The 144,179-nt window shown below is 44.3% G+C and overlaps 2 protein-coding genes and 1 long non-coding RNA gene across 7 annotated transcripts in view; 2 read left to right on the top strand and 1 right to left on the bottom strand.

The window, feature by feature from the left end:
* The window catches only part of LOC311525575, a 25,686-nt gene extending 16,875 nt beyond the window's left edge, over positions 1 to 8,811 (top strand). Inside the window, exons 2-3 of the long non-coding RNA XR_014712812.1 lie at positions 5,206 to 5,273; positions 6,046 to 8,811. This is a non-coding gene — a long non-coding RNA (uncharacterized lncRNA). The remainder of the gene's footprint in view (positions 1 to 5,205; positions 5,274 to 6,045) is intronic.
* Positions 8,812 to 56,296: 47,485 nt separating this feature from the next.
* AMN1 (antagonist of mitotic exit network 1 homolog) lies at positions 56,297 to 118,452 on the top strand. Of its 4 annotated transcripts, XM_084616667.1 has the most exons (9): positions 56,297 to 56,557; positions 68,189 to 68,321; positions 71,231 to 71,363; positions 77,547 to 77,691; positions 98,607 to 98,824; positions 108,891 to 108,947; positions 111,739 to 111,811; positions 114,382 to 114,493; positions 117,184 to 118,452. In XM_084616667.1, the coding sequence occupies exons 3-9, from the start codon at positions 71,322 to 71,324 to the stop codon at positions 117,230 to 117,232; spliced, it is 696 nt and encodes a 231-aa protein (XP_084472793.1). In that variant the 5' UTR covers positions 56,297 to 56,557; positions 68,189 to 68,321; positions 71,231 to 71,321; the 3' UTR covers positions 117,233 to 118,452. The 4 variants fall into 4 exon arrangements, with proteins under 4 accessions (XP_084472793.1, XP_084472791.1, XP_084472792.1 ...); XM_084616665.1 differs by lacking the exon at positions 68,189 to 68,321; XM_084616666.1 differs by lacking the exons at positions 68,189 to 68,321; positions 111,739 to 111,811 and having other exon boundaries at positions 117,184 to 118,449.
* On the bottom strand, positions 114,503 to 143,384 carry ETFBKMT (electron transfer flavoprotein subunit beta lysine methyltransferase). 2 transcript variants are annotated; one of them, XR_014709851.1, is made up of 6 exons: positions 143,242 to 143,384; positions 140,498 to 140,640; positions 138,055 to 138,512; positions 132,437 to 132,567; positions 128,489 to 129,149; positions 114,503 to 114,610 (listed from the first exon to the last, which is right to left on the bottom strand). XR_014709851.1 is itself a non-coding variant. In XM_084616669.1 (5 exons), exons 3-5 carry the CDS (start codon positions 138,372 to 138,374, stop codon positions 128,806 to 128,808), a joined length of 795 nt encoding a protein of 264 aa, XP_084472795.1. In that variant the 5' UTR covers positions 138,375 to 138,512; positions 140,498 to 140,640; positions 143,242 to 143,384; the 3' UTR covers positions 121,422 to 128,805. The 2 variants fall into 2 exon arrangements, 1 of the variants encoding a protein (XP_084472795.1); XM_084616669.1 differs by lacking the exon at positions 114,503 to 114,610 and having other exon boundaries at positions 121,422 to 129,149.
* Positions 143,385 to 144,179: the final 795 nt, after the last annotated feature.

The following is a 144,179-nucleotide window of genomic DNA, read 5'->3' as shown; positions in this document are numbered from 1 at the left end:
AAGCCATTTACAACACACACTTTGCTTCTCTACAAAAGAAAAAGGACACTAAACTATCTAAACTACTACATGCCACAAGAGGCCACAGCAATGGTTCCCTTAACCCACCCAGCAATATTGTCAATCTATCCAACTATACTCTTAGCCCAGCAGAAGAATCTGTCCTATCTCGGGGCCTCTCCTTCTGCCCCTCCACCCCCACGAACATGATACAGTTCTGTGGTGACCTAGAATCCTATTTTCGACGTCTCCGACTCAAGGAATATTTCCAACCCACCTCTGAACAACATACTAATCCACAGAGACCTTCCTACCAACACTACAAAAAGGATTCTAGGTGGACTCCTCCTGAAGATCAGAACAACAGACTGGACTTCTACATAGAGTGCTTCCTCCAACGTGCACGGGCTGAAATTGTGGAAAAGCAGCATCACTTTCCCCATAACCTCAGCCATGCAGAACACAATGCCATCCACAGCCTCAGAAACAACTCTGACATCATAATCAAAAAGGCTGACAAAGGAGGTGCTGTCGTCATCATGAATAGGTCGGAATATGAACAAGAGGCTGCTAGGCAGCTCTCCAACACCACTTTCTACAAGCCATTACCCTTTGATCCCCTGAGGGTTACCAAACAAAACTACAGCATTTGCTCAAGAAACTCCCTGAAAAAGCACAAGGACAAATCTGCACAGACACACCCCTGGAACCCCAAGATCCATAAACCTGGAAACCCTGGGGGGCCCCCATCATCTCAGGCATTGGCACCCTGACAGCAGGATTGTCTGGCTATGTAGACTCCCTCCTCAGGCCCTATGCTACCAGCACTCCCAGCTATCTTCGAGACACCACTGACTTCCTGAGGAAACTACAATCCATCGGTGATCTTCCTGAAAACACCATTCTGGCCACTGTGGATGTAGAAGCCCTCTACACCAATATTCCACACAAAGATGGACTACAAGCCATCAGGAACAGTATCCCTGATAATGTCATGGTGACTTTGTCCTCACCCATAACTATTTCACATTTGCGGATAATGTATACCTTCAATCAGCGGCACTGCTATGGGTACCCGCATGGCCCCACAGTATGCCAATATTTTTATGGCTGACTTAGAACAACACTTCCTCAGCTCTCGTCCCCAAATGTCCCTACTCTACTTGCGCTACATTGATGACATCTTCATCATCTGGACCCATGGAAAAGAAGCCTTTGAGGAATTCCACCATGATTTCAACAATTTCGATCCCACCATCAACCTCAGCCTGGACCAGTCCACACAAGACATCCACTTCCTGGACACTACGGTGCTAATAAGCAATGGTCACATAAACACCACCCTATACTGGAAACCTACTGACCACTATTCCTACCTACATGCCTCCAGCTTTCACCCAGACCACACCACATGATCCATTGTCTACAGCCAAGCTCTATGATACAACCGCATTTGCTCCAACCCCTCAGACAGAGACAAACACCTACAAGATCTCTATCAAGCATTCTTACAACTACAATACCCACCTGCTGAAGAGAAGAAACAAATTGACAGAGCCAGAAGAGTACCCAGAAGTCACCTACTGTGTCCACATATCTATTCAGGGGATACCATCATAGGACCTAATCACATCAGCCACACTATCAGAGGCTCGTTCACCTGCACATGTACATTGGTCAAACTGGACAGTCGCTACGTAAAAGAATAAATGGACACAAATCAGACATCAAGAATTATAACATTCATAAACCAGTCGGAGAACACTTCAATCTCTCTGGTCACTCGATTACAGGCCTAAAAGTCTCAATATTACAATAAAAAGACTTCAAAAAACAGACTCCAAGGAGAGACTGCTGAATTGGAATTAATTTGCAAACTGGCTACAATTAACTTAGGCTTGAATAGAGACTGGGAGTGGATGGGTCATTACACAAAGTAAAACTATTTCCCCATGTTTATTCCCCTCCCTACCCCCCACTGTTCCTTGAAGGGTTCATGTAGCGTTCATGCACCTGGAAACAGTCAGGGCACACTCTGACTGTTGTGTAGGAGCGATGCACACATTGCTCTGTCCAAGGACATGGACCATGGGAACATGGACCATTGGGAAGTCAATTAAAGGACATCAACCGTGGGAAGCTTCCTTGGCCTGGGCTCAAGGCCTGAGAACAAAGATTGTAGTAGATAGAGGCTGGTAAATAAGAATATTAATCAAAGTCATATTATTTCCTTTGTTGATGCCTTTTGCGGTCGGAGTATGTAATGCGCAGGGGGGAGAGAAATAAAAGAGAGGTGGAAAAGCTGACAGGAGGAATCCCGTCAGCAGACCAGCCTGCTTGCTTGCCTAAAGCCGTGTCCTGTCTTGTATTGAACCGCCACAACTGGCGCCCAAATGTGGGGCCCTCAGCACTCACCTCTCCTGGCAAGGGTTTCAGACGCGTCACTCATCCGCTTCGCGGATCCCAGTGAGTATTTTTCATTGTGGTAAGTATGGGAAGCTCCCTCTCTGCTTTGCAAGTGCAACACCGCTGTGAGCTACAGTATTTGCTGTGTAAGGCTCAGCATGACTGCCCCACTCGAGAACTCACTCTCCTGCTACAGGAGGTGAGTGCCCAGTGCCCGTGATACCCTGAAGCTGGAACCCTTAAGCTAGCGGACTGGGAGTGGTTGGGCCAGACATTGCATAAAGAGCCTCGGGCGCCCGTGCAGGCTCTACATGCCTGGCACCTCTGCCGCAACGCGATACAGCGTGTCGCCTCGGACAGGCCCTCCCTCGCGAGGCTGGTGCTCTTGCCACTCCCGTCCGCTCCTGCAGCCATCCCCCCTCCTGGCGATGCGACACAGCGTGTTAACCCCACACCTCTCCCGCGCCAACAGAGGGGCTGCCGATCCCGCCACCCCCGTCTGCTCCTGCAGCCATCCCTCCCCTTGCTTCGCCCCCAGTGCCTCTATTACCACCACCTCCCTGGCCTTCCCCACCGGAGCCGGTGTGTGATCGCTCTCCCCTCGTGGGGCCCCATGCTCCGGGGCCCCCCAGAGGGTCGTCCGCGTCTGCTCAGGGGCTTTCGCTGGTGCAACAAATGGTTCATGCAGCGAAGACTCGCTCAGATATTACAGCAGAGGAGCTGGCTGATCTGGTCTCAGTCTGTCCAGTGACCTGGCAGGATGATGGCCAGGGCAACCAGGTTGCAAACTGGGTCAGTTTGCCCTACTCGGTGATCAGAGACGTAAAGAAAGCGATTCGCGAGTTCGGCCTCACTAGCACATATGTAAGTGGTCTCATTGAAGGGCTAGCTACTGGGTACACCCTGATCCCTGAAGATTGGAAGGCGCTGTTGCGCATGATGCTGACGCCCAGTCAGTATGTTATTTGGCTTAGTGAGTATCGGCAGATGGCGGAACGCCAAGCCCAGGTATATAGAGAGCAAGGTATCATTTATGAGCACTTGGTAGGGGAGGGCCAGTTTGCTACCATTCAGATGCAGTCTCAACTCCCTCAGGCCATCTTCCCCATTATTTCCACCTGTGCCCAGCATGCTTTCCGGAAGGTCCCGGATTCGGGCAAGCCTACCAAAAGCTTTGCCAGTATCCGTCAGAGTGCGTCAGAGTCCTTTATGGATTTTACCAACAGATTGCAGGAGGCTATCCTCCGACAGGTGGATAGCCCTGCAGCAGCTCAGGAGATTCTGTTAAAAATGACAGTTGAAAATGCGAACGAGGATTGCCGCCGTGCCCTCCAGGCAACACAAGCCTCTGGGATTCTAGAGTTGTCGGACATGCTGCGGGGGTGCCAAAACATCGGAACCCAAGCCCATAAGGCTGGAGTTCTGGCTGCTGCCCTGCGGAAAAGCGGGAAGGAGGGGAAGCGTTGTTACCGCTGTGGTAAGGAGGGTCGTTTTCAGCGGGAGTGCCGCTCATCAACGGCGCCCGCTCGCCCCTCAAAGAAGTGCCCCAAGTGTCGGAAGGGCCATCACTGGGCTAATCAGTGTCGTAGCGGGTCGGGGAACCGCACGACGGGTCCCCCCCGAACCCAGGGCCAAACGGGGGTGTTTCCCACTCAGACAATTATTCCTCTGCTTTAAAACCCATAGACTCCATGAAGGCGGCGACTGCCGGAAGTGCAGGGCTTGATTTGATTATGCAGGAGGACGCTGACTTTCGGTTGCCGGGGGAGGTTTGCGCCATACCTACCCAGGTGACGGGACCTCTCCCTGCCGGATTTGTGGGTCTGGTTCTCCCTCGCTCACACGCTGGGAAACAGGGGTTTTTTTGTCATCCCAGGGGTCATTGACGCCGACTACACCGGTGTTATTAAGGTTCAGGTATGGACCCATCTTCCACAGTCGCTCCCGCGTGGACAGTCAATTGCGCAATTGATTTTAGTCCCCTATCAGGTGCCAGCTGCAGAGGATCGAGCCCGGGGCGGAGGCGGCTTTGGATCGACGCTGGCTCAGTCGCCATCTCACAACACGTGCTCTCCACTTGTTGCTCTAACCATGTCGGTCCGCTCCTCGAAACCTCAGTTAACACTTCTCTTAAATAATGTTCCTTTTACAGGACTGGTGGACACTGGAGCTGACATTACGGTGATTTGTGATCCGGAGTGGCTGGTCGGTTGGCCAACAGTTCCTTCTAAAGAGTTGTGGGGGATCGGGGGTAGCAAACCCGAGTGCCAAAGTTTGTCTTGGGTCACAGTCTCTAAACCAGGAGGCTGTGCCCTTGCTACAATCCGCCCTTTTGTACTCCCTGTCCACCTCAATATTTGGGGCCGTGACTTACTTGTAAAGCTGGACACCACCCTCGATATTAATATATAATGGCCCGAAATCCTCCCTCACCCACCTTGCCATCCGCATTACCATTGGTATGGCAATCCTTAGAGCCCGTATGGATTGACCAGTGGCCCCTTCCCCTAGAAAAGCTGAAAGCGCTTCATTCACTTGTACAACAATATTTGCATGCACAGCACTTGGAGAGCTTCACTAGTCCTTGGAACTAGCTGCTGTTATTTTGGCCTTTCAACTTTTTGCTGATTGTCCCTTTAATTTGATCGTGGACACGCATTATGTTTATCAGGTAATTGATCATTTACCCCTTGCCCTCATCACCCCTCACGTCGATGCGGACCTTCTTCGCCTGTTTTTGTCTTTACAGTATCTCATCATCACTCGTAATTTCCCTTATTTTGTTGCTCATATTCGCAGTCATACCCCTCTGCCTGGGCTACCTTACTGAGGGCAATGCGTGCGCCGATCGCACGTTACATGGTGAGGTAAATTCCCTTTTTTCTGACCCCATTGAAAGCCATGCCTTTTTTCATCAGTCTGCCTCTGTTTTGCCCCGGCAGTTTCACATTCCTGCTGATCATGCACGTTCTATTGTTCGTTCCTGCCCCCACTGTGCCGCTGCTGCCCCTACCTTTTCTTATGCCGTTAACCCCAGAGGTACCGCAGCGAATCAGCTGTGGCAAATGGATGTCACTCACGTGCCACAATTCCGCCCCTATTCGTTTTTACATGTTTCCATTGATACCTATTCGGGATTCCTCTGGGCGACCCCACAGCGTGGAGAAGCCACTCCCAAAGTTATTCACCATTTGCTAGCCTGTTTTGCTGGTATGGGTCGCCCGGGCCAGATAAAAACAGATAATGCCCCAGCCTATTGCTCCACAGCCCTTTCCACCTTTTGTGCCCAATGGGATGTCCGTCTCACACACGGGATCCCTTACAATTCCACGGGCCAAGCCATTGTTGAACGTGCAAATCGCACGCTAAAAACCTTGCTTGACAAACAATTAAAACAAGGGGAGCTGCGTCTCCGAACCTTAGGAGACATTCAGCAGCAATTGCATATCCTTTTGTTCACTTTAAATAACTTAACGCTGAACGCAGATCAGCAGACCCCTGCGGATCGGCATTTTCATAAATCTGAGGTACTGGAAAGACCGCGTGTCTATTACCGTCAGCTGCCCGATCCGCAATGGCTGGGTCCAGTACCTCTAATCACTTGGGGTCGGGGATATGCTGCTGTGTCTCTCCCTGCAGGACCGTTGTGGGTTCCGGCCCGGTGTGTGCGACCGGCACTGAAGCAGCATGGCGTGGCACCAGGGGCTATCGAACCCCATACCGGAGTTTCAGCTGACCTTGGAGGAGAACGCGGTGCCTCCCGGGTCGACAACGGCGGGACGGAGACGGAGGAGACGTAGTGTCCCAAGCCAGCCCGTGACATGGGGAGCAGTAAAAGCATTGGTCGCCGCGGCTCAACGAAGACTGGCAGCAAACCAACAGCCAGAGACTCCTGAGACTTTGTTTGTGGCAATTCTCGCCCAAATTACTGTTAATTCTGTATTGATTGTATGCCTTTTGTGCCTGCTATTTCCTGTAGGGGTTGGCTCGGGAGCGCTTTCTCCGTTACGGGCCCGAATGACATATAACCTATGGGAAAGATTGGCTTCAATAGCAAATGTTACCTACTTTTGTTTATCTGATTCTGTAGCAGCTGGAGAATTGTTAGGTACATGCCTTATTTCAGTATGTCATCACCCTGAGGAAATAGGGAATGAGACGATGCTCGCTGCTTACGCGAATCTCTCTTCCCAGTACTCTGGCATGGCTAATTGGGGCCCGGCCAATTATACTTTGCCTCACATGGCCATATCCCTCCACACACCGTACTCGGCTGGGGTCAACAATGTCACCTGTGCGCGTGTGATCAACTGCACTAGTACAAAGGTGCCCTTAGGCTGTCGGCAAATTTCTCAACCCTTTTTAAATTGTTCCCACGCCGTGAATGTTTCATACAATTATGGCCATATCATCCGACCATCAGCGTGGTTTTTTACCTGCGGCTCATGCACCTTTAGTTATATTCCCGCAAATTTAAGCGATGACACCCTTTGCTGCCTCAGCAGAATGACACTCATTCTGCCTTTTGCCGGCCAAAAGCGCAGTAAAAGAGGTGTACCCCTTTCAGAAGACTGTTGCAGATGTTGATCTTTTTAGCCGCGCTGAGTATACCGCCTTAGCGGCCTCTGTTGTTGGAGTCCCCGGGCTTGCCACTTATACAGCCAGAACTTTGAATAACCTGGCGTGTTTTGCGGCAAAGGCAATTAATACAACATCCCAGGCGACTGCCCTACTTAACACAGAGCAACACGAATTAAGAGATGCAATTTTAGATAACAGAGCAGCCATTGATTTTCTGCTCTTGAAACACCATCTAGGCTGTTCCACGTTTCGGCATGTGTGTTGCTTTAATTTAACTGATAATAGTCGCTCCATAGAAACTAGACTGGCCGAATTAGCCAATCTTACGGCACACATATGCCAAGATCTGGGGTTTGAGGGCTTTTGGAATTGGCTTACAGGTTGGCTGCCCTCTCTAGGATGGCTGCGACAACTTTCCGGTTATGCTGTGTTTGTGATTGTTGGGCTTATATTTTGCTGCTGCTGTATACAATGTATTCCCTCTTTGCTAAGGCTTTGTAGAGACCCACCCTGGCAGGCTCCCCAAGTTATGTCCTTGTCTGTCCGGGAGTTAAATCGCTTGCAAAAGCAAATTGATGGCTACCATGAAATGGCTGAGCACAAATAACAAAAAAGGGGGGATGAAGAGTTCATGTAGCATTCATGCACCTGGAAACAGTCAGGGCACACCCTGACTGTTGTGTAGGAGCGATGCACACATTGCTCTGTCCAAGGACATGGACCATGGGAACATGGACCATTGGGAAGTCAATTAAAGGACATCAACCGTGGGAAGCTTCCTTGGCCTGGGCTCAAGGCCTGAGAACAAAGATTGTAGTAGATAGAGGCTGGTAAATAAGAATATTAATCAAAATCATATTATTTCCTTTGTTGATGCCTTTTGCGGTCGGAGTATGTAATGCGCAGGGGGGAGAGAAATAAAAGAGAGGTGGAAAAGCTGACAGGAGGAATCCCGTCAGCAGACCAGCCTGCTTGCTTGCCTAAAGCTGTGTCCTGTCTTGTATTGAACCACCACAGTTCCTCAGACATTCCTGTTAACTGCTGGAAATGGCCCACCTCGATTATCACTACAAAAGGTTTTCTTCCCCCCACCCCCGGCTCTCCTGCTGGTAATAGCTCATCTTAAGTGATCACTCTCCTTACAATGTGTATGATAACACCCATTTTTTCATGTTCTGTGTGTATATAAATCCCTCACTGTGTTTTCCACTGAATGCATCCGATGAAGTGAGCTGTAGCTCACAAAAGCTTATGCTCAAATAAATTGGTTAGTCTCTAATGTGCCACAAGTACTCCTTTTCTTTTTGCAAATACAGACTAACACGGCTGCTACTCTGAAACCTATGATTATTTAACCAGTTATATCCCACCCCCTTAATTAGTTTACACCCAGCAAAAATTAATTATACAGCAGACAGAAACAATCACAGAACCAGACAAAGATTACACAGACAAACAATAGCGAAGTGGCAACTATAATGACAAAACAATACAGAAGTGAGGATTTTACATCCCAGCTATTGATAAGTGAGTTCTTGCCAGACAGGATGCTATCAAACTAAGTTTCCTTTAACATCTTCTAGGCACTTCCCTTTCTCTGGAGGTGATAGGCATTATCAGGACAGGATTGTATTCCTAACAGCCCAATAGCACCTTATTTCAATGTGACTAGGTTGGAATGTGAGGATGTGGCTGGTTGCTTCCCAGCTTATGGCTGCCTCTGCTGCTTAGCCAAAGGCCTTAGCCTAAGAACAGGGCCTCAGAGTGTCACAGTAAGAGAAGGCCCTTACACCGGCAGACAGTGATTTTGATTCTTTCTTTTATACCTCTATAACTAGCCAAGTGATAAGAATACACCTAAATTCTTCGAGTATAGGCCTTTACAGACAGGCCTGAATATCTATATCCTAACAATAATCACTTTAGCCTTTCCAACTGCATGACATTACAGTATTGGGTGCTTCAACTTGTATTCCTGTGCTGCATTATGTACAGTACTGATAATTTGTATAACGTATGCAACTTATATTCAGTGCTCAAAACTGGGATTTACATTTAATAGTTGAATTATTGCTGAACCAGTTCTTGTCAGTAATAATAAAAATGTTACTGTTTTGAAAAAGTACCGCCTGTGTGTCAATCCTCTGAGCGGAAGTCTGTAGCCATGTCCTCCCAATGGTGAACAGAGCTAGTCTGTTTTGGGGAATTTCCTGAAGGGCATAGGGAGATCCTTGGTAAACCCTGGCAATTCTACTAGGGCGGGCCCCCTCCTTTCACCTTGCAGGAACAGATTAATAGGTCAACATCATGGGAACCCAGAAGTAAGCAATAGGAGGGCTACTTTGTCGTCCCTGAGTCTGTTCATGGGGTAACAACTTCAATACATAGGAGGTGGAAAGTCAGCTAAATTCAGAAATAGAAATGTATAAAGAAACACCAGAAGATAACAGTATGGACAGCAAGAAGAAAGTATAAATATTGATTCAAATAGTAGTCAGGTAGGTATTACGATCAGTGAAAGGGCTAGAGCTAATCAGGCTAGAAAACTGTATGAGGTGCACGGGAAACAACTGAAATGTTTGTAGGCAAATACAAGGAGTCTGGGCAATAAAAGAGAGGAACTGGAACTACTGGTGCATGAAGTCAAAACAGATATTCGAGCACTTGCAGGAAAACGGTGGAATAGCACTCATGACTGAAATACAAGCGTTGACCAAATTAAATTAGAACCCATAATTCTTCATGGTACTGGTTGACCAGACTGAACGAGAGTGCTTTGCAATTGAGCTATTGATTAAACTGAATCAATATACTTTGCAGCTAAGCCAAAGACAAAGTGAACAAATACAGCCAGTGAAACCACAGCACTGGTGTTGCACTGACAGCGAGTATATACAAGAAAATGGAATTTTACTAAACCTGAGCTCTCACAAACAGAGCTATCTGAAGTCTGCAAACCTGAACTCTTACAATCAGAACTATTAACAAGGAATGTAATTTGCTTTCCTATGGAATACTAATTTTTGTGGATAGAATGTATTGGGAAATCAGTTCTTATAAGTAAAAGGTTGAAAGGTATTGATTAAAATACGGGAATTATAGCAAGGGTAAGAATAAATGGAAAGGGTGCTGTGTAGCCAAAATAAGGAAGCAGTCAATAGTGAATAAGTAAAGCATATTATGTGTGAAGTCCTATTATACATGTTAAATTCTCTAAACTGTATAATAGGTAAATACTGTGACCTTTGTATGAACTCCTGCTTTCTATCTGTGCTGGAGAATGCAAGCTTAGCAAAAAGTAAGATACCATTAATCTTTGCTGATTTCTGAAATACTATGCCTGGAACATTCAGAAAAAAGAATCTTGTCTTGTGTATGTGCATCTCTATTTTTGTGTAATGTGTGGGGTCTGTGTAACTGTCAAAATGTAAAATATAGCTATGTTGAAACTTACAATATATGCCCCACATACCAGGGTAGCAACTAGTGGTGCCTTACTGTCTGTGAGAAACATGTCAAAGAAAATAGGTAAGAAAGATGTATTAGGTAAAGGGATATAGGGAAAATTGTGAAATGCCTCCCAGTTAGGTATAAATACAGAAGGAGTAAGCACACAATTTTGACAGTTTGACTGCTACAGCTGCTGTCTTCCAGATGGGTTGGTAGTGTATCAGTTTTTCCTTTCTGTGTTAATCACTGATTAATAAAGTTGATTAAGCTTAGCTATTTTACATTTCTAGTTACTGAATTAAATTGAAACCCCAAACACATATATTGAAGGGTATGTGCTGTTTAGGAGAGACAGAAATAAAGGTAAAGGTGCCGTAAACTGTAAAGAAACAAGAAGTTCTAGCATGAACAAAACAGAATCTGTTTGGGTCAAAATCAGTTTGGGGAAGGATTGTAAGAGAGGTTCTACTGGGATAGTGTTAGAGGCCGGCTACAGACCCCTAGGGACAGACTCAGATATGGATAAAGATCTGTTTAATATTATTAGAGACATAAATACTACTCAGAATTGTGTCATAATGAGAGACTTTACCTTCCCAGACACAGATCGGAGAATAAATGCTACTAATACTGGTAGGGCCAAGTTATCTCTGGATGTGATAGATGACAGTTTTCTTCCTCAAATTGTCACTGAACCAACAAGAGCTGATGTAATTTTGGACTTGGATTTGATAAGTAGCAAGGACATCACTGGAGTCCCCATCATTGGAAGTGTTTAAAAACAGGATGGACAAACACCTGTCAACTATGGTCTAGGTGTCCTGCCACAGCACAGGGGTCTGGACTTAATGACTTCTCAAGAGCCCATCCAGCCCTACATGTCTATGATTCTATCACAGAAGAGTTGGTCATAGGAAATAATCTGGGATCAAGTGATCACAAGTTATTTCCATTTAAATTAAATGGAAGGATAGTCAAAAACAGGTTGCCAACTATGGTTTTTTATTCCAATGGGCAAACCTTGGGAAATGAAGGAAATTCGTTAAAGAATTCAGCTGGACTGAAGAGCTCAAGTCTATAAATATAGAGGAAATTCTTTAAATCAAATATATAAAAACTAACTGCATGTTGCAGTCCAAGCAAAAGGAAAATACTTGAAGGGAAAGTCTCCAGACCCAGCAGGACAAATAACTATCTCAGACAGGTTATTAGGAGTAAGCAGAGAGCCTACAGGTAATGGGGAAAAGGAAAAGGACCTACAAAGAAAGCTACATCTTGGAGGTTAGAAAACATAGAAATAAAGTGAAAATAGCTAAAAGTTAAGATGAATTAACTCTTGCCAAGGAAATTAAAATAAATAAGATGGTTTTTAGTTATATGAAAAAAGAGAATAAGGAAGGATGAGGTTGGGCCACTGTGCGATGTTGATGGGGAGGAAATTAAAGATAATCTAGGTATGGCACAAAAATTAAATGAATACTTTCCCTCAGTTTTCAATAAGAATGATAATATGGAACATAGGCATGAAGGCAGGGTGGATAATGGAAATTAGTATACAGAAATGGAAATATCACATCTGAGGTGGAAGAAAAACTTAATGAGCTCAGACTTCGGGGGTGGGGGACAGGCAAGAGGGAAGAGAGACAGGATAATTTCCATCCCAGAATACTGAAAGAACTGGTACATGAGATTGCTAGTCCAGTAGGAAGGACTTTTAATAAATCTATTTGGGGGTAGAACCACATGACTCAAGCATAGCTAATGTCTTACATATATTTAAGAAAGGGAAGAAAAAGTGATCCGGGCAATTACATATTTATTAGTTGAACCTCAGTACCATGCAAGACTTTGGAACAAATTGTGAAGATAATAATAATTATTTCATGAGATAAATACAAAGGGGCTTGTAATGAACAAAGGTAGATCATGGCAGATTATCCTTCTTTGATTTCCTTCTTTGAAAAAATAACTGATTTTTTAGATAAGGGAAATGTGTTAGAGCTAATATACTTGGATATCAGTAAAGCTTTCAACATGGTGCCACATGGGAAATTATTAGTTAAACTAAAGAAGATGGGAATTAGTACAAGAATTGTAAGGTGGATAAGGAATGGGCTAAAGGGGAACTATCACACTAGATGGAGGTTACTGGTGGAGTTCCTCAAGGATAGGTCTTGGGACCAATCATTCCATATTTTTTATTAATGACCTTGGAACAAAAAGTTGGAGTGTGCCAGTGAAGTTTCTTGATGATATGAAGTTGGGAGGTATAGTCAATATAAAGGAGGACTGGAATATTATAGAGGAAGATCTGGGTGACCTTGAAGGAAGGAGTGACAGAAATGGCATGAAATTTAATAGTAAGCACTTAGGGTCCATAGAATCTTTATGGATAGATCCAGAGAATCTCTATGGTTAGTAATTCCATGCTTGAATAATAAGAATATAGAAGTAGGGATATACTACCCGACCATCTGACCAGGATGGTGACAGTGACTGTGAAATGCTCAGGGAGATTAGAAAGGCTATAAAAATAAAAAAACCTCAATAATAACGGGGGATTTCAACTATCCCCATATTGACTGGGTACATGTCACCGCAGAACAGGATTCAGAGATAAGTTTCTTGACACCTTAAATGACCGCTTCTTGGCGCAGCTAGTCCTGGAACCCACAAGAGGAGAGGCAATTCTTGATTTAGTCCGAAGTGTAGCACAGGATCTGGTCCAAGAGGTGAATATAGTTGGACCACTTGGTAATAGTGATCATAACATAATAAAATTTAACATACTTGGGGGAATGGGGGGAATGGGGGGAACACCAAAGCAGCCCACCATGGAAGCATTTAATTTCACAAAGGGGAGCTACACAAAAATGAGGAAATTAGTTAAACAGAAATTAAAAGGTACAATGCCAAAACTGAAATCCCTGCAAACTTCATGGAAACTTTTTAAAGACACCATAATAATGTATACCCCAAGTTAAAAAAGTAAGAGAACCAAAAAAGTGCCACTTGTTGTGGAAAATTAACCACGCTTTGTGTTTGGATCACAACAGCCTGAGGCTACTTTATTCAAGCATGTGCATGCAGGGAGAGTCAGAAAGCCTACCTGCTCTCCCCAAACAGGAACACACAGAAATTTATATAGGTTACAGGCAATATTCAATTACTCATACTTCCTCATTAGTATTTTTTCAAACCTTAGCAGTCTAATACCTTATTAGGAATATAGCAAAAACAAGCTTTTCCTGTTGTTGACAGGTTATTCTTTTACAGTTAATGGTTTTCCTAATCCTAACTGTTATGGTTACATTTCTTAAGCTGGGCTGTTGCAATTGCCTTACAATGGAATTTTCCTCACTCTCTTCTCATGCCCTCTTTCCACATACTCAGTTAGCTTGACCAAAGATTAGGCCTACCCAATTTTTCCTTTATACACTGTTGCTAAGCAACAAAGTAAAAGAAGCAGTTAAAGGCAAAGAGGCATCCTTTAAAAAGTGGAAGTTAAATCCTAGTGAGGAAAATAGAAAGGAGCATAAACTCTGGTAAGTGAAGTGTAAAAATATAATTAGGAAGGCCAAAAAAGAATTTGAAGAATAGTTAGCCAAAGACTCAAAAAGAAACAGCAAAAAAAGAGTACATCAGAAGCAAGAAGCCAGCTAAACAACCAGTGGGGCCACTGGATGGTCAAGATGCTAAAGGAGCATTCTTGGATGATAAGGCCATTGTGGAGAGACTAAATGAATTATTTGCATTGGTCTTCATGGTTGAGGATGTGAGGGAGCTTCTCAAATCTGAGCCATTCCTTTTAGGTGACAAATTTGAGTTCCTTCAGAACTCTTATGTGAAATTGCAGAACTACTAACCGTGGTATGTAACCAATCATTTAAATCAGCTTCTGTATCAGATAACTGGAGGATAGTTAAGGTGACACCAATTTTTTTAAAAGGCAATCCTGTCAATTAAAGGCTGGTAAGCCTAACTTCAATACTGGGCAAATTGGTTGAAACTATAGAAAAGAACAGAATTATCAGACACATAGAGGAACATAATTTCTTGGGGAAGATTCAACATGGTTTTTGTAAAAGAAAATCATGCCTCACCAATCTACTAGAATTTTTTGGGGGGTGTAGAGGGGTTTGCTTGGGACTCATCCCTCTCTGGGGCAGCAGGGAACCACACTGCCTCGCTACGTCCTTCCAGTTGCTGACGGGGAATTAGCCTGGCTGCGGGAGTCTCTCAGTGCGGCAGCAATACAGGCAAACACAGACAATTATTCGTACCCGGCCTGTGGTTGGCGGGCAATAGCGAGTCAAGGGCTCAGGTCCTCAGGCAGGAGCTGAGCAACAGTTTATACAATTAGCAGGCCCAGGCCCTAAGTCAGGGAAGGGCAATAGCAAGTCAAGGGCTCAGGCCCTCAGGCAGGGGCTGAGCAAACAGTATTTAACTATCAGGCCCAGGCCCTGGGTTAGGGCAGGGCAGCAATGAGTCAGTGACTCAGGCCCTCAGGCAGGGGCTGAGCAAAGGCAGGTAAACAACAAGCCAAGGCTCTAGGCTCAGAAGGGCCTGGGAGAGGGGGAGACAGCCACCACAAGCTAAGTGGCAGAGGGAATGCAGGCCCACCCACTCCACTGCTTCCCCGCCCAGGGACCTAGCAGCAGCAGAAGGCCAGCTGCTGAGTCAGTGGGGATCCTGGCCGCAACACACTGACATAGGCTCTGGCAGTCCTGCAGCCAGACTAGGGTTGGCTGCCTGCGGGCTACTTCCAAACTCCCCCTCTGGAGGTACCTGGGTCCGGACGGTGTCCTCCAGGGGGTCAAGCACCACAGGGTCCTCTGGGTAATTGGCGAAGGGCAGGCTGGGTAGCTCCTCTGGGTTCTGGTCGGCATTGGGTGTCAGCAGGTCAGACCAGTTCTCGGGTCTGCTGTAGATCACTGGGGTCTCCCAACCAGGAGCTAGGCCGGAGGCATCTGGCCTCTCTGGCGGCTACTCCTCGAGTGAGCTCTGGGTCAGGCTTTTATACTTCCTGTCCTGTGCCTTGACCTCTGGGGGGGCAGGCACAGGACTCGCTGGCTCCACCCACTCTGGTGTCGGGAGGGGTTCTCCCCTCTCCGGGACGGTGGAGAACCACACTGCCTCGCTACAGGGGGTCAACAAGCATGTGGACAAGGGGGACACAGTGGATATAGTGTACTTAGATTTTCAGAAAACCCTTGACAAGGTCCCTCACCAAAGGCTCTTAAACAAAGTAAGCTGTCATGGGATAAGGGGGAAGGTCCTCTCATGGATCAGTAACTGGTTAAAAGATAGGAAACAAAGGGGTTTCCAGTACTGTTCAACATATTCATAAATGATCTGAAAAAAGGGGTAAACTGTGAGGTGGCAAAATTTTCAGATGATACAAAACTACTCAAGATAGTTAAGTCCAAAGCAGACTGCGAAGAGTTACAAAGGGATCTCACAAAACTGGGTGACTGGCCAACACAATGGCAGATGAAATTCAATGTTGATAAATGCAAAGTAATACACATTGGAAAACATAATCCCAACTATACATATAAAATGATGGGGCTTAAATTAGCTGTTACCTCTCACGAAAGAGATCTTGGGGTCATTGTGGACAGTTCTCTGAAAACATCTACTCAATGTGCAGCATCACTCAAAAAAGCTAACAGAATGTTGGGAATCATTAAGAAAGGGATAGATAATAAGACAGAAAATATCATATTGTCTCTATATAAATCCATGATATGCCCACATTTTGAATACTGCATGCAGATGTGGTCCCCCCATCTCAAAAAAGATATATTGGAATTGGAAAAGGTATAGAAAAGGACAACAAAAATGGGAACAATCTTCCGTATGAGGAGAGATTAATAAGACTGGGACTTTTCAGCTTGGAAAAGAGACAACTAAATATGATAGAGGTCTATAGAATCATGACAGGTGTGGAGAAAGTAAATAAGGAAGTGTTATTTACTCCTTCTTATAACACAAAAACTAGGGGTCACCAAATGAAATTAATAGGCAGCAGGTTTAAAACAAACAAAAGGAAGTATTTCTTCAAACAATGCATAGTCAAGCTGTAGAACTCCTTGCCAGAGGATGTTGTGAAGGCCAGGACCTAACAGGGTTCAAAAAAGAACTAAATAAGTTCATGGAGGATAGGTCCAGCAATGGCTATTAGCCAAGATGGGCAGAGCTGGCATCACTAGCCTCTGTTTGCCAGAAGCTGGGAATGGGTGACAGAAGATGGGTCATGTGATGATTACCTGTTCTGTTCATTCCCTCTGAAGCACCTAGCATTGGCAACTGTCAGAAGACAGGATACTGAGCTAAATAGACCATTGATCTGACCCAGTATGGCTGTTCTTATGTTCTTATGGGTCTAATAATAAGAATTTCTGCTACAAGCTGACCAGCTGGGGGCTCATCAGTTGGAAGCAATGGAGGAGGAGAGAGATCTGCATGTTTGGATCAATCACAGGATGACTATGAGCCACAAATGTGATGTGGCTACGAAAAAGGCAAATGCAATCCTAGGATGTTTCAGGAAAGGCATTTTCAGTAGAGATAAAGAAATTAATGCCATTGTACAAGGCACCTGTAAGTCCTCAGCTGGAATGCTGTGTACAGTTCTGGTCACCCATGTTCCAGAAAGATGAATTTAAATTGGAACAGATGCAGAGAAGAGCTAGTAGGATGATCAGGAGAATGGAGCGCCTATTTTATGACAGGAGACTGAAAAGTTTGGCTTCTTTAGTCTATATCAAAAAGAAAGCTGATAGGGGATATGATTGCTCTCTATCGCTACATCATGGGGTCAATACCAGGGAGGGTGAAGACCTATTTAAGATAAAAGACTAGAACAAGTGGGTACAAACTGGCCAGGAACAAATTCAGGCTGGAAATTAGAAGAAGGTTTCTAACAACCAGAGAAGTGAGGTTCTGGAACAGCCTCCCAATAGGAACTGAGAGTCGACAACTTAATTAGTTTTGAGAGAGAGCTGGACAAATTTATGAGTGGGGTTGTATGACGGGTTTGCTTCTGATGGTGAAGACAGGGCTTGGCAGCCTGAGGGCTTCTTCTTCCTTATGTTTGTAAAACTCATCCTTCAGGTCTTCAGCCAGCCCCACACAAGCGTCAGGAAAGGTTTTGCCCCTTCTCTGTATTCTGGGTTGTTGTTTTTTTGTTTTTGTCTCTTTCCTCTGACACATCAGGGATAGCCAGAGCTGGAGATGGGACACTGGATGGTGTGGGCCGAAGCTACAAGGTAGTACTGGGAATTCTCTCTGTCATATGCTTAGCTGGATGGTCCTTGTTCATATGCTCAGGGTCTAATTGATCACCATATGCGGGGGTCATGAAGGAAGTTTTCCCTGGGTCAGGTGGGTAGAGACCTTCATGGTTTTTCACCTCCCTCTGCAGCATGGAATGTGGGTCACTTGCCAGGATAATCTGGGTATAGAATTCCCTGACTTTGCAGGGGCTCCAGCATTGGTACGTCTCAGTCCTGCAGCAAATAATAGTTCAGTCTTCTGTAACGGTTGTAATACTTCAGTCCAGTTTTGGTTGTTGCGTTTAGTGTGCATAAACTGGGTGATACTGGTGGCCTGTGATATACAGGAGTTCAGATTAGATGATCTGGTAGTCCCTTCTAACCCAAAACTCGGTGACTGTATACCTCTAGGTAGGGTATAAAACCCCACAAAAATGTAACCAAGTTGAAACATCTTGAAATATGTGAGTTGGTGTAGCCCATAGGGCTAGCTTATCTTCATTATATTCAGACGTAATGCAAGGAACCTACCGGCCTGTACTCTGTAAGACATTGGCTTCATCAGTTTTAGCATAAGGCTTGAGGCCTATGTGGCACCGATAAATGGCTCAACAGAAAACCCCAAGTATTGAGGATCTGAAAATATAGTGTTTAAGGGGAATTTCCGACCACAGGAACTTGAGTGCAACCACAAAAATGTCATGGCAACTAATTGATGTACATAACAATAACAGGAATATGACCTACATCCTCGGATACCTAACCACAAGAAGGCCATGGCAACGAATTGATGTATATGATAATAAGTTGATAACGTTGATCTACTAACTTATAGAAGGACACTTCAACATTAGTGAGGAGAGGACATACAAATAAGGAAAAGGGGGAAAACCCCTACTGCATCAAACATAGTGGCGTCAGCATAACAGATTATAAAAGTGGCATCCCAACCTAGGAACTGAAGGAGAGAGAGATGCAGCCCTTGGGAAGTGCAAGAATGATGGCCACTGGTGATGCGGGTGAAGGTGATGGTAATGAAGACGATGATAGCTAACATTTCAAGTTTTTCTGCAAGGGATGGTGTGAGTATATGGATGTGCAGGTGTACATTCTGTAATATCTCTACCTACCTTACTGAGTTAGAGTGTTTCAACTGTGCTAAATGTATTAATAAACTATTTGTAAATATAGAAGAGTTCCTACAGTGGCAGTGTTGCAGCTGTGCACGTCAGGATTCCAAACTATATAATAATTTGAATAATACTGGGCCTGATCTTGGGACAAGAACCTGTCAATCTTCACAGTGACATCTGGGAATTCTTGAGTAATCAGTGTAATTAATACATAATCTATAGGTCTGGCTACACTGCAAAGGGTTTCCCTGGATTGATAACAGATATGGCTTTCTGTTTTACTGATACTGTATCTTAACAATAAACCTGATTGAGCTTGGGCTACCTGGTGTCTCATGAAATTCAATTATCATCAGTTTTAAACCCTCAAACAGTAGGAGTGTACATTGCAAATGCAGGAGCAGTGGACGACAGACACAACTCTGGTCTTTTCCTTGTGTGCAAGTGGGCAACCTGAATTGCTGGAGGAGGTGGGGGGCGGGGGGAAAGACAGTTAAGGGTGCCTATCCGAAATAAGGTATTTGATATTAGCAGGAGTACTCCCAGGTGGCCAACCCAGGACCTCAGTCTTCTCCCTTTCAAAGGTGTCTTCAGCTTTTGGGAAGTAATGTGCTGAAGAGGACAGGCTGTTCTATTGCATTTCTGCTGGGTGGTCCAATTTTGGTTCCTCTTCTTGGGAATGCTGGCATGCACCAATCAGATGGTGACTGGTGATAAAGTTATGAAATGTCCAATTAACCATCCAATCAGAGAATGAGGCATCACTTTTAAATTCTTGCATCTGGGGCTGGAATATTCCCATCTCTTTGTGCAAAACATCTTGTCATACCAGTTTGTGTAAGACAAGTTAAGCCATAATTGTTGGTACAACCATCTTGGGGCACAAACTGAACAACTGCTGGTTAGCACTGGTCAGCAAATTACTTTCTCAAATCGCTTTCCCTGAATCCCCCTAGCAGTGCTTCCATTGGCATGATGTGCTTGATTAAGTTGCAGTTTCTGCATAAGCACTGTTAGCTGATGAACATCCCATTTAAAGTTCACACAGAGTTTGCTGGGATTCCCTCCAAGACCTTTCCACTCAGCTTATCCAGAAAACCTTGTACATCTCTGGAAAAACACTTAATTCAGTTCTCTGGGATCCAAAACACTCAGTTCAACTGCAGCTCATCATTCAGGTTACTTTATAAGGCATAAAGAAAAGGAGTACTAGTGGCACCTTAGAGACTAACCAATTTACATAGCAGCACAGTGTCCCAGCACCGAGGAACCTATACAATGTTAGTCTCTAAGGTGCCACAAGTCCTCCTTTTCTTTTTGCAAATACAGACTAACACGGCTGTTACTCTGAAACCTTTATTAGGCATGTAACTCTTTGTCCATGCTGGCTAGGACCAGATGCAGTGGGTTTAGGTACAGGGTGATACCACAATTCCAATTCACGTCACACACTGCACAGTTTACATACATCTTTCCTATGACCAATCACTTTGCAGATCGCCTAAGGACCAATTGCTTTGTAGATTGTGCAAGGCAAGTTTATTAGTTCAGGGTGTTCTTGCCCACTTTGTTTACTATAAAAATACCCACAATCAGGGGTGACGAGTTGTATGGGCCCATGGTGCCTGGGCTCCAGGAATATTCAGGGCCTGGGGGCCCAGCTCCACCAATGTTCGGAGCCGGGTCTCTCCCCAGGCCCCACCTGCTTCTTCTGCGCGCCTCCCCCTGGGCTGCAGAGTGTCCATGCCTCAAGCGGGCAGCTGCCCTGCCACTCTGCGCTGCGCTCCCTTGTCGCCGCCACAGGCCGCTGCTGCCTACAACACAAGGTGGCACTGGCAGCAGTCTGAGGCGGCTGCTGCACCTGTGGAGGGAGGAGAGGAGGAGGCACGCACATGATTGTCAGCCGTCTCCTCCCCTGGCACCCACCAGGAGGTGACACAGAGCGGGCTTCCAGGAGATGGAATCTGGACTTCACCTGAACAGCTGCTGGGACTTGGGTGAGTGTCCAACCATGTGATCAGGTCTCCCCTGCCCCTGCCCGCAGCCACCGCTCCTGCCCCATGCTGGGCAAGGGGCAGCCACATCTCCCACCCCCAGTGAGGCTACGGTGAGGGGCAGTAGAAGGGGAGGAGGCCACATGTGATGGCAGCCCCCCACTGGCACCCACCAAAACGGGGGTGAGGAGGCTTCCTGGACCTGAGAGGGGCCCTAGGAGCACGTGCAGTGATAGTGGTGGAGGGTGAGTGTGCTGCTGGGGCAGATTAAGGGGGGGGGTCCCTTCCCCAGAGCTCACTGCTGCCAGCAGGGAGAGGGCTGTGAGGAGTCCTCCTCTCTAGCCATAGCCCTGGGGCAGCCTATCTGCACCTCATGCTCCTTATCCCCAGCCTATCTGCACCTCATGAACACCTCATCCCCAGCCCCATCCCAGAGCCCTCACCTGAGGGAAAAAACACACAATTTATATTCGGCAGTCAGTTTGGGGTATGATCGTGTTCAGAACAATACTTGATTATTTTACACCCTTTAAAGTATATACAGTAATGCCTCACTTAACATTCTAGTTATGTTCCTGAAAAATGTAACTTTATGCGAAACGATGTTAAGCGAATCCAATTTCCCCATAAGAATTAATGTAAATGGGGGGGGTTAGGTTCCAGGGAAATTTTTTTTGCCAGACAAAAGACATTATATACATATACAGTATAAGTTTTAAACAATTTTAAACAAACAGTTTAATATTATACACAGCAATGAATGATTGTAAAGCTTGGGTGAGATGGTGGAATAAAAGGGAGGAATATTTTCCAGGGAATGCCTTGCTGCTAAATGATGAACTAGCACTCGGCTGAGCCCTCAAGGGTTTACGCTGTTGTTAATGTAGCCTCACACTCTACAAGGCAGCATGGACTGAGGCAGGAGGGAGGAAACACAATAGATGCAGGGCAGTAGCTGCAAACACTTCCCTGCGAAAAGTGAACATGATGATGAACCCACGCTATCCAGATGGAGCGCACCACTCCCTCCTCCTGACAGCACACGCACGACTGCACAGGTGCTGACTTTCCAAAGTGCTGGGGGGTGGGTGCATGCATGAGTGAGAGAGACGTGCATGCCCCTTTAAGTACACTGATCACACTTCAAGTACTTTGCCCTTTTAAGCAGATCAGCCAGTTCAGACAGGAATCAACAGCTTCCTGCAAGCTTCCCCTCCCCCGCTCCCCCCCCTTTCTGTCCCTGAGTCCTGTGACTGTCCCCTCCTCCACTTTGTGGAGAGAGGGTATGGAGCGGCGGGGGAGGGGGGCAGGAACAGGGGGACATCCTGATATCAGCACCCCTCTCCACTCCTCCCCCAGCAAGTAGGAAGCTCCTGGGAGCAGCTCCAAAGCAGAGGGCAGGGCAAGAGCAGCACAGCAGGCGGGAGCAGGGGAAGGGCCACCTGAACTGCTCCTGGGCAGTTGCCAAGCCACATACCTTACAGGGAATTTAGGGGAGCTGATGGGGGAGACTGCTGGCCCCCCCTGGTTCTAATCTCCATGAGGAAGGGCTGCTCTTCCAGAGAATCCTGCAAGCAGTGGACAAAGCAGGCAGCTGCCAAATGACGTTCTAAGGGAGCATTGTGCAACTTTAAACAAGCATGTTCCCTAACTGATCAGCAATGTAACAACAAAACAACGTTAACCAGGACATCGTTAAGTGAAGAGTTACTGTAATTGGTTGTATATGGGTACAACAAAATATTATGTTTTGAAGCAGGCGAGTACTGCTTCTGACTTTTCACTTTTAATTGGCCCTTGTAATCTTGTGATGCTGGCGTATTGTAGCTTCATTTTTTCCCAGCAACAAATTCTTGATTTGTAGGAACAGTAATAATCAACAATGGATAAATTCTTAATAAAGTTACCCAGAGAAAAAGAAGAAAAGGATAATTCATCAAGTGACGGCCTGAGTTCGACACCCAGCTTTCAAACTGAAGTTATACAAAAGAAAGATGCGGTAAATCTACAAGATAAGAAAAGGAGTTTTCAGCAATCTTGGCTATCAAGATTTACGTGCTTGGAGTACAATAATGAATTAGACAGAGCTTTCTGCTCAGTCCGCAAAAACTGTTCTGAGAAGAAGATCTTAATATTTTCTACGAAGGCCGAACCAACGTTTATTTTGTCCGGATTTCAAGATTGGAGACACATTGGTTTTACATCACACAAAAAATCCTCCTGTCACAAGGAAGTGGTAATGAAATATGCTGCTCTGCAATCGCAGGTAAATGTTTGTGCACTAACGTTGGCCAGTTACAGAAAAGAATCACAATCTGCTAGGAATGCACTGCACAGAATTTTTAACAGTGTTTAGTACCTAGCTTAGCAAGGAATAACATTATGTGGACATAATGAGAGTGATTCAGATTCGATGTAGTTCTTGTTGCTACACACTACAGATTCAGAGGAACTGAGACAGTGGCTTAGTCGCACAAAATACAAGTAGCTGTCACATGAGGTTATTAACGAAATAATTGAAATGATGGCAATGATGGCGCTAAGACAAATTGTGCAAAAGATAAAGGCTTCAAAATTTTACGCCATTGTAATGGATGAGACTACTGATTTGTCAAGAAAAGAACAAGTAAGTTTTTCTTTAAGGTTCTTTTCTAGTGAAGACAGGGAGATTTATAAGGGGTTTATTGGGTTTTACCAAACTAACGCAATGGATGCTGCTTCTCTTTTCTCAGGTAGGAGATACACTTCTCAGGTGTGATTTGCACTTTTCTGATTGCTGGGGGCAGCGTTACGACAGAGCCAGTAATGTGTCCTGCAAATTTACTGGGGTCCAAGCCAGAGTGAAGGATCAAGAGCCAAGAGCGGAATTTGTGCACTATTCTGCACATTCCCTTAAACTTGTCACGCAGGATGCCCTGCATAATATTCCAGAATGTCGTGATATGTTTTTGATGGTGAAAGATCTCAATGCCTTCAGGGAGTCAGCAAAGCATATGGCAGCATTCAGAGAGTTTTAGAGTGAAGGGGAGCCTTCTTTATGAACATTGTGCCCAACAAGATGGGCACCAAGGATCAGTAGCATTAAATCACTGCTCCACAACTACGAGGCCACAATGAACTGCCCAAATGAATTTAGTTACTCTTCAGGTGAATTTGGCTCAAAATGTAGAGTATTCTCAAAGCAACTTCAATCTTTTTCAATGTACCTTCAATCATTTTCAACGTACTAACAGTTCTTGAGAAAGCCATGGGTTCTCTAGAAGAAGCTAATACAAAAATTCAAAGGCCAAATGTGTCACTGGCAAGCGTTATGAAGAAAGTTGGCCTGTTGCAATAGGTGTTGAGTGGGATGCGCACCGAGTGGTCATACAATCACTTCTGGGAAACAACAGTAGAGAAGGCAAGAAATCTTTATTTAGATGATCCTACACTCCTGAGAAAATGCAAGCTGCTGAGATGGCTTGACCATGGAAGCCTTCCTTACACCTTCATAGAATAGAATCATAGACTATCAGGGTTGGAAGGGACCTCAGGAGGTCATCTAGTCCAACCTCCTGCTCAAAGCAGGACCAATCCCCAATTTTTGCCCCAGATCCCTAAACGGCCCCCTCAAGGATTGAACTCACAACCCTGGGTTTAGCAGGCCAATGCTCAAACCACTGAGCAATCTCTCCCCCCTTGCTCCCCCCCCCCCGCCCCACCTTCAGTGACCCCAAAGAATATTTTCATCAAATATATTTCGGGATCATTGATGCTTGCAAAGTTGCCATTGAACAGAGGTTTTCAACAGAAAGCTTTACATTTGCAGTACAATTGGAGAAGCATATAACTGATACAGCAAATGGCTCGAAACAGGACATTGTCCCAGTAAGTGAAGCTTTCCATGGTGACATTAACACGGAGAGGCTCTCTCTTCATTTAGAAATGTTGAGTGTTATTTGCAGATTGAGAAATTGCCAGCTTAATTTGGTGAGCAAAGTGAAGCAATTTCTGAAACAAAATGAAGGCTTGAGTGACATGTTGTCAGAAGTTACAATTCTCCTGAAATTATTCTACACAATTCTGACTACAACCTGCACCGCTGAGCAATCTTTCAGTTGCCTTCACAGGATGAAAAATTATTTGTGAATGACAATGGGCCAAGAATGTCTAAATCACTTGGCATTTCTGCACATTCATAAGAACTCTACCTCTTAATTGGACATTGCAAGTCTCCTGGATGACTTCATTTCAAGAACCGAACAACGATGAAAGGTGTTTGCTGCTTCCTGAAGAACATTGCAAAAGAAGGGGCTACATTTGTTTTAATTTTAGAAAGTATTTGCTTTTGAGGGTTATTGATCCAAGAGTGCTTGGTTGTTTCTGTATTCAAAAGAGTATTAATAAAATTGATATTCTTAGTTAAATAAATTTTTCTTATGATAGTGCTATTGTGCAATAGAGGGAAACTGTTAAACGCTTACTGTTTCCAGTCCATTTTTACATTATTTTAAAAAATATGTATCGGCTTACAAGCGGGGAGCGTGGGGGGACTTGGACCCGTTCTGAGCACCACCAAAAATGATACAAACCTGCCGCCCCTCCCCACAATAGTTAGTTTATTCAGTTTCTGCCTCCCTTATTTACTATAAACATATTCACAGTAGTTAGTTGTTTCAGCAATTACTTGTTCCTGCTTGTTCAACGGTTACTTGTTCAGACTTGTCTTTTCTTAAGGTGGGCCTGCTCATGTCAGCTAAGTTAGCCCTGCAGAGTTTATACAAAGTCCCTCCATATTTTTTTATGTTCTTTTGTAGAATTATAGAATCATAGGGTTAGAAGGGACCACAAGGGTCATCTAGTCTAACCCCCTATAAACTTGTTTTAACTGTCCATTATACAATCACAAAGTCACGTCAAGAAGTGCTGTTCTCCTGCAAGCCAGAACAGCTGTTTAAATCTTCCATTTATGTTCTCCTTATTTTAACAATAATGGTGGGAAGCTTGTATGTATGGTGGAGCTGCATCTGTACATTACTGATCAAACAATTATATTTCTGATTATCCAACTCTGTGACCAAGGGTCCTTATAACAGACATTTTGTTTGGTTTCTCTTTTATTTAGTACCTCTTCCAGCATGGGTGTATTTCACTAACTTGATAACGTAATCATTTGTGTTTGCAAATATTAGCCTTACTTCTTCACTTTATCACTAAACTAAAAGAAATAAATAAAAACATAACCCCCTTCTTTTCCTAACAGGATTGGCCAGGAGATAAACCCTGTCATTAAAGTTTACAATATTTTGCCCAAAGCTGCAGCACGATTAGTTGACTCCTCTTTTACATATAACTTCATTTAATCAAAATATTTTATTCAGTCTTCTTCCCTAATTTCCTACTACTACTGTATCTGGCAATATCATAATATCTTAATATTTAGTATCTATATTTCGATGTATTCATTCGCAGTATACTAGAGAAGGGAAAAGGGGAATTATCTTCAGTTCAGCTACATCAATGGTGTGGTTAACAAGCTTCCTATCTTACCTTTTTTGGGTTGTACTCCAAGCTTGTGAAAGGCTGCAGGAACTCTGAGTTTCCTCAGACTATACAGAAAGTCTGAAGAAACACTGCCACTAGACTTTGAGGTCTCTGTCCTTTCTTTCCTAACAAGCCTTGAGACCTGGGCAATTCTTAAGTAGTAATAATTAGTAATTTTGAGGCCTTAGTCTAGGGTGACCATATGTCCCTGTTTTCCGGGGACAGTCCCCAGATGAAGTACTATATCTCCAGGCAATGTACCCAGAAGAGTCCCCGGTTCATGAAAACTCATCCTTGAATACCCTTACTTTTTATTTCTCATGTTAGTTAATGTGTCCAATGCATAAATGCGTTAGAGAGAAATATCCAGAACATTTCTATTGTTGTTATTCTTACTATTAGCTATAACATAGATGGCACAGCACGATTGCAGTTGCCAAAGCTACTACACTGACTGAATGGCATATGATGTAGAACACAAGCAAGATTCGAGATTTGATGTAAAGTGAAAATGGCATTGTCAAAAAAGCATAAATGCTGTTTTAACAACAAGCTTCAAAAGGATTTTCCATATTTACAACCTACTGGAAAAGAAACAGCTTTATTATGTTCAATATGCCAGTCAGTATTTTTCATTTCAAGTGGAGGAAGCACATCTATAAAAGAACATGAAGATACCACTAAACATAAAGCTGCTCTTAACGTATGTGCTAGTTCAAATTCTGTTACTGATTTTTTTCGCAAAATTGAGCCAACACAGAGTGAGTATGACCTTGCTTTGCAAGAAGGAATATATGCATATCATACCATTAGACATAATCACAGTTTCAGGTCAATGGAATGTATTTCCAAGTGAAATAAAAAATTCAGCAACCCAAAATACTCCAGTGTGTGGACGAAGTCTGAAGCAATGATTGCAAACGTTTTTGCTCCATGGGCAAATGATGAACAAGTTGACAACTTGAAAGATGTTGAATAGGTGTCACTATCTGTTGATGCATCAAATCACAGACATGTAAAATTGCTTCCTGTCTTATTTCAAGGCTTATGAAGGCAGTTTGTGTGTGCAAACTAAACTTGTGGATTTTGTCAAACTTAAAGATGAGACGTCAAAACTTATTGCAGCTGAGATAATAAATGTTATGAATAAGCATGGAATTGAAAATAAGGTTGTAGCATTCTAGTAGATAATACAAACACAAACTTTGGTGGCCTATACAGACATGGAAGAGAAAATGTGTACACCAAAGTAAAGATGAGCTTAAAAAGGGAAGTGATAGACCTTGGATGCCCTGAACAGTGTTTTTGTATTATTTGTAACCAGTGTCTGAATGTGCTTCTTTAGTATGCCGTCACATCCATGGTGGTTATATTCATATTTGTTTTGTATTTGTATTGTATATGTGCAACTGTTAAAATATAAGCTACTAAAATGTTTTTGCTTTGCTACATTCCGCAACTTACATTTTCTGTCTTGGCCATTTTGCTGTGCTCCCACTCCTGTGTGTCCCAGATTTGGTTTACAAAATATGGTCACCTTACCTTAGTCACTATAATGGGGAATACACATCTGTTGGAAAGAGCAAGGCTGGGGAAGAGAGAGATTTGGTAAGTGATCAAGTGGTAGTAAGAAGTTTGGGGCCACTTAAGGGGGTGGTTGTGCTGCTTGTTAAAGCATTACAAGAAGATACTGCAGCAGGAAGAGAGAATGTCGTGGTAAAGCTAGGTTGCTTTGGATGGTGGATCAAACAGTTGCAAATTACAATTCAGTAAACTTAATTGGCAAGTCCAGGGATACCTGTGTTATCATGTTAAATACACTACAGTCAAACATCTGACTAGGTAGGGCTCCCCAGTAGCCAAGGGTTTCTACACTTCATATCTATGTAGTATCCTTGTTCATTTATAATCCTAGTAGTAAACCGTAAAATATTCTGAGGCAGTTTCTACCATGTCTTCCACTTCTCCTGAACCTATGCCCAGTTTTTCTTCCTTTTCTTAAAAAAATCAGATTTATATACATAAATCTAATCCACAAAAAACATGAACAAAAGAAAAAAAGGGGGGAATTAATTTGAATCTATTAATAGCGCTAAGGTGACATTCACACTGCATTTCATTTTGCCCTTTGCAACTGGTGTTACCCAGGGTTTTTTCAACCCAAAGCTCTTAGTAACTGTACCCTTTGCAAGGCAGTGTCAGGAATAAATCAAAGGAGGACACAGCATATCCATCTGATTAAAAGATTGGCACAAACCAGAGTGCTTTCATCCAAAATTATTATTTTATTAGATCTCAAGCACACACAGATATGCAAAAGGTTAGAGCACCCTGAATCTATAGTTACCTCCAGCCTGGAGTACTTTCGAGTGGTCAAATCCCAAGGTTCAGGTGGCTAACCATCTACCTGTCGCTGGGGATCTCAAGAGTTGCCCAGAAGGTCAAATCTGACTCACTCAGACAGGTTTACCCTTTTTATGCTAGCAAGTGTTACAATAACATCAATAACATGTAAATAAATAAATGAATAAATAAGTTAAGCAAGCAATTTTCCAGACGTTAGCTATTCAGCTGTATTTCCACATCAAAAATAGCTCGACTTCCTGTTTTTCAAAGCCGCACTCTTCACCAGTCTGGAAAGAGAAGATCAACAGATTGGCAGCAGGGTTATGGTCAACTCTCGTGGTCACTCACCCCCTCTCTCTGGCTTGCCTAGCTATGCTAAGGTTGCTCCAAAGGCCTTATAGCAGCTTGTGGCAATAAGCGTGGTAATCAATATTTCAATTACTGGCAGTGGCTTAGGCATTTGTTTGGCTAACAAAATCTCCCCTAACACTGGAACATACTGTGCAGTTGCAAAAATGGATCATGCCCTAGATATACCTCCATTCTATACCCAATACAAAACTGATCTGTATAACCACACAAAAAGCTTCATGGGAGTCTGAGCTATGTGTTAACACAGTTTAGCTTAAGTCATTTAGAAAGAGGCTTAAGCTTAGCTGAAATAACTCTGGTTTGCACCAATTTAACTAAACCGGTGCAAGTTTGTTTGTAGACAAGGCCTATTTCTTAACAAGACACTGAAACTGAAGCAATTGAGAGAGGAAGGGAAAAATTAGACTGTTTTGAAACTCTTTGGTATGTGTTTAACACCTTCCCCATAACAGTTACAAGTGGTTCCTTTCTGGCCACCTGGACACACTTCCCTTAGAGTGAAGGGTTAGGGCAAAGGGACACACAATCCATTATTTAATAACACATTAAAGTCCAGCTAAAATTCAGTTTATTGATAGGGTCAGCTAAAGTTCAGAATAAAAAGAGGGGACCACTGAGTAGAGGCTTTCTATGATTACGGACATTCATTAGTCCAAAACAAAAAAAACACTCCAACATATGCCACCCACCCGCAGGGGGAAATCGATGGGGCCAGTGGTGAAAGGGGGACGGTCCAGTAGCAAGGGAGGGAGGCACTTGGCAAGGGACAAGAGCTCCTCCCATGGGAGTCTCTGGCACACATTGACTTGCTGAGGAGGAGGGGTGCTGATTTGCCAGCATTGGCCAGCTCCAGGGATTTAGCCCAGTGCAGGGGCCATGTGGATCTGTTTCAGCAGGGAAAGGGTTACTCACCAGCTTCCAGCAGGTTGATCTCCTCTTCAGGATACAAAGGAAGATGGGTGAGGATCCCGGAGGCAGAGGGTCTGCCCCAGCTGTGGGGCATTTACTCCTGTCCCCCAGCAGGGAGACTCTGCTTGCTATCAGGGCAAGAGTGCCCCTGGGGATGGATACCATGCGGGCTCCCTGGTGGCCCTCCCTGCTAGAGGGGCAGGGGGCCAGGGGCTGCTTGGGGAAGCTGCCACAGCCTCCGGGTCCCAGAAGGGTGCGGCCTGGGTTGGGCCTGCAGCAAATCCCCTCCTCCTCATGAGGGGTGGGGGAGGGGACAGATCAGGGGCCACATGGCACAGCTGCCAATGGCCCAGCCAGAGCAGAGTTTCCTGCTGCGGCCCTCTCCGCTCTCCCTGCTGGAGGCACCATTACACTGGCAGGAAAGGCCCTGGCTCAATACGCCCAGGCAGCCCTGCTGCAGGCAGATCTAGAGGACCCTTCTATCCCCTACCCACCGGGTGGGACTCTGAGGGTCACATTTTGCATCTATGAGGGTGGGGGCAGTCCTGCCTGAGCTGGGGCTGTTGCCTTGGCCCCCGCCCCTCCCACTACTCACCGGGGAGGGGAAGGGGGGTCACATAGTGCTGCTACTGTGGCTGTGGAGGGCCTCGGGTACCCGGGTATCCCTGATGGAGCTGGGTCTGCTGCTCCTGCCCCTGCACGTGGGAGGAGGGGCCGTGGGTGTACTGCACCTGCCATGGGAGTGCACTGCTCGTTGTGTACTACTACACCTCCCCCACATCCAGTTTCTGGTGGGGGGTGGGGAAGGGCTCTGGGGTTTGGACCAAGGATATAGCTGGCTGCCTTCAGGTGCCTGCTCCAAGAGCTGCTCTGAAGGAGCCAGGCATGATGGATGCACAGTCCCTATCTCCCCCACCCCCTCAGAGCGAGGCAGCAGGACTTGGGGCACCGGGAGTAGGGGTCCTCTTCCACAGTCACAGGACTGACCCAGCCCTGCATAGGCGCTGACTCCACGGGTGCTCCAGGGCTGGAGCATGCACAGAAAAAAAAATAGTGGGTGCTCAGCACCCACCAACGGGGAATGAAAGGGGTGGGACCTGCTGAGATGTTGCTTTTCACCATGGCAGGTTGGCGGCTGACTGAGAGAGCCTGGCTGGGCAGGTGCCGGGAACCAGGGGAGAGCAAGCCGGAACTCCCCCTCCTCCCTGGCACGTTTCTGGCTCGCTCAGCCGTGGTCCCAGCAGCTGAGCCTGGGCAGGGAGCAGAAGCCGCCGCCCCAGCCAGGATCTCTCAGGCAGTGGGGCAGTGTGTGTGTGTTTGTGGGGGGGGAAACAGCCCACATCTGTGGGACGGAGCTCAGGCTGCAGAGAGCCAGACTATGGCCAAGGCAGCCGGGGAGCCAGACCCACTACCTGGGTCTGCCTGATCCAGTGCTGGCTGTCCCCAGCCTGGGCTGTGCCCCAACCCCCAGGCACAAAGCTCTCCGCGTGTCCAAACACAGCACACCAGGCCTGGGAGCGGGGCAGTTTCACCTGGTGAGGCGCCTGGGCCCAGCTGGGATTACCAGGCTCTGGTGGGTGTCCCAGCCAGTAACTTATGAACCATCACCCTGGAGAACTGACCCTGGCCCTCCAAGCTGATGCAAACCCCTCGCAGAAGGGTCAGGCTCCCGAGGGGTGAATTTCATCAGCGCAGCAGCAAATGCCAGGGTCACTCCCCCTGAGCAGCTGAGACCTGCCAGGTTTGAATCTGTGGCAAGAAGCCGGAGGCAGGAGGTGCTGGGGGCGAGGGAGAGGAGCAGGGTGCACTCGGGGGAGGAGCGGGGGTGGAACAGGGTGGGAAGAGGCGGGGCGGAGGTGTAGCTTTGCGGGAAGGACTGGAGTGGGGGCGCAGCCTCGGGCAGAGTGAGGGTTGAGCACCCCGAGGAAAATCAGAAACTCAGTGCCTGTGTAGCCCTGCCCTAATGGAGGCATTGAGAGTACTGGCCTCAGTGCTGGGTGAGGGCTCATTCAAGCAACTTTGCTGGGGAATCGTGTGTTTCAGAGCACAGTCCTGCAGGGAAGGATGTGCTCAGCAAGAACCAGTGGCCTGCGACAGGAGCAGGAGGAGAGTCACAGGTCAAGGCGAGCAGCTGGGCTGGAGCTTTGACATCAGCATGGACTGTTCATTTTGCAGATGGTGTTGAGTCAGAAGAGTGTGTCCTTCCTGGCTGGGACCCAGAACCCCGCACACAGGAAGCCCACGGGATGGATCTGGGGACTGAGTTGGAGGATAGTGAGGGTCTGAGACTTATAGAGGTGAATGAAGAAGATGAGGAGCAGGTGAGTGCCCCTGCCTGGGCCTGCACCTCACTCCCACCACCTGACAGGAGTCCCCCAGGCATCCTCAGGATGCAGCTATGGAGTTCATCAGCAGCCCTCATGCACTGAAGGGGGGGATTCCCAACCGTGGCACACTAGGGCAAGGGTGGCTACCCAGGTCCCTCCTCCTTCAGATGTGCCCCCACCCCAAGAGATATGGGCTGACCTGGCAAAATCATTGACATTGGCGCATAGGTTGGGCTGTTTGCCTGGTAAGAGTGAGACCCTCTCAGATGAGGGGTTAGCACAGTCACAGGTTTGGGGTGGGACTGATATCCCGCAAACCAATACAGACCAATTAGAGAGGGACTCCCCACCCCTCCCATTGCCAGGTGGCATCACTCCTAACGTAATATGGGCAGGAGCAGGGCCGGCTCTAGGATTTTTGCCGCCCCAAGCAAAAAGATTTTTGGCGGCCTGTTGTGGTTCAAATACAAGACAGCACAAAGCTTTAAGCAAGCAAGCAGGCTGGTCTGCCAACGGACTGCTTTGCCTGTCAGCTTTTCACCCTCTCCTTTATTCTTTCTCTCCCCCCGCGCATTACATTCTCCAACAGATAAAAGGAATACACTGGCTTTGTTTAACATTCTTATTTACCAATTTCTATCTACCACATTCCTTGCTCTCAGGCCTTGAGCCCAGTCCTGGGAGGCTTCCCACAGTTCAAGTCATCTGGGCGAGATTCCAAGGTTCATGCCCTTGAGAGAAGCCGTATGTGCACTGCTCCTACACAACACTCCGGGTGTGCCCTGAATGTTGCCAAGTGCATGAACCTTGCAAGAATCCTACAGCGGCCTCTGCTTTTTTTTGGTGCCCCCCCACTCCCTACTCGTCCCCAACTCTGCCCCTTCCCAAATCCCTGGCCCCGCCTCCTTCCCTGGGCATGCCGCATTCCCTGCCCCCCATTGCTTCCCGAGACTCCCCCCCCCGCCCTCACTCACCTCTGCTCCGCCTGCTCCCTTGAACGTGCCGCTGCTCCGCTTCGCCTCCCTCCCTCCCAGGCTTGCTGGGCAAAACAGCTGTTTGGCGCGCGGCAAGCCTGGGCGGGAAGGAGGAGAAGCGGAGCGGCAGCGGTGCGCTCAGGGGAACAGCCGCGGGCGGAGCGGAGGCGAGCGGGGGCACATTGCCAGGGGCGGCATGGCCGGCGCCGGGATGCCGCCCCTAGAAATGTGCCACCCCAAGCACTTGCTTGTTTTGCTGGTGCGTAGAGCCGGCCCTGGGCAGAAGACACAAAAGCTGATGGCCTTAGAACTTATGTGGGATCCAGTCGACCACTTGGAAATCATCTGTCTGAAGGGGCTAAAGAAAATATTCACATTTGGAAAGGGGAATTTGTGGATTTATTTACCTTGCTGTTCAGGGAAGATCAGACAGAGGAAGGGGGCAAAAAGCACAAAAACAAAGAGGACAAATGCCATAGACATAAGGTACATTAAACTGTTGAGAACTGGCCTGCAGCCTTTCACATTTATGTGAGTAGATCTCCCATATATATTTATGTGAAAGGCATATTTCCTTGTTTAGGTATGCAGACTTAATAGCACGGGTTTATGCTACACATGGGTGGGTAGCATGGGTAAGGTATGAGAGAGAATTTAAGCAGAGGGCAGCAGAGAAGCCTGATTTACCTTGGGGTAAAATAGACCAGGAACTTTGGCTGGAATGGCTTTATTGCCCCACTCAGCTGGCATTCACAGACAGCGGGTTGCCAGTGCCAAAACTTCAGCTTCAAAATGCAGGTATAAAAGCCAACGTGTGCTCTGCATTTAACTACAGGAAATGATTTTGTTCCCAATGGAAGTACAAACACCTCTGTAGAAGGTGCAGGGGCCAGCACAGCACACTCCCCGGATATGGGAGGAAAGGGTGCTTCCAACAGGGCAGTAGGAAAGGCCATCTGCAAGGTCCCACTGCTTCAAGAGATGCTACGGGGAGGGCAATAGTCATGGAAAAGGCTTCTTCTCCAATTAAGATGCAGGCGTTATGGAACTTGTTATTTGACTATTATAAGAAAACAGATGCTGCTTATTTATGGAGTGGATTTACAGCCAGTTTTCAAATCCCTTATGAAGGCAGGAGGTGCCACTCCTGGGCAGAGAACTTGAAGTCCAAGCTCAAAGGCTTTGAAAATATAGTAAAGTCAAAGCTCACCTCAGAGGTGGTAGCAGGGAGAGTGGCAGCCCCCTTCCGATGTATTCCAATGCCAGATTTGTGCATAACTTCCCTGGGCATGGTACCAAAGAAGGAGAAGGGGGAATACAGGCAGATCTATCACCTGCTTTTTGGCAGATGACCATATTGACCCCCCAGCTGCGTTCAGTGAGATATTCATCATTTGATGCTGCAGGAGCCATGGTTAGTGAGCGTTGCGCTGGGATACTGTTGACAAACTGTGACATCAAGTCTGCATTCCAGTTGCTTCCAGTGCATCCTAGGGACTTTAACCTGCTTGGGTTTCAGTTTGAGGGCCATTACTATTTTGACAAAGCCATGCCCATGGGGTGCTTGATGTTTCGTGTAGCTTTTGAATGAGTCAGCTCCATGCTGGGGTGGGCAATCGTACATGAGACTGGCCTGCCTCATGTGGTGCACTCTCATGACTTCTTATTTGCGGGAAGGTTCCTGGTTGGGCATTCTGTGCCCGTCTGGTGTCTGCCTCCTCTGGAGTGTGAAAACCCTACCACTTTATCAGAATGACAAGGGGAATGAAAAAAAGACTTTAGAAGTGTGGGAAAGATTCCTGGAAGAGTTTAATGGCGTTTCAATATGGCGTTCAGACTGGTGACTCAAAACTGAGGGCAGGTACAGTCTGATGCCTCAGGAGGCATACATTTTGGGGTTTACTTTCAAGGAGAGTGGCGTGCACAGAGGTGGCCAACTATCTTGATTTCAGGACAACAGATTCCAGGAACTTGCTCCACTGGCCAGCAAGGATCTTCGGGCAATGGCCCAACAACTCTGGAACCTTGGCTCAAGAGTAGCAGTGGGACTAGAAGAGGACTGTGTTGCTCTGTGGTCCTATAAGGCTAGTCTTTCAGAGTTCATGGAATTAGGAGGTGCAACATGTGGTGTCTTTGACCCACTGTGGTTTGGCTCCTTCCGCTATTTCTGACCGGCTAGTGGGTCTTTCCTACTGGAGTAGGTTAGTGGGTTTCCCAGACCCATGTGACCGTTTTATAGTGCAGAAACTGTTAGACGGGTGGGCCAGAAGAGCTGGATGCCAGAGGGATTACAGGTTGTGACAGGATTAGTACAGGCTCTACCATGGGTCTGCAAATGTGGGAACGCGGCCACTTTATTTAAGGCAGCATTTGTTGTTATCTTTGGTGCTTTTAGATTGAGTGAGCTGGTGCCTATGGCAGCTGCAGACAGGTCCCAGCATGTGTTAAATGTAACAGACATACAACCACGGTGGATAAAAATCAATGATTTTTTAAAAAAAAAATCAAAAATGGATTTTTTTTATTTAAATTGGATTTTTTTTATAAAATGCTCTTTGAGGAAAACTATCTAAAGATAGTTTTAATTAAGACACATCATAGCTCAAAGATATCTCATCACAGAATAGGAATTATAAATTCTAATTCTGTAGTATGAGACGATATATTCATGTAATGTTTAAGAAAAGTTTTGTAAATGAGTTCCAATAGTTCATGGATTAGGGACCCAATCGTATGGGGTTCCACGGGCTTCTGTATAGATTATTTAGGTTAATCTTTCTATCTACCCAATGGGACTCAGTGCTCATTCTAGAAGATACCATCAGAGCTGCTTAGTTTTGCAGTTCTCAAACTGCGGATTTGTGTCTCCAGAGGTAACATGTTTGTTAACAGCAAAAATGTTTTAAAATAAATAAATAATATATAGAGGTGAGAAATAACAGACCTCAACTCTATCGTCCCTCTGCAAATTTGTGTACACAGAGTCAATCCCTTACCTCTCTCTAAAAGTGCAAACTGTCAAAAAGTTCAATGAATAGAAGATTGTTGAGGGCGGAATAGATTGGGACAAGAAGAAGTCTGGAGATAAATGTGAGAAGCGAGGGACATATGCTTGTTTTGTTAAAATATTATATGTTTGCTGTTGAAGAAAAAAATCCAGAATACTTAACGTTGTTGTTTTAGTTAAATAAAACAATTTAAATGTATGTCTGGTGATGTTCTTCTCCTAATACAACATGGCAAGAAAATCCTCCAAATATTAATGATTAGCCTGTTGAATTGGCGATCGTTCACCTCCCAGTGACTTCATAAATATCTGCTTGAATTACCTTTGGGAAATGAAATAACCAAACAATCATTCATTTTTTGATATAGCTATAAAACTACTTGAAAAAGTTTCCAAAATAAATCACTGTTTAAAAATGTATAGTGTGTGTACCTTCTAAAAATGAAACCTACATCTATCTCTGAGTTGTGAAGAATATGTATTAAGGTTATAACAGCCAACAAGAATGCATTTTTATGTAGAAATCCAGGATTAAATCGAGTCTTCCTGACTAGTGATTTATTTAAATCAATTTGATTTAAATCAAATCCACCCTGCGTACAACTATCTGCAGGAGTAGTGTCCCTGCCCTTAAGGTACTTGAAAACATACCAGAAGGGAAAGGGGACTTATGTGGTGTTGAAGAAATGTGCAGATGGCACTTGTGCCCTGTAAATGCAATAGGGAATAAAAATTCAGGGCCTGCAGCTAGGACCGCTTTTCATACATGGTGATGGCAGCTGCCTGACAAGGTACCAATTCAACGGAGTATTCAGAAAAACCACTTCTTCAAACCCCTCCCCCCCCATTTGGTACTCTTTCTTTCAGGATTGGGGAAGAGATGTCAGCAGCTGCAGAAGTTTTGGCCCACAACAGGTGCAGGGAATAGGACACTGGAAATCGAGGTGTTACAGGACTTGCGTCTGCACCAAGGAAAAGATGGCAGGGAACAGCAAAACATATCTAACCTAATGTGTGTGTGTTTGGGTTCAGGAGCTATACAGAACATATGAAATATCTGGATTTCCAGGCACGCTACAGTGCTTTGGGCCCGCAAGAGGGTAGCCAGGATGGGAGCTGGATTTCAGCTAGGCATCAGGGCCGAAGCAGTTGGCATCCAGTAGTTCGGCAGAAGAGGTGTATCAGCTCATGCCACTTCTGCACTCGCTGACAAGCAAAGTGCACCTACCTCATGTCCTGGTTATTCACCGTGGGGAGATAATCTCAGAGGCTGTACACAAGGTAACTTAAGGGACAGGATCCAGACAGATTGTTAGGATATAGATATTCAGGTCTGTCTGTAAAGGCCTGTACTCGAAGAATTTAGGTGTATTCTTATCACTTGGCTAGTTATAGAGGTATAAAAGAAAGAATCAAAATCACTGTCTGCCAGTGTAAGGTCCTTCTCTTACTGTGACAGTCTGAGGCCCTGTTCTTAGGCTAAGGCCTTTGGCTAAGCAGCAGAGGCAGCCATAAGCTGGGAAGCAACCAGCCACATCCTCACATTCCAAACTAGTCACATTGAAATAAGGTGCTATTGGGCTGTTAGGAATACAATCCTGTCCTGATAATGCCTATCACCTCCAGAGAAAGGGAAGTGCCTAGAAAATGTAAAAGGAAACTTAGTTTGACAGCATCCTGTCTGGCAAGAACTCACTTATCAATAGCTGGGATGTGAAATCCTCACTTCTGTATTGTTTTGTCATTATAGTTCCCACTTTGCTATTTTTTGTCTGTATAATCTCTGTCTGGTTCTGTGATTGTTCCTGTCTGCTGTATAATTAATTTTGCTGGGTGTAAACTAATTAAGGTGGTGGGATATAATTGGTTACATAATCATGTTACATTATGTTAGGATTGGTTAGTTAAATTTCAGGAAAATGATTGGTTAAGGTATAGCTAAGCAGAACTCAAGTTTTACTACATAGTCTGCAGTCAATCAGGAAGTGAGGGGGTGGGTGTGGGAGATGAGAACAGGGAATGGGGGTAAGGAAATTGGAATCATGTTTGGCTAAGGGCAGGAATGGGAACAGGGACACAGGTGTAGGGCTCTGTGGTGTCAGAGCTGGGAAGGGGGACACTAAGGAAGGAAACTGGAATCATGCTTGCTGGAAGTTCACCCCAATAAACATCGAATTGTTTGCACCTTTGGACTTTGGGTATTGTTGCTCTCTGTTCATGCGAGAAGGACCAGGGAAGTAAGTGGGTGAAGGAATAAGCCCCCTAACACAGATGTTAACTAAATTAGGTAATCATGGCTGGAGATGAGGCTACTATGGTCAGAAATGCTCGCAAGGCGAGTCTGGCAGGGAGCAGCAGACCCAACCCACATTGACAAGGCTAGAAAGAAAGTAAATAGAGACATCACCAGGATATTCCTAGAAACAGGGGGTTCAATGGTACAGGATAGGCACATCTGTTACAGTCAGCCAGAAGTTTTCAGAGATGATTTGTCAGATGGAGCTGCTGACATATGGCTACAGGCTGTGAGGGAATGGATTGGTGTGATGGGATGTACAAACCCAACTGTAGCGGGATGATCACCTCGCTCCTGCCCTGAAGGGGTTAAAAGCAGTCCTGGAGAGGGCTGTGGCTGGGTAAAAGGGATTAAGAACAGCTGGGGAATCTGAGTGAGTAGCTGACCACAGCTGTGGCCAGCTCAGTCAGGGCCCAGTTGGCCCTTATAAGAGGGCTGTGGGCCAGAAGCAGAGGAGTCTCATTCTAGCCTTGAGGAAGAAGGGCTAGGAGCTGAAGGTGCCTGAGTGGAGCAGGGCTGGGGAGCTCCTGCCTGGTCAACCCCCCGACTGCAGGCCTTGGTGAGGGCCTATACACATACTGGGGTTACAGAGGTGCATCCCAGGGTTAGGCAGAGGCAGCTGGTCCTACCCCGTTGCCTGTGATGAGTGGCCATTACAGACTTCAGTCTGCCCCAGTGAGCAGGGGCTAGATGATGACTGGCAGTAGCCACTGGGGCAAGGTGGGGCTAGAGGGTTGGGGGTTCCCCTGGGTGGGGAGACCCAGAATGTAGGTGTACTGCCAGGGGGCAGCATCCCAAGGTAAAGGGGCACTGTGGTCCGGGAAGGACACTGGGCCCAGTGGCAGGAGAGACATTGGCCTGCAGGGGGTGCTCTGGACTGGAAGAGCTAATTGCTGAGATGACCAGCAGGAGGCACCATGCCGGTGAGTCTCGCACTGCTACACCCGCACTGAACAACAAGGGTTTAAGGGCTCATTCTGGGCTCAGCTAGCCCCACACCTGCAGCAAATGCTCCATCTTCTGGCAGAATTAAAAGGCATTGAATTAGCTCATTTGGGGAGGAAGAGCTGGAAGTGAGCAGACCTGCAGCCCACAGCTCCAGCAGAGTAGAGTAAAACCTAAAGGCTCAGACACAGCTGCCCAAAGGGGCCCTCCTTGAGGTAAGGGAGGACCCACCACAGAGAGAGAAGTATCATGTGGCCTTGAACAGTGGCAACTCCCTTTTTTTTGTTTTTAAATTTGGATTTCCCCACCAGGCGAAGGCCTTAGACTGAGCTGACCCCGGGGGGGGAGATGAGGAAGAGGCCCAGGGAAGACAGCCTTAAGTAACCTTGGTTGCCAGATTACTGGTAGCCCGGAGGGCCCTGGGTCAGAGCCCAGTGGCGTGAGAGGGCCTGGGCTCCCCTCCCCACAACCTTTGGCAGTCCAGGGTTGTGGCCATGACCACTAGACCACACTTCCCAACCAGAGCCCAAGTGGGGATCATTACAATTGGACAAGAATTGTACCAGGTAGCGTGGGTGGGGGTGGGGAAGTGACCAAGCTAGTTGCTGGTGCCCCCTGTGATCAGTTTCCAGTGTGGTTAAGAGAATAAAACGAACGGTTCCTAGAGGAAAAAGACCTGGAATTTTGGTGATGGACCTTCTGGCCCTCACAGGCAGAGATCCCCACCCTGCTGCATCGTCTGTCCACCTTCAGGATAGGAGGGTGCAAGGATTCAGACAGCTGAGTACTGGCAGGTAGGCATTGGGTTCTATGATAAGCAGTCCTGTAACCCTGGTGCCAGTTACAGTATTGATACATATATTATATCCATGTAATATGTTATAGGCCTAGTGTGGATGAAGTGTGCTTGACATGAGTTGTGTGACAACAGAAGCAAGGTTTTAAGCGGTCAAGAGCTGATTGTGGAAAAATAACTCTTATGAGAAAGATGGGAAAATATCAGACAAAGGAATAACACTGAGGGTATTGCCATGGCAATGCACCTGTTGTAATGTATCTGCTGCAGTTGTAAATGAGAACTGGGGAAAGAAGAACATCTTGGGCCTGGGACTGTTTCTAAACATCTTAGGCTTTGGCAATTTGCCCAGAACTGTCTCTTTGAGATTGCCCAGACAACTGATGTGATGGAGTGGATTATAAAAGGTGTTCAATACACTTGCAACTTGGAGTGGTTCATGGATCCAGAGCCCTATTTAGATTAAGATGTGGTAATGCTGGCTCCCCACATCTTGTGATTGGACTGAATGTTGACTAGCCATCGGGACTTCATTTCTGATCTTCAGACTCTGGTGTAGTATGCTTGGGTTAAGAATGTGGAGTGAGTGCTTTATTTTGTAAGCAATAAAGAGTATTTGTGGATTATATACCTGTAGCTGGATGCCCCCCTCCTTCCTCCCCCCCCCCCACATTTGCTGTTTTGTGTGCAGTCTGCAGTTTCCTGTTAGGCTGTTACAAAGCCACAAGCAGCAAAAGCTCCCTGATGATAGATACTTGCTTAAAGCTGCATTGCTCTAGATCAATTGTATTCATGCTTATGGATACGTAATCAGTTATTGTAAGGAATGAGTGAGATAGTATGAGTGACAGCCAATTAGGGTGACCCGATGTCCCAATAAAATCGGGACTGTCCCAATTTTTAGGTCTTTGTCTCACATCCCAACCAATGCATGGTCAGGACGCAATTTGTCCTGATATTGTGGCTTTGGTTGCTCCGGCGTGTGGTTTGGTTTTTTCGTTTTGTTTTTTTTTTTTTTGCTTAGGGAACTCCAGTAACTGCTTTTAGTTGCTGTTTCTTGCTTCCCCCATGTGTCCCGATATTTTCTTCATTTCATCTAGTCACCCTACAGCCAGTGGCAAAACAAAGAGGCAAATGTCACCTTTTATGGAACCATGGTATTATCTGGTATGGGGGTGGGGGGGATGTGAGAACCTGGATTTATGCAGGAAATAGCCCAGCTTGATTGTCATGCACATTGTGTAAAGAGTTGTCACTTTGGATGGGCTATCACCAGCAGGAGAGTGAATTTGTGTGGGGGGGTGGAGGGTGAGAAAACCTGGATTTGTGCTGGAAATCACTTTAGATAAGCTATTACCAGCAGGACAGTGGGGTGGGAATAGGTATTGTTTCATATTCTCTGTGTATATATAAAGCCTGCTGCAGTTTCCACGATATGCATCTGAGGAAGTGAGCTGTAGCTCACGAAAGCTTATGCTCTAATAAATTGGTTAGTCTCTAAGGTGCCACAAGTCCTCCTTTTCTTTTTGGTATTATCTTGGTGACTGTATAAATCTCAAGACACCCGGCCAGGTCAGGGGTACCAACAAGGAAATGAACAGCACGCTAAACTCGCTACTGGACCGGAAGCAGTAGAGCCCTCCTGTGGATCCAAAGGGACTTTGGGGACTCATGTCGCCTCACGGCCGATCTCCAGGTAGCTGTCGCCTGGCCAGCCTCAGCCACTTGCAAAATCAAAACCCACGCCTGCAGCCTGCTGGCATGAATGTGTTGTGTGTGAGCATACGTGTGCAAGTAAGAGAAGCAATAAATTAACCCTCAGTGCTGCTCTAGTTAGACCTTTGTCTGTGGTGTTAAGGAAAAGTTAGCACATGTGACTCCATTTTGGTTTGGGGCCCACCATTGTTTAAAAGCAAGCACATCATGCACCAGGAGGAGTGTTCCTTAGATACTGCATCCCTGTGACAATCCTCCCCCTTGTCTCCAGCCTGCCTTGACTCCCAGTATCTGTTTTGTCAGTCTCTAATTCCCTATCTCCTGGCCTTTGATGTGAGGCCTCCCATCCTGATAATAAAAGTTTCTGATGCATGGCTTTAGGACCATGCTGTGTAATTAACATACTGGTTTAGCATGAGGAATGCACCAAGCAGGGATAGGTGGTAAATAAGAAAAGGGTTTGTTTATTGGCTAAGCTTTCCAATGCACAAGGGCAACATGCTTTGCTGAAAAGTATATAACCTTTGTATAATCTGTATTCAGGGTCCCCTCCTGGCTAGCGGTGGGGCACCATGCTCGAGCGTAATAAACTTAGTGTCTTTTGGGAAGTCTGCAGTTGTGGACTTGGTTTATGTGCCTCAGCCTAGATTCGAACTGTGCGTGACCTACCAGGTGTAATTCGCAGCAGTTGTGTGCGTGACCTACCAGGTGTAATTCGCAGCAGTGGTTATTTCTTGGCTGGTTCCAAGAACGGGTGACCATACTAACACTGTGTCCGGTATCTGCCTGCTCCCCCATCTCGTAGGGAGACTCCTGCTGCAGGTCTAACACTAGGTTATACATTAAGGAGCCCTGTAAGCCTTGCACTGGAGCCAATTAAATGCCTGGTATAGGAGAGTCTGGGTGATGGGCAGGTCGTGCCCCTCCCTTGTGTTAGAAGCTTAATAAAAGTTGCAGCCTGCCACTTAATTCTGTGCATGTGTTTGTCCTCATTTTGCCACTGTATCCATACCAGTAAAGTTGAGCCAGGACTTCTGTGGCTAACACAGAAAAGATTCTGGGATGTGTGGTCAACAAAACATGAAAATTTTATACAGAAAAGAATTGAAGATGAATATTTACTACACAATCTTCATTCACATGTAGTCAGAATGATCATTCAAAACCCTGATTTTAGGCCTTCTAGCAGCTCTTCAATATCCGCTTCCTTCAGGAGTAGTTTGTTTGTCTTCAACACGCAAAAACCAGCCAAGGGTCAATCAGTGATTATGCCACCAAAATAACTGAAAGGCAAAACTTTGAAATTGTTAAGAAAGTTGTAGCATTCTTTCATAGTAACAATCATAACTGTAGCACAATATTAGCAATTTAAATAAATGATTGATGCATTTTTTGCCCAGCTGTGCTCCTGCAGACATAGCCCCAGAGTTCTTGAACATGTGAGTCTTCGGCTGGTCCCTTGAGAGTCAGGGGAGAGGAGTGGTTTGAAAGGGAATCTAGACCCTGCCTCACCTCTGGTTGCTGTGCCTTTGGTGTAGCATAAAATGAATAAATTAAAGAAATGGTTGAGGCATTTCACCTGGGATATATCTGTACAGACAAACAAACCCAGAGGTCTGCTACTTGGTGTTGCAAGTGAAGAAACAGAATTAAAAGAATCAACACTGGCAAAAATGTAAAACAGTTGAGCCTCACTAAAGACTTCTGTAATGCTCACAAAATTTGGTAACAATTGGTGCGATGAGACTACTGCTTATCAGGCTGACTAATATTATTTTAGTGTTTCCTTGTACTCCCCCATCTGTCTATATCCACCTATTGTCTCTTGTTTTATAGTTAGATTGTAGGCTCTGCCCCAAGGAGTTTCTTTTTCTTCTATTTGTACAGCACCTTGCAAAATGGAATCCAGGTCCATGACTGAGGCTCCTAAGGACTATGATGATATAAGTAATAAATGTAATCCTATCTAATGCTCTTGATTCTACATCTAAAAAGACCAGTCTTATGTCAAAATTGCTCAAGAAGCCAGCTCAAAATGCAGAAAAAAGTATGACTAGGAGGTCTTTGCCATTTATGTAGTCAATTAGAATAAAATGAAGAAGTTGAGGTAACGTCAGAAGCTGTCATCCTGAATTTAGGACCTATGAGTGCTCAGTACACAATCTGAACCTTCCTAAGCTAGCAGAAAACAGTCTCAAAGCATATTATAGAAGTTTTAAAAAAATATTCAGCAATAAATATCAACCTTATGGATGGTTAATTGAAAATAGAGGATTGATGGTCCAGGAACTCTGAAAAAGATGGTCCTTATATTAGCATCCAACTACCATAAGCCTGTTGAAATTTGGAGTTAACATGCATTTTGCCCAGGGACTTTGCACAGCAGCACAATTTATAAAAGCACTTGAAAAAAGCATTCAAAGAGAGTGACAGGTCAGGTTGAGGGGATTACTGTTCCAGCTCAAGTGGAAACAATGAAGAATTGTAACTACACATGCACAAAACTGATACAGAGAAGCTATGGAACCTTTACCTTAATTAGCTAACTTGACTGATATCAGATCAGGGCAGAATGAAATGTGACTGAAGGAATGGAATCCTGCATTCCTTCTCTTCTTGCATTTAAAATTAGAAATCTAAATTTTTGTCCCAAATCTGTGTTTGCAAATATGTTGTGTAAAAGTTTGTTCCATCGAGATGGTGGAAACTTGTGGCAACAAAGTCAGAACATAAAAGTTGAATTTAGAATTCTGTCAATATTTAAAGAATTTTCCAGCCAGCTCAATCTATGGACTGAGATGTTTACCATGTTCCAATCAGGTGTTGCCTAGTTTTTAGAGGCTAACATTATATAGGCTCACCAATTGATGATAAGAAAGTTCTTATCTCAGAATCAGGCTAGACAGAATTAAATATAGTGAGTTCAATATCTTGTAAGGACCCTTGAGGTATATGGCAAGAACACTCACAATAGTACAATTTGGGGGGTACCGGTGGTATCATCCCTTACAGAAGCTACTTAGATTAGCATACTCACACCCTTCCTTGTGGACGTGGGGTACAAGATCAAAGACCAGTCTCATCCCTGGCATGCCAAATGAGTAGAGCCCTGCGTGGATACAAAATTTCTATCCACATCCAATCCACGATCAGCAAAAGCAGTCTGCTGATATCTGCTGATTTTCAGGGCTTTACAAATGAGTCCTGTCATAAATATAAAGGGAAGGGTAAACCCCTTTGAAATCCCTCCTGGCCAGGGGAAAGCTCCTCTCACCTGTAAAGGGTTAAGAAGCTACAGGTAACCTCGCTGGCACCTGACCAAAATGACCAATGAGGAGACAAGATACTTTCAAAAGCCGGGAGGAGGGAGAGAAACAAAGGGTCTGTGTCTGTCTGTAGTCGTTTTGGCCAGGGACAGAACAGGAATGGAGTCTTAGAACTTTTAGTAAGTAATCTAGCTAGGTATGTGTTAGATTATGATTTCTTTAAATGGCTGAGAAAAGAATTGTGCTGAATAGAATAACTATTTCTGTCTGTGTATCTTTTTTGTAACTTAAGGTTTTGCCTAGAGGGGTTCTCTATGTTTTTGAATCTAATTACCCTGTAAGATATCTACCATCCTGATTTTACAGGGGGGATTTCTTTATTTCTATTTACTTCTATTTTTTATTAAAAGTCTTCTTGTAAAACACTGAAGGCTTTTTCATTGTTCTCAGATCCAAGGGTTTGGGTCTGTGGTCACCTATGCAAATTGGTGAGGCTTTTTATCCAACATTTCCCAGGAAAGGGGGGGTGCAAGTGTTGGGAGGATTGTTCATTGTTCTTAAGATCCAAGGGTCTGGGTCTGTAGTCACCTAGGCAAATTGGTGAGGCTTTTTACCAAACCTTGTCCAGGAAGTGGGGTGCAAGGGTTTGGGAAGTATTTTGGGGGGAAGGACGCGTCCAAACAGCTCTTCCCCAGTAACCAGTATTAGTTTGGTGGTGGTAGCGGCCAGTCCAAGGATAACGGGGGTAATATTTTGTACCTTGGGGAAGTTTTGACCTAAGCTGGTAAAGATAAGCTTAGGAGGTTTTTCATGCAGGTCCCCACATCTGTACCCTAGAGTTCAGAGTGGGGGAGGAACCGTGACAAGTCCGATGATCCAAGTTCCTCAGTCCTCGAGATTTAATAGTGAATAATAGAGCTGAAGGGTCAAATGCTGAGTAGCTAAGTTAACAATAGACAGCTAAGAGACTCAAAAGCTGAAGAAGAAAAAGCTCCCTACCCACGGTGGTTTTCTCTCTCATAGGGCCTGAGCACTCTCCTGAGTATTCATGCTAATGCTCAACCTTTCATGCCCAAATCTAGCTTCCTCACCCACATAATTTTGGGGTGCACTTATTCTATAGCAGGGGTTCTCAAACTGGGTGTTGAGACCCCTCAAGGGGTCACAAGGTTATTACGGGGGGGTTGCGAGCTGTCAACCTCCACCCCAACCCCACTCTGCCTCCAGCATTTATAATGGTGTTAAATATATTAAAACGTGTTTTTAATTTATAAGGGGGGGTCGCACTCAGAGGCTTCCTACGTGAAAGGTGTCACCAGTAAAAAAAAGTCTGAGAACCACTGTTCTACAGGCTATCATATCTGTGCACATTAATGCCAATTAGCTCACTCTCAAACCTGCCACTTCTTGCCCAAAGTGGTTTAAGGTTGTTACTTCCATGTTCCTGCAGTGTTCCCTGTGGTCACTATTAAGTTCCTGTTCTTAGGTAAACATGTCTAGTTCCCCAAAATCTAAACAGATGACCATTAGGCCATTTATCTATGCCAAAGATCACAAGCCTATTTAACCATACTTATGCTAACTCGCTTAACCTAATCATACAGGATACTGGCCTGTAGGTTCTCTGTGTTACAGCCAAACATAATAAAGTAAACCAAATCAAAATACAAGCAGAATAAACCAAACAAGCAAACGAATAAATAAAGGCTGAATATAATAAAGCAAACCAGCAGGCTAGCCCTGTGGGCTAGTGAAAACTTGTAAATCAGTAGGTACTGAAAAAACTAATAAATGGGGAGAAATATATTGGTGCCTGGGTGTAAATACAAAAGAATGATACGTCTAACTAGCTTAGTTGACCGATAAACCCAGTGAGACGGGCTTGAAGCACACTAGTGAGAGAAAGTAAGGAACTCATGGTGCTGCAACTTTTCTGTTGATAGAAGATTTTGGTTTCCCAACCTGTCAAGCTTTCTCTTTTTACTAGTACAACATTCACCACTAGACAACATGGTATAATCTTGTGGAGGGGTGAATGTTGTACTAGTAAAAAATCAATTAGTAAGGACAGCTCAGGTAGGCAAACTCTTGGTAGCTATGAAGTCATAGATATTATACCATCTTGTGTAGAATGATATCTATGACTTCATAGCTACCAAGAGTTTGCCTACCTGAGCTGTCCTTACTAATTGATTTTTTTTTTTAGTTTTGGTGGTATGTGAAGTTCAGGGGTTCTCAAACTGGGGGTCATGAGTCCTCAGGGGGTCATGAGGTTATTACATGGGGGTCGCGAGCTGTCAGCCTCCACTTCCAAACCCCAGTTGTCCTCCAGCATTTATAATAATTTTAAATATTAATAAAGTGTTTTTAATTTATAAAGGGGGTTGCACTCAGAGGCCTTCTGTATGAAAGGGGTCATCAGTACAAAAAAAAGTTTGAGAACCACTGATATGGTGGTACCTGCTTACTGAATCATTTGTTTATACAAAGGAGAAACAGTGAACACAATTCACAACTGTTTGCTAATGCATGCGTGGCTGGATTGCTAGGGTTGTATACTCCTCCTGATACCAGTGATATCCTAGGGCCCTTTCCTTCAGAAAACCTGAGAAGGAACAATGCCTGGTGGCTTATTTAAACAGAGTGTATCTCTCTTTTAAAATATTTTAAAATAAAGTCCTAGTTGACTGAATCACAGAATTCTTCACAATGGGTTTGCAAAGGCTGAATTCTCTTGTGATTGGCTCTAAAGCAGAGATGATTTATCTTTAAAAGAAAATACATCTCTGTCAATCTAGTCTTATATAGCTCTGTGACCTCCTGACTCCTTAAGTACCAGATTGGCCTCTTGGGTCTTTGAAGTAAGGCTACTTACTCTAAACACAAGTCCAGGCCATTTGGTTTGTTTTTAGGTATAGATTCTCCTCCTACCACAAAGACTCTTCCATATTAAACTATTAACCATTATGAATCTTGTTCTCTTGGAGCCTGATCCCGATCTCCCATTGAAGTTTTTCTGAAGAAAAGACTGCAGGATCAGAACCTCTGTATTTAAAAGTGAACTACAAAGGTTTATTGAGCCTTTAAAAATTATTTCAGTAAAAAATAATTGACCTTAAAGTAGACAGACCTGAGTCTGCGTGAGCAGTGGCACACTGAAATTTGGCACTCTTGATAGCTATGCCAACCATAACGCAAACCCTGAATGCAAGCCCGGTGGTACTCCAACTATTAATCATGTGGTCATCTGACACTTGGTGCTTTCGCTGAAGAATGACACTTACACATGGGTCAAAACAAAAGAAGACTTTTCCTCTCAGTCTGGCAGACATAAAGGAAAAGACAAGAGTCAGCTAGAATGTCGGGTAATTCAGTGAAAGGAGTTACATTTAAAAGCACTAAATAGCAGTAGGACATTACACTACTCATAGTTCTAATATAATTATTAATGATCGCAATAACCCTTCATGTTCCAGAGGAGATGCAACTCCCATGGAACCTCTCACTCCAAGGAAAAAAAAACACTTTGTCATGAGAGTTTTTCCCAAATCAGCATTCTTTAGATATTTAGGGCTTATCTGTGTTACACAGATGTTTTTCCACTGTGGTCACTGCTGGAACATTGGTAAGCCAAGTGCCATTTCTGGCCAAGGCCTAGATATCAGCTGAGATAAACTCACAGCTGGAAGCCAGGCCAATTCCCTTGTGTATAGAAGATCTAAGTTATTGTATAAGAATGTATTTGGTGTTTAAACTTCATGAAAACTAATTGGATGCTGCATGTATTGTTCTCATTCAACTATACCCCGAGTTATAATGTAACAGCAAACATTTGCATTGTATAAACCCCTGTACCAAATAACACATCAAATAAGAAAAAACCCTGTGTAATGCAACTGATAGTGTCTTGCAAGAAGATGTTAAATCCTGGTTAATTAAGCCATTGTGCAAGATGAAGGATCAAAGACTTTGTTAATTGCATTCCTCCCCACACACCATGAAGAAGGAACCCCTGTGGGAACTGTTGCTGTCAGTTTGGTTTCTGTGAGAAGAAACTATAAATAAAGACACAGAAAAATTCTTCATCTCTGGACTGTTTGGATTCTAACTGGGCAGAATAACTGAGTGAGAAGATGTTGGGTTGCCCTCAAAGTTATATAAGTATGATAGAATTATAATTATGTAGTTGTAGAAATAAAGATAGACAAAAGAGTATATAGGTATTGTAACAAGGTATGAACATCAGTTCCATGCTGTTGAATTTCACTCTGTAACAAATGCAAGGCCAAAGTGCTAATTATTTCAGGTCGGTACAGGACAAAGAGTCTGTGCTGGAAAGTGATAAGAACTTTGAGAAAACAATGCTGTTCGATAAAACAACACTCTGATGCTCTTCCCCCGCTGGGGGCCCTTGTCATGCCTATGTAAATCTTGGTATCCAAAGAGGGAAAAATAGATAGTGGGATAAAACTTGTTAAATGAATCAAGAGTCATAGATTGTGTTGTTAAGTAAAAGAATGGATGATGAGTGCATGGAATTGAGAGCCTGAAGCAGGGAAATAATTGGTTAGTAAATGGTGCCAGCCTAATCCTAAGAATTTCAACCTTGGTATCGATAGGCCAAAGAATATGCAAAGTGGAGATAACGAGATGACCCCGGAGGGCGAACCGGAATCCACCCAAAACTCATCAAGGAAGAACAAGAAGATAACACCTAGCCATCATGGAGTCGTCATGGATTACCACCTGCTTATTGAGCTGATCGATGGTCATCTCAATTGTAAATTCAGCATGATGAAGCAACCTCCATAGACTTGTATTGAACCAGAGACCTATAAAAATTGGGTCCAGGGACTGTGTTCTTGGAGTCTGCTTCTACGACCACCCTCCAGGAGCATCAGATGCGCATCTGACAATGACTCGGCTCTACTCTCGTGTCCAGGCCACCTGGCCAGTGACTTGGCACGAGCAACGTCTAGGCTGGTAACTGTAACAGCCTTTTTGTATGAATGTGTGTGAATGTCTGTGTGTGTGTGGATGGATCTATATAGAAATTGCATATAGGAATATTTTGCTGTATTTACAATAAATGTGGCAATTTGCCTTGTCCCTCTTACAAGAGCCTGTCAGTATCATTTTTATTAGTGTAATGAAGAGAGGTCACTAGAGTGACTCGGAGTAGCCCTAAAAGACTTTTGGGAAACTGGCAGATCACGACATCTGCCATCTTTTGAAATTATGGACTGTGACTCACCCGTACATATATTTTTAACCACTTTAACCTCTCAATAACTTGCATTCCTTTTTCTTAGCTAATAAACCTTTAGTTAGCTTACTATAGAATTGGCTATCAGCATTGTCTTTGGTGTGAGATCTGAGATACAAATTGACTTGGGTAAGTGACTGGTCTCTTGGGCCTGTGTGCAACCAGAATATTTTGTGATTTTTTTATGTGACCATTTATCACATTGTCCAGGTGGCAAGATAGCCTGGAGTGTCTAAGGGGACTGTCTTTGACACCATATTAAGACTGTTACAGTGACTGTTACAGGAGTTCACATTTGTTATTGTCTTGGTGAAATCTAATTCTAGAACATACCTCCAGTTTGGGATGTCTGCCCTGCTTTTGACAGTCTGCCCTAAGGTAAGCACTCAAGGGGTTGAGGAACTCCAGACAGCATGACAACTACCCTCATGACTTGCCGGGCATCCTTAAATTTCTTTACTGTGGAGTGGTAATTGCAGTAAGGCATGTTCTACTCTGCTATAGCATGATAGTGTGAATAAATTGAACTGTCTTGTCAAGCTTAAACGAAATAGAAGTATTGTAAATGTTAGGCCTCAAACTTCCGTATACTTCAAAATGCAAGCCTTGCAAAAATAAAGCTTAAGCTTGTGGTCAGGACACGCTGCAGCCAAATAACATTTTATGCTGACTCCTATGTACTTATCAAACCCACATTACCCACATTTAAGACCCAATTGGCTACAAAAAATAAATAAGCCTAAATTATACGAACAACGAACAGTTTGATATAAAAATTAAATATGCATCAATTATGCAACTACAGCAACCACATAAACAATGTGGCCCACCCTGATTGGTTGCTCTGTTCTAAAACAGGGCCGTCAAATCAAATAAAAAGGATGAAGGCACAGGACTGTGTGTGTGTCAGTATCCACACCCCCTAAACCGAAGGACGTGCACTTCTCGACTCTCTGTACCTGGCCAGTGCAAAAAGTGGCCGACTGAAGGGTAACGTATTTTCGAACGAATGCAGGGTAAGTCTACGGAGTGAAGCAGTCTGGTTGCTCGAGACGAATTGATCATAGTTGTATTGATACTGTAGCATAAAACCAGTAGTAGGTGGCTGATGCATAATAGCTTTGCATGTATTTGTGCTTATCTTTCCAGTAGTCCAAGCGGATGCCTGTAATGCTGTCGTTCATTGGCTCCTTATACATATAGTTGTGCTTGTCTTTGGAATACTCTGTCACCAGAAATGTAAAACTGGTGAATAAGAGCTTTACTTATGCTTGTCTTCGGGGGTTTTATTATAACCTGCCAGGACCAGCATATGTAAAGTCATTGTTCAGGAACTCGCAAATGGTCCACAATATTGTCTTCAATATAATTTGCCATTTGTATTAATTCTTATTCAGTGCTGGTCTTTGGTTTTCCTTTTTTTGTTTTGTTTATGCTGTCACTATAGTCTAAAATAATTAAAAACGTTCCTTGAGGAATAATGTGTAGTTCTTACTTATCTTATACAGACACCACTTAACCTCATTACATCTGTGTTGGGTGGTGGGAAGTAGCGAACACCCCGGAGTGAATTAGGGCCCCAAGGCGTGCCTCCTTCTTCCTTTATCTCCGCAGGTAGCATAGATGCTTCTACAGTAATAGAAGGGGTTTTTCAGTCACTGTAGGTAATCCAGTGCCCCAAGCAGGGGTAGCGAGGTCGATGGAAGCATTCTTCTGTCAACCAAGTTGCATCTACATCAGGGGTTAGGACAGTATAGACACTGCATTCAGGGGTGTGGATTTCCCAACCCTCAGCGAAGTAGCTATGTTGATCCAAATTTTGAGTGTACACAAGGCCTCAGTTCCAGCTGCGCTTCCTCGGTTGAGGTTTCTCCACTTGGTCCCACCAAGTTGTCTTTGCCCTTTAACTGGATTCCCCACAGATCTTTACCTTTGGCCCTTCCCTTATCTGTCCCACTCCCCCACCCTTGAAGTTTTTTCCTTCCCAATGTTGACAACAAGATGGCAAGACAATTTGTGAATGGCTCCTTTCAAGCAAAACCACCTCATTAAACTCTCTCCTTCCTCTCAAACCCCCTTCACAATCCATAGAATATTTAGTTCTCCACGCAATAAATTCTCTCCTCCCCTAAATCAATTCTTCCTATCCACCCTGAAATTTAACTCTCCACGCAAAATATATCAACTTCCTCAGTCCAAAATCAGTTACTCCTTCTGGTACCTTCTAGGGCTCAGTTCCCCTTTATGACAGCTTTGGCCTGCCTCCTTCTGAGAGCTGGGCATATCCATGCAGGCTCTTTCAGCTACTGCTCTGAACTTCCATCTCTAAAGCAAGGTGAAAGAAGTGAGGGGAAGACAGTTCACAGCAAGATCACCCCATGTGCTCTGTGTGTTTTCACCTGCCAGGCAAAGGCACAGAAAAAAAATCTGGCAAGTAGGCAGAAAGTTGAGCCAGCAAAGGCTGTAAGTTTCTTGCCACAAGCTGGAAACTAGACAAACCTGCACTAAACTGGGGGAATGCTAAAGTTTTTTTGTTTTTGTTTTGTTTTGGCACCAATATAGCTCCTCCAGCAGTAGCAATAATGGAAGCTGTGCGTTTAGGCAACACATAGTTAAAACACTTGTATCTTTCTACACTACAGCTTCTACCTTTGTTGCTACCCATGAAGTTGCACTAGGGCTGAAAAGAACATTTGCAAATGTTCCTAATGTAGATAAGGCCTCAGTAACTTCAGCTGGAGTGTATACCCATCTGAGGGTAGAATTTTCACTGATAGGGAGAGGGTTCCAAGTGTTGGAGCCAATGTGGAAGAAGGTACAGAGAGAGGAGTGGGAGACTTTAACTTTTGGGGGATTTCTCAGGCCCTGAAACTTACCTCTAAAATATTAGTACTTTCAGTGGCGCAACACACCTGCAGACAGATATAAAAGTCAAGTGGCTTTGACTAGAAGAGGAATAGAGTTGGGTCCTAGCCAGATGAAACGCAAAGAAATAAGAGCTTAAGCCCCACCCTGTCCAAATTTACACAAAATGTGGGGATATATTGTTTTTCTGATTTATATTTCCTTTGCCTAAAGCCTGCTTTTCCACCTATAACAAAACATGGGTTTCTCTGTGATGTTTGAAAAAACAAACATTTATTTTTTCAAATGCCACAGGGGAAAAAAAAAGGCATTTTTTTCTAAGAAGAAAATCGGAATCTTATTCTTTCCACTACAGGCAGATCTTTCACAAATGAGGCTTGCAACAGAGTGAACTTCCTTAAAACTGATCTCAGTTCCTCAGTTACTGTGGGCTGGTCTAGACATAGTCTTGGCACTGATTCAACTAAATGAATATAGCAACCAATGTAGTTACATTAATGAAATCCCCTGGTGTGGATGCAGTTATCTTATTTTCTCATTTATTTAAGTGTTTATCTTGCATTAATAAATTTAGTTAAATTGGTGCAAAAACAGTCTATAGACCAGGGGTGGGCAAACTACGGCCTATGGGTTGGATCTGGCCCATCAGGGCTTTGGATCCACACCGCAGGATTGCCCCCTGGGGTGCCGCAGACCCCGCACCTCCAGGCACCGCCCCCTGCCGCTCCCGTTGGCCGGAAGCGGGGAACCACAGCCAATAGGAGATTTGGGGGAGGTACCTGGAGGTGTGGCAAGGGCAGTGCGTGGAGCCCTGTGCCTCCCCTCCCCCAGGCACAGAGCCCTGTGCGCCCCCTCCCGGAGCGGCACAGTGCCAGGGTAGGCAGGCAGGAAGCCTACCCTGGTGCCTGTGTGCGCTGCTGCCCCCCAGAGCCACTTTAGGTAAGTGGTGCTGGGCTGGAGCCCAAACCCCTCCTGCATCTGCCCCCCCAACTCCCTGTCCTAAGCTCCCTGCCTACACCTCACACCCCTCCTGCACCCCAACTCCCTGCCCTGAGCCCCTTGCCACACCCTGCACCCCTCCTGCACCGAACCCCCTGCCCTGAGCCCCCGCCACACCCTGCACTCTAACCCCCTGCCCTGAGCTCTCTCCCGCAGTCCGTACCCCTCCTGCACCCCTGCCTTGAGCCCCCTCCTGCACCCCAACCCCCTTCCCTGAGCCCCCTCATGCACCCCGCACCTCTCCTCTGCCCCAGTCCCTTGCCCTGAGCCCGTTCCTGCACACTGCACCTCCTCCCACACCCTGCACTCCCTCCCGCACCCCAAAGCCCTGCCCTGGCCCTGCATACAATTTCCCCACCCAGATGTAGCCCTTGGCCCAAAAAGTTTGCCCACCCCTGCTATAGACCACAGTCTTAGTGGAGCCTCAGTGGAGTCAGACTGCGGGGATGGGGAAGATGATGTTGCCAAATCTCATGAGTTTCACAATATTTACTCTTTTCCTTGAAGCACCAACTCCTGCAGCTGAGAATCTTAGCTTTTTTTTTTTTTAAAGCAAGTTTCTAATCCTCACAATAGTGGAAAAAAGCATGACAAGCATGATCTGTATGAACCTTAAGAACTAAGACAGCCCCCCAACCTGAAGCAAATACTCACCAGCAACTACACACCACACTACAGAAACACTAACCCAGGAACCGATCCCTGTAGCAAACCTCATTGCCAACTCTGTCCCCATATTTACTCTAGCAACACCATCAAAGGACCCAACCACATCAGCCACGCCACCAGAGGCTCATTCACCTGCACGTCTACTAATGTGATATACACCATCATGTGCCAGCAATGCCCCTCTGCCACGTACATTAGCCAAACTGGACTGTCGCTACGTAAAAGAATAAATGGACACAAATCGGACATCGGGAATGGGAACATACAAAAGCCAGTGGGAGAACACTTCAATCTTCCTGGACATTCTATAACAGATTTGAAAGTAGCTATACTTGAACAAAAAAACTTAAGAAACAGATTTCAAAAAGAAACAGCAGAACTAAAATTCATTTGCAAATTTAACACCATTAATTTGGGCTTGAATAAGGACTGGGAGTGGCTGGCTCATTACAAAAGCAGCTTTACCTCTCCTGGAATTGACACCTCTCCATCTATTGTTGGGAGTGGACTACATCCACCCTGATTGAATTGGCCCTGTCAACACTGGTTCTCCACTTGTGAGGTAACTCCCTTCCCTTCATGTGTCAGTATATTTCTGTCTGCATCTGTAATTTTCACTCCATGTATCTGAAGAGGTGGGTTTTTTACCCACAAAAGCTTATGCTCAAATAAATCTGTTAGTCTTTAAGGTGCCACCGGACTCCTTGTTGTTTTTTAAAAAAACAACACGAACCCAAAACTATGTATTAGTTATTATGGAATCCCTGTTGCATGGAGGTTTTTAGGAACAGGTTAGACAGACACCTCACAGGGATGGTCGAGGTTTATGAGCCTACATTAGCGTAGGGGGCTGGATTTGATGATCTCTCAAAGGTGCCTTCCCGAGCCACATTTCTATGACTCTATTATTTCTACAAATCTCATTATTTCTAAACCAAGCTCATGATTTTGGGGGGCTTGGCTCATTGTTTCTGACCCCTGGGGGTTGGCAATATTGGACTGAGCACCAGCTGTGGGTCTGAGCCTGGCTTTCCCCAGAGCTCTGGGAAAACCTCTGCTCTCAGGAGCCCTCCTGCCATTCAGGGAAGAAGCAGCTCCCTAACAAGACTACATTTCCCATCATCCCTCAGCACCCCTAAGGGGATCGCTACAAACTCCTCGCCTTCTTGAGAAACGGGGAGCCACGATTTCACAGCGAGGCAATGACCGCACGGAAAGCCCTGCGCGCTGGGGGCCTCGGTAGCTCGCCACCCGCTGGAGACGTGAGGCGAGGGAGTGAAAAGCGGCTCGGTTCGGCCCTGTGCGTCTTACGGAAATGGCGGATGGTCCCTAAAGAGCGGCTGGGCTGCAGAGCCGGGAGCGAGCGGCCTGGGCCATGAATGCTCCGGGCGGGGGCTGGGACGGGGCCTGCGGGGGCGTCCGGCTCCTCCTGGACCTGTGAGTGGCTCGGACCGCGGCCCCTCCCCGCGTTCTTCCCCCTCCCCCCGCGCGTTCTGCCCCCCCCTTATTGCCCCCCTCCGTGCGTTATAACCACCCCCAGTTCTTATTGCCCCCCCCGTCTGTTATACCTCCCACCTCCTCCCTGCCCCTGGGCCCCTGTGTTCTACCCCCCTTATTGCCTTCGGCCCCTTGTGTGTTATGCCTCCATCACCTTCATTTCCCCACTCCTTAATCCCCCCTTATTGCCCCCCAGTCTGTAACCCCCCCAGCCTCTTCATATCCCCTGCACTTTATATCCCCAGACCCTTAATGCTCCCCTGCATGTTATAACTACCCCCAGCTCTTATTGCCCCGACCTCTTGCATGTTATACCTCCCCTAGCCCCTTATTGCCCTCCCCCATGTTATATGCCTCCGCCCTTATTGTCTCCCAGTGACCTAGCATTGTCCACACCCAGGCGTCGGTCGGCTGAACTGTGTTGCTCGAGGGATGGATTTTCATACCCCAGAGCGACATAGATCAACCTAGTGTCCTAGTGTAGACCAACCCTTAGTTACATACCATACCTTATCCAGTCATGCTTGTAGTGACAGCAGTAAGATAGTTTCAATATTTTTTGTTAATGCATCTGTTTGCAAGATCCAATCACGCAGCCCTTCATACAATTCCCTTTCTTAGATGGTAAAACTACTACTGCCAGGTCTGCATTATATCTAACTGTGGCTTCCCAAACAGTAATTTTCCACTTCACTTTTGTCCTAGCCACAGAGCCTTATGGGACTCTGATTCAGTTTGGACAACACCAGTAATACCCCCATCACTACCCTGCTTTTTAACCCCTCTGCCCTCATACCCATCCCCCCATTAAATCTCTACTACCATGCATAGTGGTAACCCTCTTTTCCCCCCACCTTAATCTGTCCATCTGTTCCCCACTATCCCCCATCTTCCTCTTTGGTGTTTGCACCCTGATGACTCAAACTGTTTGGATTTTAAACCTCCGATACAGCTGGTACCTATTGCTCAATGGGGTGAAGCTGGTTTTTGTAAGTTTGGAAGGAAAAACTATATAAGGAGTAAACTTGCTGAGTGAACATAGCATAACATCTTGCACTTGCTCAGTATGTTAGCATTATTACCAGTTCAGCATACTGAGCACTGGTCTACTCTCGAAACTTTTGCCAGTACAGTGATGTTGCTTAGGGATGAGATATATATATATTTTGACATTTTTGTCCTGGTAAAAGCCTAATATAGATACAGTTATACCATCAAAAAAAGTGTTTTTGCTGGTATAGCATATTTTGTTTGGGGAACTGATATAAGCAATACCAGCAAAAGCACACTCTTGTGGGTATAAGCTATGTCCATGCTATGAGGACTTGCTGATACAGCTCTTCCAACAAGGCCTGTCTAGTATAGGCAAAGGCTTAGGCTTGGTCTACGCTACACAGTTTTGTCGGCAAAAGAATAGAGGTGTACACACTACAATGCTCCTCCTGCTGACAAAACTCTCCTGCTTTGCCGACAAAATAAAACCACCTTGACAAGAGGCATAGAGCTTTTTGCGGCAAAGTTAGATCAACAATGCATCAGTGTAGATGCTGCGGTTTGTTACACTGCAGTAACTGACCTCCAGGAGGTATCCCACAATATCCACTGTGACTGCTCTACTCACTGTTTTGAACTCTGCTGCCCTGCATCCAGCTACATGGGCATGCGCCCTTCCCATTTCAAAGCCCCAGGAAGCTCTGAAACTGCTCAGTGTGGAAAGCTCATATAGGACCACAACAACAGGCAGGGCAGGCTGCTGTTACAGGGGTTGGGGGGAAAACTGCTGTGCTGTGCGTAACTGGGGAGGGAGGCAGGGGCTGATGTCAGGGCTTCCCCTTCCGACTGCCGGCGTACCAATCTCTGCTGAGCTGGGATGTGGGGACAGGGGAACACCAGCTACCTGTGCACCAGCTTCTGCCTCAGAATTGGTTACTTCTGCTTGCAGTCTGAACTTAAAGAGACAGCATGCCGACACAGTCACTCTCCCCCAACACACACACACTGTCTTTCTCTCTTACATACACACTCCCCCAACACACACACTCTCGTGTCTGTCTCTGTCTCTCTCACTGTTGAGCAATTTCAGTTTTGTTATATTACTGAGTGCTACTTTAAAAAGTGATTTAAAACGTGTTACTTTTTCGGTGCACACAGCAATCATTACAAGGTTCATAGCATGGTGCAAACAAACAATGCCAGGCTCAGCACACTATAGCCACATGCATTACTGTGGCTCAGAGTTAATATGCTCCTTCAAGGCATCCCGCAGCCACATAGTGCCCCCCCGCCCAAGTTGGGCTCCTCTTATAGCTTTGTGTTTATAATGCACAGCCAATACTGAACGGCAGTGTGGGATCCATGCTTTCTGACAGAGATGGCTGGGTTGCAGGTTACCAGGGCAGTTGAAAAGCATCTGGCAATCTAGTAGAATGACCATGGAATGATGGGATTGAGAACCCTTCATCATGTGATGTTGTACCTGCCCCCACGGGGCATTGCAAACCCTTCCGAAAGCACCCTGTGGCCAGCTGAACAGTGAGATAGTGCAAGAGCTGCTTGTGCGGGTGCGCTCCACTGACACAAGGAGTATAGTGTGGACATGCTACAGCAGTGGCTGTATGTCAACATAACTTGCATTGACAAAACTCTGCAGAGTAGATGAGGCCTAAGTGTAGATGCTCAGGCTGTCTGCACTTAAAATGCTTGTGGCATGGCTTCAGAATAGACACTTACTACCGTGACAGGAAGGGTTCTCCCATTGCTGTGGTAAATCCATCTCCCTGAGATGCAGTAGCTACATCGGTGGAAGAATTCTTCCGTTGACCTACCACTGTGTACATTAGGACTTAGGCTGACTTACTACATTGCTCAGGGGCATCAATTTTTTTTCCCCTGGCTGTTCCTGGAACTCCAGTGTTCCCTGCACCAGCATAAATTGTTGATTCAGTCGACCTCAATGTTCATTATAAAGAAAGGCCACAGCTGGGTTTTGTGGCAAAGGCTTGGCTAGGTTTATTGTCAACAAAGCACCATTTTAGCATCCCGTATAGCAGGCTACGAGTATGCTAACACATGTATGCTAGTGATAAGGTATCAGCTCAATCAACATAGCATTATCCCTTAGGCTAATACAGAGCTACACTTCCCATTACTCTCCTGTTACGCATTGATACAAACAAGTTACATATTACATTCCAGATGTTATTAGTTACCATCCTTGTACGCGATAATTTGAACAAAATCTCCTCATCCATTATCCCAGTGGTTCTCAAATGTATTTGATTGTGGCCCCCTTCTTTGTATCTTTAGTAGTTTATGTCTCTCAAAGTATTTTGAAGATGAAAAATGCTATAGAAATGCTGGGTATTACTACTGGCCACATCTAGTAAAAAAATAAACCTTTGCAATTGTCATCATGTTCCCTCCCAGTCTAGGGAAAGTGGGCTCCTTGTTCTACAGCATGAATGATTCAGTAATGTGGAAGATTAAAACATTTAAAGATTGTAATGAAAGGTGTTTCATTATTCAGAGTTTGAGAGGAAAAAGTTCTTGTACCTCTGCTTCCTTTTCATGTTGTTATTTATATCTTTTTTTACACTGTTATCTAAAGGACTTGGTATAAAAGATCAAAATGTTTTCATATATGAAAACAATTAAAAAACATAAATAGGTCCTGCTTCCTGCTCATGTTGCTCACTTTTTGTTTCTGGTAAGATTTCAGATGTAGATGGGCCCCAGCTCTTACCACAGCCCAGGCACACCTTGTTGCCTCCAAGAGCTATACACAATGCAATTGTATTCCTCCCTTCTTCAAATAATTCAGTATCCTTCAAAGAGGCTTTTCCCCCATCCTATTACTGTAGCTGATGTTTCTCAAAACATGCAAGAAGAACATTGCGGTGCAATATGTCATTGTGCATAACAAGTCGGCAGGCCAAATTCTTTTTGTCAGCTGTACAAATACTTCAAAAAGAAAAGGAGTACTTGTGGCACCTTAGAGACTAACCAATTTATTTGAGCATCTCACGAAAGCTTACGCTTTGCAAATTGGATACTATTAATTTAGGCTTAAATAGAGACTGGGAGTGGCTAAGTCATTATGCAAGGTAGCCTGTTTCCTCTTGTTTTTTCCTACCCCCCCCCCCCAGATGTTCTGGTTTAACTTGGATTTAAACTTGAAGAGTGGTCAGTTTGGATGAGCTATTACCAGCAGGAGAGTGAGTTTGTGTGTGTATGGGGTGGGGGGGATGTGAGAAAACCTGGATTTGTGCAGGAAATAGCCCAACTTGATTGTCATGCACATTGTGTAAAGAGTTGTCACTTTGGATGGGCTATCACCAGCAGGAGAGTGAATTTGTGTGGGGGGGTGGAGGGTGAGAAAACCTGGATTTGTGCTGGAAATGGCCCACCTGATGATCACTTTAGATAAGCTATTACCAGCAGGACAGTGGGGTGGGAGGAGGTATTGTTTCATATTCTCTGTGTATATATAAAGTCTGCTGCAGTTTCCACGATATGCATCTGATGAAGTGAGCTGTAGCTCACAAAAGCTTATGCTCTAATAAATTGGTTAGTCTCTAAGGTGCCACAAGTACTCCTTTTCTTTTTTTGACTTAATGTGTGGTTTCAGAGTAGCAGCTGTGTTAGTCTGTCTCCGCAAAAAGAAAAGGAGGACTTGTGGCACCTTAGAGACTAACCAATTTATTTGAGCATAAGCTTTCATCCGATGAAGTGGGCTGTAGTTCACGAAAGCTTATGCTCAAATAAATTGATTAGTCTCTAAGGTGCCACAAATACTCCTTTTCTTTTTACTTAATGTGTGTGTATTTGATTGTATATTCTCAAATTTCTGCATCCTGATTATGCAACTGTCACATCAGAACAGATCCAGTGAGATTTGCTTGTATGCAGAGGGTTTATCATGAAGCTCAGGTTTTCTGTTGTGGTGGTGGTTCAGTTTTTTAAGAAACCAGGAAAATTAAGTGCAGGAAATTACATTAATTCAGCTTTGCAAAAATCAATTTGCTCTTATCTTGTGCAAGAAAATATGTTTAATGGGGAGGTAAAATATCTTTTATTATTTATTATTTTATTTATTATAACTTTTGCCGTAGTTTAGGGAGCATGAGGAGATTTTAATTTGGGGCTGGTAATTTTCATGAAAGCTGAGTTAGTGCAGTCTCATTAAGGCTTCTGTCCTGTAAACACTTAAGACCTGATCCTACAGTTACTCCTCAGGGCATTCTGCACCAAATAATTAAAAATTATGTGCACAATATTTTAAAATTCTGCAATATTTTATTTGTCAAATAAATGTGGAGGCTCCAGCATGGCATTGGGGAGCACAGGCCACTGGCTGCACAGAGGTGGGAGATCACTGTGCAGCTCTCCCCCAGGACACGGACTCAGTGGTGAGGCTGCACCCAACCCTGACACAACGCAAGGATCAGGCCTGCCCCAGAAACACCCCAGGGCCCTGCCGTTCCATGCCAGGTCCACCAGGTGTGAGCAGGCAAGATCCAAGTGTGGGGGGGATCCATTGTTTGTTGAGAGGGTTCTTTGTGGGACAATATGGGTGTGGGTGGCTCAGTGGTGGATCTGGATGCACAGGGTCTTGTTGGGGGGTCCTGGGTGCAACAATAATGGGACACTGTAGGGGGGTCCAGGTGAAGGTGGTTGGGGCTCAGCAGGGGGTGTCTGGGTGTGGGGGGGATAGAGCTCGGCAGAGGGGCCTGGGTGTGGAGGGCTCAGTGCAGGGAAGTCCAGATACTGGGTGAAGGATACCCAAAACATACTGCTGGGGCGGGTCTTATGACCACTCTTCTGGCTTCCTTTTGCTTCCCTGTCAAGAAAGTCATTTTTCTGCAGGGAAGCAAAGAAATCTTCGTGGGACACAAATTCTGCACATATGCAATGGAGCAGAATTCCCCTGGAACTATACAGTGAGCTCTATCTGTATGTCTACACTACAAATAAACACCTACAGCTGGTCCATGTCAGCTGACTCAGGCTCGTTGGGCTTGGGCTAACGGACTGTTTAATTTCAATTTAGGCATTCAGGCTTGGGCTGGAGCCTGGACTGGAGCTGGAGTCGAGGATCTAGGACCCTGTAACATGGAAGGTTCCTAGAGCTGAGACAGCAGCCTGAGCTGCAACAACTATACCACAGCTAAACAGCCCCTTTGCCCACACCCTACTAGCCTGAGTCAGCTGGCACAGGCCAGCCATGGGTTCTTAATTGCAGTGTAGACATGGGCAGACTCCTAGAGCCAAGGATCTTCACAGGTGCTGGGGTCTGTGTGCGTGGAGCTTGTTGTAGGTTCAAAACCTTAAAAAGGTGATTAAGTTTTCTCATGCATAATGAGTCTGAGGTAAGGTGTCTGAGTTAATTCAAGTGAATTTCATAGCCTGAGAGCCATGGAGACTGAAACCTTCTATTAATCTGTAAAAACAGGAATAGGTAATAGCAGAGCAGTTTCCTCTCCACAGTCCTATGTCCCTCACTCCTGATGAGGGTAATATTGTCTCTCACTGTTGATGGCTCATTGAATCCTTGGCTTCTCTGCTGTGACTGCTAACGAGACTGTCAGTTAAGTTCCACATATGCTGGTGATATTTGTAATGTGGATAATTGTTCAATGGTAACCAGACTGTAATCACCAAAAAACTATTAGAAGATGACTTTTTTGATCACTGCTACTAGCAACGTGGACTTGATAGCAATTGATGACCTAAGGGTGACCTAAGGTATTCCATTTTCACTTTTGGAGTAATCAGACTACTTGGAAAAAGGCAGCAGAGTCTAGAGAGGAATGAATATAGGGATAATCAAGTACCTCTGAGTTCTTTCTAACACTGGCTCTGATTCCAAATGATAACAGGATTTCCTCATAGATGACGTTAGTAAATACGTTGTCTTATCATTTCATGTCCTTGAGCATTTGTCCTGTGTAGCAACAATAGATATATAACTGCACTCAAAATTTATAATTATCTTGCCAGGGACCCTGATTACTTGTTTGAGACTGAAGATTGACTTGACAACACATTTTGTGGATAATGTTCACTGAATGTTGAAAATTATATATTTAAACCTATCATTCTGTTTCCTTGGAAACTTAAATGTTTATTGTGCCTAGATATCACGTTTTGTGTTATGGGAGCTGGCCATTTCCAGGGAGTCAGGGACTAGTCTACCTGTGACAGGCTCCGCTAAGGAGAATGAGCCAACCCAGATCCACCTGTCAGTAGTTAATTACCTAGGTGGCTGGGCTGCAGTTAATTAGCTATAGAACACAGGGCCTCATAGAGACTTATGAGGGCTCAGGCAGGGAGCCCCAGAATACTTAGAGAGGATGCTCCTGAGGAAAGAGACTTGTCAGGAGAGCTGGTTAGAGAGCTCACCAGAAAAGGGAATCTAGGAGAGGTGTTGCTGGGGCAGGGAGCAGGTTCCAAAAGGACTATGAGTTGCAAAGTCCTAGAAAGGCTTAGTCCTAGCAGAAGGACCTTTCCAGACAGTGACAAGAGGTCCTGATCCCAGAAGAATAATACGCCACTCCAGAGAATAGCTGCAATGGTTTGACCCCTTTAGGGACCCTGAGTCTAGGGAAGGAACCCTACTCTTGGGTGTTGGCAGTAGGCCTGACTCCAGAATGGGTGTCCCAATAATGAGGTGAAGAGCCTGGGCAGAGGAGACAGGTGGACTTAGATGGGGAATACAAACTAATATTAACTTGCTCCTTTTAGCTAGGATGCTGGGTCTGAAGACTTGCTTGCAGGTGTGTTCGGCCTTGGATTAAATAAATGACATCCCTGAAGGGGCACTGTTTGCTGTAGACAAGCCTAATTGAATTGTGTGTTAGAAGCCTGGCTGGAATGGTGCAAGAAGAGATGAGGGAGAAGAATAGCTGAAAAAATGTAATGAGGGATTTTATAGTTTATCAGGTCATTGCAGTTGTAGAGAGTGTCATAGGAAAATGAGGGGAAAGGTTAATATTTTTACACAACTGTGGTTGTTGCCATTTTTATTCCTGACTCGTTCAAGTTCGTTTGGAAACAAAATATGGAAGAGGAGCACCTAAGTATATGTCACATGTTGGCAATGTGTATCCAAAAAGCCACAGGTCTTATCTTACTGACCATAACCACTGTTATAGGAAGCATCAGACAGCAACTCGGTGGAAGTAACAGTAAGAAATTAGCAAAGAGGAGCAGATACTTCAGTTTTTGCAACTTCTCCATACAGAATAATAGTATCTTCACTCTTTATTAAGAAGTTTATAAAAATATGGCAATTACTATATGTATTATTGTATCCGAGCTCCCCTCACTCCAAAAGAGTAGAGCAAATTGGCTATCAAAGAGATAGGGGAGAGAGAGAGAAATGAGAGATAATAATGAGGTCATGGTAACAATATTCTCTGTGAAACTCCAAGCTATGTTTTTGTCTTTGTGGTGTTCCTCTTAGCTGAAGTAGAACACAACTATCCCTGTAAAACACTTCGGTTAGAAAAAACAAACAAAGAAACTAATATTTAGAAGGATAGAGCCCAAGGGAAGATCAGGAATTTGAAGAATGTACAGGATAGAATAAGGTGGTGATGTGTTGCCAAAATTTTTAACAAGGGTGAAGGAATATTGATAATGCAAGATGGAACCTGATGTAAAAATAAGAAAGTAGGTAGTTGTTAGGTAAAATTGGTTATAATTAGCTTTGCTGCTGTTTGGCAAATTAAAGTTGTTTTTATAAGATTAAAGGAAGAGAGGGCGGATGTATCCGAGACAAGTGGAACATTGATCCATACATAGGTAGGGAATATGAAAGGGGAATTTGAACAATGAGTTTTTGCTTAAAGGGCCCATTTGACAGCCAAGACCATGGGACACCTCCTGGATGATGTGGTAGGTCCTCCTTCTAGCTCTGCTATAAGTAGCTAACAGTAAAAACCTTATAACCTTATTTTATAATCTTATATAGTAAAAATCTTAAATTAATCAAACTGTACCGTAGAATCTCTATGGATAGAAATTCCATGCTTGAATAATGAGTATAGCAGAAGGAATATACTATCAACTATCTGACAAGGATGGTGATTGTGAAATGCTCACAGAGATGGGAGAGGCTACAAAAATAGAAAAATCAATAATAATGTGGGATTTCAACTATCCCCATATTGACCAGCTGCATGTCACCTCAGGACAGGGTGCAGAGACAAATTTCTAGACACCATAAATGACTGCTTCTTGGAGCAGCTAGTCCTGGGCTCCACCAGAGGAGATTTTGATTTTACCCCCTAAATGGAGTTCTTGATTTTACCCCCTAAATGGAGCACAGGATCTGGTTCAAGAGGTGAATATATCTGAACTAGCTTGATAACAGCAACCATAATGTAATTAAATTTAACATCCTTTTTGGGGAGGAAATACCCAAGAAGCCCACCACAGTAGCATTTAACTTCAAAAAAGGGAACTACACAAAAAGACCGTGAATCAGACGAGCATCCAACCTGGTAGTTTATTTGTTCAGATATTTGGAGAATAAAAAATTAATTTGTAGGGCTGTTGAGCGATTAAAAACAATTGCACAATTTAAAAAAATTAATCATGTGATTAATCACACTGTTAAACAACAATAGAATACCATTTCTTTTAAATATTTTTGGATGTTTACTAAATTTTCAAATATTAATTTCAATTACAACACAGAATACAACGTGTACAGTGCTCACTTTATATTTATATTTTATTACAAATATTTGCACTATAATAAAACAAAAGAAATAGTATTTTTCAATTCACCTAATAGAAGTACTTTAGTGCAATCTCTTTATCATGAAATTTAACTTACAAATGTAGAATTATGTTAAAAAAAATAACTGCATTCAAAAATAAAAACAACGCAAAACTTTAGAACCCATAAGTCCACTCAGTCCTACTTCTTGGTCAGCCGATCACTCAGACAAAAACAGGTTGGTTACAATTTGCAGGAGGTAATGCTGCCTTAGAATTCAGACATACTCTTTGTTGAAGATAAAGATTCTAAAGAATAGTTAATATATAAATGAATCAAATATACAGAAAGAAAGAACTAATAAAGCATTAATATTTACTAACAGGTACTAACGCTGGAGAACCAGGAACTCCTCCTAATAATAGGTCACCCACCACTCTTTTTCTTTCTCCCCCATATTCTTAAGCCTCCACCTGTGACCTGAAACAAGTTTGTGCTTCAGATTCTTATCTATGAAATGGGGGTATTGACTTTGACTTCATGGTGTGCTGTCATTACTGAGTTGATCTGGTTGAAAATCTTTGTTGGAACAATTTTGTCACTGATTGGCCAGCAGCTAAACATTTTAGACAGTAAATTAGGGTTGAAACATTTAATTTTATCATTTCAACTTTTGCTACTTATAATAATCAAAATGGAAAAGATGAAACAATGTTTTGATAAGATCAAAACATTTCATGAACAACTCTGAGATTTTGACTTTTTGGCTCAATTTGGCAATAAATGAAATTTCAAAATCTCAGAATTTCGTGCGGGATGGAAATTCCATTTTATTTTATTTTATTGGCCAGTTAGATTCACCCCTGGTTTACAGTGGCACACTGGACCTGAGAGGAGGAGTTGTGGTGATGCAGGTTGCTTACAACCTCTACTTCACTTAGAGTTTGCAGTCACCTGCTATATTCCAATCATCGGGTGCTGCTAGCTCTGGAGATGTGTAAATCTGGCCAAGATGGTCCAGAGATGTGTAAATCTGCACATGCGTAGGCCTGGTCTACACTGGGAGGGATCGATCTAAGTTACGCAACTTCAGCTATGTGAATAACGTAGCTGAAGTTGACGTACATAGATCTACTTACCGTGGTGTCTTCACTGCAGTAAGTCGATGGCTGATGCTCTGCTGTCGACTCCGCTTGCGCCTCGCGCCCTGGTGGAGTACTGGACTTAACGGGAGAGCACTAGACTAGACACGATTAATCGACCCCTGCTGAATCGATTGCTGCATGTCGATCCAGCGGGTAATGTAGACAAGCCCCTAGCCTCTGCTGAATGGATTCTTAAAGGGCCTTGACTGCAATTTAAAATAACCTCTGGGAAGTTGGTGTGCAAATGCTGCCTGAACTGAACCAGGTGTGAAGCACTTCCTCAGGTGTAGGACATGTGCTTGAAAGTCTCCCCCTCCGTCTGCAAAATGAAGTTTTTACAGTTTCATGTACAGTTGATCTGGAACAGCATCACCGAAGTATTCCCTCTGGACACCATTCTAAAGGTATCTGGATAAGTGTTATCTGTTTGTTTTCTCTATGTGAGGGGATTGTCTTAAGAGAATTTTCCAGAAGATCCATTTCATTTGGAGACTCTTATCTTGCTGCATGTTTGAACTAAACTTGTCTTATTTAAAAGAGGGAGAAGTGATCCTGCCAAAATATAGGAGCCTTCCTGGTTTAAGATACTATTGAATTTTGCGCACTTGAGTATTTAATTCTGCTGCAAGTGTACATTTATTAATAAAGATGTGTTACACATTTTTGGATTTGATTGTTCTCTGGTCCTTCTATTCCAAGGAAGTATTTACCTGTGTGAATGTATGGGATTAATTTGCACAAGCACCATTATTCCTCATCCAGCACTATTTCATAGATGTTTCAAAAAGCAAAATACAAGTCTACTCTGATTAAGACATGGATCTGGAGCAAGGTAAATTCATAAGTATTTGAGAACCCATTAAATTTATAACAGTAAATCTCTCAAAACAGAAAGCTACTGTGAGACATGGGTGGTGGGAAAGGTAGGGAGCAGTGAATTTACAACATAGAGAAAAATATCTCAAACAAGACATGTTGATATTGTTACTAGTACAAATATGCACTACCATGTGCTGCCTTCAGATTAAGAACAGCCAGCTGCAAGGACAAAACTGTTTCTTCAGGCCGGAATAATAAATCTGAGAAGTATGCATCATGAATAATATCCCCTTTGCACTTCTATCTAATGGAAAAGGACTACATCAAGAGCAACATCCGTTATATTTTCAGGCCTCTAAGTGGGCATTGCAGAGTAGAAGTTTTTTTTTTAAAAAAGGCTGTAAAAAGATCCCTTTTAATATTTTAAATTAGTGCTGTCAAGCGATTAAAAAAAATTAATCACGATTAATTGCATGATTAAACAATTAATCAAGATTAATCGTGTGATTAATTGCATCGTTGAACAATAATAGAATACAATTTATTTAAATACTTTTGGATGTTTTCTACATTATCGAATATATTGATTTCAATTACAACACAGAATACAAAGTGTACAGTGCTCACTTTATATTTTGAAGGGTTCATGCACCTGGAAACATTCAGGGCACACCCTGAGTGTTGTGTGGGAGCAGTGCACACACTGCTCCTTCCAAGGACATGGACCATGGGAAGTCGCCCAGAGGACATGAACCGTGGGAAGCTTCCTTGGACTGGGCTCAAGGCCTGAGAGCAAGGAGTGTAGTAGATAGAAGCTGGTAAATAAGAATATTAATCAAAGTCATATTATTCCTTTTGTTGTTTCCTTTTGCGGTTGGAGTATGTAATGCGCATGAGTGGAGAAAGAATAAAGGAGAGGCTGGAAAGCCGACACGGCAGACCTTCCCGCTTGCTTGCTAAAAGCTTTGTTTGTCTTGCATTTGAACCACAACAATATTTATTTTTTATTACAAATATTTGCACTATAAAAAACAAAAGAAATAGTATTTTTCAATTCACCTAATAGAAGTACTTTAGTGCAATCTCTTTATCATGAAATTTAACTTACAAATGTAGAATTATGTACAAAAAATATTTGTATTCAAAAATAAAAACAACGCAAAACTTTAGAACCCATAAGTCCACTCAGTCCTACTTCTTGGTCAGCCAATCACTCGACAAACAAGGTTGGTTACAATTTGCAGGAGGTAATGCTGCCTTAGAATTCAGACATACTCTTTGTTGAAGATAAAGATTCTAAAGAATAGTTAATATATAAATGAATCAAATATACAGAAAGAAAGAACTAATAAAGCATTAATATTTACTAACAGGTACTAACGCTGGAGAACCAGGAACTCCTCCTAATAATAGGTCACCCACCACTCTTTTTCTTTCTCCCCCATAATCTTAAGCCTCCACCTGTGACCTGAAACAAGTTTGTGCTTCAGATTCTTATCTATAAGTCCACTCAATCTTATTTCTTGTTCAGCCAGTCGCTCAGACAAACAAGTTTGTTTACTTTTGCAGGAGATAAGGCTGCCCACTTCTTGTTCACAATGTCACCTGAAAGTGAAAACAGGTGTTCTCATGGCACTGTTGTAGCCGGCATTGCAAGATATTTACTTGCCAGATGCGCTAAAGATTCATATGTCCATTCATGCTTCAGTTACCCTTCCAGAGGACATGCATCCATGTTGATGATGGGTTCTGCTCAATAACAATCCAAAGCAGTGCGGACTGACACATGTTCATTTTCATTATCTGAGTCAGACGCCATCAGCAGAAGATTGATTTTTCCCCCTTTTGTGGTTTGGGTTCTGTAGTTTCTGCATCAAAGTGTTGCTCTTTTAAGACTTCTGAAACCATTTTCAATATCTCATGTCTGTCAGATTTTGAAAGGCATTTCAGATTCTTAAACCTTGGGTCGAGTGCTGTAGCTATCTCTAGAAATCTCACATTGCTACCTTCTTTGCATTTTGTCAAATCTGCAACGAAAGTGTTCTTAAAATGAACATGTGCTGAGTCATCATCCAAGACTGCTATAACATGAAATGTATGGCAGAATGCAGGTAAAACAGAGAAGGGGACATAACAATTTTCCGCCAAAGACTTCAGTCACAAATGTAATTAAAGTATTATTTTTTTAATGAGTATCATCAGCATGGAAGCATGTCCTCTGGAATGGTGGCCGAAGCATGAAGGGACATATGAATGTTTACAGTATCTGGCACGTAAATACCTTGCAATACCGGCTATAACAGTGCCATGGAAACTCCTGTTCTCACTTTTAGGTGACATTGTAAGTAAAAAGTGGGCAGCCTTATCTTTTCTGTAAATGTAAACAAACTTGTTTGTCTTAGCGATTGGCTGAATGAGAAGTAGGACTGAGTAGACTTGTAGGCTCTGAAGTTTTGCATTGTTTTGGTTTTGAGTGCAGTTATGTAACAAAAAAATTCTACATTTGTAAGCTGCACTTTCACGACAAAGAGATTGCACTACAGTACTTATGTGAGGTGAATTGAAAAATACTGTGTCTTTTATCATTTTTACAGTGCAAACATTTGTAATAAAAAATAATAGTATACAGTGAGCACTGTACACTTTGTATTCTGTGTTGTAATTGAAATCAATATATATGAAAATGTAGAAAAGCATCCAAAAATATTTAATAAATTTCAATGGGTATTCTATTGTTTAACAATGCAATTAAAACTGCCGTTAATTGCGATTAATATTTTTAATCGCAATTCACTTTTTTAGTTAATCCCATGAGTTAACTGCGATTAATCGACTGTTTTAAATTAATGGCTGTATTTAATTCAGGGTAGTACCAGTACATTGTGTCTCTGTGTGACTGAATTTAACTTACATTTATTTCAGGTGTCTTCAGTGTTTGACAAAGAACATTTCCAGATATGTTGCTGATATTAAGCCTTTACCTCCCAACATAAAAGATAAACTGATAAAATTAATGAGTATGCAAGGTCGGATAACTGATTCAAATATCAGTGAGGTAAGAACCTATTCAAAATTCACTTTTGCCTGTCTCTTCACATTCATGCCAGTTTATTACACAGCAAAATATTAAATAATGAGCTCAACTAAAATTATGTATACAGTTCAACAAGTGAGCCCAGGGCCTCGTACTATGTAAACTTCGCCTCATTGCTTCCTCCTAATTACTTCTCTTCCTATTTCATATCATGCCATGCCTAATCTTGATTGAGGGGGTTGTGTCTTTTATCTGTGTGTAAAGCTCCATAAATGCCTACAACCCTGCATAAAAATCAAGAAGATGAATATGGACACAAGTCAATGAAAAAGTTTTCTAGTTGACCTGTATATCATCCTGTTTTGGATCAGTTTAATCTGAGGGGATACTGTTGTTCATTGTACACACTTGAGTATAAGATGCTGTGCAATTTATGAGGCGATTCAGAAATAGTAGCACTTTGCACTTCATGTTGCTATCAGTTTCTAATTAAGTTATCTAACTTACATAAATAAGTGTGTAACATGCAAATTAATCTCAGTTGCAAACTCAATGGCCTAATAGCCAAGCAGCATTGTTTTTAAACCTTTCTGCAGAATATCCCCAGCAGGAGTCGTGTTGGATTGCGTCTGTTTCCTGAGGCTGTTGCACAGAATGCTTCCTTTACAATACAGCAGGATCAGCAGATTGACTCTAAGTGTTGGACCACACTGCTGTTTCTTCTGGTAGCAATGGGAAAGCACTATGACAGGAGCGGTTGCCAAAATGGGCTTCTACAAGGTGGTATTTAAATAATGTAAGGTTCTCAAGGAAAATCTGAGATTCTTATAATCTTAGGTGGGCTTTAGGTCTATGATTTAGGATAAAATTCCATTAAATCCTCACTTCTTTGAAATATGATGGTGAGGTGAGGGCTATGAGCTCAGTGATTCAAAATTCTCTCATCCCAATTGCTCATTAATGCTTGTCAGTGTTCTGGGATGAAATATATTACTGACTTGGCCTCAGTTGTAAATTGAGATGTTTTGACATTTGTATCCTTTTATATCAACTCAGTCTCGAAGGGAGGTGTAAGAATTATGGAAAACGAAAGGTTGACCTTGGTGAAATAGGAATGAACAACTCCCCAGTTCATTCTTGCTTTGATCTGTGACTCATGACAGGCAAATACTATCAGTCCCTGAAAGTCAGAATAATTAGACTATGAGGTGAAGGGCAGCGCACCAGAATCGTTGGGAAAAACCGAACAACAAAAACTTCACCTTTAACACACAATATTTCTTGAACTGTAGTAAAAAAGAGAGAAAAAATTAAAATTGAGTCAATCTTATACATTGTTGCTTTTAACACGCCTGTTGAATTGCTTTGAGCCATGCAAGGGTCATTTTTGTAGTGAACAAACATTTCTAAGCATCATAAGTGCTTTGCATAATTTTTTCATATGTGATCTGTGCATACATTTGAGTAAAAGCAGTTTACGAAAACTCCAAGCTCCCTCTTTTTTTACCCCCATATTCTCTAACAGAGTGTCTCCTTCTTTGCCTCTTTCTGGTCTCAGCCTTAATCTGCTTTCAATAGCTTATCACTGCCTTCTCTTGGAATCTCTTTTCTCCTTATACTTTCAGTACTCCCGTTCTCTTCCTTCAGCAGTTCCTGTTTCCCTTTCCTGCTCTGTTAATATCCCCAGGGTTTCTGTCTTTGGTCCTATCCTCCTTGTCATGTAAAGTGCACATTAACCTTCAATGCTGACAGCTTCTGAATCTACCATTCCCTTCTGGTTTCAGAGTAGCAGCTATGTTAGTCTGTATCCGCAAAAAGAAAAGGAGTACTTGTGGCACCTTAGAGACTAACAAATTTATTTGAGCATAAGCTTTCGTGAGCTACAGCTCACTTCATCAGATGCATGCAGTGGAAAATATAGTGGGGAGATTTTATATACACAGAGAACATGAAACAATGGGTGTTACCATACAGACTGTAACAAGAGTGATCAGGTGAGGTGAGCTATTACCAGCAGGAGAGAGGAGGGGGGAAGGGGGAACCTTCTGTAGTGATAATCAAGGTGAGCCATTTCCAGCAGTTGACAAGAACGTCTGAGGAAGGGGGGTGGGAATAAACATGGGGAAATAGTTTTACTTTGTGTAATGACCTATCCACTCCCAGTCTTTATTCAAGCCTAAGTTAATTGTATCCAGTTGGCAAATTAATTCCAGTTCAGCAGTCTCTCATTGGAGTCTGGTTTTGAAGTTTTTTTGTTGAAGAATTGCGACTTTTAGGTCTGTAATCGAGTGACCAGAGAGATTGAAGGGTTCTCTGCCTGGTTTTTGAACGTTCTAATTCTTGACGTCTGATTTGTGTCCATTTATTCTTTTACGTAGAGACTGTCCAGTTTGACCAATGTACATGGCAGAGGGGCATTGCTGGCACATGATGGCATATATCACATTGGTAGATGTGCAGGTGAACGAGCCTCTGGTAGTGTGGCTGCTGTGACTAGGCCCTATGATGGTGTCCCCTGAATAGATATGTGGACACAGTTGGCAACAGGCTTTGTTGCAAAGATAGGTTCCTGGGTTAGTGTTTTTGTTGTGTGGTTGCTGCTGAGTATTTGCTTCAGGTTTGGGGGGCTGTCTGTAAGCAAGGACTGACCTGTCTCCCAAGATCTGTGAGAGTGATGGGTCGTCCTTTAGGATAGGTTGTAGATCCTTGATGATGGTTTTAGTTGGGGGCTGAAGGTGATGGCTAATGGTGTTCTGTTATTTTCTTTGTTGGGTCTGTCCTGTAGTAGTTAACTTCTGGGTACTCTTCTGGCTCTGTCAATCTGTTTCTTCACTTCAGCAGGTGGTTATTGTAGTTGAGTGTTGTATCTTTGATGGTCTATCTCTTTTTGGATATGCAAATACCAGTTCAAATTCCCACAACCCCTTGCTCTCCGTCCTCTATTATTCTTCTCATATCTTTCTCACTCTGATAATTCCAGTATTTCCCCATTACCCAGACTCACAACTATGACTTATATTTGACTCCTCATTTTCTCCTTTCCCCACATCCAGGATGTCACAAAATCCTGCCTTTTCTTAATTTACAACATTTCTATGAGCTGTTCTCCCTTCTTCACTTCTACTTCTACATTTTCTTGCCCATAACTTGATCATCTTTTTTCTTCACTCCTATATCCCTCTTTCTGCCTGTTGCCTTGCTCCCCTATAGCGCATCCAAAATGTTGCTGCTCAGCATCTTCTCCCACCCCCACTCCTTTGCTGGCTTCTCATCTTCTCCATCAAGTTTAGACTTCTTGTCCTTGCATTTACAGCCCTTCAGTTTCACTTCTGTGTATTTTTCTATTCCATCTCTTTTCTCTCCGCTCTTCCTCAAGATTGGCTAACATTACCCCCATTATGACAGGTTTCAGAGTAACAGCCGTGTTAGTCTGTATTCGCAAAAAGAAAAGGAGTACTTGTGGCACCTTAGAGACTAACCAATTTATTTGAGCATGAGCTTTCGTGAGCTACAGCATCCAATGAAGTGAGCTGTAGCTCACGAAAGCTCATGCTCAAATAAATTGGTTAGTCTCTAAGGTGCCACAAGTACTCCTTTTCTTATTACCCCCATTGTGTCATCCTTCTGCTCTTGATTTAATCCGTCCATGTTGCCGCCTATGCTTGGAACAGTCTCTCATGTCATGTATGCCAATCTCTTCTTTCAGTCCCACCTTTACAATACACTTCTGTGAAGCCTTTTAGTGTTGCTTTATAAAATTAAAAATTTGCATTGCCTCAGGAATTAATCTTCATCTAGTGTATTATGTGGCTGAACTGTTTCTATCTAGCTTAGACCTTAAACTGCCTGAAGGGAAAAGTGGTCCCTGCCTCGTGCATTGTATGGTGCTGAGCACACTCATATTCAGTAAATATTACCTAGTAAAGCTGAGTGGAAAGCAGAAACTGATATTATTTGGTTACATTTAAACATGCTTTACATGCAGAAATTTTCACAAAAACAGCCCACAATGACTTTTTGGTTTTCATTATCTCTTATGTGAATTGAAATGTCACCTATCGCATTTATCACTTCTCCAAAAATATGTCTATACATGTCTGTACCTGCTGTGCAGTAAAGGTTTCTTGGAAAAACTATAGTTTGTAGTGCAAAGCTATAAAGTTTGTTTCAAGCAGCAAAATAAATAATGCAACCAAAGAGGGATGGGGGCGGCTGGGGACAGAAAGGGGAGAGATACTTTAGGTACGATTCAGAAATTTTAATGATATAAGACTTTAATGCGAGTTAGGTAAGAGATTGTTCATACTGCTAATGTATGAAGAACTGAAAAAGTAAATGAAAATTGTTACCAATTTGTTGCCACATTTAGTAAAGTTTGAACTTGATAATCAAAGAGAGCTGAGGATCAGTCAGCTTGATTGGATTTTTTTAGATAATTAGTTAGCACATAACAGAGTAAGTTACCACAGTCTGTGAGAACCAATCCAGTGACAGGTAGACTGCGCTCTTTGTCTGCTTCTAAATTTGGATGAGGGCTTAACATGCTTATAGAGGAACTGGGTATAGTTTCAGTCTCAGTATTTGAATACTTTTATTTTACAGACAGACATTATTTTCAGCACATTTTCCAATAAATTTCTAATTATACAATCCGATATCTGTTATTTAAACTTACATCTTTTCGTAAATCCATCAAATTTTGCTAATGTAAGCACCCACACTTCTTTTTTTAGTACAGTATGTTGTTAAAAGTACTTATTCCTTCTAACAGGCTAGCACTGTCTTGTCTTAGCGTGACTCCCAAGGCATCATGGAGAGGTATGGCGCAGGGGCAAGCTATATGCCTTATAAAGTCTGGTTCAGAGGTCAACAAAACTACAGTAGTGGTATGATTATAGGTGTTGAAATCTAAAACCCAGTTTCGCATGGTGGCCAACTAATAAAGTGTATCCTGGCCATGTCTGGGAATCAGAATTTGCTTATGTAATACCAGAGTTATCATACATGTCTGTGCCTTATCACTACAGATTGAAGAAAGAATAAGTTGATGGAAAAGTTGGGTAATCCTTCTTTTTGTCTTTTCCCAGTTTGAGTATTGGTCTGGATTACATCTCACCGTAGGGGCTGATTGTGTGTGTGGTGAGGACATTCTGATTGGAAGACCGGTGGTATATCTTGTTAGATAGTACAGGTTGAACCTCTCTTGTCTGGCACTCTGGTCTGGCAACATCCGTGGTCTGGCATGATTTTATTTTATTTTTATTTTTATTTTATGTTTTTTATGTTTTATCTCCTTATTTCCTTGTGCCAGTACAGTAAAATTGTGTCACAACACTAACACTTTGTTATGAAGAGAGCCGGTAAGCCTTGGCTAGCGGCATTGCCAGCGTTGTTCTTTTTATTTGCCTTGGCAAGATAAAAATAAAGAGACCCGCTCACTACTATACTGACCTCCCGTGGTTCGGCAAATTCTCTGGTTCGGTACTGGTCAGGTCCCGAGGGTGCCGGACTAGAGAGGTTCAACCTGTAGTGATGTTCTGCGGGGGGTGAAATTTAAAAAGGTGGTATATGTAGCACCCCTCCCCCACATGAAGCTGATGTTAAAGTATCAGACCTTCCATTGCCTTGGATCTTATTTTTATAAGACCTCTGCTTGGGGCCCCACAAGAAAGCCAACCTACAGTCCTGTGGGATTGAGGAGGCTTAGTTAATGGGGAATGAATGCCTTTTGGTCCTCAAAATGTTAGCGGTTGTGTGTGTTTCTGAATGCATGTGAGTCTGCGTGCAAGAGAGTAAGACAGCAAGATCAAATGGGGTCAAGTATTTTGAGATTTTATTGTCATCTGTTAGACAAAGGGACTTGTGTGTCTGGGAGCCAAAGAGTGGAAACGTTGTAGCTGGTTGTTGCCAGAAGTGCCTGTAATGGGCTTTTGTGTGTGATTAGATTAATTTCTTATTTGAATGATAAGAATTGATCATGCATAGAAACTGGACTGCTCTCTAACCCCAGGAGGTTGTTCGTCACCTCAGAGTTGTGTACATTCTGTAGAGAGGATTTCATTCCCCAGGCTGTTAACCTGGCACCTTTCAAAAGAACATTTTTAAAAGTCATATGTAATTTCTAACGCAGTAATCACAGATTCAATGTGCATATTTGTGCTACACCATGTATAATTTGATGGAAATACTGTGCTTGCATTACAGGTGCTGCACCCAGCGGTGGAGACGCTAGATCTTAGAGACTGTGATATTTCAGATACTGCCCTGCTGCAACTTTGTAATTGCAAGCAACTGAAAAAAATTAACTTAAATTCTTGTAAAGAAAACAGACTAGCCATCACTTCAGAAGGTATGTTTCCTGTACAGATAGAATTTGAATCTACCTTCTATTTTCTTTCTTTTCGTTGGGAGAGTTGGAGTAAATTGTGAAAGCAATTAGAGTATATATGATATTAAATACACACGTTGGCGAAGTCATTTTAATCAATTACACACAGAAACACTACACTCCTCAGGAATTTGTTTAAGTTCATGTTGCTTGGTTAAAGTAAATTCTTAGTAGAGCTAGAAAAAAAAATTTTCAGCAGACTATTTCCATCAGAAAATGCAGTTTTGTCAAAATCCAAATATTTTGCTGAAAGTGTCGATTTCAACAAACTTTTCCATAGAAAAGCGTTGAACTGTTTTGACTATCATTTTATATCAATAACATCAAAATGTTTAATTTTGACTTCTTTGTTGTATTTAAACTTTTATTTTATCATATTTATATTGGTTTGACATTATCAAAATGATTCAGTTTCCTAAAAAAAAAAAAAATTTTTTTTCTGTAAATTTCAAAATTTCAACCTTTTATTACAATTTAAAATGAAAACACATTTTGAAATGTCAGAATTCCCTGCAGAATTGAAATTCTCTTTTCTGACCAGCTCTAATATTTAAACATTTTTATAAAGTGGAAAGGTGAAATTCTGGTTACACCAGTGTTAGCCGATGGCCAAGGATGTTTGGTGAGGTGCCAGCTATGCCTGTTTATACCATCTGTGACTTTAACCGCTAGGACGCACTGTCCCTTCGCGGCGGGCAGCCCGGGCTAGGCTGACGGATGCCCCAAGGTCCTAACCACCCGTGACTTTAACTGCTAGAGCTCAGAGCTCCTTCGCAGCGGGCAGTCAGTACTGACTGACAGGTGCCCCAATGGCAGCACTAAGAGCCTCTCCACACCCGTGACTTTAACTGCTAGAGCTCAGAGCTCCTTCGCAGCGGGCAGCCAGGATTGACTGACAGGTGCCCCAAGAGTTTGCCCCGTGGAGGCGGCACAACTCAACGCTAGGCTCTTAGTACTCTCACCTAATGGCCAGGCTTTAGAGCCAAAACGGCTGAGGTTCTTTAATTGTGTTGGCTGCTTTACAGTAAACCAGAGAAAACAAGTCAGGCTTATGCATAAATGGTTACCAAAAATTTATTAAGCTAGATTCTAATCATGTGGTTACAAAATTGCTAGTGCCTACTTATTTAAATGTAGAGATGTTACACACACAAACAAGTTACAAAACTGAAGCCACAATCCCAAAGAAAGAAAACAAAGTATAGAGCTCTATTTCAAAATATGTGTACACTAAAGATAGGAGATCAGGTGTGGGTGCTTCTTACCCTCCTTGCATCTCTCGATTCCAGCGGTGCCAAGCCAGGATCGGTCACTCAATTCCGCGGAAAGACGAATAAGGGACAAGGCGTAGGGACCCTCTTAGCTGCAGAAGCCTTGGGAGGCTGTCACTTATCTGACCAGCAGATAGATAGTGAAAAGCACTCAAAAATCATGGTGCTGTAGGTCCCCTACTTATACCTCTGTACTCCTTTATTCTCTTTCTCCTTTCTTATGCCAAATTGAGGCTGGTCTGTCGGGGTGACGCCAGCTTTCGCAAGAGTAGTTTACACTTGCAAAGGAGAGAAACAATAAGTGTCGACGACTGGACATTCCTTTTATCAGGGTAAATATTTTCCCAACTAGGATGTTGGTGTGTGTGCATCACGCTATTTAGTAGGGGCTAACAGCCATGTCTGTCACAGGGCCTCTGCCTGCTGTGAGCTTAATCGTTGTATCTGTTCCCAGAGGCACATTGTAGCAGCACACCTGTGCTTTCACAGCTTCAAAGGCTGTGCTGGAATATATGTTAAGTGCCCTGTTCCTGCTTCCTCCTGTGTTTCCAGCAATGCTGGTCTGGCGGGGGGGGGGGGGGGGCTGACTGTCTGGCTACAACCAGTCAGTGGCAAAACCCCCGTTGTCTTCAATGGAGTCAGGATTTTACCTGTATATTGCATTAATCAAAAAAGAATTTGAAGATAAATAAGAAATTACAGAATCTGATACACCAGATACTTTCTTTTGCCTATAGTCTCCCTCTGGTTCATATGACAGAAAGTCCAGTAACCACAGCTGCCTGTTTTTCAGTATATTTAGGGTATGTCTACACTACGAAATTAGGTCGAATTTATAGAAGTCGGTTTTTTAGAAATCGGTTTTATATATTCAAGTGTGTGTGTCCCCACAGAAAATGCTCGAAGTGCATTAAGTGCATTAACTCGGCGGAGCGCTTCCACAGTACCGAGGCAAGCGTCGACTTCCGGAGCGTTGCACTGTGGGTAGCTATCCCACAGTTCCCGCAGTCTCCGCTGCCCATTGGAATTCTGGGTTGAGATCCCAATGCCTGATGGGGCTAAAACATTGTCGCGGGTGGTTCTGGGTACATATCGTCAGGCCCCCGTTCCCTCCCTCCCCCCGTGAAAGCAAGGGCAGACAATCATTTCGCGCCTTTTTTCCTGAGTTACCTGTGCAGACGCCATACCACGGCAAGCATGGAGCCCGCTCAGGTAACCGTCACCCTATGTCTCCTGGGTGCTGGCAGACGCGGTACGGCATTGCTACACGGTAGCAGCAACCCCTTGCCTTGTGGCAGCAGACGGTACAGTACGACTGGTAGCCATCATCGTCATGTCTGAGGTGCTCCTGGTCGCCTCTGTGAGGTCGATTAGGAGCGCCTGGGCAGACATGGGCGCAGGGACTAAATTTGGAGTGACTTGAGCAGGTCATTCTCTTTAGTCCTGCAGTCAGTCCTATTGAACCGTCTTATGGTGAGCGGGCAGGCGATACGGACTGCTAGCAGTCGTACTGTACCATCTTCTGCCGAGCAGCCATGAGATGTGGATGGCATGCAGTCCTTCTGCACCGTCTGCTGCCAGCCAACGATGTAAAAGATAGATGGAGTGGATCAAAACAAGAAATAGACCAGATTTGTTTTGTACTCATTTGCTTCCCCCCCTCCCCTGTCTAGGGGACTCATTCTTCTAGATCACACTGCAGTCACTTACAGAGAAGGTGCAGCGAGGTAAATCTAGCCATGTATCAATCAGAGGCCAGGCTAACCTTCTTGTTCCAATAAGGACAATAACTTAGGTGCACCATTTCTTATTGGAACCCTCCGTGAAGTCCTGCCTGAAATACTCCTTGATGTAAAGCCACCCCCTTTGTTGATTTTAGCTCCCTGAAGCCAACCCTGTAAGCGCCCCTCCCAGCGTCAGAGCAATGGCAAACAATCGGGCATCTGAGAGTGCTGTCCAGAGTAGTCACAATGGAGCACTCTGATGGGGCTAAAACATTGTCGCGGGTGGTTCTGGGTACGTGTCGTCAGGCCCCCGTTCCCTCCCTCCCTCCGTGAAAGCAAGGGCAGACAATCATTTCGCGCCTTTTTTCCTGAGTTACCTGTGCAGACGCCATACCACGGCAAGCATGGAGCCAGCTCAGGTAACCATCACCCTATGTCTCCTGGGTGCTGGCAGACGCGGTACGGCTTTGCTGCACAGTAGCAGCAACCCATTGCCTTCTGGCAGCAGACGGTGCAATACGATTGGTAGTCGTCCTCGTCGTGTCCGAGGTGCTCCTGGCCACGTCGGCTGGGAGCGCCTGGGCAGACATGGGCGCAGGGACTAAATTTGGAGTGACTTGACCAGGTCATTCTCTTTAGTCCTGCAGTCAGTCCTATTGAACGTCTTATGGTGAGCGGGCAGGCGATACGGACTGCTAGCAGTCGTACTGTACCATCTTCTGCCAGGCAGGCAAGAGATGAGGATGGATAGCAGTCGTATTGTACCATCTTATGCCAGGCAGGCAAGAGATGAAGATGGCTAGCAGTCGTACTGTACCATCTTCTGCCGAGCAGCCATGAGATGTGGATGGCATGCAGTCCTTCTGCACCGTCTGCTGCCAGCCAAAGATGTAAAAGATAGATGGAGTGGGTCAGAACAAGAAATAGACCAGATTTGTTTTGTACTCATTTGCCTCCTCCCCTGTCTAGATCACACTGCAGTCACTCACAGAGAAGGTGCAGCGAGGTAAATCTAGCCATGTATCAATCAGAGGCCAGGCTAACCTCCTTGTTCCAATAACAACGATAACTTAGGTGCACCATTTCTTATTGGAACCCTCCGTGCAGTTCTGCCTGAAATACTCCTTGATGTACAGGCACACCCTTTGTTGATTTTAGCTCCCTGAAGCCAACCCTGTAAGCCGTGTCGTCAGTCGCCCCTCCCTCCGTCAGAGCAACGGCAGACAATCGTTCCGCGCCTTTTTTCTGTGCGGACGCCATACCAAGGCAAGCATGGAGGCCGCTCAGCTCACTTTCGCAATTAGGAGCACATTAACCACCACACGCATTATCCAGCAGTATATGCAGCACCAGAACATGGCAACGCCATACCGGGCAAGGAGGCGACGTCAGCGCGGTCCCGTGAGTGATCAGGACGTGGACACAGATTTCTCTGAAAGCATGGGCCCTGACAATGCATGCATCATGGTGCTAATGGGGCAGGTTCATGCTGTGGAACGCCGATTCTGGGCTCGGGAAACAAGCACAGACTGGTGGGACCGCATAGTGTTGCAGGTCTGGGACGATTCCCAGTGGCTGCGAAACTTTCGCATGTGTAGGGGCACTTTCATGGAACTTTGTGACTTGCTTTCCCCTGCCCTGAAGCGCATGAATACCAAGATGAGAGCAGCCCTCACAGTTGAGAAGCGAGTGGCGATAGCCCTGTGGAAGCTTGCAACGCCAGACAGCTACCGGTCAGTAGGGAATCAATTTGGAGTGGGCAAATCTACTGTTGGGGCTGCTGTGATGCAAGTAGCCAAACGCAATCAAAGATCTGCTGATATCAAGGGTAGTGACCCTGGGAAATGTGCAGGTCATAGTGGATGTCTTTGCTGCAATGGGATTCCCTAACTGTGGTGGGGCTATAGACGGAACCCATATCCCTATCTTGGCACCGGAGCACCAAGCCGCCGAGTACATAAACCGCAAGGGGTACTTTTCGATAGTGCTGCAAGCTCTGGTGGATCACAAGGGACGTTTCACCAACATCAACGTGGGATGGCCGGGAAAGGTGCATGATGCTCGCATCTTCAGGAACTCTGGTCTGTTTCAAAAGCTGCAGGAAGGGACTTTATTCCCAGACCAGAAAATAACTGTTGGGGATGTTGAAATGCCTATATGTATCCTTGGGGACCCAGCCTACCCCTTAATGCCATGGCTCATGAAGCCGTACACAGGCAGCCTGGACAGTAGTCAGGAGCTGTTCAAATACAGGCTGAGCAAGTGCAGAATGGTGGTAGAATGTGCATTTGGACGTTTAAAGGCGCACTGGTGCAGTTTACTGACTCGCTTAGACCTCAGCGAAACCAATATTCCCACTGTTATTACTGCTTGCTGTGTGCTCCACAATATCTGTGAGAGTAAGGGGCAGACGTTTATGGCGGGGTGGGAGGCTGAGGCAAATCGCCTAGCTGCTGGTTACGCGCAGCCAGACACCAGGGCGGTTAGAAGAGCACAGGAGGGCGCGGTACGTATCAGAGAAGCTTTGAAAACCAGTTTCATGACTGGCCAGGCTACAGTGTGAAAGTTCTGTTTGTTTCTCCTTGATGAAACCCCCCGCCCCTTGGTTCACTCTACTTCCCTGTAAGCTAACCACCTTCCCCTCCTCCCTTTAATCATTGCTTGCAGAGGCAATAAAGTCATTGCTGCTTCACAGTCATGCATTCGTTATTCATTCATCACACAAATAGGGAGATGACTACCAAGGTATCCCAGGAGGGGTGGTGGAGGAGGGAAGGAAAATGCCACACAGCACTTTAAGCACAGCACTTTAAAAGTTTACAACTTTAAAATTTATTGAATGACAGCCTTCTTTTTTTTGGGCAATCCTCTGTGGTGGAGTGGCTGGTTGGCTGGAGGCCCCCCCACCGCGTTCTTGGGCGTCTGGGTGTGGAGGCTATGGAACTTGGGGAGGAGGGCGGTTGGTTACAGAGGGGCAGCAGTGGCAGTCTGTGCTCCAGCTGCCTTTGCTGCAGCTCAACCATACACTGGAGCATACTGGTTTGGTCCTGCAGCAGCCTCAGCATTGAATCCTGCCTCCTCTCATCACGCTGCTGCCAAATTTGAGCTTCAGCCCTCTCTTCAGCCCGCCACTTACTCTCTTCAGCCCGCCACTTACTCTCTTCAGCCCTCCACCTCTCCTCCCGGTCATTTTGTGCTTTCCTGCACTCTGACATTATTTGCCTCCACGCATTCGTCTGTGCTCTGTCAGTGCGGGAGGACAGCATGAGCTCGGAGAACATTTCATCGCGAGTGCATTTTTTTTTTCTTTCTAAGCTTCACTAGCCTCTGGGAAGGAGAAGATCCTGTGATCATTGAAACACATGCAGCTGGTGGAGAAAAAAAAAGGGACAGCGGTATTTAAAAAGACACATTTTATAAAACAGTGGCTACACTCTTTCAGGGTAAACCTTGCTGTTAACATTACATACATAGCACATGTGCTTTCGTTACAAGGTCGCATTTTGCCTCCTCCCACCGCGTGACTACCCCCTCAACCTTCCCCCCCTCCCTGTGGCTAACAGCGGGGAACATTTCTGTTTCGCCACAGGCAAACAGCCCAGCAGGAATGGGCTCCTCTGAGTGTCCCCTGAAGAAAAGCACTCTATTTCAACCAGGTGACCATGAATTATATCTCACTCTCCTGAGGATAACACAGAGAGATAAAGAACGGATTTTGGTTGAATGCCAGCAAACATACACTGCAATGCTTTGTTCTACAGTGATTCCCGAGTACGTGTTACTGGCCTGGAGTGGTAAAGTGTCCTACCATGAAGGACGAAATAAGGCTGCCCTCCCCAGAAACCTTTTGCAAAGGCTTTAGGACTACATCTAGGAGAACCGCAAATGCCAGGGCAAAGTAATCCTTTCACATGCTTGCTTTTAAACCATGTATAGCATTTTAAAAGGTACACTCACCAGAGGTCCCTTCTCCGCCTGCTGGGTCCAGGAGGCAGCCTTGGGTGGGTTCGGGGGGTACTGGCTCCAGGTCTAGGGTGAGAAACAGTTCCTGGCTGTCGGGAAAACCGGTTTCTCCGCTTGCTTGCTGTGAGCTATCTACAACCTCCTCCTCATCATCATCTTCTTCGTCCCCAAAACCTACTTCCGTACTGCCTCCATCTCCATTGAAGGAGTCAAACAACACGGCTGGGGTAGTGGTGGCTGAACCCCCTAAAATGGCATGCAGCTCATCATAGAAGCAGCATGTTTGGGGCTCTGACCCAGAGCGGCTGTTCGCCTCTCTGGTTTTCTGGTAGGCTTGCCTCAGCTCCTTCAGTTTCACGCGGCACTGCTTCGGGTCCCTGTTATGGCCTCTGTCCTTCATGCCCTGGGAGATTTTGACAAAGGTTTTGGCATTTCGAAAACTGGAACGGAGTTCTGATAGCACGGATTCCTCTCCCCAAACAGCGATCAGATCCCGTACCTCCCGTTCGGTCCATGCTGGAGCTCTTTTGCGATTCTGGGACTCCATCATGGTCACCTGTGCTGATGAGCTCTGCATGGTCACCTGCAGCTTGCCACGCTGGCCAAACAGGAAATGAGATTCAAAAGTTCGCGGTTCTTTTCCTGTCTACCTGGCCAGTGCATCTGAGTTGAGAGTGCTGTCCAGAGCGGTCACAATGGAGCACTCTGGGATAGCTCCCGGAGGCCAATACCGTCGAATTGTGTCCACAGTACCCCAAATTCGAGCCGGCAATGTCGATTTAAGCGCTAATCCACTTGTCAGGGGTGGAGTAAGGAAATCGATTTTAAGAGCCCTTTAAGTCGAAATAAAGGGCTTCATTGTGTGGACGGGTGCAGGTTTAAATGGATTTAACGCTGCTAAATTCGACCTAAAGTCCTAGTGTAGACCAGGGCTTAGAAAATATGGTTGCCCTAAGTTGCTTCCAGATAAGGTTATTAGCAGTTTCTCTTACTAGTTGCTTTCTTGTTTTCCTGGATTTCAGCTACAGAAGAATCTGGCATCCTCCACATGGTTTTGTTTTGATAAGAGACTTTTATCAGAGGATGTGTTCCTGTCCAGGTTGTTCTTCTGCTTTTAGATTCTTTGTTGTCTGAAAGCCCAGTATAAACTGTATAACATTTTATTTAAGTTTAAAATGTAGCATTACTTAAAATTAATGAACTAATAACCATAGAATTGTAGCCCAGCAATTGCTTCTGCATAATGGGTCCCTGTGTCTGTGTGGGCCCCAGCATCTATTATGGCTAAGCCCTACCAAATAACATCACAATTTTGTACTTTGGTTGATGTATTGCAGGGTGACCCTGTAACAATTGATGAGTAAGTGATGTTTTTTTGAGTTTGAATTCATTCAGTAATTAAAGAGACCTCATATAACTCAGCTTGATTGAGTTAATAACAGTTGTTAGTCATTGCATAACAGAAAGGTGTACTTACCAAAATCTGGAAGACGAAGCCCTGTAGCCGATTACAGTCCGATTTTTTTATACTGTCTGGTTCTGTTTTGTGCCTACAGCTTTGCATACTTGATAATGTGCTCTTCAGCCTAGCAGAAAAAGGTATAACATGATTCAATGGCTGGAAGCCAAAGCTAGACAAATTCAGTCTGGAAATAAGGTGTAAAATTTTAACAGTGAGGATACTTAACAATTGGAACTACATGCTCACAGTCCCTTCTGGCTTTGGAATCTATGAATGTTATTTCTACCTTAGCTGTTTACATTCTTATTATTTCCACTTTTCAACATATAATTTTCATTATGTTTAGTAAATTATATTGTTTACTTATGTCCTTTTGGTGGTCACATTACATTTTGTTAACTCAAACATTGGTTTGTACAATGTATATAAAATTGCTTCCTAAAAATATTCTATTCTGCACATAACTATTCTTACAAAAATATTGCAAAGGCATAGGCAACACATTTGGGGGGGGGCATGTGGAGTCACATCCCCCTCCCCCAGATTTCTGCCAGGGTGGGAGTTGGGCTGAGCGCGACTGAGAGGGATGTGCCTGGGAAAGGCACCGACAACATGCACTCCCTTTGAGCCCTGGTAGGTGGCACCCAGAGAAGGGAAGCAAGATCAGGCTGGCAACAGGCTCAACGGTGGAGCTGCCTGAGGTGCAGGCGAGGCTGCAGATGGGGGCTCAGGGCAATGGCGTGGGGAGGGGAGCAGTGGGGCCAGAGGGGCTGGGAAGCCCAGAGGAGGCAATGGAGGCCTGGGGCAGTGGGAGGTGGGGTGTGGGGTGTGGAGCCCAGGGAAGGAGGCAGCAGGGGCCAGGGGTGAGGGCCGGGGGGGGCACCTGGGGGAGGCAGCAGGGGCCAGGGGCAATAGTGAGGCGGGAATACAAGTGCAGTTCCCCTGAAACTCTACAATGATATTTTATTTCATTTTTTCCAAAGTACTTAAATGTTCTTTTGTCCAAGGACTCTAGCCGTTGCCTGAACATAAACGCCGACTCCATGGGTGCTCCGGGGCTGGAGCACCCACGGAAAAAATTAGTGGGTGCTCTGCACCCACGGGCAGCCAAGCCACATACTGCCCCTCCTCCAACTCCACTGTCTCCTTCCTTGGGCTGCTTCCCCGCAGCCCCAGCACCTCCTCTGTCCTGAAGAAGTGGGGTTTTTACCCACAAAAGCTTTTGCCCAAATAAATGTGTTAGTCTTTAAGGTGCCACCGGACTCCTCCTCATTTTTGTGGATACGGACTAACACGGCTACCCCTCTGATACTTGGTCCTCTGCCCTTGTATCAGGACCTCAGTTTGGTAGCTGTCAGCCTGGAGCTTTCTCATACTCTGCTGACCCTGCCCAACACTGCTCTGTCCATGGTGCTCCAGCCCTCTGAGCAGCCAGTCCACCTCCCTGAACTCCAGGGAGTGACTGCCTCTGCTCTGCTCAGCAGCCCCTTCTTATATGAGCCAGCCTGGCCCTGATTGGTTCTTCCAATAAACTTTCCCTTAATTGGCTGGCACTACAAGCCTTTTCTTTATCTGCTGCCTCCTGTGTAGCCTCCCTTACCTACCAGTGAGAGGCAGCCGCCCCATCACAGTCTGGATTCCAGATACATTCATTCTATTTCAATGTTAAAAGGAGTATTAGCCTTAACAAAATGAAAACGTATATAAAGAGCAGATATTAACAATATACAATTTAAAAACAAACAAAAAAAAACTAAACCAAATTTCCTGTAGATTGGGGGGAATGATGTGAAGTTGGAAATGGGCATAGGGTGGTCAAAACTAGATTGAGTTTTTTTTTTGTTTTTTTTTTAATAATAAAGAATCTGGAGTTCATGGGCAATGGATCCTGCTTTTTCAAGGTATCCCAGAAATTTAGTCCAGACTATGATAGATTTTTGCATATATTTCATTCCCCCAAGAACACACTTTCTCTATTGCCACATTATTCCAAATTGTGAGAGGTCCAAAACGGAAAAGAGTTGTACTTTTCCACTTAAAGGTAAATTTTCCACACTCAGATGTTCAGTGAGAGTCAAGACAAGGACTAAGCAAAGAAGCAGAGGACAATATTTAAAAAAAAAAAAAAAGTTTTAGGACTTTTATATCGATTATCTTTGTGATACGTGGTTTGAACTGTTGAACAAAAAGGATGAAAATTGGGTTTCAACCACCACAGTTGAGACAAAAAGAAAAGAAGTACTTGTGGCACCTTAGAGACTAACCAATTTATTTGCCACAAGTACTCCTTTTCTTTTTGCGAATACAGACTAACACGGCTGTTACTCTGAAACAGTGGAGACAACAATTCATCGTGACCACAGCAATTAGGAGACAAGACTGGATTAAATGCATGAAGTCAGTTCGGGGAAGACTGATATCCAAAGTTTTAATCTGGTTATCAGTAATAGAATTAGAAATAGAACATGTCTTCCTAAATATTTTAAAAGAAATTATATCTGTTTCAGTGCCTATAACTGTGGGCTTTTAGATATAATATATGTATAATTGATTTATAGCACTAGTACTCTTCTGCCTTCACTTTCCCCAACATGTTCTACTGTCAAGTGGCAATGGAATGGCCCCCGCTCAGCGAAGCAGCCTCCTTAAATAAAGTCTCTTCACCTCAAATACACCAAGAAATCGGTTATCTACAGCCAGGCACTCTGGTACCATGCTCCTAGGAGAAAGTCCAGTATACACACCTTAACACACTTTAAAACTGCCTTCACCAAACAAGGACGCTCCACCAGAGAGGTAGATCACATCATGGAAAGGGTCATCTAAATACCCCAAGAGAATCTGCTTCAGTACAGAAATAAATCCCTCATCAGCTGCACACCCTTAGTTCTCATCTACCACCCAGCACTGGAACCCGGACAGGGCATCATTAAACAATTACAGCCCATACTTGATGGGGACCACAACCTGAAAGAAATCTTTCCTGAACCCCCTTTTCTGGCAGTCAGAAAATACCCCAGCTACTACTCCATGCTCATCAGCAGAAGCAAGCTACCCACAAACAAGGACACGCCAATCAAAGCAGCACCAGACCCTGCCAGAATAATATATGCAAAACGTGTGTAGACAAATCTCTACTGCTAAGATGGTCAACACCCTCCACAACACACCATGCAAGATCTAGGAGTCCTACATATGCCTGCCACATGGGGTGGTGCACGAAATGCTCCAGTAATAACTATGTGGCTGAAACAATCAATACAGTCGTGACTGGACTCACACAGGGAAATGATAAAAGACAACCGCACCCTACTACCTGTGGGTGAACACACTTTTCACTTTGTAGCTGACCCCTCACTCCTCGTTTTCAAAGGACATTTGCAAAAATTGAGCCTGGGAGCTTACATTCATAACTTTGCGAGACCCTAAGAACCATGAACTGAACAGGGACACGGGATGTATGGCTTATTTCAACCATCTGTAACCTACTAACACTCCCCCAGGGCTGGAGGGATGTAAATGGGCCACTTCGCCTTGAGTGGTCCCTTGAAATATGTGCTAATTACGGACGCTAAACGATCTGTTCCACCTTGTATTTTAGCTCTGACATTCTGAGTACGTTTCCCAGACCTGAAGAAGAGCTCTGTAAGCTCAAAAGCTTGTCTCTCTCACCAACAGAATTTGGTTCAATAAAAGATATTACCTCACCCATTATTTCCCTCTCCTCTCTTCAGTCAGGTTGTCAAATGTAGACTCTGCATCCCTCCCAGCCATGTGTTTATGCAGGGGAATGCTAGCCCATTCCTCCTTAGACTAGTTTCTGAATAAATTCCCTTCAAAGTCAAAGGCTCTGTTGGTAGAAAACCCATTGTTCCAGCTGGGAAGAGTCATTTTGTATTGATTGGTGTTAATGGCTTGCTCCTTCTTAGCCCTCTCCTCCCATCCCTTAGGATGATCACACAGGATCCAGAATAGACTGACCCTCCCAACACCACCTAGATGTTTTAAACCAAGATGGAGGTGACAATGCAAAGTGGAGATTACAGTCACATGATGACACTCTCAAAACATGTCCCAGACAACTCCCCTCCCCCAACTGTGTCACTAAACTAATTGGTTTCAGAGTAGCAGCCGTGTTAGACTGTATCCTCAAAAAGAAAAGGAGTACTTGTGGCACCTTAGAGACGAACAAATTTATTTGAGCATGAGCTTTCGTGGGCTAAAACCCACTTCATCTAATGCATTCAATGCATCCGATGAAGTGAGCTGTAGCTCATGAAAGCTTATGCTCAAATAAATTTGTTCGTCTCTAAGGTGCCACAGGTACTCCTTTTCTTTAAACTAATTGGCTTATGTTACATTCAGTGAGATCAGCAAGGAGAGCTTTTGCACAGCCAGAGACTTTCTGTGATCATGGTGGCTAAAAGGAGTGAATAGGGAGAGGCATTGGGGAAGATAAGTGTAAAAATCAAGAAATAAAGCATCTAAGTTGCCATAGAATCATAGAACCATAGAGTTAGAAGGGGCCACAAGACTCCTCTAGTCCAGTCCCCTGCCAAGATGGAGGATTTGTTGTGTTTAAAACATCCAAGACAGATGGCTATCAAGCCTCTTTTTGAAAACCTCCAGTGAAGGAGATTCCACAACTTTCTTGGCAGTTTGTTCCATTGTCCTACTTTTCTTACACTTAGGAAGTTTTTTCTAACATTTAATATAAATCTGCTATGCAGTAGTTTGAACGCAGCTTTTCAAGTATTTGAAGACCACAATGTGAAGGAAAATCTAGTTGGCCTAAACTTCTAGGCCTAAAACTTTGGTCAAGCTAACTGTGTATATGAAGCATAAGAGAAGAGTGAGGAAAATTCCATTGAGGGGCAATTGCAAAACAGCACAGCTTATGAAATGTAACCATAACCGCTAGAAGTTAGAAAAACCGTTTATTACAAAGGAAACACCTGTCAATAAAAGGAAAAGCTTGTTTTTCCTAAACTCCCAAGTAAGGCAAAGCTACTGTTGAAGCTTGCACTATATGCCAAATAAGGAACATGCTGTTGAAGGAAGTGGGTTTGGCAAATTGTGGTTTTCAGCCATATAAGCTCTAGTATTTCTGTTTACAGGAGAGCAGCTCTGGCTGACTTTCCCTGTATGCGCATGCTTGTTCTGAACCAAACACAGTGTGTTTTTAATTTTCCACCACAACTATCATGTCCCCTCTTAATCTCCTCTTTTCCAAATGAAACACACCCAATTCCTTCAGCCTTTGCTCATATGGCTTGCATTCCATCCCTTTAATCATCCTTGTCGCTTGCCTCTGGATCCTTTCCAGTTTCTCTACATCCTTTCTATACAGCGGTGACCAAAATTGGACACACTACTCCAGCACTGAATAGAGCAGTACTATCACCTCCTATGACTTGCATTATATGTCTCTGTTCAGTGATGAGCTGCCAAAATCTTAACAATGGGTTCCATCCTCACCCCAAGAGGGTGTCATTGCCCACCCCCACCCCCTGGGACTCCTGCCCCATCCAACCCCCCCGCGTTCCTTGACGACCCCCCAGGATCCCTGCCCCATCCACCCTCCCCCCCGCCTGCCCACAGAACCAGGCAGGAGGGTCTCGTGGGCCACCGTAGTGGGTGCCAACCCCACCCCTAAGAGCCAGAGGCACTTGCCAGGGGGCGAGGGGGGGAGTCGTGGCGGTGCTTACCTAGGGCAGATCCCAGGAAGCATCCGGCAGGTCCCTCTGGCTCCTAGGGGTGGGGGAACGTAGCTGGGGGGGAGCAGGGGGAGCGGCTGCTCCCCCCCACTGATCACATCAAAAGTGGCGCCTTAGGTGCCAACTCCCTGGGTACTCTGGGGCTGGAGCACCCACGGGGAAAATTTGGTGGGTGCAGAGCGCCGACCGGCAGCTCTCTGCCCCGCGCCCGGCCCCAGCTCACCTCCACTCCGCTTCTGCCTCCTCCCTCCCCGCTTTCCGTGAATCAGCTGTTCAGCGGGAAGCCGGGGAAGGCTGAGAAGCAGGCAGCGGCTTCCAGCTCAGGCCGAGGGTGGTGGAGGTGAGCTAGGGCGGGGAGCGGTTCCCCTGCGCACCCCTCCCCCCCGGGTTACTTGCTGTGGCGTGGGTGGCCCTCCTCATGCCCACCCCCCGCCCGAGCTCACCTCCGCTCTGCCTCCCTGGGCCTGAGCCTGAAGCCGCTGCTTGCTTCTCAGCCCACCCCGGCTTCCCGTGCGAACAGCTGATTCGCGGGAAGCCTGTGGGGGTGGAGAAGCAGAGCGGGGCGGTGTGTTCAGGGGAGGAGGCGGAGGCGGAGCGGAGGTGAGGTGAGCTGGGGCTGGGGGTGGGGCGGGGAGCTGCCCATGGGTGCTCTGCACCCACCAAATTTTCCCCTTGGGTGCTCCAGGTCTGGAGCACCCGTGGAGTCGGCGCCTAAGGCGCCACTTTGGGCCGGTTAAATTTAGAAGCCCTTTTAGAACCGGTTGTCCCTCGCAGAACAACCGGTTCTAAAAGGGCTTCTAAATTTAACAACCAGTTCTAGCGAACCGGCTCCAGCTCACCACTGCCTCTGTTAATGCAACCCAAAATAGTATTTGCTTTTTTTGCAACAGCATCAGATTGTTGATTCATGTTGAGCTTGTGATCCACCACAACTCCCAAATCCTTTTCAGCAGTGCTACTGCTAAGCCAGTTATCCCCCATTCTGTGTCTGTGCATTTGGTTTTTCTTCCCTAATTGTAGCACCTTACATTTTTGTGTTTGTAGAATTTCATTTTGTTGTCGGTAGCCGAGTTCTCCAATTTAGCAAGATCCCTTTGAATTTTAGTTCTATCCTCCAAAGTGTTTGCAGCTTTGTGTCATGCAGATCTGATCAGGATGCTCTCTATTCCTACATCCAGGTCATTAATAAAGATGTTAAATAACACCGGATCCAGAACAGATCCCTGTGGAACTCCACTTGAGACCTTTCAATATAATGTCATTCCATTAATAGCTAGTCTTTGTTTGCAGTTGTTTAACCAATTTTGTATCCACTTAATGGTAGTGTAGTTCTACCAAGCCTCTATTTCTCCAGCTTACTTGTGAGCATGTCATGTGGGACTGTGTCAAAAGCCTTGCTAAAGTTCAGGTATATTATGTCCACCTTATTTCCCCTATCCACCAAACCAGTTACCTTGTCAAAGAAGGAAATCAAGCTTGTTTTGCACGATTTGTTGTTAGTAAATCCGTGCTGGCTGCTAGTGATCACCCCTTAATCCTCCAAATATTTGCAAATTGAATGTTTTATATCGTGCTCTAGTAGTTTCCCAGGTACTGAGGTCAGGTGGACTGGTCTGTAGTTCCCCGGAACCTCCTTTTCCCCCTTTTTAGAGAAGGGTACTAAAGTTAGTCCTTCTCTAGTCTTCCGGAACCTCATCTGTCATCCATGAGTTTTCAGTTATTATTGCCAGTGGTTCCAAGATTTCTTCAGCTAATTCCTCCAGCGCTTGGGGGAATAGCATCTACCCCTGCTGATTGAATTCATTCAAATTAGTCAGAAGATCTCTGATGTGTTTTTTACTTATCCTGATCTGCATCCCTTCCCCTTCATTCGTCTCTGGTCACATGTTATTTTTTGTGTGAAGACTGAAGCAAAGTACTCATTGAGCAGCTCCACCATCTTATCATCTTCCGTTTCCAGCTCACCTTCTCCATTGAGCAGCGGACACATGCCATCGCTGATCTTTCTTTATTGCCTGGAACCCCTGTCTAACATTTCTTCTTTGAGTGCTTGCTCACGTCCATGCCATATTAGGTGTCTTTGCTTGCCACATGCACTGGTGCTGGAAGATTTTCCCCTTAGCAGTGTCTGTAGGGGACCAGCTCTGGTGCCCTCTGGAGTGGTGCCCGCATGGCGCAGTATAAGGGGCTCCGCTGGCTCCCCCCACCCTCAGTTCTTTCTTGCCACCAGTGACGGTGCTGGAACGTCCGCTGCTTCGGCTAGTGTTGTTTTGTTCTCTGTTCTTGCAAACTTTGAAAATCTGTAAAATGGTTGTGTGTATAGTTTCTTAGTTAAACCCTTAGTAGTAGTTCTCAACTCTTCGTTAGTCCCAAATGGGACTCAGCTGGGGGACAGGGCATGCCCCGGTCCCCAGGCTTTACACCCTGCTATCGCTGTAAACAACCTGTGCCCGTCAGCGATCCACATACCAGCTGCCTAAGGTGCTTAGACGAGGGGCACATGTGCCATATCTTCAAATGACAAGTGCTGTATCTGAAAATCCTTTAAACCTAGGATGAAGAAGGAGCGCGAAACTCACTGAAGGGCGCTCCTAATGGAGTTGGCACTCACTCCGGCACCAGAGCAGTGGTCTGACTCTGCACTGAGCACTGTGGCCTCCATGCGCAGTGCTCCACCAGCGCTGTCCATGAGCCAGCACTGGTCTTCCTCCATGGCTCTGGTCATGAAGGCGAAGAAGAATGTGATGGGATGCTCTCCTACCTCCCTCAAAGGAAAGAGAGGGATGGGGGCGAGCCACGACCCATGCCGGGGTCGCTCAATGCAGCCTTCAGGAAGTTGGGCCTCATCTCAAGTTGAGCGGTGCAGCCCATCCTGTACTTTGCCTGCAACTCCAGATAGTGGTGCAGGTCATGACCACCTTCAGATAGCATCGACACTTGAAGCGCTTCAGGCAACTCAGGTGATCCTGACACTCCCAGTGCCGCCCTTATTGGCTCCCGTGGTACCTTGGTCTCGGGGAAAACCCACTTTGGGACCTCTGTGTGTGTGTCCATAGGCACTGACTCCATGGGTGCTCCGGGGTTGGAGAACCCACAGGGAAAAATTAGTGGGTGCTCTGCACCCACTGACAGCCAAGCTCCCCTCACCCCGTGCCCCACCTCCTCCTCCTCCTCCTCCTCCTCCTCCTCCCCTGAGTGTGCCGCCTCCCTACTCCTCCGCCTACCTCCCAGCACTTCCCGCCTGGTGTTAGCAAGCTCCAGGTGGGAGTGGGAAGAGCAGGAATGTGGCATGCTCAGGGGAGGAGGTGGGGAAGAGGCGGGCCCGGGGCAGGGATTTGGGGAAGGAGTTGGAATAGAGGCAGGGAGGGGGTGGAGTTGGGGCAGGGACTTTGGGGAAGGGGTTGGAATGGGGGCAGGGAAGGGAGTGGGAAGAGGTGGGGCAGGGGTGGGGCCTCATGGAAGGGGTGGAGTGGGGGCGGGGCTGGAGGCGACGGGTGGGGGTTTGAGCACCCAGGGGAAAGCGGGGAAGACGGCGCCGGTGTGTGTGTTCCAGCCTCAGTGGCACCGTTCCCCATCAAGAGAGACGTCCCACCAGCGCTTGCCTTTGTGAAGCTGTCACACCGCGGGACAAAAGAGGCAGGCTCAGCGGAGCCCCCTTTGGTCCTTGCACCAGGGGCATCGATTGAAGGACTTGAGCCGTTCCTCACCAGTAGATTGGCGCAGACCCTCTGGGGCATGTGCCAACTGGCAAGATCTGTGGAACGGTCCCCGACCAACTGCAAGGGCCCGGTACTGATCACAGGACCGATCAGGGAGCAGAGCCCGCCAATTGCCCGATCGTCATTACCCATCTCCTAGGAGGAGATTGCCTTTCTCAGGACATTCCTCCTGACAGCCAGCCCATAGTGGCTCCCGGTCCCGTTTGACATCCCGGTACCAGTTGAGCAGCGTGAGGCATGGATTGCCAGGTGTCTGACGCAGATCCGCTGAACGCCATTGGTCTCCGAAACCCTGACCAATGCACCCGACTCGCTCAGTCAGGTCAGCTTCGGATTGAAGCGACAGACACCAGTTGGACAAGAGCCACCGTTCTGCTCGTTTCTGGTTGCCCGGTACTGACCACTCAACTTACAGCTCCAGCAATGTTCACTGACTGCGGGAGAAGCCCTGGTACCTATGGTGATGCCAGCATCGACGGCACCGACACTGGTTTCATAGCGATAGCAAAGTTGCCGGCACCATGGTACCTGTGGAATCCTTGGGGATTCACTGAACCGTCCCAGGCTGCCCAATCGGTGTCAGGAGCCTCGGAGAAACCAGTGGCCTCAGTATTCTGTCCCCCTTCGGTGCTCGAGGCTTCAGGGGTAAACCCCGCAAGTCCAGGAGGACCCGGGGGAGGAAGGTGCTGGACCACTAGTGAACGTGGAGGTTCCCACGGCACTGTGATAGCCTCGTCTGGCGACGACAAGGACGATCATGGGCCGATCATGGACAAGGACGATCATGGGCCCCTTTACCCGGTTCCTCAGGATGACGCCAAAGCGCACCAGGAACTTTTGAAGAGGGTCGCTTCCAACCTGGGGCTTCAGGCAGAGGAACTGGAAGAGCCCTCGGACTCTGTTTGATGTCCTTGGCTCCTGCCAGGGTGGTCCTACCCCTTCATGAAGGGGTTTCCAAAATCACTAATGCCCTGTGGCAGACCCCCTCTTCCTTGGCCCCTATCTCTAAGAGGGCCGAATGCAAGTACTTTGTGCCAACCAAGGGGCATGAGTACTTATACTCCCACCCTGCCCCCAATTCTCTTGTGGTAGAGGCGGTTAACCACAAAGAGAGGCAAAGACAACCCGGGGCCACCCCCAAAAATAAAGACTCGAGGAGGCTGGATCTCTTTGGATGTAAGATTTATTCATCTTCCAGCCTTCAGCTGAGAGTGGCCAACCACCAAGTCCTTCTTGGCCGGTATGACTTCAATATGTGGCAAGCCATGGCCAAGTTTGAAGAGTCGCTCCCTGAGGCTTCCAAAAAGGAGTTCCGAACAGTCCTCGATGAGGGCACAACCGTGGCCAGGGCAGCCCTCCAGACAGCTTCGGACGCTGCTGATGCTACTGTTCTTACTCCAGCTTCCGCTATCTCCATGTGGCCAGCCTCCTGGCTGCTCCTCTCTGGCTTTTCCTCTAAGGCTCAGCAGTCAATGCAGGATTTGCCCTTTGACAGCTGAGCCCTATTTGCGGAGCAAACAGACAGCAAGTTGCATGGCCTCAAGGACGCCCACACCACTCTGGGTCTTTATGTCCCAGCCTCGGTGCATAAGCAGTTCAAATCACAGCAGCCTCAGGGCCAGGGGAGCAAGCCTTGGCAGGACCAGCTCCACAAACGAGCCAAGGGCTACAAGCACCGTCTAAGCCAATCTGCTCAACCCGTGCCAAGCAAGGGGCCAAATGGTCATTTTAAGCGTGCGCCCAAGGGCAACCTACCAGACTATTCCCATGATCCATCTGTCCCAGTGTTCTTAAACCACCTTTCCCTTTTCCTCCCTGCTTCGACCACTGTAACCTTGGACCGATGGGTCCTCAGCACAGTGGACCAGGGTTATACCCTCCTTTCTATCCCTCCCCACACCCGCCTTCCCCATCCTTCTTCAGGGACCCCTCTCACAAGAGTCTCCCTGCACAGGAGGTAAAGGGTTTGCTACAGCTGGGTATGGTGTAAGAAGTTCCTTTCAAGTACAGGAACAAGGGGTTCTTTCCCAGTACTTTTTAATACCAAAGGCCATGGGTTGTCTACGGCCCATCCTGGACCCGCGAGACCTCAACAAGTACCTCCTGAGGTCTGTTCCAACCCTAAACTTCTATGATTCTGTGGCTTCAACCATCCATTGTTTTATGAATTACAAAAGTATCTGTAACTGAGTCATTATGACAGAAATCATCTGTTAGAGTAATTCCTGATAAGCTAAAAGTATCTCTTGATAGATCATTATCTTATTAATCATAGAAAACAACTGCAACATATTGGTTACCAGTAGTCTCTTTCTGGGCATATGGACTAGATCATTTAAAAAAAAGAAAAGGAGTACTTGTGGCACCTTAGAGACTAACCAATTTATTTGAGCATGAGCTTTCGTGAGCTACAGCTCACTTCATCGGATCATTTAAAGTTCAGTTTAGGTTCTGCTTGAATACAAAAAATTATAAATACAAGGCATGCTGGGACTTTGGTTCACCTACAAAGAATAAAAAGAGTTATGGTAGTTTGGTTCATTTACTAAGAAGTTAAATCAGTATAACCAGTTTTAAACCAATATAAGAGAGGTCAAACTCAAAAGTTGCAGTGGTTTAAATAAACTGATTTGCTAAACTAGTGCAACTTCTGTGCATACACATGCCCTTAGCTAAACCAATTTAACCCCAGGGTTATCTGATTGAATTGTGTGTGTGTGCTGGGGGCTTGCAGAGATTTAACCACTTAAAAATCAGTTCAGTTAAATCAGTGCAACTTTGCGAATGTAAACTAAGCCAAAAGCCCACACAGACACTAGGGGAAATAGGTAAACCAACTGTATGCAAAATAAATAAATTGGAAAATATTCTCTACTTGTGTTATTTGTAAAAAAAAGCTCAGGCAGAATGTGACTTTTGAATTGACAGACTCATTTTTATAAAGAAGTGTTACACAATAAAATATTTTTATAGATTAAAGCTTATTTACATAAGAATGACTTGCTTTATTTCTTCAATAGGAGTCAGAGCTCTGGCCTTGTCTTGCCCTTATTTACGTGAAGCTTCATTTAAGAGATGCTGCAATGTATCAGACAATGGAGTTCTTGCTCTGGCGCTCAACTGCCGTCTTCTACAAATAGTTAACTTAGGCAGCTGCTCAGGCATCACTGATGCATCCCTGCATGCGCTTGGACAGAACTGCAGATTTCTACATAGTGTGGATTTTTCATCGACTCAGGTAACTAAAACGGCACCAATAAAAATGTCAATGACAGTGATATAAATAAAATGAAGAGGTGAGTTTTATTAATTGCATTTTAATTTAGCTGTGTTTTAGCAGGTTTTTAAGATTCAAAATGCCAAAGGCACATATAGTTCCAGACACTCTTTCCCAATGAAATGGTATTAAATATGTCCTGTCTTCTGATAATGTAAACGTATTCTCTCCAAGTGAGAGTTACTCATAACGATATCGAACCTGGAGCACAGATGCATTTTTTTTTTTTTTTTATTAAAGCCTGTCAGGTATTCGAGTGTTCTTATTGTGCTGTTGGTGTTACTCTGTGCCATAGGAATATAACCTTACACCGGTCAGAAGGACTAATTGGTCTGTGTGGGGGATAACATGCTGAATTGTATGAGTCATACAACCAGTAAAAGCATAAGACAAATATAAACACCTGATGATAACTAATTTTTCACTTCTCAAGGTTCAGTCACTCTTGAAAGAAAGAGTTGAATGTGCAAAACAAAAGGTCTGAGTGCATTGTACTCTGAGTCCTCCGCTAAATTTATGCGTTATTAATAATATGATCAAGACAACACTTAATCTGTGCCAGGGCTTGCCCAGGGCTCAGCACCTCTAGGCTTGGCAGCTCATAGCCCCGGCGCTTCTAGGCTTGCTGCGTCAGTTATGAAAGTAAAAAAAATTGCTTGAACCTCGGCACCTCTTTCATTACAAATTAAGCACTGGATTAAGCTGGGATTTTGGTCCTGTTTTGTGACTTTTTTCTTCAAAATAATAAGTGTCCTGGCATTTTATGTTACATGTAAAGCTAGTGGTTTTTTTTCTTTTTCCTTTTTGAGAAGCTTCTTAGTGTTCTGAATCGTACAAGGCGTAGTGGAAGGCACTGTCTCAGACCCACAGAGTTAACTCTCTAATTTAGACAGACCTCACAGTTGAAATGGTTCCTTTGGTGATTTTTTTCGTTTAAAGGCTTGTGAAAAAAGTATGTGTTAAGAGACAGGATTTGAAGGAGAAGAGGGTAGTTGACTGCTGCATAAGGAGGAGGAAATTGCCAATCAGAGGGGGGAGCATGGAAGAATGTATGAAAACCAGAGTGGGAGAAGGAGTGGTTGGGGTGGTGCCTTGAATGGACTTGCAGGAGAGAGGTGGGGATGAGGAAGAAATAAGAGCAGAGCTGTATGCAGGAACAGTGGAGAGCAGAGGTTTGCAAACTACAATGGGGCTCAGCTCTCATGTGCGGCAAGGGATGTCTCAGTTCCCTGATTTCCTGTCCTTCGCCCTCTGCTGGAGCAAAGAGGAGAGAGCATCTCCTGGTCTGGCAACTAGACCAGTCCACCACGGGCCTTAATTTGATTGGGCATGGCGCAGCTGCCAATCGGGGGGAGGGAGGAGAGGGGGAAACCACTGCTTCCTTCCCTCCCTCCCTCTCTCTGAGAGAATCACCATACGAAAATAATTGGGTGAAGGGAGGAGAATACACTGTGATGTCTGGGGGGTGGAGTGGGAAGCCTACACTGGGGCTGCCTCAGAGACCAGGGGAAGGAGAGTGGTGACAGTTGACCCTTAATCTAAACTTAACAAAAATTCATATGCTAGTGTGCTTAAGATAGTGGTAATAATTAAAGCTGTAATGCAATTAGGGATACACAAAACATATTTTATTTGAATAGGTTTTGCAAAGCAAGTCCAAAATAGTAGGTGGGGGGGTGGGGATTTTTGGTCTGTGTAACAGCATTGATTTATTGAGACCATTGGGAAGTATATTGATGGGGCCAAGTGGGTTGTCTCTTTGCAGGAGAGGGAAGGAGCCTGCACTGAGAGCAGGAGGACGTTTGCCAGACCTGTGGGGAAGGGAGGTGGAAGCATGGGAGTCTGCACTGGAGAAAACCCATGCTAGGTAAGGCCTGGGAGGCCTGGGCATGCTTCTGATAGAGCAGCAGAGCAAGTCTCGTCAGCCTGAGAGAGAAAGAGAACATGGAGTGAGGAGAGGGGGCTAGGAGGAGGGAGAGCTGCTGCCAAGGCACCCTGCAGCCTCAGAAAGAGCAGTGAATGGAGGGATTCTGTGTTTTGGGGGAAGGAATTATTTGCTAGATCTGACTGAAAGGTGAGGCAAGGAGCCTGCAGTGGTTTTGCAGTGCAAGTTGCCATGTGATTTCCATTCCAAGTGGAGGGTGGGGAAGCCTTGTTACATATAGATCATATTATACAAGTCAGATTATTGGTGTTCTAGTTGGCTGCTCACATTTAGGTTTGGAACATGTGAATTTCAGTTTGTGTTTTCTCAGTAAACTATGGGGAGGCACAATTGGTTTTTGTTTTTCCTTAGCTTAAGGAGACTCACTATGACAAAGTTTGAGAACCCATAGTGTAGAGCAAAGCCACGGACCAGAGCCTTGAAAGTGAGGGAAAGTCGCTGAAGGATTTAAAACAGGGGAGTGACATAGTCTGGGCAATGAAAGGGAGAGAGAGCTACTTTTTGCTGCAGCATTTGTTGTGCAGACTGAGGGTGAAAACTGGAAATCTGAGTACAAGAAGTTGCAAGAGATGAGCAAACCGTGGACAGAGTTTTAGTGGAAGGAATGGACAAGAAAGGTTGGAGAGATTGTGGAGGAAGAACCAACAGGGTTTCTCAACAGCCTGGATTTGGAGGGAGAAGAAAAGAGAGGAGTCAGACATGACAGCAAGGTTTCAAGCCTTAGTGACTGGGGAATAGTGGAACTATGGACTGTGATAGGGCATGATGCAGGGGGCAGAGAAAGATAAGGAATTCAGTCAACACTGATGTAAGGATTTCTTTATGTTGAATTTGAGCAAGTCATGGAGTTGAAATCTGAAGGCAGGTCTACACTACAGGGCTAAGTTGACCTAAGTTACACAGCTCCAGCTAAGTGAATAACTGGAGTCGACGTAGCTTCAGTCGACTTATTGCAGTGTCTGCACTGTGCTGCGACGGAAGAAACTCTCCCATTGACTTACCTTATGCTTCTCCAGCTAAGTGAATAACTGGAGTCGACGGGAGTGCGATCGGTGGTTGATTTAACGGATCTTCACTAGACCCGCTAAATCGACCCCCAGTGGATCGATTGCCATACATCGATCCCCCAGTAAGTGGAGACAAGCCCGGAGATTTGAGACTAAACACAACAGGTTTTTATTTTAAATACCCTTCTTATCTCCTTCAATTTCACCAGAAGCAGAAAATCAGAAATCCTTCTGAACTTTTCTTCTAGTATCTTTATTAATACTGTTAGTACCTGTTAGTAGATATTAACCATTTTAGTCCCCTTTTCCTTTTTGTATTTTTAATCCTTGACATATTAACTATTCTCCCAAAATCTTTATGGTATTAGCAAAAAGTGTGTTTGAACAATAAGGCCAGAGTGTCGGTTTATAACCTGAGAGTAACCTATGTTTAGGAATTTCATATGATTATTAGACTGCACTTCGTTAAGACTGGTGCCTCCAAGTTTGTGGTAAAATAGATGTCCAGGGAAGAGGTACCCTCAAACTAGTAAAAGTGTCAACAGAAATAGAGAGAGAGAGAAGGTGGGTGAGGTAATATCTTTCATTGGACCAACTTCTGTTGGTGAGAAAGACCAGCTTTTCTTCAGGCGTGGGAAACGTTTCTCCTCATCTCTCTAATATTCTGGGACTGACATGGCTACAACTCCTCTTCCTCTTTAACATTCATTGACTCCATATAAGGAAACAATTAGCTTTCGTTTATCACGCGTCAAAACTGTTAAAGAGGATAGTTCTTGGGAATGGTTTTGATAACTTTTCAAATAATATAGACACTGTCAGATCTGAAATTCTTTCACAAGCTTTCAAAGTGCTGAATCATTTCTTGGTTTGTCTTCACATACAGCTCTTTAGAAGAAGATGCTACTATACCAATCGGAGTCGGTGTAATTAATCTACCTCCTCAAGAGGCAATAGCTATGTCGAGGAAAGACGCTCTCCTGTCAACGTAGCACTGTGTACATGGGAGGTTAAGTTGGTATAACTACATTGTTCAAGATGTGGATTTTTCACACCCCTGAGCAACATAGTTATACTGATATGTCTGAAGTGTAAACCTGGCCTCAATCTTGGGAAAGCTGTGATTGGAAAAAATTTGTCAGTGGAGCTCCCTCACAAATGCTGTTGCTATGAAAGCTAGGGATTTGTGCTTTCTCTGGCTTCTGTTCAAGTTTCTACCAAGCAAAGTTAGTTCAAAAAGGCTAACAAGCCTGCAGTTGCATGGGACCGTGAGTCAGAGACAAGTTGAAATATGACACTGTTTGTGTTCCAGTGCTGTGTGATATTAAGTAGGAGCTGAGTCCTACTGATTGAGAGATGTCTGGAGATAATAATTTGTCCCCTCAGGTATAAGGAGAATTACCAGCAATTTTCCCACCATTGGTCTAGCATAAGTGCAGCTCCATTTGTTGCTTAGTGATGGAAGCACTAACAAAGACTAGAACTACTAGTGCAGGAAGTGAAAACAGATGACATAGGGGTAACAGAAACAGGGTGGAATAGTAGCCATGACTGGAGTATATAGGTATTGAAGGGTATGTGCTGCTCAGGAAAGACAGAAGTGAAGGTAAAGGTGGTGGAGTATCTTTGTATATTAATGATGAGGTAGACTGTAAAGAAAGAAGAAGCAATGGAATGGATAAAAAGGAACTCTATTTGGGTCAAAATTACTTTGGGGAAGACAGGTAACAGAGGCTGCACTGGGATAGTGCTTGTGGTCTGCTAGAGGCCCCCAGGATCCAATATGGATATGAAGAGAGACCTATTTAATATTTTAATGAAATAAATACAACTGGGAATTGTGTGATTATGGGAGATTAATTTCTCAGATATAGATTGGAGGACAAGTGCTACTACTAATGGTAGGGCCCAGATAGTCCTGCATGTGATAGCTGACAGATTTCTTCACCACATAGTCACTGAACCTATTTTAGATTTAGTATTGGTAAGTAGTGAGGACCTCATAAAAGATGGGACACTAGATGGGAAAGGCTCCAAGTTACTACAGAGAATTCTTTCCCAGGTTTTGGCTTCGGCCCTGGGCAGTGGGGCTCGGGCTTCAGCCCCAGGCCCCAGCAAGTCTAAGCCAGCCCTGGCAACCCCATTCAAAGCAGGTTGCAACCCATTATGGGGTCCCGACCCATGGTTTGAGAACCACTGGACTAGATTATCACTATGGTCCCTTCTGATCTTAAAGTCTATGAGACTGGCGGGAGGTGTTGTTTTTACCACTGTCATCTAACCATGCATAAACTCCTTCACAAGAAACTGACTTCTACCTTTGCTATGCCAATGGTGTGAGAGATGCTGAATGTTACCAGTATAGATACAGCCTTAACATTGTCCCTGGCTGGAGCACATTGCTGGTTGTTTCCTCCTTTTAGCAGGAAACCTATATGTGCTAACTCCTTAGCACTCTTTTCCCAAAACATCAGGTCTGGCTACCCCAAAATGCACACTTCCCATAATAGTAAGATTGCTCCCTTTCCCAGCCCAAGTTAGCATAGTAGAGAAGTTTCTTTCTCCAGCAAAATCAGGGAAGATTGGAGTTGACATTTATGATATTTCTAAGATAAAAAATAATTCCCTCATTTTAAAAACTGAATTCTTTCAAGTCTTCTGTAAAATTCATAAAGAATCAAAAAAGGCACAAGCCCAATTTTAAAAAAATCTTGCAGGTCACCCTTAAGAGCTATGGCCTACTATATTATTAGTTTTTTTATAAGCTTAATTCTTTTCCTTTGCTGTCCCCTCAGAGAACTAAAGGTATTCTTCAGTCCTCATATTGTGTATTTGCTGCCTACCATGTTATACATTGTGGGTAAGATTATTTAAGCCCTTATATGGGTGCATGTAGGGAGGGAGAGCATACAAAGACATACCTACACGCAGCCTTCTGGACGAGAGGAGCTGGGACAAACTTAAAGGATGGTTCAGGATGTAAAGTTCCCATGTATGTGATGCCACTTGGATAGGCTCAGGGAGGCACAGTCCCACCCCAAACTCTGCGTGGAGTTGGATGTTTCTGAATCCCTCCTATGCAGGCCAAAGACTAAAGGCCACAGTTTTGCCCGGTGTTATATGGGAAGTTTTTCTTTTCTTCTGGTGGGGTGGCTCACACATGAGCTATCTGTGTTGCCCTTGTGCCAGATTGCTTTGTTTCAGTTAGCTTTATATTTGTGTTGATGTGTCTTCATTTATTATTTTAATCATAGAATCATAGAACTGGAAGGGACCTCGAGAGGTCATCTAGTCCAGTCCCCTGCACTCACAGCAGGACTAAGTATTATCTAGACCATCCCTGACAAGTGTTTATCTAACTTGCTCTTAAAAATCTCCAATGGTGGAGATTCCACAACCTCCCCGGGCAATTTATTCCAGTGCTTAACCACCCTGACAGTTAGGAAGTTTTTCCTAATGTCCAACCTAAACCTCCCATGCTGCAATTTAAGCCCATTGCTTCTTGTCCTCTCCTCAGAGGTTAAGAACAATTTTTCTCCCTCCTCCTCATAACAACCTTTTATGTACTTGAAGACTATTATCATGTCTCCTCTCAGTCTTCTCTTTTCCAGACTAAACAGACCCAGTTTTTCCAATCTTCCTTCATAGGTCATGTTTTGTAGACCATGAATCATTTTTGTTGCTCTTCTTTGGACTTTCTCCAATTTGTCCACATCTTTCCTGAAATGTCATGCCCAGAACTGGATACAATACTCCAGTTGAGGCCTAATCAGTGCGGAGTAGAGCGGAAGAATTACTTCTCGTGTCTTGCTTACAACACTCCTGCTAATAATCCCAGAATGATGTTTGCTTTTTTTGCAACAGTGTTACGCTGTTCACCCATATTTAGCTTGTGGTCCACTATGACCTCCAGATCCCTTTTCGCAGTACTCCTTCCTGGGCAGTCATTTTCCATTTTGTATGTGTACAACTGATTGTTCCTTCCTTCCTAAGTGGAGTACTTTGCATTTGTCCTTATTGAATTTCATCCTGTTTACTTCAAACCATTTCTCCAGTTTGTCCAGATGACTTTGAATTATAATCCTATCCTCCAAAGCACTTGCAACCCTTCCCAGCTTGGTATACTCCACAAACTTTATAAGTGTACTCTCTATGCCATTATCTAAATAATTGACACAGATATTGAACAGAACTGGACCCAGAACTGATCCTTGCGGGACCCCACTCGTTATGCCCTTCCAGCATGACTGTGAACTACTGGTAACTACTCTCTGGGAACGGTTTTCCAACCAGTTATGCACCCACCTTATAGTAGCTCCATCTAGGTTGCATTTCCCTAGTTTCTTTATGAGAAGTCATGCGAGACAGTATCAAAAGCCTTACTAAAGTCTAGATATACCACATCTATCGCTTCACCCCTGTCCACACGGCTTGTTACCCTGTCAAGGAAAGCTATCCGGTTGGTTTGACAAGATTTGTTCTTGACAAATCCATACCAACTGTTACTTATCACCTTATTATCTTCTATTATCTGCAAATTGATTGCTTAATTATTTGCTCCATTATCTAACCAGGTACAGCTGATTGGTCTGTAATTCTCCAGGTTATCCTTATTTCCCTTTTTATAGATTGCCAGTATATTTGCCCTTTCCCACTCTTCTGGAATCTCTCCAGTCTTCCATAACTTTTCAAAGATAATCGCTAATGGCTCAGATATCTCTTCAGTCAACTCCTTGAGTATTTTAGGATGCATTTCATCAGGCCGTGGTGACTTGAAGACATATAACTTGTCTAAGTAATTTTTAATTTGTTCTTTCCCTAATGTTTTGTATTCGTTTCATTGTATGGCAGTTTTATGTCTGTTGATTTATGTGCCATATAAATGTTTCAAAGAATGATATCACACTTTGAGAGTCTAACGGACAAATTGTGTGGTCTTTACTATTTCCTTCCTTAGGCAAGACTTTCACTAAAAATAAATTCTCATACTGCGAAAGCAGCTAAATGTCAGCTGAGCTAGATTTATTGTTTTAAATGGCAAAACAACTAGTGTTATTTGTAGACAAGCAAAAAAGAACAAATTCATTTAACATACACAGAATATAACATTATTGAATAATTCCATGAGAAAAATTCACGGTGTTATAAATTGGGTTAAGCCTAATTTAAACTTGGTGGGTCTTACCCCTGCACTTCCTTTAAGATAGTTGAAACAGTTCAGCTCCTTGATGAAATAATAGCAGTCCCTGCCCAAAACAAAGGTACATGGAAGGCCACTGAACAATGTTGGCATTGTTAGGCCTAGGAGCCTTGCTAGGTAATCTCTGAGTGTGAAGAGAGTGGGTGAGAGACAAGCAGAGAGGCACACAGAAACAAAGGAGGAAACTCCAGATGCAGCATGGAAAAAACCCACTATGTGGCCTGAGAGAAGCATGGAAGGGTGCCTTTGGGTTGGATGCTGGCTACATGAGGTTGGGGGCTGTGAGCAAGGAAATAACCTCCTGGTGTTTGTTTCCTCTTGTGTTCAGGGAAACAGGACTTTGTACAGTTTTTTGTAAATAAGCAAAATTGCATTAAAGTAGTACCTGGCTCCATCACCAAGATACCCTCCCAACAGAAACAATCGACAAGATCCCATATTTTTGGCTAGTCAGTTGAGTGAAATGGGGGTAACATTAGGTTAATTGGGAATCAACAAAGCAAAATTTACCATTTTTATAAATATCTCTTTATCTCACTTCTGGTTTATGATGAAATATACATACTACTCAAAGCGCATTTCTGTGGTTCTTGTGGTTTGTTGTCATCAAAACATTCTGATTTAAATAAGTCAAGTGCAGCCGATATGGTTTTGTGGGCTGTCTTTTTCCTCTGTATTGTATAAATAGGTTAATTACATTGATTGAATGTATTACATTTTGCAAACTTCAAATTCTCATTGAAGTTCTGAAGATTTACATTACACTGTCTTTCTTGTAAATGTCTGCTTATCTGGATGTAAAGAACTACATGGGCATGTATGTCTGCATTGGAAACATTTTCAAACCAGTTATAAAACTGATTAAAATTACAATGTACTCCTGGTTTGGGCAGCTGAAGGCAGCCTGACCCATTTTAAAAGATTGTTGTATGCAGTGTTGTAGCTGTGTTGGACCCATGATATTAGAGAGACAAGGTGGATCTTTTATTGGACCAACTTCTGTTGGTGAAACAGACAAACTTTCAAACCTAGAAGAGCTTTGTGTAGCTTGAAAACTTGTCTCTCTCACCAACAGAAGTTGGTCCAATAAAAGACGTTACCTCACCCACCTTGTCCCCCCATTTTAAAAGAGCCAGTTTCAAAACTGCAGTGGGCCAAATTCACCTTTGGTGTAAATGACAGTGAAGTCGTGCCTACTTAAACTAGCCTTGAATTTGGCTCTGTATTTTTAAAAAGCGTGCATGTCATTTGAATTTTGTGTTTAGTTCAAGACTAGCAGAAATCAAATTTTAAGCCGAGAGAAGACTGCAAAAAGGTGCCTGGACTACCCTTTGTCAGAAAACTCAGCCATTGGTAGAAACCGGCATGACATGTTTCAACCCCTTGTGTTAAAAATGCCCGTGCTCCAGCTATACGAGCGCTCCTGTTGTTGCTACCTCTGGTAGAACTGCATTGGTGGCAGTTCAATAGCTGACGATTTCTCAACAGAAAGCTCGTGTAGACACAGCCCCAGTGTGGCAGCCATACCTGGATCAGACAGCAAGAACATGCTACAACAGGACGCCTTTGTTGTCTAGATTTGAAACTACTAAGTAGAGTAAACATATATATTTGCATGACTCTCCCGTGTCAGTTCAGAGGAGAACTAAACGATTTTAGTGGCTTCCGGGTAGTCTAAAGCACGGGGCATGTAAAAAGTGTGTAAGTTTAATGACTGGAAATACGTTCCCTGCTTCTCTGGGATCAGTTGCATTACCGCACTGGATGCGTCATCGCACCCTCTCTGGTTGTCCTTCCAAAATTACTGCTTTTTAAAAAGATATGTACGTGCCGTTCTTTAATCCAATATGCCAATAACCGATTTTTTTTTTCTAGGTGACTGATAATGGTGTCATAGCACTAGTTAGTGGGATGTGTTCGAAGAATTTAAAGGTAACTCATCTAACCTATTCCAAGCACAAAGCAATGTTAAAAGCAAATATGGTACATTTGTACATTTTTAAAATTCCAGAGGAAAAATCTTATTTATATTATCAGGTTACTCATTTACATTTACATGTACAATTACCACGACTGTGGGCATGAATCAAGTATTAGGCAGCCTTCGGGTCACCAGCTTTTGTCAGAGACATAGTTTGAGTGCTATATTTGGGGGGGTGGGGGCAAACGCACATGCGTGGTTCACTGACTGACTCCCCCCGCCTGAAGTGATACCTGGGTTGCCAGTGCTGGGGGGGACAGGATGGCTTAACAGGGGAGCCCCAGCAGCTGCTGGCAGCCACTCTGGCACCGGCTGCTGCCGTGATGTCACTGCCCTGGTGCTGCTTTCTGTGAAGAGCAGCCCAAAGTGGAATAAAAAAAGCAAGTCATACAGAAAAAATTGTTCTTAAAGACTAAGGCCTTTTCTACAGTGGTCGTTTTTACATCAGTGTAGCTGCAGTAAGGTGCAATCTTCAGCAACACAAGGGTCAGCAGAGCAGGAAGAGTTGAGGCCTGGTTGAATTCATAGGAATGCATTCAAAACTTAAAAATCAGTTTCTTCTTTATAATTAACAACTCTAAGAGGCTATGTCACAGGGTGGCTGGCCCTTTAGGGGGAGTTGGGCCTAACCTCATCTGTGACTGTTCAAGGGGAAAGACCCGTCGGCTGCTGCAGCCTGCTTTGGTTAGGAGGATAGCTTTGTGTGGGTGTTACCTTGTGAGTTTTACGTCTGAAGAATAAAACTGTGCCCTGAAAGAAGGGCCCGAACAGACTTTGGAGGTAGCGTTAGTCCTTTCTGATGTTGCATGTTTGAATTTGAATAATGATAATAGGAGATGCCAAATAATTAGCTTAATTGGAATATATTTAATCAGAGATTATAGAATAGAGAGTTATACAGCAGAACTCAGATGAATGTATATGTCCTGTTGTCTGGAGTGGCTCGCAACTGTGAGTGCCTACCTCAGGGCAGACTGTCAAAAGCAGGGCAGACACCCCAGTCTGGTGGTATGTTTTATAATTAATTTCACCAACCCAGTGAAATCCCTGAGTACTACAATAGTCTTATATACTACGTTGCCACCGAGGCAAGCTGGACTATGTGATAAATGGTTACTTACACCTAACATCACAAATATTCCAGGTTACTTGCAGTCCCAAGAGTCCTGAGTTGCATCCTAGATCTCACACCAAAGACAACACTGGTAGCCAGTTCTAAAGGTTTATTAGCTAAGAAAAAGAAAATAGAGTTATTGAAAGGTTAAAGCAGGCAAAATATATGTACAGGTGAGTCACAGTCTATCATTTCAAATGGTAGCTGAGATGTAGTAATCTGCCAGTTTCCCAAAAGTCTTTTAGGGCTACCCAGAATAATTCTGGGGATCTCTGTCTTCTTGTTCCGTTATTCTGCCCTGTTTGAATCCAAACATTCCAGAGATGAAGGAATTTCCTTTATATCCAGACTTATATTCGTTCTCCTAGAACAATCTGACAGGATAGCTACCCTGTGCCGTGATTTCTTCTTAGATAGCAGTGAGAGAGGAATGCTTTTAGAGTCTTTGAACTCTGAATGCCCTCACAATAACCAATTGCTTTGAAGTGCGGAGATGCATTACCTTTCTGATAAAGAGTACTTTATTTGCATTACACAAGGCTTTTTCCATGTTTGGAGGATTATTTAGATATTGGGGGTCATATACAATGCAAAAAGTTAAGATACGGGTACATGAAAACAGTACATACAGAATCTCATTAATTTTATGAAGTTTAAACACCAAACATATTCACTGACATTTAACAGCCTCCTTTGATTATCTGCTAATACACAAGTGGATTGGCCTAACTTCCTGTTTTCAGCTGAGCCAACAGTTCTGACCAAAGCTGGAGTCAGCCTCATATTGTACTTTACCAAACCGATCTGACAACCGAAGAAGTGCGTGCAGCACAATTCACTCCAAATTCAACTGCCTCAAAACTCTTTTCCTGTGAAGGGGTTTGAACAAAGAAATTATTTTCTCATGATTGATTTAACTGAGAGTTCTCTCTTAGGTGTCTCTATTTACTTAATTGTAGAAGACATCTGTAACTAATACATTATTACCAAAACTATCCATGTAAACAAATGACTCTTATTGACTTGGAAATCAATCCGTGGTTCATTATCCCATCAATTAGAGAAAATGTGGCTGATAAGGGGACCTTGTTGATCATCAGACCAGCATCTGTCAACCACAGCACACATCTTTAGTAATAGGTAAGGCTGCGAGTCTGTCTTGGAGGTCAAGGAAGTCACGGATTCCATGACTTTCTGGGACCTCTCTGACTTCTGCAGTCACAGTGTGGCTGACGCCAGGGCTGCCCTAGCAGCTGGGGCAGCCCTGGGGTCAGCCGCACTGGCTGCTGCTTGGGTGGCCCCAGGCAGCTTGCCCCGGGAGATGCCAGAGTAGCCGCAACACCCCGGGCTGCCCCCTCAACCCCCGGAACAGCCATGGCATGCCCCTCCCCTCCCCCAAGCAGCAGCAGTGCCCTGGAGTCCCCATCCCAAAAGCCGCAGCAGCACCCCGGCGCCCCTAAGATTTAGTCAGGGGTGTTTATAGTACACGTCCTGGACAGGTCACAGGCTATGAATTTTTGTTTATTGCCCGTGACCTGTCCATGAGTTTTACTAAAAATACCCGTGACTAAAACATAGTCTTAGTAATAGGCAACCTTTGTTAATCACCGGTGTTTCATTAATCACAGAACACGTGTGATCATCATTTTTTGCCAATTACCAGTGTTCCCTCTTTGGACATCTGGACACAATTCTTCACAGGTCAGTAGATTCTGAATAGAGAATAAGATTATACGAATTCCTTTATTGACTATGTATATTTCCTCATTTAATTACTGTGACGTTTTGGGGATCGCCCAGACCAGTAAGAGGTTATGTCACTGCCTGCCCTGTAACTTTGAGTGTCCTAATGCTGTGCTGCTATGTCACAGAGCCCGGACACCAGTATCCAGCTCACACGCATATAGGTCTCACGCTGCCTTCCACCAGCCTAGTTACCCCAGGCAGGGTGATCCAAACAGCCTGTCCAGTCCCAAGCCTCCCCAAATCCATCCATCCCAAGTTCTCAACTACCAGGCACTCGGACTTTTCCCCTCTGGTTAGTCACCCCCAAAGGTGTGAAACCAGCCCCGCAGACACCAGCTTGCTTTGGCACATACATTCCATACAGTTTGCACACCAGAGACCTGTTTGAGATAAAAACAAACAGTTCATTTAATAGAAAAAATCACAGATTAAAACATGAAACAGCAAGGGAAACAAATATAAAAGAGCAGAAAACAAACATAAAATGCAACTTTAAGCTTTACACTTTTAAATTACATTAATAATTCCTTTTCTAATACAAGTTACCTATTGGCTTTGAACAGTTTTTCAGTATACCTCCTAACTGTAGGGAGGATCCAGCGTTTTACAGACAGCTTCCAGCCTACATGCTGTCCCTCAATTTCTGGATACTCTTCTGTTCAAATCCCTTCCACTTTTAATGGCTTGCACGGTTTTTTCCTTCAACCACTATAGATACTCAAAGTGGGGAAAACTCCCTCCTTTCTTAGGCCTAGTCTACACTCGGAAGTTACATCTGATATAGTGAAAAATCCGACGGTAGGTCAACAGAAGGTGGATTACCTATGCCCACGGGAGGTGGATTAACTATTCCAATGGGAGAAGCCCTCCCGTCGGCGTAGGTAGTGTCTACATTGAAGTGTGACCACAGTGCTGTAGCATTTTAAGTATAAACATGTTATGCTTAAACAGAGCAGACAAGATCTTTTTTATAGGGGAAATGGCAACACACCGCATTTATTGAGAATACAGCAATTAGCATATGCTTTTTAGTCTGAGTCCTGCCAGTTGCTGTTTATAGTTACCAGTTCAGAGTCTGGATCAATCTAGTGGCCAGCCAGATTGGTCGCAGAGGGGAGCCGGACTCTGTTGGTCACGATCTGATGCTTTTGGAGTAGTGGCAAGATGAACCCAAAGTCCCATGGGAAAGCACTCTGTTTTTATAGTCTTTTTGTAGTTGAAATTTATGGATTTTGCTGTGTCAGTTTGTGACCAGTTACTTCTTAATTGGTGTTATTTGTTGATGGCCCAAAACACCTCAGAGAGGGTCATTCTGTCTGGTTTTGATTTAATTAATTATTTTGTGTTTTAAGGGTGCCAGCCTTTACCCCAGAATCGTCAGTCTGCCCCTCCTCAACCATGGATGCGCGTTGATGGTTCTCTGGCGTCTTTGAGTTTCTTCAGTCTCTTTAGTTTCTTCGCTTTTTCTTCCTGGGCCATCTGGCTTCAAAAATGACCTTTACGCTTTATTTTTCCCTGATGAATACATTCCTTATTCACACAAACAGTTCTTTGCAGAGACCTTCAAAAGGTAACAAATAGCAGTGTTTTATGTTGAACAAGAAAGGCATTATAAATTAGACCTTACTAAATTTTGTAACTGTCCTTTCCCACACTGGGGCCTGGGCTTGCAAAATTCCTCTAATTTAATTAACATAGACACAGTCAAAATCCTGTCTGTTACTTACAAGGCATAAAAATAAAATGGCTAATACTAGTATCCACTATCCTATTAATTTATTCTAATATCTTAATTCTTACTATAAAACATACACTGTATATAGCCAAAATATAAACAATTTTATAGCACGGTGCCCATGGTACAACAAACATACCCTTAGTTTTCCAAGACTGGGGTTTCTTTTCAGTTTCAGGTTGTTTCAGTGTTTTCCCATTAACTTGAATAGCCCATCATTTGTCTTTTGCTGAGTTGTACAATATTTGGTGCTTGGAGCTAGTCTCATCTGGCAGGGAAGGAAGCCCCTCCCTGTCTGACTTGCCTCACGATGAGGTGGCACTGAACGTTGCAGCACAACTTATGAACTCAGTTTTTATATGTACACAACTACATAGCCACAGTCTGTATACATACCTCATAAGGATCATCAAGTTCAAAACATTATAAGCTTTCATAAAAGACCTTGCTCAATACAAGTCTACAGCACAATAATACAGTATGCGATCAGTTGGTTCAAGTGCTCTTTTTTGGAGTTTAAACCTTCTGTTCTCCTCTTGGGGTGTCTGGATCCTGACTGTCATAGTTACCCACTAAGGTTCAACCTAAGTACCAAGAATTTCTTATAAATCTTTGTGCATATATGTTTGTTCAGAAATCTTTGTGCACAAAAAAGGACTTCATTTTCATAGTTAGTTTACAGAGCTGGATATTTAACCTAATAATCACCATCTGTGCGGATCTATAAAATTAGAATGGACAGCATAAAAGTTGTGCTTTAGAAGTTACCAGGTTTTTGTTCTCATAATAGGAAATCCACATGGAACGCTGTGTGACTCTGACAGATGTAGCTGTGGAAGCTGTCCTTACCTGCTGTCCGGCGATATATATTCTGCTGTTTCATGGATGCCCACTGATAACAGGTTAGTCAAATCAAGCAGGTAGCCAGCAAAGTATTCACTCCAAAGTCAGCCCAACATATGGCACAAGGAGCGTGCCTTTTTTCTGTCTTGAAAGCACTTATCAAGTTGTGGATGCTCCTGAAAACAAATAACAAATGATTATTAATGATAGTGATGTAAATATACAAGGGTTTTTCCAAAACAGCAAGGCAATGTTCCTGCCTCTGAGACTTGGCAGTTGAACAAAGACAAAACCAAGACACAACAGGTCAGGCACATGTTGGTGTAGCCACAGCATTGGTGGAGAGATTGCAAAAGTAGTAGGTTTTAAAGAGCCATTCTGCTCTGAAAATTTACTGTGCAAAATCGATACCTTATTTAAAAGGCTTTCATGTTTAATGAGTTTCTCTTTGATTTGTCTTAGCTTTGTTTCCAGTCCTTATATGTAGCTGAAACTGTATTGGTGTCAATAGCGGTTGATATCCCCCTAGTGACTTTTTTTGATCCCCAAGCAGGCCAGGGAATAGGACATCAGGTTTTCTGATTCCCAATCAAGTCCACTATTCACCTGACTATGCCACCTCCCATTTGTTCTTAGTTTTCATATGTGACCTATCTGGTGTGTCCATGTACCACCCACCTCACACAGTGGTTGGCTCTGTAGAAACTGGTAAGTAAATACATTGTGCAGAACCAGATTCTAATTTCACACAGATGCAAATCAGGAGGAACTCCACTGAAGTTGTGCTAGTTTGAGAGGAGATTCAGGCTGCTTAAGAGGACTGTTGCAGCTGCTTTGGGAACCTATAACTTTGTCTTTCCTGAGTCTTTTGTGATTATGAAAAGGCCAGTTTTTAACTGTGCATTAATATAGTGGCTTTGCATTTGGTAAAACTAATATCAAGAATAAACACTTAGCAAGCTATGAATAAACTCAGTTGGAATTGATGATGCAGGCAGGGGTGCATTGGGGAGTGGGCAGCCCCTCTTCTTGTCCCCTGACTGGAGCTGGAAATTTGGCCCAGCCACACATCTGTCATGACCAAGGAGGGGTGGCGAGACCAAATCTGAGTATCACTGTGGCCTCATGTGTCTGCTTTTCATCCCCCACATCCCACCCACCACCACCTTTGCAGTCCTTCCAGCACCCATGGGCACTGGGAACCCCCAGTCCCGTGAAGGGTAGGCAGATTGGATCTGGGCTTTTGGGGAAGTGGAGATGCAGAAGGAGGAAGGGATCTGGGGCTCTCAGACCTCTGGCCCCTGCTGGAGCTGGTGCTCCTCAGCCTGATCACCTCTCTGAGTAAGAGCTCAGTGCTGGGTGTGAGGCAGGGAGAGCTCAGCCTGGTGTGGGAGCAGCAGGGGGGCAGTGTGTGGAGCTGGGTGCAGGGCTGGGGAGGGAGAGCTTTGGGCATCTTCCTTAGGAAAAGTATGGTTGCACTCCTGGGTGCAAGAGTAATTGGTCATTCCAGCAATGTGAACTGAATTGAGTCAATGAAAAAATGGAAAAAGCAGTTTTCTTTGGGGATCAGACGAAAAGTATCTTAGCCCCCATTCAGGAAAGCGCTTAAACAGATACTTTAAAATTAAACACCGGCTTAAGTGTTCTCTTTTATCGAGGCCTTAGGATTTACCCTGGAGGTGGTTCAGCTGGATTCAATTTGTAATTGTTTTGTTGGTCCTTTCATTTTCTTCTTGAGTTTCTACCTTAAAAATTAGAAGGTGGTGCTCTTTTCTTAGTGCTATGTGGCCTTCTGGTTATCATGGGATTATCACTTTCTCCATTGTATGGTGCCTGGAACAATGAAGCCCTAACCTGCTAGCACAATATGAATGTTAAATAGTGATACAATGTTGGCCTTAGCCCAGGAATTACTTAAACTTTAAACATAGAAAAAAGCAGATCTTTTTTTTATTAGTCCACCAGAAAAGCCTTTTAAGGTGCTAAGGTTATCATCTTTGCCTATCATTCTGATCGTGTCATTCCCACCCCTATCCTCTTCAATCTTCCACTGGTTTTCCTTTTTCCTCTGCATCAAGCTCAAGCTTCTTGTCTTCACCTTCAAAGCTCTTCTCAACTCCGCTCCTCACTACTTACCCAGAATTTTCTTTTATCGCTCTGCCCTCTCCTCTCCACCACAGATGATAGCCTGCTCTGCCCATTGGTTCATTCCTCCCATAACCAACTTCACACCTTCTGCCATGCTGCCCTTTGTATGTGGGATGCTATTCTTGAATTGATCTGTAGGCCACTACGCTCTTCTCTTTCAAACCACCTCAAGACCCACAGCTATTCAGATGCCTACCAAAAAAAAAAGGCCAACTAGTACTGAATAGGTTGAGGGGTAGTTGAGTGTATTTATTAAATAATAAAGGAAAAAAACCCTACCTTGCCAACATCTATCCTTGTAATCTAGAGTCTGGTTCTTGATGGTGCTTTATTATTATTAGGTATAAAGAAGAAACTGCACAATTTTGAACTATTACAGATATAAAAGTATCTGAAATGTGATTTTTTTTCAAATGTCCATTCCCAGAATATGGAGCAAACAAAAAAAAATCCATATTTTGTGCTAATGGCAAATTAAACAAATATGAAGAAATAAATTATTCCTGTATCTGATTGTATTACAAAATTCTTTTGTTTGCACAGTATCTGTGTACATTATAAACAATTAATAACGTTTGTTTTTCTTGTGCTTTTTTTACAGATCGTTCCCGAGAAGCCTTAGAGCAATTAGTTGGACCAAACAAAATTAAGCAAGTGACATGGACTGTTTATTGATTTGTATATAAAGTTTCCAGATGGTACAGCTTTTTCAGGAAACAACCATCTCTGGGGAACAGCTTTCTCTCTGGTATCCACTGTCTAGTAATACCAGATTCCTTCATTCTTTGTTTCTACTAGAGCTCTCTGTCAGCATCCAAGTCCTTTCATGTCTTAGGTGTGCCTGTCAATACCCTGTGAAATGATATTTCCTGTAATTAAAGCAACGGCTCTCTTTACATCACAAGTCTGATCATCTTTTTGGGTGAAAAACACAGTTCACACCAATTTAACGAGAATAATTAATTTTGAAGCTTTATGAAAAAATTTAGGGCAGTATATTAGCGCCTTAATTATAGCACAAAGCATATGTAAAACAGATAAAGCAGGAGAGGATCAGAGAGTGCTCAGTTCCCTAGTCCTAGTGCAGAGGTCTCCAAACTACGGCCCATGGGCTGGATCTGGCCCGGGGCTTCCGTTTGTCCGGCCCTCCAACCAACAGGGGCGAAGCAAACAGCTGAGTAGGCAGGGGGAGGAGCCGCCGGCAGCAGCTCATGCTGGGTGGCAGCACAGCTGAGCTGTGCGGAGGGGTGAGTGCCCCCGGGAGCCAGTGTCCCCACGAAAGGGTAGCCAACTTGGGGAGAGTTGGTGCTGCAGCCGAGCAGGCATGGACCCCTGCCTTAGAGTAAAAATACAAGCCAGATGCTTAATTACATCTCCAATAAATGGGGGAAAGAAGATGGAAATTAACAATTTCATAATGGTTACATTTTAACTACAGCACTAATAGAACCAAACAGTCCCAACCAGCTGAGTAGAGTAGTGTTGTGTTTTTAACGATTTTGCATATAATTTGCATATATTTAATGTCTTTCACAGTCGCTTCAGCCCGCGAAGCCCCTTCAAAAATCTAATATGGCCCTCATCTCATAAAGTTTGGAGACCCCTGTCCTCGTGCATAGTCGGCTGTTTCTTTCATCACCAGGGCTAGACAAGTTTTGCCTTTTGGGAAGGGTTCTGTGTTGCTCCAATTATTCTTAACACTTCACATCCTTTTATACGCTTATAACCCCTACATCACGCATGCCCATATCTAATCACTCTTTTCCTTTGTCCATATTTAATATATTTCATGCTATGTACATGCTTCATTTTATACAAAACCGTTCTAATTGGTTCCTTCAAATCAATCACATGCAGTTCATGCTTAATAAACTCCTTATCTTGCCCATTCACGTTATCCAGATGTTTCCTGTTAATCTCAATGTATCTGTTCTTGCGCCCTGGATGATTTGGGTGCACAATAGTTTGTTTTTCTCAAGCATCCTATTATTTGATATTTTGCAAGCATCCATTTTTCTTTACTTTTAGTTAAAAGACACATTGACAATTTTAAACCAGATAGTACGCTAACATTAAACAACTAAATTATCCACTCTTAATAAAGGCCACACAACTTAACATTATTATTACATATTATTCTTAAACCTTGCCAAGAGGTTGGTCCACTTAACTATAGATCTTATCTTAGCAATAGGCCCTTTGTCCTAGTGGTCAGCAGGTTTGGGCTTGGCCTTAACTCTTACTTAATATATGTAGTTAATATGACCTTACAATGTTTTGATTCTCCAACAGTATTTCATTAAGAAAATAGTTTAAAATTATTATGATTTGTATTACAGTAATGCCTTGGGGCCCAGGGCAATAATCAGTAATGCCTAGCATTCCATTACACTAGATATTGTACAGACATGGTAAAAAGGCAGTTCCTACCCTGGAGAGCTTGCCGGCAAACACTTAACTTTCATTTGAAATCCCAAGCATAAAGTTAAGCACGTGCATAAGTGTTTGCAGGATTGGGACCTAAATCTATTACTAGATACAGCAGGTGGATAGAACAGGTGACTGTAGGTAGGGTGACCAGATGTCCAGATTTTATAGGGACAGTCCCGATTTTGGGGGCTTTTTCTTATATAGGCTCCTATTATCCCTCACCCCCTGTCCCGATTTTCCACACTTGCTGTCTGGTCATCCCAACAGTAGGGGACAGAAACAGTAAAACAAGCATGTTCTGCCTAACAAACAGTAGTCGCAGTTTGCCGCCTGCGTAGCTGCCGTTTTCCACAGGCCCAGCTATGTTCACCTTGAGGTGTTATTCCTTAAGATACGTTTAATGCTGCTCTTTTTGGCATTGATTTGAGCTTATTTGGTTTTTATACGCCCCAAAGCACAGCACGTATGCTGTTAAATGCGACGTTGGCTTGAATCAAGAATAACTCCACTGAGGCTCAATGGAGTTACTCGGTTAAAAACTTGGTGAGAGGTCAGGATCGGGCTCCGGTCGTACGTGTGTTTGAATAAAATGTGTTGCCCTGTCAAAGTAGTATCCTCAGGACAGGGGGGTGTCCTCGAAAGAGACTTTGCTCATCTCGGCGTGCAGGCATTTGTACACAGTACAAGTTGACAAGATATCGCCAAGTCAAACACTAGAGGTAGATGATAGAAGACCATAACAGATCTGCATGCAAAATTTAAAAGCAAGTATAAGCTGCATCTTCCTTTAACATGACTCCATGCCCCACTATGAGAACAAAGAATGGTGAATAATTTCAAACAAACCTATTGTGAGATTCGCAGCATTTCTGTCCCACTGGAAAGGAATGTTTTCACCCCCTTTGCAGATTGCTCCTCCTCTGTTTGAAGCTTTGAGGAGCTCCCATCTTTGGTGGCTTTTCACTGCCATCCTGGGGTTCTGTATAACAGCTTTCTTCCCTGGCTCAGTAGCTGGAAGAATAGCAGCCTCACAGCGGTTAGTGCTCCTTACTGCAGCTGCTCATTCTTCTAGGGAGCACTACTTTATGCAAGCAGAGATGGACCAATCCTTGTGCCTTACTGGTTCTCATGCCTGCTGAGCCTCTAAATCAGTGGTGGGCAACCTGCGGCCCATGGGCCGCATGCAGCCCGTCAGGTTAGTCCGCTGGCGGGCCGCAAGACAGTTTGTTTACATTGACCATCTGCAGGCACGGCCACCCGCAGCTCCCAGTGGCTGCGGTTCACTGCTCTAAAATGCTGCAACCTAATCGGTTGCAGCAGTCACACAGGATGTATTGCAAGGCAATTCTAGTGCACATCCCTCCCCATCAGGGAGTATGGTGCCCAGATCAATGCCAGGAATCCCATGTGGCAGGGCAATAAACTATCAGTAGGCCCCAAAATAGGAAGAAACTCATTTTCAAGGTTGGATACTTAAATTCATGTGCCTATAGGGCCCTAAATGTAGATTCAGACGTCGAAGCACTTAACTAGAGTGGAGATTTGCCCCAATTATAGCCATCTTGGTCCAGCCAAGGGTATAGCTGCCCGAGTGCAAATAGCGACTTTACCTGCTTACACTAGTAGGGGGGTTGGCACCTGTGCAGCTATGCCAATGGCTGTAATCAGAGCAACTCCCCACTGTACACAAGGCCTTAGTGCTGATTTTGGTGAATAAATAGGGATTTAGGCGACAAACTTTAAAAATTGTTCCCTCAGTTACATATAAGCGAGTTATTGAACTGAACATGGTCTTCCATAACCTGTGTAACTAATACATTGCACAGGAACAGAGATCAGCGATTACACTATAAAATACTTGTGTATACAAATGTTGGTGTTTTGGGGCGGGGGGGAGGGGATGGAAACCTAGCCTACTGTCTGCACTTATATGAAGATTTAGTTTAATTCTTCATATTCTATTTTGTCCCTAGTTGTTGTTACTTATGATAAGTTGTGTTGGGTTATGCACTTTGGAGAGGAGCACTGCAAAAAAAAATTGTGTTGTATTGAAAACTAAATCCTTTAAATTAGATGGGCTGGATAAGTATTTTTTCAAAGGTTGCTTAAGTGTATTGACATTTTTGTATACTTCCAAGCAGTTGAAAGCAGTTCAGAATCATAGAAATGTAGGGCTGCAAGGGACGGACCTTCAGAGTTCATCAAGTTCATCAAGTCCAGCCCTTGTGCTGTAGCAGGACCAAATAAACACCATCCCTGACAGGGGTTTGTCCTGTTACCCAGGGTTCTTTCAACCCAAAGCTCTTGGTAACTTTTACTCTGTGTGAGGTGGTGTCAGGAAATAAATCAAGGGAGACATGGCCGTCCGATCGATAGATGGCTGGCACAAACAGGACAACAAAAGAGTGCTTTCACTTAAAGCTAAACTTTACTTAGTCTCAAGCACTTACACACGTGCGCAACAGATTAGTAAAACATCCCCAACCCTTGAGGGTGGCTCTCGAGTGACACAGCGGCAGGCTTCTGTTGGCCAAATCTTCCGTCTGCTGGTGGGGACCGCAAGATGTATCCAGAGGGAGAGTCCAAAAGAGTCCAACTACCTCAAACTTTTCGCCTTATTTCATTAGTAATAGAACGACATGTCCCTTAAAAGAAACTTAAGTAAGCAGTTTCAGTGGTCAGCAAGAGGTTTCCTTCTGATTATTGATTAACCAGGTGTGGGTTTTTCCAGAGTTTGCAGCCTTGAAGCCCTAATAGACATGGGGCACATCCTGCTTTTCTAAAATGCATGTATCAGCAACTTTAACACAATTCTTATCAGGAAGGACGCAGGGTCAAGCTGCCCTTTCTGTGGCACCCAAAACTCCCTCCCCTCCTGGCTTGGTCGGGCTGAGACTGCTGAATGGCCAATTTGCAGCCTGCTGACTTGGCTGCTTTTAGCAATAAGCCACAGTGGTTTCGGGCACTTTACTGGTTTGCTGACATCTCCCCATACGGTCCAACCTGTTTATAAAAACCTCCAGTGATGGGAATTCCACAACTCCTCTTGGAAGCACGTTCCAGAGCTTAACTACCCTTATCGTTAGAAAGTTTTTCCTAACATCTAACCTAAATCTGCCTGGCTGCAGATTAAGCCCATTATATCTTGTCTTGCCTTCAGTGGATGTAGAGAACAATTGATTATTGTCCTCTTTATAGCAGCCCTTAACATATTTGGAGAATGCTATCACGTCGCCCCCTCAGTCTTCTTTTCTCAAGACTAAGCGTGGCCAGTTTTTTCATCCATTTGTCATAAACCTTCTATCATTTTTGTTACTCTGCTCTGGACTCTCTCCAATTTGTCCAGATCTTTCGTGACGTGCGGCGCCCAGAATTGGACAGAATTGCTCCAGCTGAGATCTCACCAGTGCTGAGTAGAGCAGGCCAATTACCTACAGCGTCTTACATATAACACTCCTGTTGATACACCCCAGAATTATACCAGCCTTTTTGGCAGCTGCATCAGATTGTTGACTCTCATTCAATTTGTGATCCTCTATAACCCCAGAAGTTAAAATCGCCCATTACCACCAGGTCTTGAGTTTTGGATATTTCTCTTGTTTGTTCTAGATCTGCCTCATCCACCTCCTCTTCCTGATTTGGTAGTCTATTGACAACCCTACCATGACATCTATTTTTTAACCTCTATTTTTACCTCTTTTATTTTTAACCAGAACCTCTCAACGGGTCTGCCCCTCACCTTCTTCTGGACCTCAGAACAAGTGTATACGTTCTTGATGTATAATGCTACACCTGCTCCCTTTTTTACTCCGCCTGTCCTTATTGAACAAGCTCTACCCCGCTATACCAATATTCCAGTCATGAGATTTATCCCACTGAGTCTCTGTGATGCCAATTAAGTCATAATTTAGCTTATGTACACTAATACTTCCAGTTCTTCCCATTTATTCTCCATACTCCTTGCATTGGTGTGTGGACATCTGAGATGTTGAGCAGCTTCCCCCACTGATTTCCTTCTTCTTGCTCCTATGGCCCTATTGTAATTTTCCATGTCCCACCAACAACTAACCTCCATTAACATCACTTTTTTATATTTACTTGTGGGCTTTGAACCTAGTTTAAAGCTCTCACTTGGTTGGTGAGTCAGTGCACAAAGATGCTCTTCCCTTTCTTGGTCAGGTGGCCCCCTGTTTCTTCCCAGAACAGCATTGCATGGTTGAGGAAGCCATAGCCCTCCTTTTGACACTATCTACAGAGCCATGCATTCATCTTCAGGATGTGTGTGCCCTTGCCTGGGCCCTTACCCTCATCTGGGAGGACGGACAAGAATACAACCTACACCCTTGATCCCTTCTGTCTAGCTCCCAAAGGCCTGTAGTCACTGCTGATCTGCTCAGGGACAGACCTGGCAGTATTATTAGTACCCAGGTGGATGAGCAGCAGCGGGTAGCAATGGGTGAGCCACAGCAACCTTTCCATAATATCTCAGACACAGGGTCCTGGCAGGCAGCACACCTCCCAGAACAGTGTGTCAGGTTGGCAGATGCTCCCACCGCAGACAGCATGGTTATCAAAATGACAAATATTTTCACCGCTTTTTTTAAACTTGCAGTAATCACTGTGTGGGAGCTTGAAACAGAAGGTCCATTTCCTGCTCCGATCATTGTTCCTCCACTGTATTTGCACAATAGTTTTATTATCGTACGGTTGCTCAATAGTGCTAGGCTTTCTTTGAAAATATCAGATTCCCCTTCGAGCGAGTATGTCCACTGACTCTTACTCACTGATCGGGTCCCGTCCTTGGAGACGCTTAGGGGCTAGTCTACACTAGTGTGCTATACCAGCCACTGTAGCGCATCTGGTGAAGACATGCTATGCTGATGGGAGAACACACTCCTGTGGGCATAATTATTCCACCTCAAGGAGAGGCAGAAGCTATGTCGGCGAGAGGGTGTCTTCCATGGCTATGGCACAGTGTGGACACCACTTTACGTTGGTATAACGGGTGTCACTCAGGGGCACTCGCTTTTTACACCCCTGAGCAACTTAAGTTACATCTACTTAAGCGGTAGAGTAGACAAACCCCTAGAGCTGTCAGGAAGGGGTGTAGCCTATAGGTTTAAGCCGCTGACTTGCTTTATAGGGTTAATTTGCTGGCTTGCTTTATTATATTTTGCCTTCATTTACTAGCTTGATTATTTTATTTTATTTGGCTTGTATTTTTGTATTGAATTAGTCTGTTTGTCTGTAATGCAAGGAACTTGCAGGCCTGTATCCTGCATGATTATCTTAAGGAAGTTAACATAAGTATGGTTAAGTAGGCTTGTGACCTTTGGCATATATAACTGGCCTAACAGTCACCCTTTGAGATTTTGGGGAACTAGATGTGTTTACCTAAGAAAGTCGAGGCTTAACAGTGACCACAGAGTGTGGCGGTTCAATGATGAGACAGAACACAGCTTTATGCAAGCAAGCAGGCTGGTCAGCTGAAATGGGCTGCTGCCCCCCAGCTTTCCACCTTCCCCTTTTATTATATTTCTCCCCCCTATGCATTACGTACTTCTACCGCAAAAAGACACACAAAGGAATGTATGACGTTGATTAATATACTTGTTTACCAACTTTTATCTACTACAATCCTGGTTCTCAGGCCTTGAGCCCAGGCTAAAAAAGCTTCCCACGGTCACTGTCTTTTAATCAACTTCTCATGGTTCATATCTAGTCCTTGTCCTTGGATAGAGCAATGTGTGCATTGCTTCTACAAAACAGTCAGGGTGTGCCCTGACTGTTTCCAGGTGGATTAACTAAACATGAACCCTTCAACAGAGTACACTGCAGAAACACAGAAGTAACAAACAGAAATCAGTTCAGGCAAGATGTAACAGGTTTTGAGAATGAGCACTTTTGACCTGTGATTGCAGAGCCATTGGCCATTATCTTTGAAAACTTGTGGTGATCGGGGGAAGTCCCGGACGACTGGAAAAAGGCTAATGTAGTGCCAATCTTTAAAAAAGGGAAGAAGGAGGATCCTGGGAACTACAGGCCAGTCAGCCTCACCTCAGTCCCCGGAAAAATCATGGAGCAGGTCCTCAAGGAATCAATCCTGAAGCACTTACACGAGAGGAAAGTGATCAGGAACAGTCAGCATGGATTCACCAAGGGAAGGTCATACCTGACTAATCTAATCACCTTCTATGATGAGATTACTGGTTCTGTGGATGAAGGGAAAGCAGTGGATGTATTGTTTCTTGACTTTAGCAAAGCTTTTGACACAGTCTCCCACAGTATTCTTGCCAGCAAATTAAAGAAGTATGGGCTGGACGAATGCTCTATAAGGTGGGTAGAAAGTTGGCTAGATTGTCGGGCTCAACGGGTAGTGATCAATGGCTCCATGTCTAGTTGGAAGTGCCCCAAGAGTCGGTCCTGGGGCCGGTTTTGTTCAATATCTTCATAAATGATCTGGAGGATGGTGTGGATTGCACTCTCAGCAAATTTGCGGATGATACTAAACTAGGAGGAGTGGTAGATACAGTGGCAGGTAAGGATAGGATACAGAGGGACCTAGACAAATTGGAGGATTGGGCCAAAAGAAATCTGATGAGGTTCAACAAGGATAAGTGCAAAGTCCTGCACTTAGGACGGAAGAATCCAATGCACCGTTACAGACTAGGGACCGAATGGCTAGGCAACAGTTCTGCGGAAAAGGACCTAGGGGTGACAGTGGACGAGAAGCTGGATATGAGTCAACACTGTGCCCTTGTTGTCAAGAAGGCCAATGGCATTTTGGAATGTATAAGTAGGGACATAGCCAGCAGATCGAGGGAAGTGATCGTTCCCCTCTATTCGACATTGGTGAGTCCTCATCTGGAGTACTGTGTCCAGTTTTGGGCCCCACACTACAAGAAGGATGTGGAGAAATTGGAGAGAGTCCAGCGAAGGGCAACAAAAATGATTAGGGGTCTGGAACATATGACTTATGAGGAGAGGCTGAGGGAACTGGGATTGTTTAGTCTGCAGAAGAGAAGAACGGGGGAGGATTTGATAGCTGCTTTCAACTACCTGAGAGGTGGTTCCAAAGAGGATGGTTCTAGACTATTCTCAGTGGTAGAAGATGACAGGACAAGGAGTAAGGGTCTCAAGTTGCAGTGGGGGAGGTTTAGGTTGGATATTAGGAAAAACTTTTTCACTAGGAGGGTGGTGAAACACTGGAATGCGTTGCCTAGGGAGGTGGTGGAATCTCCTTCCTTAGAAGTTTTTAAGGTCAGGCTTGACAAAGCCCTGGCTGGGATGATTTAATTGGGGATTGGTCCTGCTTTGAGCAGGGGGTTGGACTAGATGACCTCCTGAGGTCCCTTCCAACCCTGATATTCTATGATTCTATGACCCTTCTGCTCTATTATTCACCATCAATCTTGAGCATTCAGGAACCTGGAACATCAGACTCAGTTGGCATTCCAGGGATGAGGCTGGTCCTTCGTCTCTTACCACCAGGTCCCCAAGGAAGGGTGTGAGTATGCTAATCTAGGAACTTCTGCAAGGTACTCCCAGAAATGTACTATTTCCTTTTGGTTCTGTGGCTTGGAACTTTGATAACCTTTTCACTTATTTTAATAAAAGTTTCTAAGGCTGATTTGTCCTCAGTGTGAGTGTTCTTGCCATGCACCCCAAGGTTTAAGGCCCCCAAAGGGTCCTTACAAGATATAGAACGCAGTGTAGCCTGATTCTAGAACAAAACCTTCCTATCTTCTGGTCAGATCAATTGGAGAGCCTATAACAATCTACTAATCTCTAAAAATCAGGCAACAGGGGCCAGACATGGTCCTGGAACCAGCCCCTTCATCTCTGGCCAGAAGTTCCTGCCTCTGCAGGATCTATGCAAGGCAGCACTTGTATGCTGACAAAGTGATTCTTCTGACATAAGAATTTGCCAGCTCTTCACTCATAAGAGAGGGAACACAGAAGTTCTTACCAGGTGCAGAATTATCACTTTAAATTTGGCAAAATCAAGTAGCTGCAGACTTCAAAGGCCCAATCTAGAGAGGCAGGCTGGGAAAAAAGTTCCTAGGAAAGAAGTGTCGTGCCAAGACCCAGCAAGATTAAAAGTCACAGCTTATAAAATGGTGGCTTGTCCTGGCAACGAGTGTTGGGCAACAAAGAAGAAATGCGAATGCTGAGAAGGATGAGTGGGGAGGAGCAAGAAAGACCATGTGAGGAATGTGTATGCAGGCTCAAAGGAATATCCATACATGAGAAAATGAGGTCGGGGTGGGGGTGCAGGCACAGTAGGTTTGGTCTCGCAAAGTGCAGCTGTGACAATGACATAGGTGAGAGAGTCCAAGAGATCAAGACTGAAAGACAAAGACTGAGGCCGCCCCAAGAAGCAGTGGTGGCTGTCATAAAGGAAGACTGGATAGCATGTAGTATGATACAGGACATGGTACTGAACAGAGCACTTCAGAGGGAGAGGACTCATAAAGCAGACCCCATTTGATGGGATTAATGCAAGGAAGTAGTAGTGATGTCATGCCTAAAGCCACTTTACCACAGGTCAATGGGAGAGCTCATTTAAAAGAGGAACACAATTTACCAACGCTCCCAAGACATGGTGTTCCCATTTTTTCTACTTTCACCCTAAGCACAATCCAGAAGACGTGTGTAACGAGGCCCGTCTTCTCTCCAGCTTGTTTAGGATCCACTGCCATGCCCACAGGCTCTTTTGGGGCAGTTTTATTGACCAAACTTAAAACAAAAAACAAGCAAGCCCAATTCCTCAATTCACCCTGAGCTACAATCCCCAGGGGACTTTTCCCCTTCACTGCTCAGGCTTTCACTGTCTCTCCTGCCAGGGGACTCTGACAGTCTTGCTGCTTCCTGCAGCTTTTAGCTCTGACTCACCTGGTGTCTCTCTTTCTCAGGCCCAAGTGCCTTCTTTTAAAGCCTAATATGGGCCAGTTGATGCAGTACAGATGCACTGGTCTTAAAAGGGCTAGTGCTACACTGTTTGGACGTCTGCAGAGCTATTAACACGTACATCAACAGGACTACGCTATTTTTATTCTCGTGAATACATCCTAGTTGCAGAGAACAGAAAGCTCACAAGAATGCTATATCCACCAGGGTATGTATAACTGGATTACACACAGGAAGGAGATTTAAATCCCCCAGAGGAACTGCAGGCACGTGCTGCTGGATAAAACTGTGACTTCTTGGGACAAAATAGCCTCATAATTAGCAAAAGAAATTTGTGAAGCAGCCAGATAGTTCAACACACTTATCTTCACTAACAAATTGCCACAAGTCCTCCTTTTCTTTTTGCGAAAACGGACTAACACGGCTGCTACTCTGAAACTTATCTTCACTAGACATTGAAAACTATATTCTTATCAACTGGTGCAGCAGTGAGCAGGAACATTCTGTGGTAGCCCACTAAGCTGCATGCCGCTACACTGAATTTCTATTATCCTCTCCCCATTTACCTTTATTTTCTTTGGTTACATCCTGTTCAGCCTTTGAACACGCACACTTAGCTTCCATTGGCTTCAATGGGGCAGGGCGGGGGGCATCTGCATGTCTAAGAGTGGAATTTGCCTGTAAGGCTTCTCTCAAACGATGGGCCAAATTCGCAGCTGGAGTGAATTGGTATAACTGTGTGCCCTTCAGTGGCGCTACAGCAGTTTGCACCAGGGGAGGATCTGCCCAAATGTTCCATTTTCGTACTTTATAAACACAGAACAGATTTCTTTTTTTAAAGGCCATACTTCTTTTAAATCCAGTTTTTGAAGAAACCGAGAGGTCAGGGCTGGTAACTCCAGACAATGCTTGAGGTTAATCCATTGTTTTCTTGCCTAGTGGATTCAGGAAGTGAATATTCTACCACTTGGTGCAATTGACTGTGAATGCGGTGGCCTAAAAACTGAGGCCTCCCAGGGTCACCAATTAGCACTTTAGTTCCATGGATACTGATGCATTTCCTCAACCAGCGATGAAGACTGTTTGCAAGTTGTTCATCATAAAACATATCCCCCAAAACAATGAGGTCCCAGTGGTCCAGCTCTGTATCAATGATGTTCTTAGTTAGAATAGGAAAGGGGTTCACATTGTTCAGCTCACAATTTAATACCATGGCCATTCCTGCAACTGAGAACAAGCACAAAGTACATGAGAAGTGATTTAGAATTCTATACTTAAAAGCCATCTGTAGTGGTAAACTCTTCTAATATTTTCACAAATTCTTTGTTTGGATAATCTCTTAAATATCAGTGTTATTCTACTAGGTATCTATATAGCCTTCATTAAGGTAGTAATTTAGTACCTCCCAACCACTGGTGAATTTGATTCTCATACCATCCCTGTTAGGTATTATCCCCATTTTACAGATTGGAACTGAGGCACAGCGCAGATGAAGTGACTTGCCCAAGGTCACACAGGACACTGTGGCAGAGCCACGACTTGAACTCACTTGTGCAAGTCCCAGTTCAGTGCCTTTGCCACGAGACAATACCTTCTCCCCAGTCAACCAAGAATGTTAAGTAAATTAATAAGAATAAATCAAATATAAAGGGTGCCAAGGGGAAAACAAGTAAAAATAAGACATGTAAATTGCTGTTAGCCACATAATCAGAAAATAATTATTAAAACATGTAAACATGGGACAGATCATTCTTGGTGTAACTTCCCAGAAGTCAGAGTTTACCCCAGGGATAGAGACAGTATCAGTGTGGTTTATTCAAAAATAAAATCCATAAAATAAATCTCATTAGTCTCTTTCCCTAAGTAAGGCAACTAAAAACACAGGCCAGTTGTCAAAATTTTGGGTGTGCAACCCCTTAGAAAATCAGGTCACTCACTTAGGTGCTGAATAAAGCGCATAAAAGTTAGGAATCAGGAGCTAAATGCTCAAAGGTGACTGGACCCAATTTCAGAAGATGGGTACTCAGATCAGTCCTTTAAGGTGTCTCGAATTGGGCACCCCAAAACTGAGACACTCAAAATCAATCACTTTGAAAATAAATCAAGCCTTAAAGTATAAATATGTAGTTCTACATTTTCTATGTAAAATGTGTTAATTTTTAAATTCCTCTAGAAGTTGTGTGTGTTGGCAGGGAGGGGAGCATGCGTGTGTAATCTTGCTTTAACTTTAATTTCTTGATGATTAAACTTTTTTTTTGTTACAAGTCCACAGCAGTGTAATCTAGCAGACTGAAGAGTGTGGGGAACGCTTTGGTAGTCATAATCAGTAGTCATCTTTCAAATATTAACTTGGATTATTTGCACATACTTTAGAAATTGAGTCTGGCTTTCTTTGACCTAAGTATGAAAAGAACAAATTGTTAAGGACGAGACTTATCCCATCCTAGAGGTGATAAGCTGTTTCAAAACAGATACAAAAAATATTTGATTAAGATAATATAGAGATAAAAACTGAATAGACTGTTTTCAGTAGAATTTGGAGAGAACAGAACTATTTCTTTACCAAAAGGTATCAGCAAAGAAAGGTTCATAAATGCAAGTTCACCTGTTGACTGACCTTCTAGGTGAAGTCATTTAGCCGCTAACCAATGGTGTATGCTGAGTGTTACACAAGGCTGAGGTCAGATACAGCACTGCTGTGGTTAAAAAGCTGCATACACAAGTTACCAGGGGAACGCAGACATTTAGGCAAGATCGCCAGAAAACAGAAGCAGAGACTTGCCAAGGTATGCGAGGCAGGCAGGGAGGATTTTTGACATCTCTTATAAAAGAAATCACCATCCAAGTATCTGTCAGGTTTGAAGGTGACTGTGAAAAATCTGAAATAACATACTAAGTCTCACTTTTTTATTGTTACAAGAGGCTTTGAGCAAATTCACAGGTCTAGTTTTGCATCAAGTTGTAATGCCGCAGAAGACATTAAAGGCATCACCAATTTTGACATGATCCAGGCTGTTAATGACTTATACTTGTTATCCCATGACAGATGGTAGCAAGGGCAATTGTGAAAAAATAATAGAGGTGTGTGTAAAATTACCGTGCACTCATACTTCCTTTTTGGCCAGAGAACTCCAAGAGCTTTACAAACATTAAGCCTCATGGCACCAGTCTGATAAATATTATCCCCATTTTTACATCCAGGGAAACTAGACACAGAGTAGTTAAGTGACTTGCCCAAGGTCAATGAGCAACTCAATGCAAGTGCTGGAAACAGAACCCAGTTCTCCTGCTAATCCTATGATCTATTGCGAGACAGGCTTCCACTGCAGTCCAGTTCCTAGTGACTTGGTGCCCACAACACAAAAAGCAACACTTAAATTGGCAGGCTTGGCAGAGAGGTCAAGGCCTGATTCGGCATAGAGACTAAACTACCCACTTCCCCTGGAGGGTCTTCTTGCTAGGGACAGTACGTTAGAAAATGTGCTCTCCCATTCATTTCAATGGGCATGAGCACAGAGTGAGGTACTACTTGGGCCATGTCCACACTACCACTTATGTCGGCAAAACTTGTTGCTCAGGGGTGTGACTATTCCACCCCCCTGAACGACATAAATTATGCCGGCATGAGTGGTAGTGTGCCCAGCGCTATGTTGGCGGGAGAAGCTATCGCTGCTCACTGGAGGTGATTTCAGGCTGCTGATGGGAGAGCTCTCAGCACAGAGCTCTATATGAGAGACCGTACAGGGGCGCAGCTGCACCGGTACAGCTGTGCCGCTGTAAGCTCTGTAGTGTAGACATGGCCTCAGTCACATGAGTAAGGATGGCAGAATCTAGTCCTTAATGTTTGCCAAAGATGCTAGACTGATAGTCAGGGCCTTCCCTAAGGGGGTGCGGGGCCCAGGGCGGAAGTGACGTCACTTCCGGGACCGACCGTGCCGAGGGCAGGTAAGGGAGGCTGAGGGAGGCAGTGCCTCCCCAAACAGCCAGGCGTGGCCCAGCCTACACTCCGCCCTGCCAGGGTACTGCTTTGGTAGCACTCCTGGGCTCCAGCGGGCTGGGGCCATGGCGCCCGCCTTCCTGGGGGAGGGGAGGAGGCTCCGGCGGTGCCACACGCTCTCCGTCCCGGCGCTCTGGGACTGGGGAGGCTGCAGTCGCACTGCCATGCACTCTAACCCTCCCGGCGCGCTCTCCCTCGGGTGGAAGGGGCAGGGCTGAGGGTAGCCTCCCCCAGCCAGCGGTTCACCTGCCGCCCGTGCGGCACCGGCCAATTGCACCAGCCCGCAGGGGCCCCGAAAGCGTGGCGCCCGGAGCGGTCACCCCGATGCACCATCCCCCAGGAAAGGCTCTGCCGATAGCGCTGTAAACTGAAGCACTGGGCAGGACCCGCGTAACGTTTTTGCTTCCTTCTAATTTTACTTGAAACCAGGAATTTCTCTGAACAACTGAAAGAAATGCTACTCCTCAAATGTGCTTGAAAAATGTCCTTTTGCAGGGCTTGGAAAGAGGTATCTTACTGGGGTCGATGTCATTCGCAAGGACCTGGGATGCACCGCTCATCACAGCAGCGATTGCTGTTGCTCCACATCCACTTCCGAGATCTAGTACTGATCCCATTCTGACAGCATCCGGGTTATCTAAGATATACCTGAGTATAAAATGAAAACTGGGTGAGAGTCCACTTCATAGACGTAATGATGCAGGATATATTAATTCAGAAGATATTCCACGTAAGCCTTGCACGCAGTCTCTCCTGCAAACCAGCATGTCTGTGCTAACACAAAAAACCACCAGAGGGTGCATGCATGCGACAACAGCAACAAGCTACATCCTTCATTTCAATCAATCAGATCATTCTCTCGGTTTAAAACATGGAATGAATGGGTTAAAATTGGATGGTGGCTATGAAACTTGACACTCAAAGCAGGAAATGGAACAACTGTAGCTGATAGTAGTGACATTAAAGTTACAACTATCAGTACAAATATGAATGTTTTAACAGCAATGTCTGGATAGTTTGATGCAGCACTCAGCCTCTGAGAGATGTAAATTCTATAACTTCAAAGCAACTCATGTCTTGCCACATGATTTATCTGACAACTTGCAACACGAGCTCCTTTTCTGGTTTTTAAAGAGCCACATGCTCATATTCCACTGAAACGCTACACCGGAGTGACTGGAAAAATAAGACGAATTAACAGTGAATGTGAGATTATGCTTGGCACCATGACAGCCAGAACCATTGTGCTGTGAAGAGTCAGCAAACAAAGACCTCTAACCTGGATCTGAGGAGGAAAAGCCTGAAGACTATATAAGAGCCAGGTATTATTATTATTATTATTAATAAATACAGCGCGTCATTTTCTCCCCTATGTGTGGGGGTGGGATGAAAGTTGTCCTAGCTTCATAGGGGCTATGACAATATACAACAGGTGAGACTCTTCACTATTCTGCCATGGGGAAGGGGTTTAACCAACCCTCCTCCCCTTATTCCATACAATGAGCAGGCAGCACGACCCTCCTAATGTGCAGATGTTCTGAGATCCACAGGGATATTCTGTAGCTTAGAAGGCACCAACAAAAAGAGCAATGGAATTTATGTGATGGCCCAGTAGCACTATTTCCTGGCACCCCAGGCCAGATTAACCCATAGGCTAATAAGGCTATAGCCTTAGGCCCTCCTATTTTTAGGCCCTACTTTAGGCTCTCATTTTTAGGCCCTCCATTCCACACTGAAGTAACAGCTGAGCGACGGTAACGGGGCCATCAGAAATTTTTTCTCATTAGATATTGCTTTGTACAAATTAATCTATCAAGATTGTGAATTCAATTTACGGTGGTTGTGATTTTGTCTTTGTGGGCCGAGCAACATAGAACTTTGTACACAGTAGGCCTACATTGAACAATAGAAGCCATGTTGAAGAAAGGAGGATGGTAGAAATTGAAGGAGGCCAAAGACAGACGGCAAAGACAAGATGCAGTACTGAAAAGATCTCCTTTGCTCCTAACGTTTTTTCCTCCTGCTAAGTCTGGTGGTGAGGAAGTCCAGGCGAATACCAGCCCACGTGACCCTGTTGCGCCTGCGTCTGATGAAAAGGAGCAGCCTCCTGTGACTTCTCTAGCTGCAGTCTCACCCTGCTCCTCTCAAGACTTTCCCAGTGATAGTAAGACAAAAATATCCTTCTCCAACGATCCAGGCACGTGGGACGTGACTTCTCAAGATCTCATTGCATATTGGACAGAGAAGGGCCCACAGAAATGCCAGAATCTAGATGCTGACTTGTCATTGACAAAGCAAGAGTACACCAATCAGAATTGTTATCTGACCAAGTCAATGTTTGAATATGTGAAGTCTAACAAACAGATTGGCAAACAAATGGCTCATCTATTCACCTTCTAAGAAGAAAGTGTACTGTTTTTATTGCAGCCTGTTTTCTCATACCAAAAAGTGGGGAATGTTCTGCAAAGGCTTCAATGATTGGAAGAATACTGCATACATTATCAATCATGCAATGAGTGAGCAGCATACATCGCCAGCAGCTACCACGCCCGAAAGAAAGTAAGTGGCAGAATTGATACACAAATGGAAAATCAGTTTTTGGAAGCTCGTGCTTATTGGAAGAATGTTCTCAGATGCGTCGTTAAAACCATAGTTTTTCTTGCTGAGCGTGGTCTGCCATTCCGTGGCTCAGATGAGACTGTTGGATTGAAACACAATGGCAATTATCTTGGCATTCTAGAGCTAATCTCTAAGTTCGACCCTTTCTTAGCTCAGCACATCAATGAAGATGCAAATTATGGAAAAGGCCATTGCTGGCAAAGACACTATCAGTGATTATAGATGAGATCAAAGATGTGGAATATTTTTCAGTGTCTGTCGACTCAACACCGAATGTGTCACACGTAGATCAGCTGACTGTCATCTTGCGTTATGTGCTACCCAGCGGACCAGTTGAGCGTTTCATGACCTTCATAAACATCACCAGCTACACAGGGGAGAAACTTGTCTCGCACCTACTCAATTTCCTTACCAGAAATGGGATTGACATCCGCCTTTGTCGTGGCCAAAGCTATGACAATGCAAGTAATATGAGTGGCAAATATTCAGGGATGCAGGCAAAGATAAAAGAGCACAGTGCTTTGGTTGATTACATACCATGTGCTGCTCACTCACTCAGCCTTGTTGGCCAATCTGCCGTGGATTGTTGTGTTGAACCAGTTTCTTTTTTTGGATTTGTCCAAGAATTGTACAATCTTTTTTCTCTGCATCAACCAGTCGTTGGATGATTCTTAGAGATTCACTACCAAAGGGGTGCCCAAATCACTCTCAGGGACACGGTGGAGCGCTAACACTGAAGCTGAGAATGCAGTTGTTCTGGGATACCCCAACATCCTTGAAGCACTAGAGAGCATCGAGGAAGATGAATCTCAAAAATCAGCAACAAGAAAAGATGCGAAGATCCTGAGTGATGCAATGCACCCTTTGGAAACTGCTATTTTGTGTGAGGTCTGGAATGATATACTTCAGCCATTCAGCAGGTGCAGTGTACGCTTGCAAAGTGCTCAAATTGACCTTTCCACTGCGGTAAACCTAATGAGGAGTCTTGGAACTGTTTTTCAACGAATGCAGGATAGGTTTGATGTGTATGAAATTCAGGGGGCTGCAAAGACTGCTAACCATGAGTAAGAGTCAGCCAAACGCTGCAAAAGACAGAAGACATGCGACGATGCAGCTTCCCACTCATTCAGTGACAAGGAGGCCTTCAGAGCTAATACCTTCATCACAATCATTGACAAACTGAAGAGTTCATTAGGACATTGGATCAAGGCTTACGAAAATATTGACAAAACTGTACTATAGTGTACTGACAAATTTTTTGCCTAACATTTCAAGTTCTGAAGTCAGTGAAGGTTTCAGACGTCTGTGTCAGAAGGACCCAGACGATCTCCCTGTCGATTTTACTAAAGAATTTCTTCAATTTGTTGAATTCGCATCACTCTCAGATTTAGAGAGAAAAGATGATGAAAGCAAATTGTATTTGGATGTACTGAGTTATCACTGAAACCAATGTGATAGAATGTTTCTGAAATGTTGAAACTGCATTACGGCTGTATTTGTCATTAATGATCACTAACTGTAGTGGAGAAATGTTCCTTCTGTCTTCTAACCAGGGTCAAAAATGTCCTCCGATCCACCATGACTCAAGAGCATCTCAGTGCTTTGTCCCTCTTGAGCATTGAGAATGAAATCATCAGGTCTTTGAATTACAATGACATCATTCATGACTTTGCCACTGCTAAAGCTGGGGGGGGGGTGTTGTTTGAAGAATTGAGCGTAGTTAGAGTAGAACAAACTTGTTAATTTTACATAAATAAATAAATATGTAAATATGTTTGTCGATAAATGTTTTATGACTTCATAATTGTTCTTGCAATATGTAATTCATACTTAGGCCCTTCCCTCCCATTAGTGTCAGGCCCCTCATAACCTTAATCCAGCCCTGCTGACACCCTTTCCTCTATGGCAGCCTTGCTCTCTCTCAGATGAACCCATAACTTATATATGGAGGGGGGGTCATAGAAAAGGAGGAGCATGCAGCAGAACCCTGCTTGGATCTGAAGTAATGCAAGTAGAGAGGGTGATTGTGCCCAGAATATTTTTAAGTACCTTAATTCCAACTCAGTGTTTCTCAGATTGCCTGTAATATTGATGTTCGCTTTAGAAGTTCAGAAAACAGTTAGGGCCTAAATGCTAGCCCAGCGTGGAAATAGATTGCCTTAGTGCTGGAGACAGTTGTCTGCAAGGCTAGGTTAATAAGGTATCTCAGGTTATATTGAAAAGGGTACTCTGAAACTTTGTCATCAGAGAGCTCAGATGTTGTGGGAAACAGACACTGTTGAAAGAGCATACAATTGCGGAAGCAGCATTTCCCCCGCTACGCACTGTCCATTTTTCACTTTTTCAGATTATGCAATTCATTACTGAAGTTCTCAGGTCAGCAAAACAGCAAATCGTTGTTAAATCTGCTGGTGAAATGCCAGAGCATTAATTAATGTTGCTAACCAAATGGTTAGGTAGCAAAGGCACCATTTGATAACAAACCATGGAGATGAGATTAACTACAGTACCTAATTGACTTACTGTTTTTAGCAGCACTTTAATTGTGTTGAAGGTCCATCTAATCACCTCTCATAACTTAGCTGTGAGACTCATATTGTTTCCAACTTAAAAAAGCCTCTGATTTTTGCTTTCTTGCAGACAAAAATAAATAAAATGATAAAAATTTAAAGTATTAAAAACCCAACCCAACCCAACCCCAAATCAAACCTTTCCCTTTCAACTTAATGGGAGATGGCTGAAGGTTGGCTGTTTGCAGTAATGACTCATGACTTCTTAGGTAGGAGAAGATACTTCTGGGTGATATAAGAACATTAACAGCCCCTGGGAATCAGAGACAGCATCTGCATTTTGACTGCAAAATTGTCAGAAATAAAATATGGCATACAGTTTGTAAATGAGTGCAACACGGTCAGATAAATATAAAATAATCCTGTCTGTGTACATTCCCGCCCCCTTATTTAGGATTTTAGAACCAGTCTGGATATAGGTTAGGCCTTGTCTACACTCAAAGGTTGCACCAGCAGAATTCTACCCTTTTCAGTGGACACAGATATGCTTCCATGAGCATGTTTTGTCTCCTCCTGGAATAACCCTGAGTTATTGTGAACTAAGTATTCCCCTCTTGAAGTGACACTAAATGATGTGATTAAATACCTTGCAATATTTTTGTGGAAAATGCAAAACTTTCCCACACATCCAAATTCAGCCCTGGTGTAAACACATGCTACTCCATGGAAGTCAACAGATTTAACAGCCAACAGTTATTCTACATACAGCAGCTGCACAGACTTCATAGTCATCAGCAGAGATAGTACTTGGGACCTTCTATTCCAAAGCCACAGGCTTCTATCACTTGAGCTGAAGGAGAATCTGTGTTAGGTGTACTTGTACTAGGGCTTACAAACCCCTTTGGCTGCAGCCACTAGAGAGCAGTACTATCACAAGCAAATCTGGTATCCGATGCAGCATGGGGTGATAGTACATATTTACTCTAGTGGTCACTGGGCACTGTACCTGGACAGGGCTTGGCCTCCTGGCCAGTAGATTGCCCAGAAGGGGTCGCCATAGGGCCACAAGTCAGCTCTTTCCTGCCAGAATCTGCAGCGAGGCGTCAGAAGTCGCAGTCGTATCTCTGGTGTGAGGTGCCCACTGCTACTGACTTCAGTGTTCTCCTCCAGAAATGCTCTCATCTCAGGATCCAGGAAGCTTCCTGGAGTCCTGTGATAGCAGCATCTCCATACCAAAGAGGTGCTTCTGTTACTGCTCCTTGAAGCTTTTGTGAGGACATCCCTACTGACAAAGCCTATAAACCACTTCAAGTAGCAGAATACCATGCCTCCCCTTTGGTAAAAATCCTTCCTGATCTGAATTCAAAGCAGCTGCACAGCGAAGGTTGATCTTGTAAGTGTGTGAGGAGACGTGTTTGAAACCAACTCAGAAGCGGTCTCGTTTTGTAGCAATGGAGGCGATTCCTGAAAGCAAGAGCAACGTATTAATGATAAAATATCTATTTCAAGGTTAACAACCATCAATGCTGCAAGAGGCGGCAGCTGGATGGGAGTTGCTATACGTGGATGAAAGATCTCAAGTTTGTCAGGCTCATATTTCCCCATGTCACAGGTCTACAATGTAGTTCCAGAAAAGGCAAATCCTACACAGGGGTGGAGAACTTAGAGGACAGTGGGGTGAGTTTCTTTGGATGGAAAGCAACAGTTCATGTGACAGCTCATTACTCTAGTTCTGTTATGGCAGGAGGAGACAAAGTCAACCCAATGGGCCAAACCATGGCTCCACTAAAGTCCATGGCAAAACTCTTATTGACTTCAGTGGCCCTAAGGAAACATAAACATGCACTGAACATAAATTACACCACATACTGTTACTGCTGGGCTTGCCGTTTAGATGGACTTGATTTCTAATTTCAACTTTAGGCCTTGGATGGCAACTGGTACTGGCATACCTATGTCAGGCAGGGGTGTGAAGGTATAATCTCTGACCGACAGAGCTGTGCCAGCAAAAGTCCCTAGTGTAGACGCAGTTCTACCAATAAAACTGTGGTTTGGCACCATAGCTTATTTTACTTGGAGGGGGCAAGCGGAGGGGGCTGCGTCCAGTATAGTATGCTAGAGTAGCTATACTGGCAGTGTGCTCTTAGCATAGACCTGGTCTAAGGCTCGGCTACTAATCTCACATTCTGCAGCAGGTATTCCCATAGGGAAGGCAAGAGAGTGAACATGAAATGGCACCTTTGCTACAAAACCGTGAAAAGGTTTGGGGAAGGGTATTACTTTGAATTGTGCTCTACTACAGTGTCTTTGGATACTTAAAATAAAATCCATGAAGGGAGTGGTGGCGTTCAAGGGAATGAGCCATTAAAGTAATCAAATCAGGGAACTGCATATGGGGAAGTGTCTCAAACACTTCCAAGGACATACAATGTCAGTGGTTGAATTGACAGATTTAAAGATTAAATACACACAGTTTTTAGCGTCTGCCTCCCTACTCCCCACAGATAAACACAACAGCAGGATGTTCACACCTATTGCTTTTCAGTGAATGTTCAATCTATGCAATTATGCACAGGCATGGCAGAGAGCCCACGTTGTTGTTATATGTGGCATGAACTTTAAAGTGGCTATAGAAATGCTAATTAAAGGTTCAATGGCTGCTTTGAATTTTGTTAAGATATTTATAGTGCAGTACTTAACTAATCTACTCTCCAGGGGTGAGTAAGAAGTATTCCCTGGCAAGTGGGGGGGCATTAAACCATCAATTTCTGGGGACTTTAAGCTTTCACTAAAACAAGAGCAGGTTCCAACCCACAGGGTTGTGGAGATAGCCATATGTGAGCTGAATGAAAACCACTGTAGTGCGGTCTGCAAAGGGAGGGCTTCAGCACTTGTGCTGAGGCTCGTAGCTTTACCAAGCAGCAGCAGAGTACAATGAACAACACTGCTGCCAATCAAAACACTGTGGGGGTAGCAGCAACACTGGCGTGACTCCAGTCAATTTCACACTGCCCCCAAGTGGGACAGATATGAACTACTCATTGGGAGGAGGACCCCAATTCATTGATGCCCCACAACCACCTTACACCAGCTCTGCCAGCAAAAAGGGGCCAAAAAGCTGCCTTTCTGTACCCTATGGAATTTCAACAATGTAGAGGAAGTCCCTGGCAGGCGTAGAACAGGCATTAATTGACCCAAAATGTACACATAGGGCATGATTATCCATTTCTGCTACACCCAGAACACTAACTGTGCCCAGGGGTGCCACTGGAGTGCAAGACTGGGCCCTGAGTGCATCTTAATTCATGCCTTAAGCTTTTTTAACCTCCGGTCAAAATCAAATCAGGACACTAAGGAGAGCAATGACTATGCTACTATCACTTAGCTCACACCTCTGCTGAAAATTCTTGCTGCCTTTGAAGTTGATGGAAATCTAAAGTCTTTCTTACCTCTAATTTTTTTTCCAGGTGTAGGAACAACGCACCTTATTTTCCATTCAAGAAAGAGCTCTATTATTGAATCTCCTGTGGATTTCCATGTAAATGTTGCTTAAAATCCTGCACTGAGTGGGCTGTCAAACGGTGGGAACAATCTGAATGAGTGAGACATTTAAAATCTCTTAGTTTTAAAACTATCAGTGTAACACAGGCCAAAAGTTTAATCATTAAAGGGACATTGTTAACTTAAAACCTACATTCCTAAAATATGTTATACACATCGTATTGCAAGTTACAGCTAATATTATTACAAGTGGGATGACCTGGTAACTATAGGCTAGTTAGTCTGACATCAACACCAGGCAGAATAATGGGAAAGCTGATACAGTATACAACCGATAAAGAATTAAAGGACAGGAATATAATCAGCACCAGTTAACATGCTTTCATGGAAAATAGGTCTTATCAAATTAACTGATTTTATTTTTTAAGAAGATTATGTCTGGATGATAAAGGTAACTATATAGGTATAATATACTTTTGTATAGCATTTGTATAGTTCTGCATGACATTCTGATTAAGAAAGAGCACTAAACAATATCCATAGAGCACACATTAAATGAATTAAGCACTGGCTAACTGACAATTCTCAAAAAGTAATTGTCAATGGGGAATCATTATTGAATGGGATGTTGCTAGTGAGGTTTCATAGGAATCGGTAGTAGGCCCAATGCTATTCAACACTTTGCTCGATGAGCTGGAATTAAATATAAAATCACTGCTGATAAAATTTGCAGATGACACAAAAATTAGTGGAGCACTAAATGATGACAACACGACAATTATACAGAGCCATCTGGATCACTTGATAACCTGGGATAAAATATGCTTTAATACAGTCAAATGCAAAGCTATGTATCTAGGAACAAGGAATGCCGGTGATGCCTACAGAATGGGGGACTGTGTCCTGGAAAGCAGTAACTCTGAAAAGGATCATTGTAGGCTAGTAGTGGACAAGCCACTGAACATGAATGAGAAGCTGTGGTTAAAAACAGCTAATGCAATCCTTGGATGTATACATAGGGGAGTTCCAGTATTGCCAACCCCAAATCGTCAAATATCATGAGCCAGGCTCACCAAAAATCATGAGATTGGCTTTAAAATAATGAGATTATGTAAAAATAATACATTTAATGTTGTTTTTATTTGCCTCCCGCTTTTTGAGCCTTTAGGATGCAGTGTACTGGGGTCACATTTTGAAGCTTTCTCCATAGCCACGAGGACTAGAAACGTCCTTTTCTTTAAGAATGAAGGCTGAAATCATCACATATCCACCTGAATCCAGAAGCTGGGGCTTTAAGGAAAACAATTATCATGAGACCCATGACAAAATCATGGGAACTGGCATCACTGGCCACTACTGAGATATAGGGAGGTAATTTTACCTCGGTATAGACAAGGAAGTAGTCAGAAGTAGGAAAGTGATTTTACTTCTGAATACAGCATAAGTAAGACACGTACTGTGTACATGTCCAGTGTTCACATTTTAAAAAGAAGGTAACAAAATTGAAGAAGATTCCAAAAAGAGCTGCAAAAATAATTTGGGGGCTAGAGACTTAAATATCCCAACCCGTTAAGAATATCAAAAAGAAGATTGAGAAGTGAGTTGATTACTGTGTATAAATACCTTCATGGGGAGAAAATACCAGGTACAAAAGGGCTCTTTAAATCAAGCGGAGAAAGACATAACAAGAACCCATGGCTGGAAGCTGAAGCCAGGTAGATTCAAATGAGAAATTAGACACAAATTTTGAATAGTGTGTGTGATTAATCACTGAACTAACTACCAATGGAAGTGGTGTATCCTCCATATCTTGATGTCTTCAGACCAAGACTGGATGCCCTTTTGGAAGATATTCTTTAGTCAAACATAACTTAAGCTTGAGACAGACACAAGTTATTGGGCTCAGGATAAAAGTAGCTGGGTGAGCGTTAATGGCTCATATACTGGAGGTCAGACTACATGACAATATGGCCCCTTCCGGCTCTAAATTCTATGTATCTATGAAGCTGAGAGACAGTACACAACTATGTGAAATTCTGTGGTCTGTGTTGTACAGATGGTCAGACTCACTAGATGATCTAATGGTCACTTCTGTCCTTAAAATCTTCGAATCTATCAAAAAGAGAGGACTTTTTTTTTTCAGTTGGTTTGTACAGTGCATTTGACCGCACTTTGTTTTATGGTCAATTTCATGATTTCCCGTTTAGTCAGTTTTCCGAGTTGTATGGATTTCTCCTACAGCAACAGGAGAGGGAAAATATCGGTTTTTAAATATAAGAAATGTGAGCGTAAAACCACATACGCTGACAGAAGGACTCAAATAGCACGACCTTTTTTTTAACTGATTAGATTTCAAATTAATTGTGTTCTTCGGATAAAATTAATCCAAAAATAAGGGATTCTTAAAACTGCCTTAAAATTAATCCAAAAGATTGAGACTTGCCAGGTCTGTATCACTGACCATGTACCTCTCTTCCCAGCCTCTCTTAAAAGACTCACGGCTTCGAGAGCAGCGAGCCTGCTGCTCAGCAGAGCTTTGTACAGTCTTCTAACAGTTCCACCCCTGTCTTCGTGGGCCAGGGGAGTAGGGACTGAGCTAGTAAAAGCAGTCCTCCTTAGGAAGGTGCTGCTAACACTGTGCTAATGCTAGTGCAGAAAAGATTTTAACTTTTAATGTTTTTTAAAAGCCTACCTTTGTTATTACTGTGACAGCTTAAACCTGGAGTCCGTCTGCCCAGTGAATCTGTCCTTCTCCATTTTGTTGTTGTTGTTTTTTTGCACCTTGTGTTGTTGCTGTGGTTAGCAAATAGCATTTGCCTGGCTTTCTGTTTCCTGTTTCACGTGCACCAGCACGGTGAGATCATCAGGCTCGTGCTCTGCTCTGGAAGCCACGTGCATGATTTTTCCCTTACATCCCTTAAAGGGGGCAGTGTTTGATATAGTAGAACTGCTGCTGGATCTGCCTTGAGATGCCTGTGTAAAGGAAAAATCCTGCGATGGCAGGGAGACAGATCAGACAGGCCTCTTGCCATCTCTAAAGTTCTGTGATTCTTGGTGAGGTTAGATTGGGATTATATATAGGAATAGTCTGTCTAAAAATTGCATTTTTTAAAAAAGCCAGATGTTCTTCCTGATGTGAAAGAGAGCAACTGAGATTACAAAATCAGTAATAAGAAAAGGAGGACTTGTGGCACCTTAGACACTAACAAATTTATTTGAGCATAAGCTTTTGTAAGCTACAGCTCACTTCATCGGATGCATGCAGTGGAAAATACAGCGGGGAGATTTTATATACATACAGAACATGAAACAATGGGTGTTACCATACAGACTGTAACAAGAGTGATCAGGTAAGGTGAGCTATTACCAGCAGGAGAGCCGAGGGGGGAGGGGGGAACTTTCGTAGTGATAATCAAGGTGGGCCAGTTCCAGCAGTTGACAATGTTGCCGGCACCCAGTGCCGAGAGGCTGAACAACAGCTTGAGTTGGTTCGTTACCCGGTGTGCTACACCCAATAATCACAACGGGGTGGAGAAGCAGAAAAGTTTATTTGCAGCTGCAAAAAGGTACAGGGAGAATAAAATCAAATCCTGCACACCGAGCAGGAAGTTACACAGGCTTTTATACATC

Source organism: Lepidochelys olivacea (genome assembly GCF_965140295.1).
Source record: "Lepidochelys olivacea isolate rLepOli2 genome assembly, chromosome: 1".
In the NCBI taxonomy this organism is placed as follows: domain Eukaryota; kingdom Metazoa; phylum Chordata; order Testudines; family Cheloniidae; genus Lepidochelys; species Lepidochelys olivacea.
The sequence above is the reverse complement of the archived record's forward strand: the minus strand, read 5'-3'. Positions and strand labels throughout refer to the sequence as shown.

What these genes read in the sequence shown, in the direction of transcription:
- AMN1 (XM_084616665.1), top strand. Translation starts at nt 56,496, where the DNA reads ATGAATGCTCCGGGCGGGGGCTGGGACGGGGCCTGCGGGGGCGTCCGG. An exon ending in TGGATTTTTCATCGACTCAG is followed by an intron (nt 98,825 to 108,890) that starts GTAACTAAAACG and finishes TTTTTTTTCTAG; the next exon opens with GTGACTGATAATGGTGTCAT. An exon ending in TGGATGCCCACTGATAACAG is followed by an intron (nt 114,494 to 117,183) that starts GTTAGTCAAATC and finishes CTTTTTTTACAG; the next exon opens with ATCGTTCCCGAGAAGCCTTA.
- ETFBKMT (XM_084616669.1), bottom strand. Translation starts at nt 138,374, where the DNA reads ATGGTATTCTGCTACTTGAAGTGGTTTATAGGCTTTGTCAGTAGGGAT. An exon ending in GGAGGCCAAGCCCTGTCCAG is followed by an intron (nt 132,568 to 138,054) that starts GTACAGTGCCCA and finishes TTTTATACTCAG; the next exon opens with GTATATCTTAGATAACCCGG. An exon ending in TGCGAATGACATCGACCCCA is followed by an intron (nt 129,150 to 132,436) that starts GTAAGATACCTC and finishes GCTTGTTCTCAG; the next exon opens with TTGCAGGAATGGCCATGGTA.